Below are 144179 nucleotides of genomic sequence, written 5' to 3' on the forward strand. Positions count from 1 at the left end.
GCTTTGTAGCAACATGCAGCATTCAAATATGTCAATAAAGTTTTTGTAATGTTATGCGGTTTATTGACTTATTGACTTATTGGCTCTTCCACCAATCAAAACAACTTTCCCTCCAGCAAACAATGCAAAATACATACTTGGAAGTTAAAAAAAAAAGCTTTGGAATTTCCCCCAAGTCTTGCAGAAATCTGTCCCGACATTCCAGACGTCTTACCTGCAGGAGGAGAAAGTCCGAGGTCACACTGGTCTACGGCCTCTGAGGATGTCGCACTGGTAAGGTCAGATGTCCGTCCTCAACCTGGAGTATCAACCTGTGATCAGCATCCACGGGATGGGGCTTCCTTTGCCTGCATGTAAGTCTCGCTTCAAAATAGCTGAACTTCTGTCTCCGCTTCCACTTTTTCCAGCGCCACTGAAAGGCTCCTCCTTAATAATGAGGGAAAGTGAGAAAGTTTCTCCGCCCTGAGACAGATGTGATCAGGTGAAGTGCTGACAAGGGGGCAGGGCTGCGGGTCATGACTCGACTGCGCCCTCTGTTGTTCACTTAATAAATGGCAGCCAATGAATAGGAGGGCTTTATTATTAAACAGCAGTAGATTGATGTTTGGTGTTTTTAGAAGCTAACAAGAATATATTTTTACACATCTGGGGAAAATGTTAACCCTTTTCAACCCAAAAGTGGATTGAAACTGAATAGCAAGTGAATAATGATGTAAATACTAACAGAGTTACTTCTAATGTACATTTCCTCACACTATATTGTGCCAGTTGATAGTTAATTATATGTATTTCTTGATATATGTATTACAGTAAATAGATGTATTATTATTTCTTTGTTATTTTATGCATGCATTTTTGTTATGTCCCTCCTGGTACCATTTTGTATTTACATTTATTTATTTTGTTCAATTACCTAATTTAATTATAATTGATTGCATTAAAATATACAATTTTAAATTAAATTTGGTGTTAATAAAGTGGAATTTATTTATTTTTTATTTATTAATTATTTATTTAATTAATAAATCATATCTTTCCTTTATATATATATATATATATATATATATATATATATATATATATATATATATATATATATATATATATAGACAAAAAATGACCAGTTACCTTTATTACATAATTTAATTATAATTTATTTCATTCAAATATAACATTTTAAATTTGATTTTGCTTTTAATGAAGTGGAATTTATTTATAAATACATGTAATTAATTAATAAATTATTTATTTAATTGATAAATTGTATCTTTCCTTCCTGACCAGTTATTACCTTTATTACCTAATTTAATTATAATTTTATTTCAATAAAATATAAAATTTTGAATGTAATTTTGCTTTTAATTAAGTGGAATTTATGTATAAATAAATTTAATGGATTATTTATTTATTTATTTATTTAATTAATTAATATATTTCCTAGTATGGAAATATATATATATATATATATATATATATATATATATATAAAGGCAATATATATACATATAAAGGAAAGCTATATATATATATATAGTGACAAACAATGATTGGTTAAGCTTAAAGGGGGCTTTTCTAATAGCATTAATGCATGATTATTAACTTAGGGTGATTTTTCTGTGAAAAAAATGAAACTCCATGTAAAATAGAGTCGTAGATAAACAACAACATGTTCCAAGCTGGACAGTTTGATGCCTTCCTTTAGAATATAGAAATGATATGTCTACGTTGGACTTGGTCTTCATCTCTTTTCCCTTTCCACTTCTTCTCCTTTTCTGCGCCACAGGAAGGATGAGATAAAGAGGGGCTTTGAAAACAGGGGGTGTCCTGTAATTACGTATTACCTGTCCTCCTTGGCTTTCTCTCCCACTGTTTCCGACTCCTCATTTTTTTCTTATTCTTCCTCTCTGGTGGTCATTTGCTCATTTTTTCTTCCACCGCCTCTTTACTCTCTCAGTCTGCATCCCTCCCACTTGCGGCCTATTAGCTTTTCACTTTTTCTTCCTTCTCGCTTGCCTCTTTCACGTCGTCTTTTATGTTGAGCCAGGGGCTTCCTGACTGGAGGAGCGGGGAAGAGCTTAGATGAGATGAGAGGATAAAGAAAGGATGTGGAAAAGAAGAAAGACTGACCGGCTCTGCTGATGCAACGGCAGCTACAAACAAACACGGACGAATATCTGGAATGGATACGGTAGCGGTGGAACAAAAACAAGCACAGAAAGTCATCTGGTATGAGGTGTTAAGCCGAGATAAATGAGCTGCGAAACAAGATTAAATATGATAAGATAAGCGACTGTTTATTGGAAACATAATGGAAATTGGTTCATTAATAAAGTGTGGCCATTGTAGAAGTCCACTACATTTTCATGAGTGGTTATGGGGAAAATTTACTTTCTTAAAAATGTTCTGAACTCCTGTTTCCATGTTGGTGGAGGTCTTTAACCGCTACTGAGCTGACATTATGTCCAGTAGAGCCCTCCTTTTTGCGACCAAAAATTTAATACAGCCTATTATTAGTCCAAAAATAATGCATATCTCAGAAAAAATTTATATATTTTGCCTAAATTAAGCATTTTCTATCTTAAAAATGTCTAAAGTTACTAAAATATAAGGCATTCAGAAGATATGTAGTACTCTACACTGGTCACTAGGTGTCAGTAATGTTACTGTAATGCTGGCTGAGACACACAAGCACCAGACTCCTGGTTCGAACAACAGGATTTTATTGCAGGTTTGGATGATCTCACAACAGGCGGTTATGGGGAAAAAAAACTTTTTTAAAAATGTTCTGAACTCCTGTTTCCATGTTAGTGGAGGTCTTTAACCACTACTGAGCTGACATTATGTCCAGTGGAGCCCTCCGTTTTGCGATCAAAAATTGAATACGGCTTATTATTAGTCCAAAAATAATGCCTATCTCAGCAAATTGTATGTATTTTTTGCCTAAATTAAGCATTTTCTATCATAAAAATATCACAAGTTACTAAAATACAAATATAAGGCATTCAGAAGATATGTAGTACTCTACACTGGTCACTAGGTGTCAGTAATGTTACTGTAATGCTGGCTGAAACACACAAGCACCAGACTCCGGGTTCGGACAACAGGCTTTTATTGCAGATTTGGATGATCTCACAACAGGCGGTTATGGGGAAAATTTACTTTTCTAAAAATGTTCTGAACTCCTGTTTCCTTGTTGGTGGAGGACCAAAAATTGAATACGGCCTATTATTAGTCCAAAAATAATGCATATCTCAGTAATGTTGCTGTAATGCTGGCTGAGACACACAAGCACCAGACTCCGAGTTCGGACAACAGGCTTTTATTGCAGGTTTGGATGATCTCACAACAGGCACAATAATCCTTAACACAGTTACTACTGTTGCAGCTGTGCTAAAACTCAACTCAACCCCCGACGTCACTTCCTGTCCGCACCACCGGATCACATTTACAGCAACACTCCTGTATTCTCTCATTATGTGTTGGGTATTAGGAGTGTAATAGGAGTGTAAAGGTGACTATAGGGGTGCTATTTCATGTCTAGAGGCTTTTAATGGAAATGGCTTGCCAATGGAAATGGACCAATACCAACAAGAGTTGTAGAAAGAGAAGAAATAATGTCATTTCTTCCGGGTTTGCACCAAATGTTTGTTTTTTTTCTTCTTCTACGCATGCCAGCCTACTTTAAAAAAATGTTCTGGCACATAAAACATTTGTGCACTTTACTTTCTTGTCCACCTTTGTTTTGTTAAAGAACAAAGCTCAGTTGAAGGCAGCCAGCATACTCATGCGTCGCATCTGTAATGGACCGTCTACTTTGTTCCTGAATTTCACTGTCACACATCAAAGTGGGTCTAACAGCAGACCTCATTTGCCGCTTGGTATAATGCCGTTAGGCTACGTTAATGAAATCATCAAAAAACAAAGTTGCTTTGTGCTTTTGGTTCTCTCTTGTTCCTTTGTCTGAGAAAATAATGGGGAGAAATATTGGCATAAAACCATGGATGATTAATGGGTGTACCATCGAAACAAAGCAACACTGTGCAGGAAAGAGGTTGATTCTTTATACTGTGCTTTCCTCTCACGGTCCAAAAAACATGTTATGTTTTGTCATAAAGGGGTGCATGTATAACATAAAAATAACATAAATCTAGTTAATCCCTTAGAGACACTTACAAATATTAGCATATTAGCATATTAGCATATTAGCACATGTTATCGTACATAGAAATCATTGTCATTGACAAGAATTAAACTTGTTGATTCAGGCTTCCCATACATCCTAATGAGATGGACCTCTATAGTCTTTCTCACCTTCTTTATTAAATTTTTGGCCCCGTGGTGGGTTATTTAGCAGCTGTACTGCTGCACAAACAGTGAGTCTTTGTTTTGATACTCAATTTCGCGGAACGATACAGCACAGAATGGACAAGTTTGTTATGTGCAATATTTTTCAAAAACTGAGAGGGATGCAACATTTTTGAACAAAATACGAAAACCGGGGTGCACAAAAACTCCCCGCCTCGATAAGCTCCAACTTATAGGAGAATAATAATCGTTAGAAATTGAATGAATCCAAGAGTATGTGTTCTGCAAATGCTTTATTTATGGACGGTCTCTCTCTCGCTCTCTCTCTCTCTCTCCATCTGTTCATCTATTAGCGACAGCCAATCAAAAGCAGTTGCTCAAGCAGGGTGGACTTTAATCCACCCCAGTGACAATTTCTTTGACTTTCTAGCACCCCTGTTAGCCTCCCACATGCTCACACATGCACTAACTACTCCTTAACCAGGAAGAAAGAGACGTTTCCATGGTAACTGCCGCGTCAGCTAACCTACTTTTGCATGAGCCAAGGCCATTGGTTGATGGCAGGGATGTATGGTTGAGATACAGGCATGACAACAACACACCTGAGTAGCCACGTCAACTAAATATGTCGATAGAGAATAAAATCAAATAAAATGTTGCTTGTTATCTGTGTTGCAAATCAAGCAGGTGAGTGCAGTTTGTGTGTTGCAGTGGACTGTTAGCCATTAAGACTGTTTACGGCCACGATAAAAATAAATGTTGCATGCATGGAGCCTTCAAAATGGTCCTTACATATGGCCACAATTAAGAAAAGACATAGGTAATACAGTAGGGGGAGGGAAAGAGGTGTGTGAGGCATATTTAGAGCTAAAATGTGGACTTTGTTACAAGTGAACAATGGCAATTGAAGAGAGAGTTCTGGAGGTGCTTCTTCTTAAATGGATTGAGGGCTTTTTTCATCCAATAATCAGTTTTGAGCACTTCTTGCTCTAGTTCCTTTAATGCTGAATTATCGTCTGTGGACAATTACGTACATAAAGCATGATGAAGCACATTGAGCATAAGACCTGGCTGGCGGTGATAAAGAGAGTGACAGAGATGATGGATTCAGGCGTGTTGCCAGCACTTGAGGAAATTTAAAATCAGGGCTTGGCAACCTCAGACTCACATTCAGCGCGGGGTGAATGGCTGTATGCATGGCAATATTCCACAGTGGCGCTACGGGGGCGACAAGCGAAAGCTTCAAGAAATGGCAGGTCCCGGCGGATGTCATGCAGCGGGACCTCCATTGCTTGCGCTTGACCTTCATTTTGAGTGCCAGACAGTCTTGTTGCAGTTCAATCAGAATTTCATTTTAGCTTGAATATGTGAACTTAACCTTGGATTGGACCTTTTTCCCTCTCGGGCGCTCTCACCAGCCACAGTGTTACGCTATGCATTATGTGCACAATATTGCATGATAACTGAATATGTGGGAAAAAAAATTCAACCAAAGCATACAGAAAATGGGGCATTTAAAAATATAAGTTATTTAAATATAAATTATTTTTTATCAGCCCCCTAACATCCCTATTCACATTCATTGCATAAACACAACATAACCAATTGCATTACATGACAGATCCAGCAGATGGTGCTGCCAGGAAAAAAGCACAAGGATTGTCCGGCCTTGGTGGAGGTCTTTTTTTTTTGGCAAAAAATACATACATACCTATAGGGTTTGCTCTCATTTCTCACCCACACACTCCTTCTCCATAAGCGCTCCACCCCTGAGCTTTTCATCGTGGGTGGCAATTAGCCCCCCTGCCCCTCACCCAGCAAAGTATGGCTTCAGTCACACCGGGGACGAGCACATGCGCTAGTCCTAATCCCTCAGGCGCTGAGTTTGAGAGCGGTTGCAGGTCTGAACAGGTGGACAGGCAAAGCAGGCGCCGTCACAGCTGAGAGGCGACACACACACAAACGTATATGCATTAACTTGCCCTGTTTTTTTTGTCAATGGAATAATTGCTCCTGTTTATCTTCTAGGAGCACATTGGTTCCGGGTCATCTGTGTTACTACATGTAACAGTTATGTAAAGATTATATTGTATGTATTATTGATTACACTCTAATGCTGTATACTTATCAATTCATTATGGTTGCAGCATTAATTTTTAAGCATTGTTTCCCATCTGGAATACCAGTCATTACAACTTTAGTCAAGAAAATTTAAACTGCAGTAGCGACTTTTTAACACAAGGGGGCAGAAAAAGCCAATTATTCCACTTCAGCTGTTTCCAATGAGAATAGTTTTCCGTACGGTTACTCGTGCCCGAGTACAATACACGAATGTATTAAAAAAAAACTATAGAAACAATTATAAACACAATTATGTAAAGTTTTTGTTAATATACCATTACGTTTATGACTGTAGTTTGCATGTTGGCACGCCAATATTAGGCCACCCTGTTTGAAAACGAACTTTTTCTTTATTTTTCTCAAGCTGCAGCACCTCCCCTGAAGTCTTCTACCCCCCCACCTCACACTTTGAAACCTCCATGTTCTTTTTGTGACGTTATTTCACTCGCCCCATTGGAGATGTGACGATAAGCAGATGATTGACAAGCTGTCTTGTCTCCCAGCTTCTTTATCAATGCAGCTATGCGCACGCGCCACAATTGTAACAAGAGTGATGATGATGATGATGGTGGTGGTGATGATGATGAGAGCGTGACCTCAGCGCTTCCAGCACAGCCGTGGGAGAGACACGCTTGCTTGCCAGCACACGGGAGGGACAGACACACGGAGAGGGAGACACGGTGGAGACGACCCGGGAGAGGAAAGTGCAAGACGACGCGCGTGGGGCGTCCCTCCACTGCTCCGCGTCGTCTCTCTTACCAGAATGTTCTGCGGTCCATTTCTCCGCCACGAGAACCAGCCGCCGCGGCGTCTCCACGGAGCCTGAAGCCCAAATGATCACCCTCTCCGCCGACATGGACGAGTCTTCGTCGTTGCTGGATCTCTTGGAGTGCTCGGTGTGCCTGGAGCGCCTGGACACTACGGCCAAGGTGCTGCCGTGTCAGCACACCTTCTGCCGCCGCTGCCTGGAGAACATCGTCAGCTCCCGGAACGAGCTGCGTTGCCCCGAGTGTCGCATCCTGGTGGACTGCGGTGTGGACGACCTACCGGCGAACATCCTACTAGTTCGCCTGCTGGACGGTATCAAGCAGCGGCCTCAGCGAGGGAGCATCGGAGCGGGCAGCAGGCAGACCTTAGCCGGGGGCTCGCTGCAGGGGTGTGCAGCCGGGATATCTGCGCCTCCTGCGGGCAGCGCCATCAGAGAGCTGCCCGTCGCTACACGGAGCTCTCCAGTAAAGGTAGGTTTGCACTTTTACCAAAAACACTTATTGCGTTTAAACGTTTGCACTTTCCCAATTATCTCTTTTTTTGCCCCCTCCAGACACACTTCCTTGATACTTTTTGTTCTGGTATGTCAACAGTGCTGCAGTGTAACATTTTGGACATATAGGTCTTTGAACACATGGAACAATTAATTATTTTCAATAGTTTAAATACAGAATATGTCTGCATTGATGTCTGCATATGCAGTTTCCTTTTCTAGAAGTGCATCACAGATTGTGTAATGATTGTGATGCATGAGAAACTTACCTGGTAACAAGATCCATGCAGCACCGTATAGAACACAGCCTGGAGGATGTGTACTGCTCATCACTGCAGATGACTCATCTACTCACTAATGTATGTTGTCTATGAACTGTTTTGTTGTGGCGCTGGAGCGTTTGGGACTCAAAATGTGGCAAAGATCGACTTTGAGCATCAATCTGTTTGTGATAAATATTGTTATGGTCGTTTAAAGGCACAGTTTTGGATGATGACGAGACGGCGTTTGTGTCTGTGGTGCATCCAAGGGATTGTTTTGCAGCATAATGTGCATCCAAGGAATTGCAATGGTGTTTTAATACACAAAATGCTTTGTTTATGTTTTGTCGGACGCGGTTTGTCATATATAAGCAGGTGTTTGACTGCGTTCCAGGCGTCTCGAGCTTTCGAATGCTGCGTCGTAAAGTCAATATTAAATCAACGGTCACTGCCGTTCTTCCGTTTCCACATGAATCCAGACGGAACACGGGAGAGTAGAAAATCACTGTCTTGTTTTGAGCTATGTACGCCAAGGTTGAAGTCTCCCGATGGCCGTTTAACGTCTTTAGCGGTCCCCGCAGATGTTTGCTGTCAGAGTTTAATTTCCAACACATGCTTATGAACGCATCTTTTTCCAAGCTGAAGTTCATAAACGCTCCCGGACGTTGGCTTCTAATAAGCTCAATAAATATTTGTGGCCCTTAGTCGGTCTTAACTTCAAACTTCTTGTGTGCCTCAACTGCGGATAAGATGTAGAAAACACTCAGTATTGTTTGTATTTATTTCTCCCTAAAGAGATTCAATAATGCCTCGGTACAAAAACCTAATCTTCTGCACGTCAGGCATCATTTTGTAAGTTACCAGTTAAATGGAATCGGAGTTGATGACAATAAAGAACCGGCAGGGGTTGCATATGGACAAAAGTGTTGGGACACCTTGCTTTTGCATGTACAGGAAGCGAAAAAGGAAGAAACAATAGTGTTGTTTCCCACTTTCATTAAGGATACTGATCGTATGGGAATATTGTGATCTTGTAAGATTTTTTTTTTTGTCAATTAATCTCAAGCTTGTTGTGTCAATTAATCGGTTCGACCCTAAACGGATCATATCAACATATACCTAATACAAGCAGTAATGGGTTTGGTCTTTAATGTATCGGAAAAGAGGCAGAACTCAACACAAAACGATGATGCGTATATCAAAATAGTTGTTGATTTATGTGATAATAAATTCATCATTGCACCTTTCAAGGTGAAAAAAAGGTGGTCGATCAAGAATCTCTCGAGTGGAAAAACAAAACAGGCTTCTTTGAATCGAAAGCACGGCAAAACATATCAGACAATTCACACACACAATCAGAACTCATGTCACATTCACAGACCGTTGGAAATCACACAAATCTTTAACACTACACATAGCTGCCAGGAAAAAAAAAAACATGCTAGGTTAATTGGTGACTCCAAATTGTCCATAGGTATGAATGGGAGTGTGAATGGTTGTTTGTCTATATGTGCCCTGTGATTGGCTGGCCACCAGTCCAGGGTGTACCCCGCCTCTCGCCCAAAGACAGCTGGGATAGGCTCCAGCACCCCCGCGACCCTCGTGAGGAACAAGCGGTAGAAAATGAATGAATGAATGTTGCTAGTTTAGGTCAAACTTAGGTATACTTAGGTAAACTTAGGTATACGGTTCGACATTCATCACAGCAGTTTAGGAATAGGACTTCGTAACCTGAGGACCACCTGTATTCCAGTCTTGGAATAATTTCTACAAGATGTCTTTGTTATCCAGAAGAACATAGATCTTAGAAGTAACTTTATTCCCAAGGGGTTTGATGGGGTTTAGGTCAGGGCTCTCAGGTTTTTTCCACACACAGTACACTGGGACACGGAACTAAAAAGTCCTGACAAAAGTGGACTCATAAGTGGGGCTGGAGTGACGTAGGCCAACGTGATTGGTGGATTATTTGTAGATGGATGAAGAGTTATGGGCTGCACGGTTCACACAGTCAGGAGATTGGGAAGACTTGGGTTCGATTCTCCGCTTGGGCATATTTGTGTGCGGTTTGCATGTTAGGTTAGTTTGTGACTCCAAATTGTCCGTTGGTAACGTTGCCAGCCCTGCGATTTGCTGGCGACCGGGGTGTACCCCGCCTCTTGCCCAAAGACAGCTGGGATAGGCTCCAGCACCCCTGCGACCCTCGTGAGGAAAAGCTGTAGAAAATGAATGAATGGTGACTCCAAATTGTCCGTAGGTAACGTTGCCCCGCGTTTGGCTGGCGGCCTCTCGCCCAAAGTCACCTGGGATAGGCTCCAGCATACGGTAGAAAATGGATGGATGGATAAAGAGTTATGTTTCAATACCCACACACTGTAAGTCCACGTTTGCTGTCGACACTTAACACTTATTCCCAGGAAAGCGTCCCAAGGAAACAGGATGCTATGAATAATTAGCATAATAAAGCAACCCCCACCCTGCCCCATGTGCACACGGACTCCTTACAACAACCCTTATCTGGCAAGCAGGCCATTGATTGATGCAGTGGAGTGAGTCAGAGTGATGAAGTGCGTTTGCAGTGAGCAGTCATTTGTTCACGGTGTTGAACTGCAATTCAAACCATCGGTGACATTTCCCCCTCGCACTTAACACTCCATTTCCGTTCGCTCAATATTCCTAACCTGCGGGACAGGTGAGTTGCCTCTGCGTGTGGGAACGATATGCGTCCAGTTATGGCGGAAGACGCAACATCACTCTTTATTGAACACACAAAATGAGTTTCCATTCGCAGAGGATGGCTTAAACACATCGCACAGAGTTGCTGTGACCAGGCTGTGTTTGTTTTAGGGTCCCACTGAGAGACCACTCATCTGTGTGTTTGTAGCCTTTAATGCCACTGAACAAACCCACACACACAGACACAAACTCAAGCACACACACACACACTCCGCAATCCCCTGCAGCCACTTTGCCCACGTCTCCTCCAGGCTCCCCCGAGAGCAATGCTCGGTGATGAAAGTGAGAATTAATCTCCCCCAACAGTGGGGTACGGGGCTAGCGCTCACGTCCCTCGTGCACACAGAGTCTTGCAAAGCGACTAAAATTTGACATGACACTCGCGCACACAGTTCTGCAGGGTGTCAAACGGGTCAAACCAGAACACAAGTTCAAGTGGTGAAGACTGAATAAAATGTTGCTACGGAACTGGAAGACGAGGCAGAAGCGCTGAGGCAGCAGCAAGACCAGCGTTTTTCATGCTGTTTGGGCTTTGACCAATAAGACTTTGTCAAGATTGATGATTCCCCCGCATACTTGAAACATTGCAGTACGCTGCAGAAAGGAAGGGCTTTGCTGTACCTGATACATTTTAAGAAGAAGAAATAAACTGACTTTTTTGGCTGCAAGTCAAACCATAGAAAATCTTTACTAAACTATATCAGCAAGGGCGCTTTATTCTGCTTATCCAGATCCGGGACGCATGGGTGACAGTGTCAGTCCAGACTTACCTCTTCCAGTTCCACCCAGGGGGACACTGACGCGTTCCTAGGCCAGCTGCGAAACTCACAGCCACCGCATTGCTGCAGAAACTGCGGCGATTCCCTGTGGATCTCATTGTCCAGCCTTATCGTACTCGTGAATAAGTTCCAGAAACTTGAACCCCTCCACCCAGGGCAAGATGTCACTCCTAAGCCGTACCTGAAAACCACCGGATTTGGGGGTAATGAGTGTCATCACAGAAGCATCACTCTAAACCAGGGGTCTCAAACTCAGTTTACCTGGGGGCCACTTTAGCTAGGGTCTGGGCAAGGCTGGGCCGCATCAGGTTTTCCAAAAAAAACCAAAATGCATTTATTAAAAACAGAAAAATATACAAACTTTTTCAGTGCTTTGGTTCCGATTTTTCTACAATAAAAGCTCTGATAAAATATTCCACTGTTCTCAAATATTTTAATTTTTATTTTTCTGCACAAAATAAGATGAAAAATAAATAAACAAATCAAGAATAAAGAAAATCAATCAATCAGTAATAATAATAAAACGGCAAATAATAAAAACTTAAGAAACCACATATAGTTGGTGGGTAGACAAATTATTTTTTTCATATTAAAATGAACAAAGCATTATTAGAGCCCTGTAGACATGACAAAACACGACTATAGTCACATTTATACTCTTTTTATTTACAACATATTGTCCAACTGCAGGGTCTTGAGACACATGCTAACTCGCAAACTAGAGAGCTAGCGACCTAAACGGTAGCCTTCAAATTATTTCCTTTAAACTTAAATAGCCAAAAACTTACCACTTCCACATGGATAGGGAGGATAACTATTAACAGTTATTTAACCTTTAAGATGAACATTAATCAAACGTAATAATTTTTTCTGGGTACATGATACCATACAGCATCCATATCAAACTTGCGCGGGCCGCACTAACATTAAACTTTCATATCAAGGCGGGGGCCTCAAACTAGTGTCGTGCGTGCCACATTTGGCCCGTGGGCCACGTGTTTGAGACCCCTGCTCTAAACTATCCAATTGAACGCTGAAGGTCACACCTTGATGAGGAAACGCATGAACAGAATTGGTGACAAAGGCCAACATGCTTACTGTAGGCAATACAGACCATGCTCTCGCTCCGGTTGTACAAAAACCCAATACTCTTTGAGCACCCCTGTGGGACACTGCGAGGAACATGGTAGAATGCCTTTCCCACAAAGATCATAAAACGCATTCGGACAGGTTGGGCAAACTCCCATGCATCATCCTTATATTATCAGAAAAGTGGAAAAAAAAGCAGAATAGGTCCCCTTTAGCCAGCTACATCACAAATAAACACAATCATTCATGCATAGCCTGTTATTAGCATGAAGCCACTGGCCGGTAAGGCGCACTGGCTATCATCATTCGTCAGGAGATGCAAATAAATAATCTCTGGCTTATCACGGTTGATCGGTTTCAAACCTGACCATGATAAGTGAATTTAGGATTCCTTTTTTATAAAAATAATATTTGAGTATATAAAACCTGTGTGGGCGGCACGGTGGTCTAGTGGTTAGCGCGTGTGGAGTTTGCATGTTCTCCCCGTGTTTGCATGTTCTCCCCGTGCATGCGTGGGTTTTCTCCGGGTACTCCGGTTTCCTCCCACATTCCAAAAACATGCTAGGTTAATTGGCGACTCCAAATTGTCCATAGGTATGAATGTGAGTGTGAATGGTTGTTTGTCTATATGTGCCCTGTGATTGGCTGGCCACCAGTCCAGGGTGTACCCCGCCTCTTGCCCGAAGACAGCTGGGATAGGCCCCAGCACCCCCGCGACCCTCGTAAGGAAAAAGCGGTAGAAAATGAATGAATGAATGAATAAAACCTGTGTACAACATTATTAGAGACCTCTAATCATGAAATAACACCCCTATAATCACATTTACACTCCTAATACCCAATATAGTAGACATAATAATACACAATATCGACTCACATGTTCACATTTGGAGGAAAATTGTGATTCATATTTTTGCTGCCCGACTGGGAACCGACCACGCACTTCCCTTTGGTTTGTGGTCCTGTAACGCTCTATAAAGCGCTGGTTTTGGCTCCTCTTAAATAAGTCAAATTTGTACTTTGGGCCAAGGAGACATCTTCCCACCAATGTTGAGTGTGAACCTGTGTGAAGTTAATACCAATAGCCTGTTTACATTGCCATCAAAGCTATGCGCTGTAATGACCTGTATTTACCTGGGGGATGCTTTGGTGACGTCAAGAGATTACCATGGTAATGAAAAGTACCTGCTATTATCTCCAGAGGTAGACGTGACTTTGCCCTTTCATTCCCACATGTATGTGTAGGTCAGCGTGTCTAAGGATTAGTTTGAGGCTTCACCAAAAGGAAATAGCCTGTTATCAGTCCTAATAATGAGCCTATGAAGCATTGGGCTTTGTGCTGACAAAGCCTTTAACCTTAAAGTCGAAGCTCCCCCCTTAAGGAGTCATAAAAACACGTCCCTCACCATTTTCTCACAAAAAGTCACCTTTTTCTGACCTACATCTTAAAGTAGGACAATGTCGTTCAGGCCACATATGGGCCACATATGGACAAATGTAAGGATGCAAGGGCCAATTTTGACATATGCTAAAAAAAATTATATCTTTTTCAACAAAATACCACATCTCCTCCCCATTGTTTTTCCAAATATTTAAACTTTCTTCATAAATAATTCTTCTAATATGACCTTCTTTTAATATTTCTATCACTGCCTCTGTTACTACCTCAAACATATTTATTTATTTAACAACCCAATACAATACACTCATATGTGACTTTACTCATCTGTATACACCAGTCATTATTTCCACTAAGACCCATTTATCATTGCACTAAAATTAATATATGTGCAATATGTCTGCAATACATAATCTGCTCTTGTGCAATATTATGTGTACATTTTGGATATCTTGTTATACATCTTGTTAAATTGTCTTTTTTTTACTTTACTTTTTGTATACTTTTTTTAACTTGACTACTGCACTGAAAGGAGAAGCTCTCCAATCTTGTTGTATAACAATAAAGGCCATTCCATTCCATTCCATTCCACCTTATTCCCAAAATATTACAATTTTGCCCCAACCTAATTTATAAAAAAAATAAAACTTAATTTAGTTTTTTTAATGACATATTTTCTTGAATATTTCAACTCTATGCTACAAAATGTCATTATTTTTCCTCATAATATTTTATTTTTATTGCGGCCTGGCTCAAGTGGTTGTTAGAGTGGTTGTCCAAGTATCCTTGTGCAAGATACCGAACCCCCAGTTGCTCCTGATGCTGCATCATCAGTGGGTACAAGTGCTAACAGTGTCAAAATGCTTTGATCGCCTTGGAGGTGAAAAAGCGCTATAGAAGTGAAAGACCATTTACCATAAAATTGCAACCATTTTTCCTAGAATAGTCTTTTTTTCGGTTAATATTTTCACTTTAATCTCGTAAAAAAATTTGCTGATTTTTTCCCAACTAATTAAAATCTCTTCTTGTAAATTATTTGTATTATTTGTATTATTTGTAAATATTTCAAGAAAATGCCATTATTTTTGGTCATATTATGTTTTTGTTAGATGATTGTGACTCTTGTTAGATGATTGTGACTCTTGTTTTATATATATATAAGTTTAAGTACAAAATATAAATATATTTTGAGAATGTGGTGCAAGCCAATAAAAAGGCAACCACGGGCCACAATGGCCCCCAGGCTGCACTTTAAACACCCCTGATGTAGACAATGCATGCATGTTTTACTTTGGTTTACCTCGCTTTTAGTTGAGCTTAGACCAGTTTGGTTTGGCTTAATGTCGACATTTTAGCAGAAGCGGTAATTGTAACGTCTTCACAATGGGGAAGAAAAAAAATATACAACGGCAAGCGGATTAAAATGGGTTTGGAATGAAGAAGTACACAAAACCCTTGTGTAGATGTGTGAATGACAAACAATGCAGTACCGAAACGTTCTTTTCCAGAGGCTCTATACAAATACAAAAGTACTGTTATTATAATAACATTGTCATCAAAAGTAAAATGACAGAACCTCCCCTTGGAATCCCACCCACTCATTGTCCCCAGTGTGAACTTTCTCTCCATTATACACTTCCATTTTTACCGATGGACATCGTCTTGAAGTTAGTGTCATCTCCAATCTGTCTCTATCCTCCCCCCCGATCCACTTCCTGTCCATATTCATATACAGCGAAGGCAGGTAATGGATAAAGGCTAGGTTGTGTGTTGTTCATGTGTGTTTGTTTTGCTAAAGTCTAAACAAGCTTGACTGTGATTCCCACGGGTGTACGGGTGGAATCTCATCATCTCCTCCCCCCTCCAGTCAAACAAGTTCACACATATATACACATAGATGTTAGGTTAAAGGTCAGCCCCCCCCTCGCCGGTGCTGCCACTGTTGTTATGGAGATGAGGGTGAGATGTCAGCGCCCACCGGTCAGGCCCCCGCATTTCACTGGTGGCACTTGACACAGTAGGCTACCAAAGAGTGTACAGTTAACATTGCCTGGTACAAAGCATTAAAATAATTTGACGGAAAACATGAGTGAAATTGATTTTTTGCAATGAAATCAATTCATCACAAGCCCTGAAAAAGGGACACAAGTGAATTGGTTCCACACCTAACTGTGATCAGTGAATTTCCGCACAGTAGGATTCCTTACTTAGAAATTGAATATTTTTGTAGTTGTAGTATTTAAAGCCAAGTTTTTTTTTACATTATTAGAGCCCTCTAGACATTAAATAACACCCCTATAGTCACCTTTACAATGGTATTGCTCAATATAATAGATATAACAAGAAATATGACATATGACATAAATAAAAAGATTTGTGCTTAAGGGTGCAGGATAATTTTCGGGCCAATATGAGGGGAATTATGACATCATAATGATAAATGTGATTTAAAAAATTAAAATAGGCCACACAGCTAGGAGACCGGAGTTCGATTCCACCCTCTGCCATCTCTGTGTGGAGTTTGCATGGGTTTTCTCCGGGTACTCCGGTTTGTTCCCACATTCCAAAAACATGCTAGGTTAATTGGCCAATCCAAATTGTCCATAGGTACAAATGTGAGTGTGAATGGTTGTTTGTCTATATGTGCCCTGTGATTGGCTGGCCACCAGTCCAGGGTGTACCCCGCCTCTCGCCCGAAGACAGCTGGGATAGACCCCCCCCCCCCCCCCCAATCCTCGTGAGGATAAGCGGTAGCAAATGAATGAATCTCTGCACTTTTGCCTCTAACATGCTAACTGTTAGCATGTTAGCATTTTAGCTGTATTCCTCAGGGATGCAGGGACATTGTCGGACCGCCTTGACGCTTTTGTTATAGAGTGCCATCTCGCCTGATGCTAGCATGCTAACAGTTAGCATGTTAGCTTTTTTGCTAACATTAATATTTCTTAGGAAGAATTCAGTTATTTTTTTATATTTATTTAAAATACTACAACACTTTCATTGTGTTATATTATATAAGCAGTAGAAAATGAATGAATGCCACAGCAGTCGCCAGTTTTTATATTATATTCTTCTGGTGCTTGTGTGTCCCACTAAACATTACAGTAATATTACTGACACCTAGTGACCAGTGTAGAATACTACATGTCATCAATGTTTTGCATATGTCTATTGAATGCCTTATATTTGTATTTTAGTTCATTTAAACATTTTAATGCTTTGAAATGCTTCATTGAAAACGGTGATGCAGTGACACTGACTGTAAACGCAAGTGCGCACGATGACACTGATACTGAAAGTCCACCTTCATCGCCAGTATTTGAGAAGCACTTATTTATGCCAACATTTGTGATGTGACTTCCGGTTTGGGACTCGTAGCTTATGGCTGCAGATGGTTATCGTTGTATTCATGTTAGCTCAAGATATTGCAATGTCATCTGTGTGCGTGTCGTACTGATGGATGAGTTCCACTGATGACGTGCTGCAACAAAAATGGAGCGGTCCTCTCGGGAGGAGGGGGGGGGCAATTTTAAGGCTGTGGCGCACGTCTGTCTGCGCAGGTGCGTTGTTGTTCTACGTGTTTATACGTTGCAGTTCCTTCCAGAACGGTCCTCCTCATCTTTCTCTCTAATGGGGAGATGTTGAAATGCACCCACCACATTTTTTTTTAGATCAGGACAGGAAACAGAAACTTGGCAAGTGTAGTGAAGAAATGAGAAGAAAGAAGTGCACACACACACACACACACACACAGAGACACACATTGGGATACATGGCAGTGAATACAGGTCTCTCTCTTCATCGACCTGCTGTTCACTCTCACGGCTCTCCAATTCAATCTGTCACCAGCAATGTGTTTTTGGTCTTTGTGAAATCACCCTTTTCTTTTTTCCCCCTCCCCGGTTTTGCGTGTGGGACCAATTGAACTTTCTGTTTTTGTTCAGTTTGTTTTGTTCTCCCGCAAATTCTTCTTTCTTTACAATCCACAAGTTGCTCTCTAAAAACGAGTCGATAGAGCTCCACTTGTACTACGGCTCTTCGGACTTTATATAACAATCACTACATACACGTTGTAGTGGGTAAAAGGCTTCAATGGGAACAATACATCACGTAGTTCACTTTCAGGCTGCAGCCTGGCTGCTTTTTTTTGTGCTCAAACACAATTGAACGACTTAAGAACATGGCAGGTTATTTCAGGACACTACAGTGTCCGTGGATGGAGTACAGCTTGCGATCAGCTTTCCACTCTGACGTCTGAGCCCAAACATCCACGGCTGGCCCCATGTGTGTGTGTGTGTGTGTCACATGTATGTGTCAGTGCTTACTGAGTATTTAAATAGGGTCAGCCATATGTTTGTGGTTTGTGGTTGTTTGAAAAAAAAAAAAAGATATTCAACACGGATCTATGCAAAGAATGTGAGTGAATCACGTTGGGTTTTGGGAGGGATGATGTAAAAAAAGGAGTGAAATTAGCCACTTTTATTATTACAACTCATAATGATGGTAAGTACGTAGACTTGTATTTGTTCATTCCTGGTATTAAGCCTTACTTTCAGAAGCACAGACAGAAGATGTATTATGAAAGACTGGTTGTCATGGCAACATACCCAGATCAGTCTGGCCCTCAAATTTACATCCCATCTTTTGGATCTTTTTGCAAATACTGTAGGTTTTCCTTTTGTTGTGCCAAACGTTTAACAAAGTAATATGTAATATCAGTTAAAGGGTCTTTTCTTAGTTGATTAATCTGAAGCTTGTTTTGATTAATTGAGTAATGAGTAGGGATATTCTTCTCTGGATACTCCACAAATATAGATAAAGAAGAAAACAACAGCAAAAAATATCAAAAAGACAGCAATTTTATGAGCATTAAGTTGAAATATTAGATTAAAGTCAGTTTAAAAGGGACCTATTCTGATTTTTCTACTTTCCTGGCCTATAAATGTAGTTAGAATTTCGTTTTCTTGTGTTTTACGTTGGTGTAGTGGTTAGCGCGCAGACCTCAGAGCTAGGAGACAAGGGTTCAATTCCACCCTCGGCTATCTCTGTGTGGAGTTTGCATGTTCTCCCTGTGCATGCGTGGGTTTTCTCCGGGTACTCCGGTTTCCTCCCACATTCCAAAAACATGCTAGGTTAATTGGCGACTCCAAATTGTCCATAGGTATGAATGTGAGTGTGAATGGTTGTTTGTCTATATGTGCCCTGTGATTGGCTGGCCACCAGTCTAGGGTGTACCCCGCCTCTTGCCCATAGACAGCTGGGATAGGCTCCAGCATCCCCCGCGACCCTCGTGAGGAAAAGCGGTAGAAAATGAATGAATCAATGTGTTTTACGTTTCAGATCATGAGGTTTGTGTTTGTGAAAAGATGAAATTGAAAAACAGCTTGTCCTCTCATTCTGTGTGGAAGTGGTAATTTTTAGATTCATTGTTCTTATTCCCCATTCCATTTGTACTTACTACTGACTTATTCTAAACATTCTCAAGTTTATAAATAAATTGGAGAGGCTAACTTAATTAATTTGCTATGCCAGCAACGACTGTTTGTTATGTCCCTTTTGCTTGTGTAATGCGATGTAAACAAAGAATAATGGGAATGTAAAAGTGACTAGTGGGGTGATATCCATGTCTACAGGGCTCTAATAATGTTTAAAAAATGTATAAATGGAAAATATTCCATTTATTAATATTGAATCCTACTTTGTGGAAATTAACTTATTGTGGTCGAGTCTGCAACCAATTTATAGCCGTAAAGGAGAGATAAAAAATATTTTAGAAGCTTAAAGTTGAAATATTACAGTTCTACTGCAGATGATATTTTAATTACAGGAAATTAGAAGCTTGAAATAAACATGAAGAAATATGCAAATGACATATTCTAAATGACATTTCATATTGTGCCCGGCTCCGTGGATGATGTTGTAGACGAGGGCACCATAGTGCATCAGCAGCCCTTCTGGGAAATGAGAGCATAACATTGGTAATAACGAGACATGTCCAAAAGGACATCATGTCAGACAACTGATAGGGTAGAAAACTCCACCATTTGCTTGGATTTTCTTTTTAATTTATGCAGTGTTTGTACAGAAGTACAGAAGAAGGGTAGTTCTGTTGGTGAGGGCTGTGTGTGTGTGGCTTTGTCTTTTGTCCTGTGTGACTCACATGCCATACAAAGTGTGTGTGTGTGTGTGTGTGTGTTGCAGAGAGAGATGTTTGTGTTGCTGATATTGTAAATCTCAGTTGAGATCTAGCCAGCCAATCACAGGGCACATATAGACAAACAACCATTCACACTCACATTCATACCTATGGACAATTTGGAGTCGCCAATTAAACTTGCATGTTTTTGGAATGTGGGAGGAAACCGGAGTACCCGGAGAAAACCCACGCATGCACGGGAGAACATGCGAACTTCACACAGAGACGCCCAAGCGGAGAATCCTCCTGAGCTCTGGACTGTGTGGCATACATGCTAACAAATAGAAAAGTAGTCATTTTACAATAATAAAGTCAAAATATTATGAGAAAAAAGGTTGTAATTTTATGAGAAAAGTACCATAATTTTAGCAGCATAAAGTTGAAATATTGAAGAAATAAATAATTTAGATTTTTTTATTTTGAAGAAATAAATAATTTAGATTTTTTTATTTTGAAGAAATAAATTTGATACATTTTTTAATTTTGTTTTAATTTTTTAACAATTGGGTTGCGGAAAATGTCGGTACGTTACCAAAGTAAAGTCAAAATATTATATATATAATATCATAACTATTAGCAGGAGATTCACAAGAAAAATTGAAATTGTAGGAAAATAAAATACAGCAATAGCAGAAATGTAAAAAAAAAGCAGCTGTAATTTTACGAGAATATAGTCAACATTTTATGGGAATAAAATCCGAATTACCATAAGAAAGTTAAAATAGCTTGAAAAAAACAGCAGAAATAAAATAAAACAGCTGGGATTTTATGGAAATAAAGTCAAAATATTAAAGGGAAAAAGTCACAATTACAAGAAGGAAATTTTGTAGAAGTTAAAATGGTTGGAAAATTCTGAAAAAAACATCAAAACGGGGAAAAAAAGAGTAAAAGAGTTGATACTACTTTTGTAAAATTTTGGTTAAATCTTCCATCTACCCCAGTGCATTCAAAAACGGAGTTGAGACGGTATTCTTTAAACATCTCCTTCCCAACCTGAAGGTTGCTGGTTCCATCCTCAGTCCTCCCTTGACCATGTCAATGTATCTGAGGGTGTTACATCCCTAAGTGGGTGTGTGTGTGTTTTCTTTTCCACAGTTTTTGTGGGTTTTTTGTTATTCCTAGAATGAAATACTTCATTTTTTTTCTTGACCTATCAGCTCATTATTTTTATCTCCTCCACTTTTGTTCATCCTGTCTTACCCTAGACACCGTTTGGGACGTAACATAGGGAAAGATACTGAACCCTCGGATATTTTGCCTGCAATGCAATAAGCGTTTGTGAGTGTGTCACCACTGAAATGATGCATGATAAGAAATGTCCGTGAAATGACATTTTGACTGGTTTGCGATTAATGAAATGATTAATTTACATAAATGTCACTTTACCACAAAGGCTAACATGCCAGAATACAGAATTGTTAAACAAAGAACGATGCACTTGGGTACACAGGAGAAACCGTGCAAACTATATTACAAAACAATCAGACTCAAAGTTTCCAAACCGATAACCTTGGATTGCACTGCCAGTGTTGATATTCTACACGTGCAACACACACCCGTGTTGACAGTCCTCAAACTTAAAAGGAGTGTCATCTGAATACTAAAGGGTCCTTCGCCGCCACCGCTCATCACTGTCATGTGTCATTTCGCCTTTCTTTGCCTTCTCCCTCATCACCCCACATCTTTGTGTCTCGAGTGATGCTTGGGTCTTCTGAGAGCGACTTGGAGCAAATGGTTACGGTCGTTTTGCTACTCAGCTCACTACTCATTCCCTTCATGGGTCCTCAGACAGCTGGCCAGGGTCCCAACTCATCTCAGGCTTCCTCTACCAAGTCCTGCCAGCTCCATTAAAGCACCGCAGGTCATCAAGCCGTTGATCTGGCACTGGCTCCGTATTGCATTGGAAAACCTCTCATTATGTCCAAAGTCCCAAATCAGTCTTTTTGCTAGAAACTGCAAACGACGTCAATGCTTATCTTAAGCATAACTTATTAACTTTAATGCGGGTTTAATGTTGTATGGCCCATAAATGTAACGGAAATGCTATTGTGACTTTTTTCTTAGTGGCCTTGGCTATAATAGCCATTGTCCCATATTAATTAACTGAAGAAATAAAATACCTCTCCCTATAGCAGGTGGTGCTATAGGGCCATATACTGAAAAATTAAAGGATTCAAGGGCCACTTTATGTTGTAAAATGCTAAGAAGTTCTCATAATTAGGACATTATTTTGACTTCATTCCGGTAGCATATTAAGTTTTTCCCTAACTTAATATTCCAAAAATTACAACTCTGTCCTAATAAAATGACTTTATTTTTATTTTTATTTTTATTTTTATTTTTATTTTTATTTTTATTTTTATTTTTATTTTTATTTTTATTTTTATTTTTATTTTTATTTTTATTTTTATTTTTATTTTTATTTTTATTTTTATTTTTATTTTTATTTTTATTTTTATTTTTATTTTTATTTTTATTTGCAACTTTTTTCTCGGTAGGATACAACTATTTTCCCATAATGTTTTTTTTTCCTAAAAAAATTGCAGCTGTTTTGCTTTTGTAAATGTGACTTTATTCCCATAATATTTTGACTTTATTCTGACAATATTCTGAGTTTTTCCCCAACCTAATTTTTAAAAAATTGTGACTTAATTTTGTTTTATTTCTCATAATACTACGACTTGATACTTGATACTTTTTGCTACAAAAATTACATATTTTTCAATTTTTGCTGTAGTTTTCTTTACGTTTTCAGTCTTCTTCTTGTAAGTTTTAATGTTTAACTTAATCATAACTTTGATCCAAATTTTTTTTTTACTTTCTTTTTGTAACATACAACTTTTCCACAACTTTTGTGGAAATTTTCCAAAAATTTCAAGTCATTGTTTTCTTTGTTTTTTTTTTATAATATTCCAACTTTTTTCCTCACAAAACAGGGCATACGCTAACCGGTTCCCACTGTAATAATAAGCATTAGTGTATTTTAATATAATTTACTGAATGAATATTGCTTTAAAACTTATCTTTTACTCTGTTTACTTGCTTTTATTCAACTCCATTTTCTGTAAAGTGTCTTAGTATTTTGAAAAGCGCTATACAAATAAAATTTATTATTATTTATTATAAAATGAAATGACAGACTATTATTTTGCAACTGTCACCCTGGCATTTCAGCTAAAAAGTGTCCCTGAATTATACTGATTGACTAAGTAAGGAAAAATGTCACAGCTTATCATGCTGCTCCAGACAATTAGAGAAGCTGCTTCTACTTATCCACTTTTAATTCACTTTTAATTACAGTATATGGTTGGGACTACAGCTTTCCACAGACTATTCTTTGCGTATTTGCTGTCACACGTTTGATTTGTTACAGACCATTCTAAGTTCTAGCACACCCTTTGTGGCGCAGCTCAACTATCATCCAGTCTCAGAACGGACTCAGTTTGTCGCATGCAATCAAGGCTAAAGTGTAAAAACTAGGCTAAAACTGCTGCAAGTCCACCATTGAACATTGAGTTCACCATAGTTTCAATGCAGGCTTCAAAGATGCTGGCTGGAGTTGTGATGGCAGCATTAATCAAGCGGGTGGAAATGTTCAGGAGAGCCACAGGAGATACAGACGCTGTTTTCAAACTGGGACAGTGTCAGACCCTGCAGCCACGGCTTTCCCCATTTCCTCTCTGAAAACATTTTTTTTTTCATACATTAACCCCATTTCCATCCTTATCAACTCTTTGCTTTTTTTTACAGCACCCTCCCCACTCACCCTTCATCCTGTGTGCCGCTAATTATCTTTCGCTCTGTTCAGGCCCATTGTATTTTTTTTTTCTGAGACAAGAAAGGAACCTGTCCTATCAAAGTGATTTACAAATTACTGTGATCAGGAACCCTGTCAGCGCTATTGAGGGAAGACACAATGGCACAAGCTGCTGGGAAAGCAGTGTTTCAAGCTTCCATGTTCATATTTAGACTGCAGAAGACACGTAAATACAATGGAGCCTGTCAAGAAATGCAGTACTGTATTAAATTGTCAGCACCCGAACCAAAAATACAGTTTCTCAAATAGCAACCCTTTTGCTATATTGTATGTGTCTGTCAACATATATGATTTAGTTTAAAATATAGAGTTTAGTCAGCAAATGTGTCTTGGAAGCAAACACTGTGTTTCAAAATAAAGGTTTGAAAAGTTGCTTGAATTTGGGATAATCTGCTCTAAATTGCAATTAAAGTATTTAAAGTAATTAAAGTATTACTACTGTCCAGAAGTATAGTGTCATAACAGACCATAAATCAAATTTTTATTTTTATTTTTATTTTTATTTTTATTTTTATTTTTATTTTTATTTTTATTTTTATTTTTATTTTTATTTTTATTTTTATTTTTATTTTTATTTTTATTTTTATTTTTATTTTTATTTTTATTTTTATTTTTATTTTTATTTTTATTTTTATTTTTATTTTTATTTTTATTTTTATTTTTATATGTTTTTTTTCTCGGTAGGATACAACTATTTTCCCATAATGTTTTTTTTCTCAAAAAATTGCAGCTGTTTTGCTTTCGTAATTGTGACTTTATTCCCATAATATTTTGGCTTTATTCTGACAATATTCAACCAAATTTTTCAAAAATTGTGACTTAATTTTGTTTTATTTCTCATAATACTACTTGAATGTTAGACTCGTCGATGAAATTAATGATACTGACCTATCAAGCTTTGCAGTATTTTAACCGCAGATAGACATCTGACAAAAGTAGATTGGCTTAGAGTGGACTCCATATTTTACTGCAGTACATTTACAAGCCAGTGAAATCTCGAAAAAATTGATATGCAAGTTGATGGCTGAGCGTTTGTCATGAAAGCAAGAAAAGTCCATCGTAATGGGGAAAATGTGCATGAATGTTGTGCCTTTGAAGTCTTTTACAAGACAACAGTCATTGCCAGGAAGCCTTTCTTTGCATGGAGTTGACCAAGTGTGACAAATGGTTTTTAAATGGAAAACATTTGGATCCTTACTTTAGAAAAACCTGTGTAAAATCCTCCATGTTTACAGTATCATTGTCAAATTTGGAATGAGCCTAGGTAAGAACCCGGGCTACGGATCCATTGTGGTTTCCAGTGCATATCACCAAACTAGTTATTTTGAAGGCATACCTTTCTGGCAAATGATAAGAAAATCTTTTCTCAGTGCATTCAAACCTTTGAGTATCACTTTGGTAGATTCTTACTGTTGAGTATGAAAATTAGCCCAAATCAACGCCTCTACTCCAAATGGTTCAACGAGATCCTAACAATTACAGTAAACCTTGGATATATCGGATTGAATCGTTCGCACTGGTTTTGTCCGATATAAGCGAAATACGTTATATGCGTATACCGGAAAATGTCCGTTTTACGCATATATCGGATTTATATCCGGTATATGCGTAAATCGGATTTTATCCTTTATAAAAAGGCACTTCCTTGACTATGTTTCCAATGTACCTGGACGCGCAGGCAACGCTGCAAACGCTGCAAATGACGTCGTATAGCGGCCTGTCACGATTCGGCGAATCGGAGCGCCACGATGCGGCCATCTGATATATGCGAGGGAAATTTAATGGAAATGCATTGGAACGGGACTGGAGATTTTGTCCGAAATAGGCGAAATCCGTTATAAAAAATCCGATATATGCAATGAATTTTTATTGGAAATGCATTACAGAAAAATTGGTTCTTTTTTATTTGTCAGTTGTGAGCGAATTTCCGATATATCCGAGTCCGATATATCCGAGGTTTACTGTACTTTGAGTATGAACTGAATGCTAAGGGTTTTAATTGTATCGACACATTTATCCTCAAGCAGCTGCGTCGACAAGGTACGGCATAATCAACAAAATTGACGGTTTAGCATAATCACCATATCACTTAAATTATTTCACGTTTTTGACCTTTGCAGCCAATCAGCACATCTTATTTGGATTTGCACCTACAAGAACATTCTCTATATGGCTTTGTTGCAACATCTTGGTGTTACTATGTTTTTTTTCATATAATTCCCCAAACGCCCAGCCTGCTTGCAGGTATAATGAGAATGTGCGATTGTGTCACCTTTTCTGCCACCCTAAATCTTAAGCCCCTCCAAGAGTAGTTTTCAATTACTGCGTGACAACCTAGATGTAATTAGTGTAACGGATGCCGAGCAGTGTAGAGGTGTAATAGTACATTAAGATGGTGGTTTTACCTGAGCTTTTAGTCTGCTGGCTAACATCGCTGGTGATGCGTGGTTGCCAGATCCAACAGTTTTTTACAAGAGACAGGACTGGCACTTTGCGCGTCCCAGTTGCAGTACGAACAAACTGAACATAATAATGAGTACTCGCAAAAATAAGTATGTGAGGTGAGTAATTGTGTTGAGAACCAAATTTGCTATTCACATAAGGGAAAATTGCGCTGTTTTGGAATTTTGCCCATCATCCACAATCCTTATGTAAACACACAAGGAACATGGACACATACGGCTTCTTTTCTGAACATTCTAAAGATACCCAAACAGATAAAAACAGATAGTTCATGACTGCACGTAATGGTACACACCTATGCTGCCTACAAAGACCGCTATTAAAAGACCTCCAACAAGGTTTTATGTTTTTATATCCATGCTGTAACCGTGTAGTAACAGGTAAATTCATGATAACATGTATTTTGCCAAATTCTGGTCCTATTAAGCATTACCCCAAGTTCCTTCCTGGGCGCATTGATTTCACACAGCAACACAAAAACGACTGCTACGCTAATGCATTAACAATGTCGCTATCGCTTGGTTCATATGCACGTCACATTATATAAAAATGGAGCATTGTTAGTACTTTTTTAGTTTATTTCTCAAGGCTTTGTAGTTGTTTCCCATTACATGCATTCTTAACTGCGTCTTTTTTAGCTGTTTTTGTATCTTTTGAACACTCAGAAAAGAGAAGGGCTTATGTGTTCATGTGTCACTTCAGGCTTCTGGATGATTCATTCATTCATTCATTTTCTACCGCTTTTCCTCACGAGGGTCGCGGGGTGCTGGAGCCTATCCCAGCTGTCTTCGGGCGAGAGGCGGGGTACACCCTGGACTGGTCGCCAGCCAATCACAGGGCAAACAACCATTCACACTCACATTCATACCTATGGACAATTTGGAGTTGCCAATTAACCTAGCATGTTTTTGGAATGTGGGAGGAAACCGGAGTACCCGGAGAAAACCCACGCATGCACGGGGAGAACATGCAAACTCCACACAGAGATGCCCGAGGGTGGAATTGAACCCTGGTCTCCTAGCTGTGAGGTCTGCGCGCTAACCACTCGACCGCCGTGCCGCCCGCTTCTGGATGATGATTGGCAAATTTCCAAAAATGTGTACTTTTCTTTTAAAGTGAAAGAAGGGCCTGAGACAGAACGGTGGTGCTTTTGAATCACTGCAGGATCTTTCACAGCTTCTGCCATCATCTTCTCGATGGGAGTTCCTCTTGGGACCAGCTTTGTTTGTAGTTGTCCTCAGAGAGGAAGTTGCATTCTACATAAAAAAACAAACTATTAATTATTTTTGTATGACTATGATACTATGATGATGAGTTCTTTCATCCACATTAATTCAGCCATTTAATTCAAGGTATCAAGGAGATTTTTGACCAGGCATCTTCTGATGCTGCATTGAGTCCAACTGTTATTCCGATAACAATATCTTTCCGAATGGGCATTCCCTGGAGGAAGTCAAATTTCCCCATCTCAATTAGATAAATTATAGATAGATATTATAGAAAGATATTTTACCACAGCATCATACAACCGGGCACCCCATTAAAACATGTTTTTTGTCCCCTGGGATGCACGCAAAAATTATGGAAAGAGCCTTGTGGGATTTGACAGAGATTAGCATAAATGGGTAAAGCAGTAAATGGGATTTTCCATTTTAAATTTCTGCATCCACACGATTGGCTAGTGGTTAGCATGTTCCAAAAACATGCTAGGTTAATTGGCAACTCCAAATTATCCATAGGTATGAATGTGAGTGTGAATGGTTGTTTGTCTATATGTGCCCTGTGATTGGCTGGCCACCAGTCCAGGGTTTACCCCGCCTCTCGCTCGAAAACAGCTGGGATAGGCTCCAGCAACCCCCGCGACCCTTGTGAGGATACACAGTAGAAAATTAATTAATAAATGTCTATTATAATAGGCAATACAAGTATGAAGGTAACTATAGGGGTGTTATATCATGTCTACACCCCCACAAAAAAACACATTTAGAGGCTGGAAACTATGGAAATATTCAATTTATTAATATTGGACCCTATTTATTCCCTTGTCACACTTGTCTGGAACCAATTAAACAAAGGATTAGTGTTCATCATTTTCATTATTCCCCATTAGAAAAATAGTTTTCGTATGTTTTGTGTTTCGTTAGACCTTTTGGAAAGGATTAATGACTTTACGTGGTAGTAGTCAGCATACAATGGAATGTTTTGATGTTTACCCACTAATGCCCCACTATTTCCTTCTCTGACTCATTATAGTTCCCTTAGTTCCGTGCGCCATCTTGAATCACTGTTCCGTGCTCTTTTTTCTTGCGTTTGAGTGGCACGGCAGTGTTCTTTTATTTAATCTGCTGAATTCAGCTGTTGCGGATCCATACACACACACACACACGGACATTCTCACACACTTTTGTACAACATAAAACAATGTCAGCAGGAAGACTCCTCCTGCCAGGCTGTTTCTTTTGTGTATTCTATATGATGCCGGTTGTATTACGGAAACCCTGCAGGAACCGCCGCTCAGTCCCGCTCTTTCTGCTCTTCATTTGCCACCAGAAAATTACATTTTTTGCCGCCGTTGTTCCCTGTGATATCCCTGTCCTAGATAAGTCATCCGTGTCCCGTGGTGCATGCAGATAAACACACTTGAATGGGAAAGTATAAACACGGTGGTGTTTGCTGTGTGGCATTATTATGATGTCGCCAACTGCCACAAGCTGATATTTATGTTGATATTTAGCTTGTTCTTCTTATCTTTGTATTCTTGTCAGGCTTTCTAATCCAAACACGCGCTGGATTAGAATCGGGGATAGTCCAAGATTGAATCCAAGCATAATGTAAGCATAACTATGACTGCTTTACATGCTAATGCTAATCATATGGTTTTATTTACGGATAGGCACGCCAGCCTCGCAGGAAATGAGTGATGAAAAACACCACGCTGCAGATGTTCTAAGGCAGATTTCAAGCAGTGGGATTGCACTTTTAGGATGCTAAGCTTAGAGGCCAGTGGGACAACAATAGATACAAAAAAAACAAAACAAAAATGAGACTTTGTAAACTTTGTATTGTAAATGTTTCCACTTTCTCCTTAAATAATCTTCATTAATCTTAGGAAAGGTATACAAAACTGTAGTGGGACCAGCCATGTTGTTTGGTCTCGAGACAGTACCACTGAGGAAAAGACAGGAAGCAGAACTGGAGTTAGCAGAGATGAGGATGCTGAGGTTCTCATTGGGAGTGACCAGGATGGATAGGATCAGGAAGGAGTGCATCCAGGAGTACATACAGGAGACCAGACATGTAGTTTGGTCTCGAGACAGTGCCACTGAGGAAAAGACAAGAAGCAGAACTGGAGTTAGCAGAGATGAGGATGCTGAGGTTCCCATTGGGAGTGACCAGGATGAATAGGATCAGGAAGGAGTACATCCAGGAGTACATCCAGGAGACCAGCCATGTTGTTTGGTCTCGAGACGGTGCCACTGAGGAAAAGACAGGAAGCAGAACTGGAGTTAGCAGAGATGAGGATGCTGAGGTTCCAATTGGGAGTGACCAGGATGGATAGGATCAGGAAGGAGTACATCCAGGAGTAGATCCAGGAGACCAGCCATGTTGTTTGGTCTCGAGATAGTGCCACTGAGGAAAATACAGGAAGCAGAACTGGAGTTAGCAGAGATGAGGATGCTGAGGTTCCCATTGGGAGTGACCAGGATGGATAGGATCAGGAAGGAGTACATCCAGGAGACCAGCCATGTTGTTTGGTCTCGAGACAGTGCCACTGAGGAAAAGACAGGAAGCAGAACTGGAGTTAGCAGAGATGAGGATGCTGAGGTTCCCATTGGGAGTGACCAGGATGGATAGGATCAGGAAGGAGTACATCCAGGAGTACATCCATGTTGTTTGGTCTCGAGACAGTGCCACTGAGGAAAAGACAGGAAGCAGAACTGGAGTTAGCAGAGATAAGGATGCTGAGGTTCTCATTGGGAGTGACCAGGATGGATAGGATCAGGAAGGAGTACATCATGAGAAATCTTTCCTGCACCGAATAACATTACATGTTGGAGGCTCTTTATCTCCATAAAGAGGCCAGACTGAGATGGTTCGGACATGTCCAGAAGAGAGCTAGTGAATATATTGGTAGAAGGATGCTGCGTTTAGAGTTGCCAGGTAGGAGGCGTAGAAGACAGGGTTGGATTGGGGCGACTGATTTGCTGTGGCGACCCCTGAAAGGGAAAAACCCAAACAGAAAGAAGAAGATTACAATGTTTTCTTTTAATATTTTGACTTTATTCTTCTAAAATAACTGATTTTTCCAATTTTGCTGTTGGGTTCCTTGCTAAATTATACTTTAAGATTGTGACACAAAAAAATTCAGGCTGCAAATGGCCCCCGAGCTTCACTTTGGACCTGTTCCCGGTTCAACTTAAATACCGGTGTCTTGTGTTTGTTTGCAAAAATGTAAAAAAAACATGTATGAGCATTCAGCACCGATGGCAAGTCCTTGCATCGACCGTTGTGTTCCAATCGTCCCAGAACTGTTGTAAGACAGGAGACGCTTTTCTGCTGACTGACATTCCTCTTGTCAGACAGATTAGATTCCTTGCCTTAAGCAGGACACACTCTCTCAAACCACAAACATAGTACATGCAAACAGACCTTTGCTTATGTCCTAAACTAAAAGACATGGTGCACGTTCACACACACACACAAGGCTGATTGAGCAGTCTGTAACAGCAGATGGCTCTGAACCCTGCAGATGTTTGTGTTGTTGTTGTCAATCGTGAATAAAGATCTCTTGTTTTTTTATAATTGAATCTTATGACTGGTGTGTGCGGCTTATGAGGCAGAACACCACACACACACACATAAGCAGGGTTTTTTTTTAATGCTTTGTCACACATCAATAGACACTGATTCATTATTCACTTGTGGTCCATAAATGGACAGCTGGACCAGACTGGAGTCCCGCTGGTGGTCTAAGTGTGTGTGTGTGTGTGTGTGTCTACATGACATTTGGAGGTAGTCTACTCTTTTCCTCACAGAACTGAGGCTTCTTTCCACTGGTTGTGTATGTTTGGCATCCTCTATTTCAGTGTTTTTCAACCTTTTTTGAGCCACGACACGTTTTTTTTTACATTGGAAAAATCTTAACTAACCAAAAATGTTACAAAATGTCTCGCGGGCCGCATTTGAGACCCCCGGGTTAAAGGAATATTCCATCCCTGTTCAATTCTTTCCGTTTGAGCAAATAAACCAAATGCAATTGGAATATTTGGGTCCATGTATACTATTGACATAATGGCTATTGATATAATATTTGCAAATGATGATTATTCTTTCATTCATTTTCTACCGCTTTTCCTCACGAGGGTCGCGGGGGGTGCTGGAGCCTATCCCAGCTGTCTTCGGGCGTAAGGCGGGGTACACCCTAGACTGGTCGCCAGCCAATCACAGGGCACATATAGACAAACAACCATTCACACTCACATTCATACCTATGGACAATTTGGAGTCGCCAATTAACCTAGCGTGTTTTTGGAATTTGGGAGCAAACCGGAGTACCCGGAGAAAACCCACGCATGCACAGGGAGAACATGCAAACTCCACACAGAGATGCCCGAGGGTGGGATTGAACCCTGGTCTCCTAGCTGTGAGGTCTGCGCGCTAACCACCTAGACCACCGTGCCGCCAAATGATGATTAATAAATGTTAATTATAAAAAGTGATATTGGATAATTCCTCACGGCACACCTGACGGTTTCTCAAGGTACACTAGTGTGCCGCGACACAGTGGTTGAAAATCACTGCTCTATTTGACCTGCCGTCTTATTGAGGTATTTCACAACAATTTCCTGAAAAGTCACAGTGTGTCATGTGATTAAATTATTCAACGTATTTTGAAACAACTTTTAACTAACAGTCAATTTGCATTTCTGTAACCATACAAATTGATTCAAGTCGAGAGTAATGCGATGCTCATAGACGCTTTCCGTGTTTTTGAGCACTTGAAGAGATGTATTGGAAGCATCAATCATCTGGAAAGTGTGTGTGATGTTTTATTGATGTGCACATATCATTCGAGTCGGAAAGAGCTGTGTGTATTTAGTAAATAACATCTGACTCCTAAACCGTTATTCATTATTATGTCTGATTTCAGACTAGAGTTACCCCCGCCATTTTGCTCTTCAAATTTCACGTCTTCACACTTTCATTGTTTGTCAAAAATATGTTAATTCATAAATCATGCTGTTTGGTGGTTGAATACGGCATATTATTTGAAAAAAAAAACACATATTCAAGCACATTTTATGTATATTTGTCTAAATTATTCATTCATTCATTTTCTACCGCTTTTTCCTCACAAGGGTCGCGGATAGTGCTGGAGCCTATCCCAGCTGTCTTCGGGCGAGAGGCGGGGTACACCCTGGACTGGTCGCCAGCCAATCACATAAAGCACATATAGACAAACAACCATTCACACTCACATTCATAATTAAGCATTTTTAAAAATGGCTAAATGAAGTAAAATAGAAGTAAAAGGCATATAAGACCCATTCAAAGATGTTATTGTATGTAGTATTCCACATACTATATTAGTCATTTGGTGTAATGTTACTGTAATGTTGGGTGACACACACTTGAAACTTAATGGCCACCCCTTGTCACCTACATTGAGCTCCCCTAGCATGTCCTGCACATGCAGGACTCTTATTTATGTCTTATTTTCTCTTATTATGTCCACTATATTGGGTCACAGGAGTGTAAAGGTAACTATAGGGGTGCTATTTCATGTCGAGAGGGCTCTAATAATGTAAAAAATGCTCCACTTATAGATAAGAAATCCAACTTCACAGAAATTCACTTATCACAGTCGGGTTTGGAGCCAATTAGGTGCAATAAACGGGGGATTACTGCATTATGTATACATACAATTAATAATCAACACTTCCTGGTTGCCCTTTTCATGAACACATTATGATGGGACTCACGCCTATGGGAAACTAATTAATGGCATAATTGATTGTGAAGAATTGTGTTGATGACCTGGACTTGATTGTTGACGTATAATATTTTGAAGAAATTGGCAAAATGGAGTTCCTATACTCCAGAATTGATATGGAAACAGGAGTTCACAACATTCAGAGAAATCTTCTAGTCCTTTTAATTTTTTTATTTTTTTTTATCAATTATTTGCTCCGGGCGGCACAGCGGTCGAGTGGTTAGCGCGCAGACCTCACAGCTAGGAGACCAGGGTTCACTTCCACCCTCGGCCATCTCTGTGTGGAGTTTGCATGTTCTCCCCGTGCATGCGTGGGTTTTCTCCGGGTACTCCGGTTTCCTCCCACATTCCAAAAACATGCTAGGTTAATTGGCGACTCCAAATTGTCCATAGGTATGAATGTGAGTGTGAATGGTTGTTTGTCTATATGTGCCCTGTGATTGGCTGGCCACCAGTCCAGGGTGTACCCCCCCTCTCGCCCAAAGACAGCTGGGATAGGCTCCAGCACCCCCGTGACCCTCATGAGGAAAAAGCGGTAGAAAATGAATGAAATGAATGAATTATTTGCTCCATATTCAATAAAGGACATTTTATTACATGCCCATCCCTTCTAAGAGACATATGACTGGATTATTGCGGCTTCACTAAGACTGCAAGCATATGTTTCTCATTTATTACAATGGATTATTAATCCGTCTAAAATACCACTGCAGCGGGGTCACTGCGATGTAATCTGATTTCATCATCAATTCACATGATTTTCACTTTAAAACCATATTGTGCTAGTTTGGCCGATATAATCCTAAATTTTAATAATCCACTTTTAGACCTGCATGATCCATGAGGGTGATTTTAGTTCATGATGCTTTCATATCCGTGCGGTTTAATCTGGTTTATAACACTACAGTTCACACAGAGGGGAAGTGAATGTGTCTTTGGTCCCAGCAGGAGCCTGAATGTATCTCTCTGCCCTAATGAGGTTATGATTGACCTGCACTGTGGGCAGATGGAGGAAGACAGTGCATGTGTGTGTGTGTGTGTGTGTGTGTGTGTGTCACAGTACCGGCTTCCCCTCTTTTATAGCTTTGGCAAGACAAACCCACCCTGCCCCCACATATAGACACCGCTGTGGTTGCATCCATGTCTGACCACAGTCTGCCTCATGTAATTGCTACACTTCGGTATACGTATAAAGAAATATGAATGTAAAGTATTTGAAATACTGTGTGAGTGTGTTATTTTGTGTGTGTGTGTGTGTGGGTGAGAGACAGGAAATATCGTCTTGTTGATTGAGTGAACCTCAGACTGACTGACGGAAGCTCAATTATGGCTACAACCACCTCCCTGGGCTGTATTTTTGGCACTGTGTGTATGTGTGTGTGTGTGTGTGTGTGTGAGGCCCAGAAGTTGAACTTGCCAAAGATTGTATTTCAGTTTGTTTGTTCAGGAAGGTTGCGGTTGTTACTGAGATAAAAAAAAAAAAAGTGTGATTGGTATAATCCGGTTGAATCCCCACTGGTTTGTTTTTCGAGCGCATTGGAACAAGCGGCATCTTCTCATGCGCTTCAACCGCTAAAACCTTGTGGAGGAAGTGGTCCCTTTGCAGTCCAATTGATTCTAGAGAGGTTAATTTGTGGGGGGAAACTGAGCCGACCACATTTCTACCGAGTTATTAGTCATTGGCCTGACATAACTCTTGCTTGTTTTTACCCCTGTAAAGCGTGTGTATTGTTGTCTACTTGGGTTATTGATCCTAAAGCTTTGTGGAAATCCTGTCTCTGTGCCTCAGTGTAATAAAATAATGCCAGGTTAGCATGTGTGCTAGCACTAATGTTATTATTTTGGATGGTGAAAATGTTTTAATGCTAGTTTGAGGCCCCGCGCCTTGATATGAAAGTTTAATGTTAGTGCGGCCCGTGCAAGTTTGATGTTCATGTTAAAGGTTAAATAACTGTTAATAGTTATCCTCCCTCTCTGTGTGGAAGTGGTAAGTTTTTGGCAATTTAAGTTTAAAGGAAATAACTTGAAGGCTACCGTTTAGGTCGCTAGCTCTCTAGTTTGCGAGTTAGCATGTGTCTCAAGACCCTGCAGTTGCGCAATATGTTGTAAATAAAAAGAGTATAAATGTGACTATAGTCGTGTTTTGTCATGTCTACAGGGCTCTAATAATGCTTTGTTCATTTTAATCTGAAAAAAATAATTTGTCTACCCACCAACTATATGTGGTTTCTTAAATTTTTATTATTTGCCGTTTTATTATTATTATTATATTCATTTATTTATTACTGATTGATTGATTTTCTTTATTCTTGATTTATTTTTCATCTTATTTTGTGTAGAAAAATAAAAAGTAAGATATTTGAGAACAGTGGAATGTTTTATCAGAGCTTTTCTTGTAGAAAATTGGAACCAAAGCGAAGTTTTTTAAATTTTTTTGTTTTTAATAAATGTGTTTTTTTTTTAAACCTGATGCGGCCCAGTCTCACCCAGACCCGAGTTCCAGTGGCCCCCAAGTAAATTGAGTTTGAGACCCCTGCTCTAAATTAAGCTCACATTCACAGTAAAATAGAGGATATAAAAAAAGCCTGTAGGAAGTGTCACCTTGTGGCAGCCTTATGATTGGCAGCTTGCTGCTATGGCAACCCCGGGTGTGTCTCAGCTCGAGCCAACCTTCGCTCCTCTCCCGCTTCAGCTCGCCCTCGACTCTTTTTCTTCCTGCCCTCGCCATTGATTGTATGAAATATGCATTTTGTTTGCTAGCTTTGTGAAAGGAGCGATGACCCGAACGTTGGTATGACCAACAGAAAAACACCCTCTGAGAAGTGGAAGTTAGAGCCAAGACCTAAGCAAGCATGGTTCTATGTGGCCTCACAGCTGCCATCAGTCGTCAACACGCAGCTGCGGCCTGCTGATGACATTGATAACCCCGGACATCCCACTCCACTCAGCAGAAACACACATCCACTGTCACCCGTTCCGTCACTTTCATTCACTTCCACTCACAGGCAAAATCATTCTCTAGCACATATTTGCATTTTTCAAAGAATCTAATTATGTTGATGTTGTAAGACAGATATATGGCAGTGTTAGAATTACATATTAATGTTTTAACATTAGAGATGCTCATTACTGGCTTTCTTCACTTCATTATTAATACTGATATCAGCCAATATCAATATTAGGCTTGTCAAAAATAGCGCCTTAACTGCGGTAACTAATTTATTTCATTAATTACATTTTGAGAGTAATTAACACAGACATAGGATGACAAGCCTCAGCTCTGTTATGACGGCAGACGGCATAGTGTAGCGTTCCCACACAATCACACGTAATCTGATGCTCTTTTGTTACTTTATTCGCACTCGAACACATCGACGGCGGTGCTATTTCCATATCATATACAGTATATTCAACTCACAAATATGTCTAGTTTGCTCAGCAGTGAAGCAACACGTCGTCATTATCACGAGGTAACCACAAGATGCATTCACGTATCAACTTCTTTATTCTATATATATGTATGTGTGGTCTTAATAGACAAGAAGATAAACAAAAATATGAAGTTGAACACCTCAACACTAACACTAACGTAACTCGTACAATTCGCTACTTTTAAGTATGCTCGAACATCTCAGAAAATAGTCTACTGCGGATTAAATTACATGTTTTCTTTGAACACAACCCGTTATTGCTCATAATGACATGCTTCAGCTGTGATTCAAATGACCTGTTACTATTAAAGAGGCTGTCCATCCATCCATCCATTTTTTTACACTGCTTGTCCTGATTGTATTAAAGAGACTAGTGTTAGGCAAATACATGTGGTATATTTTAGCTGCTAATACATACATACATATTATAATTATGTCCTGTTATTTATCTTTCTGCTTATAAAATTCAGCAACAATTGGCATAGTATGTCAAACATAGTTGCAAATGGAGTTTCATCGTGATTAATTAATTAAATTTAATTTTTTTATCTCTTCACAGCCCAAATTGATATACTGTAGGTAGAATTTATTCCCTCATTTTGCAGTGTTTGGATGCATTTCACAAATATTGTGCAAAATAAGACATATACTGTAAAATGCAAAACACGTTTCTTTCGGCTTTTTCATTACGGAGTCGCCACAGCGGATCTTTTTTTGATCGCCATACTGATTTTGACTTGATGCCCTTATTGATGAATACCGATGGGGCTACTAGTGGAGATTCTTGATTCGAGGCGTCCGCTCCAAAGTCCATAACGCTAACCACTACACCTCGGTGGGGACGTAATATGCAATATAAGTATAAGTTATATTTATATTATTATAAATACAGAATATATATAGTTTGTATGTGGCACAAACATCTGTATAAGAACTGGTGCAAAGTATGAAACTCTGGAAAAACACATTCAGTGAAGTTAGAAATAGGTTCATTCATTCATTCATTTTCGACCGCTTTTCCTCACGAGGGTCGCGGGGGGTGCTGGAGCCTATCCCAGCTGTCTTCGGGCGAGAGGCAGGGTACACCCTGGACTGGTCGCCAGTGAATCACAGGGCACATATAGACAAACAACCATTCACACTCACATTCATACCTATGGACAATTTGGAGTCGCCAATTAACCTAGCATGTTTTTGGAATGTGGGAGGAAACCGGAGTACCCGGAGAAAACCCACGCATGCACGGGGAGAACATGCAAACTCCACACAGAGATGGCCGAGGGTGGAATCGAACCCTGGTCCTCCTAGCTGTGAGGTTTGCGCGCTAACCACTCGACCGCCGTGCCACCCTAGAAATAGGTTATAACCGCATAATTTTTTGCTGCATTGCGTTGCGTGTGATTGAATGATTCTTCCTGACGCTAGATTCGATATTCGAAGTATTGAAATAAGACGCCATACTCGCCCCTTGCATAACCAGCGCTTTACAATCATTGCAAATTCCATGCTTACAATTGGAGGGCAAAACCTAGACAAAATTGGACATACCGATCTGCCGATATCGTCCGATAAAATATCCCTAATTAACATAAATGTAATGTCAAATAATGCAAACCCCTTATTTGATGTTGTCAAATGTATTTCTAGAGCAAAGTAATTTTTTTTTCATATTCAGTAATGATCCTTGATGGCTCACAGCATGTCTTTTTGAGTGTGATATCACTGAAGTAGCCAATTTAGTACTTTTTTGTGCCGTGAGGAAGGATTACATTTAATGTTCTTTTTCTTTGAGCTGACACACGTGCAGCCGTTTAGCCAACATTCGCTCACGTTTGGCCTTTCCTCTTTCACAGTGAGAAATGGTTCCTAATAACCACATCTGTACCAGATGGAACTGTGTTATGAATACCCAGATGGGTTAAACTGTCCTACATGCCTTTGCAGTGGGTACTACTTGCAGTGTATAGAAACCTGCCATCTGTAAAAATGTCATCATGCATTTTCAGATGCTTTTGTTCTGCATGCTGGAGACTTGTCCCAGTCTAAGTCGTGTCAACATTTGGGTGAAACTAGGTCGTGCAGGATTTCACAAGTACTGATTTGACACTGGGCGGCACGGTGGTCTAGGGGTTAGCGCACAGACCTCACAGCTAGGAGACCAGGGTTCAATTCCACCCTCGGGCATCTCTGTGTGGAGTTTGCATGTTCTCCCCGTGCATGCGTGGGTTTTCTCCGGGTACTCCGGTTTCCTCGCACATTCCAAAAACATAGGTCCAAAAATTAGGTATGAATGTGAGTGTGAATGGTTGTTTGTCTATATGTGCCCTGTGATTGGCTGGCGCTGTACCCCGCCTTATGCCCGAAGACAGCTGGGATAGGCTCCAGCACCCCTCGTGAGGAAAAGTGGTAGAAAATGAATGATTTGACACTGGAATCAGATAATACTGATTGTAAACGATACCGGAGCCTGATTATGTTACCTGAGCGTTAGTGGCAATGACGTTGCCTTTTTTTTTATCTGCAAATGGTCCATGCGTCGACAGTCTATTAAGACTTCAAAGTAAATGCAACAGTAATTTCCCACGTCCCCATAAAATGTAAACAAGTTAATAGACTGAAAGACAAGAAAGCTGACAATAAACCCGAGATGAGACAATCTCAAGTTCACAGTAATAACATTTCAATTTGGCTTAATCGTCATCCTCATTGGCGAATTAGGGGGAGTGCAGAAAAAGTTTCAATAATGTCAACAAGTGAAAGTTATATTGAATTTAACAAAAGTCTGCACAAATAGAATGGATGCAGAGACATACTACGACCAAACCAGACATAAAGTCGTGTTTGGTGCAGCAGTTAGTTTGTGTTTTCATTATCTAAGGTTGTTGATGGTAGCAAAAAAAAAAAAACGATGTAGACCATACTGTTTATCGTTGCTGGAAAATGAAGGTGTACACTTTTTGGATGTATTTATTTCAGCTGGTTGACAAGCATATCTCGATGTTGACACATGGCAATAGCTGTTCCGGAGTTGGGATTTTATTTGTACAGTAAACCTCGGATATATCGGACTCGGATATATCGGAAATTTGCTCACAACGGACAGATAAAAAAGAACCGATTTTTCTGTAATGCATTTCCAATAAAACTTCATTGCATACACTACCGTTCAAAAGTTTGGGGTCACTTAGAAATTTCCTTATTTTTTTAAGAAAAGCACTGTTTTTTTCAACGAAGATAACTTTAAACTAATCAGAAATACACTCTATACATTGTTAATGTGGTAAATGACTATTCTAGCTGCAAATGTCTGGTTTTTAGTGTAATATCTACATAGGTGTATAGAGGCCTATTTCCAGCAACTATCACTCCAGTGTTCTAATGGTACAATGTGTTTGCTCATTGCGTCAAAAGGCTAATGGATGATTAGAAAACCCTTGTGCAATCATGTTGGCACAGCTGAAAACAGTTTAGCTGGTTAGAGACTCTATGAAACTGACCTTCCTTTGAGCAGGTTGAGTATCTGGAGCATCACGTTTGTGGGGTCGATTAAACGCTCAAAATGACCAGAAAAAGAGAACTTTCATGTGAAACTCGACAGTCTATTCTTGTTCTTAGAAATGAAGGCTATTCCATGCAAGAAATTGCCAAGAAACTGAAGATTTCCTACAACGGTGTGTACTACTCCCTTCAGAGAACAGCACAAACAGGCTCTAACCAGAGTAGAAAGAGAAGTGGGAGGCCCCGCTGCACATCTAAGCAAGAAGATAAGTACATTAGAGTCTCTAGTTTGAGAAATAGACGCCTCACAGGTCCTCAACTGGCAGCTTCATTAAATAGTACCCGCAAAACGCCAGTGTCAACATCTACAGGGAAGAGGCGACTCCGGGATGCTGGCCTTCAGGGCAGAGTGGCAAAGAAAAAACCATATCTGAGACTGGCCAATAAAAGAAAAAGATTAATATGGGCAAAAGAACACAGACATTGGACAGAGGAAGATTGGAAAAAAGTGTTATGGACGGACGAATCAAAGTTTGAGGTGTTTGGATCACACAGAAGAACATTTGTGAGACGCAGAACAACTGAAAAGATGCTGGAAGAGTGCCTGACACCATCTGTCAAGCAAGGTGGGGGTAACGTGATGGTCTGGGGTTGCTTTGGTGCTGGTAAGGTGGGAGATTTGTTCAAGGTAAAAGGGATTTTGAATAAGGAAGGCTATCACTCCATTTTGCAACGCCATGCCATACCCTGTGGACAGCGCTTGATTGGAGCCAATTTCATCCTACAACAGGACAATGACCCAAAGCACACCTCCAAATTGTGCAAGAACTATTTAGAGAAGAAGCAGGCAGCTGGTATTCTATCTGTAATGGAGTGGCCAGCGCAGTCACCAGATCTAAACCCCATTGAGCTGTTGTGGGAGCAGCTTGACCGTATGGTACGCAAGAAGTGCCCATCCAGCCAATCCAACTTGTGGGAGGTGCTTCTAGAAGTGTGGGGTGAAATTTCTCCAGATTACCTCAACAAATTAACAGCTAGAATGCCAAAGGTCTGCAATGCTGTCATTGCTGCAAATGGAGGATTCTTTGACGAAAGCAAAGTTTGAAGGAAAAAATTATTATTTCAAATACAAATCATTATTTCTAACCTTATCAATGTCTTGACTATATTTTCTATTCATTTTAAAACTCATGTGGTAAATAAAAGTGTGACTTTTCATGGAAAACACAAAATTGTCTGGGTGACCCCAAACTTTTGAACGGTAGTGTATATCGGATTTTTTATAACGGATTTCGCCTATTTCGGACAAAATCTCCAGTCCCGTTCCAATGCATTTCCATTAAATTTCCCTCGCATATATCGGATGGCCGCATCGTTATGCTAATCTTGTTGATGTCACTGGCTATTGTCTTTCTCCTGGCTCCAGATTTAGGACAAATATAAAAGTGAGTGACGTCAATAATACTAGCACAGCAGTGAATGAGATCTTAACCTCACTATCGGAAATAACGTAGGTCTGACGGGCGTAACATGGCCTAGCTTAATTAACAATTTGTTATGCTCAGGGTCCAATAAAGTTAAATTCTCATTACCTTACGTCTCTTTTCATTGCCCAGTCCAGGTACATTGGAAACATATTCAAGGAAGTGCCTTTTTATAACGGATAAAATCCGATTTACGCATATACCGGATATAAATCCGATATATGCGTAAAACGGACATTTTCCAGTATACGCATATAACGGATTTCACTTATATCGGACAAAACCAGTGGGAACAATTGAATCCGATATATCCGAGGTTTACTGTATTTGAGATGAGCAGTGGTCACATGAACATTGACTGAATTCGTGTATGGGTAGTGACAGCAACGGTTTCGTCACCTGTTTGTTTGGCGCTGCACGGGCCAGATAAGCATCGGATCATCTCGTCGTGGAGTCTGATTGGACTCCGGCTGTTGCACCTGGGGATGGACTTAGAGACAGAAAAGGGTGACACACAGAAAGACGTAGCAGCAACTGTTGCATTAGCATCTTTGCCTGCTAGTGCGGTTTAGGGCAGCAACAGATGGTTACAGCGTCCATTTTATTGCTTTTGTTTGTTTTTTGCTGTCTGGGCCAGATAAGCATCGGGTTCAGGAAAGGCAGGGATCTAGTCATGGAGGCGGATTGGAGACCTTGGCTGTGGAGAAGAGAGAGAGAGAGAAACAGGCGGAACAAGGGACAGACTGTTAATAATAGAGTCTTCACCTGCTGGTTCGGAACCAAAATAAAAAAACATAAGGCATATGAAGTTCAATACAGCATCTGTGAATTGTTGTGTGCGCCTTTAAGAAGTGACGCATGGGCAATAGTTCACGGCTAATCCACACCAATTCCTCCCATTTGATGTGGAAGTGGTAAGTTTTTGGCTTCCTAAATTGGACCTATTATGCTTTTTCCAATTTTTCTGAACTATAAACGTTGTTAGAATGTTGTATTCTCATGTTAAATTATGCCAAAGTTTCAGATAATGAGGTTGCGAATTTGGAAATATGCTGTGAACGAAATTTGGGATGGCTTTGAAGGCTTGGTTTCAAAGAGTTTTTTTCTCACACTGGCTCCCTGTGATGCCACAAGAAGCCTGGCTTCCTTATATGGGCATGTACTGTAGGCCAGATACACTCTAGGACTGCCTAGCTCTCTCTCTCTCTCTCTCTGTGCTCTCCTTTGCCCTCTCTCTCCAGGTTACTGCAGGACCTGGAGTAGTTAGTAATCAGGTCACCTCCTTACACCTGGGCCCGGGTGACACCTTGGGGGCCTAAAAGCCTCAACCTGAGGACACATGAGGGGAGAGACCGACGGATGGAGCTTGGCTGTAGTTGTAGCTAGTAGTTGTGTGCTTTGTGGCAGTAAATGTTCGACATTGTTTGGTCAGGCCTGGTCTTTGGAGTACTTTGTAGGAAGCAAGTTCAGGTGGTCGGAGTTGGTGATTCCCAGCGAGAAAATAATATTTTCATCTGTCGACGGCATTTCACACATAACTGTTTTGGGGAACATTAAATATCTGCAAACTATTGCTGAAGCCAGAAGCAGCGTACACTCACCGGGAAAAGGTGCATTAAGGTCGGATACACTGTGCCTGCACCCAGTAAACGCTGAAATCCGGAAAATTCATTTATCACAGTCTGGTCTGGAACCAATCACACTCTACAAACGACTGTTATTCAAGTGTTTTGTTTGTTATTTCTATATTAAGCAGATGTTTCTCTGACGTAGTTGGATGTTAGTCATAATTATGTACCAGCCATGGCATGCCATATGATAGAATTGTTAAAAGGCAGCATGGGACGGTGGCTTTAGTGGCAGTTGTGCAGTACTAAATGGTGAAACGCGACATTGGAAAGAACACAAAACATCAGTTTCCTCTGTTGTTAAATGGCTTGGCAGTTGACAGTGTGCAGCTATCGCCATCTCACCTACACAACTTCACCACTTGGAGGAAATGTGGTTAAATTATGGAGATTATGAAGTTCTTTGGCGTGTGAATGGTTGTCCTGTGATTGGCTGGCGACCAGTCCAGGGTGTACCCAGCCTCTCACCCGAAGACAGCTGGGATAGGTTCCAGCACCCGTGCGACCCTTGTGAGGATAAGCTGTAGAAAATGAATGAATGAATGTCTATTCTAAATCTGTCAAATCTGTTTTGCTAGTAGATAAACCTGCGGTAGGTGGCATGGCGGTCGAGTGGTTAGCGCGCAGACCTCACAGCTAGGAGACCAGGGTTCAATTCCACCCTCGGCCATCTCTGTGTGGAGTTTGCATGTTCTCCCCGTGCATGCGTGGGTTTTCTCCGGGTACTCCGGTTTCCTCCCACATTCCAAAAACATGCTAGGTTAATTGGCGACTCCAAATTGTCCATAGGTATGAATGTGAGTGTGAATGGTTGTTTGTCTATATGCGCCCTGTGATTGGCTGGCCACCAGTGTTGGTCAAGTTCTTTGATCAGATGAAATGTAACCATTCTCGGAGTATAGAAAATATTTTTCAGTGTGGTGTTGGTGTCATGCAATGAAACAGAGAGTTAGAGACGGAATGAGATTTTTTTCTCCCCTCCATCAACGAGGCGTTATCTGACCCACTGTTGCCCCTTACATCTGTCCCACTTCCCATCCTCCCATGTCTCCTGCGGAGGAGCAGGTCAGCCACTAATCACTGGGTTTTACGGTTCAATCCCCAGCTTCTTCTGTCCACATGAACATGACAGCCAAGTCTTTAGTTTGCTGAGTGGGTTTGTTTATTCTGCTCTTCTGTCTATGTTTCTCAATGCTCCGTATCGTCCCTCGATTCCTCATCATTCCCTTTTTCTCCCAAACCAGAGTGCTTGAATGCATCACTGTGTGTGAGTGACTGTGTGTGTAAAAAGGAAGGATCAGTTCGGAATAAGATGTTTGCCAAAATAAAGGTTTAATCTTCTTTAAAGGAGAATTATAGCCTATGCCCACACACACACACACACACACACACACACACACACACACACACACAGTTAATCTGCTGCATATCACCACCAAATCCAACTATTTTGAGACAAACAAATCCACTATTCATTGGCAGAATTTCAACATCGACGGACAAAATATGGTAAAGTCCTTATCCTGCAGTGTAATTCACAAAGCAGAAGTTGATTTCACTCTTGGATCCGATTGTACATTATTGTTTGTGTTCCCTTTGGTACTTGTATTTCTTGGCTGCAAATCCAAAGCATTTGTTTGACATGAGGTGATCTGTTTGTACTTATTGTAGTAATTGGCATCCCTACAAAAATGTCTATTTTTGACACAACGCTCACTCCAGAACTCCTCTATCTACCTTGATGTTGACATTTCAGATCAACATTTGCAATAAAAGTGACCTTTGTAATTATTAGATTGAATTCATACCTTCTGCCGTTGTTCACTTGGACGCTAACAAGCTAAAATACAGGTTTCAGTTTTAAGCCTGAAATATGCCTCATACACTTATTAAACATATTTATAGTATTAAATGTATAGATACTCGCCACTAACGATTGGTAATGATGATTGATAGGACAGATGGACTCAGAGTCACAGTCTTGCCTTTACCCTGGTGGTCAGGGTGGTCTGCTGTGTCACCCTTTCCACATCCCTCTGAAGCGGCTGGTGGGGAACCGGCCCTTGGGTCTTCCCTTTGATGAGGGTCTTGAGTGTTGAAAGGCCGAAACCCCCACTGATTAAAAGGTACACTACTGACAATGTGTCCCAAAATTTACATGGATAAAGTTCCCACGGCACTCTCAAAATCCACACCTCATGTAACTACCATCTCTTGGCACAAATGATTTTTTTCATCAAGTTCTGTGTATTTACAAACATTCCAGTTCCGCCGCTAGCATCGATTGGAACCGGTTCTGACATTCCGATTCTCCCGGAACCGTTCATTTTTTAAAACTTCCGGTGCCTATGTTCGGTGATTGGCCAGCGACATAACATCGAAGGAAAAGAGGTGGCGAGTGAGTGTTTGTGTTTATCCATTTCAACAGGATATTTGCCTTTGTTTTTTTTTCATAAGCTTTTTAAAAATACTAATCATTTGTGAACGTGTACCGTAACTATTTATGTTCACGTTCAATGGTTTGATACTTATATACTGGTTATTAGCCAGTTAATAGCCCTGGGAGAAATTCATGGTAATTAATAAGTCATTCATAAAAAGGTCATATTATTAAAAAAAAGAAAAAAACATGGAAAACGTATTTGCCATTGTTTTTTTTTCATAAGCTTTTTAAAAATACTAATCATTTGTGAACATGTACTCTAACTATTTGTTTGATACTTACATACTGGTTATTAGCCAGTTAAATTCATGGTAATTAATAAGTCATTCATAAAAAGGTCATATTATAAAAAAAAAAAAAAGAAAAAAATGGAGACGGACATTTCAACTAAGAACTTTGGTTAGTGCCCTCATTTCAACCCTGCAATCGGAATCGAGAATGGTTAGGAACTGGAATCAAGATGAGGAATCGGAACAGGAATTGCTCAAATTCAAACGATGCCCAACCCTAATCATATCACATATTTATACTTTATGACCAAGTTCGGGTAAAGTTATTTAAAACAATTAATTTTGGGCTAATAAAAAAGAATAATAGTAATAATATATTATTAATTAATCTATATGTTATAATAATAAATATTGTAAAACATATTTAAAAAATACATTTGCAGAAATATTTGGGACTAGGCAGTCTTTCTTAGCCTGTTTTCTTGTTGGATTGCACAACATTTATCAGCTCGCTCCAGTCGTTTGATTGGCTGAGTCGTGTCACAAGGGAGGTCACATGCTTGTTTTCATTGTTCATATAATTAATACCATATTAGCTGTTTGAGTGGGTCTAGATCAGGCCTTTTGAGCACCATATATCATCAAAAGCATAAAGAAGAGCTTGTATGAACTGTACAAAAATGCATCTATCATAAAAGTCACTAAAACCCACCTTATAAAGTGATATAAGAATAAAAAAATAAGAATAAAAACTTGTGTAAATGTCATGCTACATCTGTCCCGTTTCTCCTCGGTCACATTTTACTGTTGCAGAGCAACACTTCAACCCATCCGCTTGAAAACGCAAATACAGTAAATATTTGATGACGGACATATATAATTCAAATCCCTATGTGATGAATAATGCACTGTCTGGTGGGATTTGATGAATATTTGCTTTGTTACTGATAGTTTCTTCCTCCATCTCCAGACACTGAGACCATCCTTGTTTGTGCTGAGTTCAAACAGTCGGCGATAGATTGAAATAAGACTTGCCAGAGCTGTAATTTGTACACTAATGATACATTGCTCACAATAAGGAGTATTTTGTGAATACTGAATAATTGTATCACTTTTTATTCACTGATATTTGATTGATTACAAATACACTTTTGTAGAACCGACTGATAACGCAGCATCAGTATCAGTTGAGGGTTCAGTCTCTTGACATGGGAGGACAGAGGATCGAACCAGCAAGGTTCAAATTGGGAGCCATGTCGCTGTCACCCTTTTAGCGTGTGCTACAAAGCATATAACGCTAAAATATTAACGCTAAAGCTTGAAGCATTAGTTGGTTGTCTTTCTGCTTCAGGCTTCTTCCCGTTGTCTTTGTACACTAAAGTCCAACTCAAGTGTATCTTAATGACTGCCGTTTTGCACCACAAAAGAGTTAAACGCTGCCATCTTTAGAGGATAAGAGTTATGAGCATGAACTGATTAAGGCTGCTCGGATGAGAGGTGAAACGTTTTCTAAGACAACCCGAACAGTCCAGTTGCCAGTTGAACAGTTCAGAGCATCCGGACTAGACACCTGAGCCACCTCAACTGCAGATGAGAAGGATAAACGACTCTACTTTGAGCTTCTTCCAGATGACCCAGCTCCGCAATATACAATATTTGTTAGGGTGAGTCCAGCCCCCCTACAGAGAAAACTAATTTCAGCCGCTTGTATTCTCAATCTTGTTCTTTCAGTCATGACCCAAAGCCCATGACCATCAGTGACGGTAGGATATTGACAGATTTACGTTCTGGTTCAGCTCTCTTTTTACCAGGATAGTCCGGTTCAGCGACTGCATTACTGCAGATGCTGCGTCAATCTGCTTGTCAATCTCCAGCCTTCCAACACTCGTGAACAGGACACAGAGATACTCAAGACCTTACTCCCAACCTTAACACTCAGCTGAGAACCGTCCCAGTCACGACTGAAAGTCACAACTCAATACGACCAGACAGAAAATCCTAAGACCCCCTAAATCGGATACCCTCAATGCCTTGGCTGCACTTAGAAATTCTGTCCATAAAAATTATCCACGGAATTGGTGACAAAGGGCAGCCTTGGGAAGACTGGGAACAGGCTCAACCAGTTACGATTGATTCAATGCCCTGGATCAGGGGTCTCAAACTCAATTTACCTGGGGGCCCCTGGAGCTAGGGTCTGGGCGAGGCTGGGCTGCATCAGGTTTTCCAAAAAAAAAAACATTTATTAAAAACAGAAAAATGAATAAACTTTGCTTTGGTTCTGATTTTCTACAAGAAAAGCTCTGATAAAACATTCCACTGTTCTCAAATATCTTAATTTTTATTTTTCTACACAAAATAAGATCAAGAATAAAGAAAATCAATCAATCAGTAATAAATAAATATAATAATAATAATAAAACGGCAAATCATTAAAAATTAAGAAACCACATATAGTTGGTGGGTAGACAAATTATTTTTTTCAGATTAAAATGAACAAAGCATTATTAGAGCCCTGTAGACATGACAAAACACGACTATAGTCACATTTATACTCTTTTTATTTACAACATATTGCGCAACTGCAGGGTCTTGAGACACATGCTAACTCGCAAACTAGAGAGCTAGCGACCTAAACGGTAGCCTCCAAGTTATTTCCTTTAAACTTAAATAGCCAAAAACTTACCACTTCCACACGGACAGGGAGGATAACTATTAACAGTTATTTAACCTTTAACATGAACATTAATCAAACGTAATAATTTTTTTCTGGGTACATGATACCATACAGCATCCATATCAAACTAACATTAAACTTTCATATCAAGGTGGGGGCCTCAAACTAGCGGGCCGCGTGTTTGAGACCCCTGCCCTGGATGAATGAGAATATTCCCAGGCACTCAAGTCCAACCTTTTTTCCAGTGAATGCATATGATTACCATGTAACATTCCAGACAAAACATCCTGTGAAAACACTGTCAGGAGGTGAGCTCAGTCATGCGCTTCCAGCATTTGAGACGACTGAGTGAGCTGAACAGCTGAGGATATGTGAGCGCACTGAACCTCACACATGTGGTGCTAATGGTTGACGAGGGGGAGGTTATGCACCGGTCAAGATGAGTCGGGAGAATTACATGAGAATACACAACTACGTCTTCAGGAACACGTATTTAAAAAACTGTGTGTGTGTGTGTGCTGGTTTCAAGTGCAATCCTTGGATCAAACTGCAAATGGTATATCTGTTCGTACTGCTAGTAGGTGTTGTGTGTGTGTGTGTGTGTGTGTGTGTCTACAGAAAAGTATTGGCCCACCCACCTAATGTGCCACCTGATCCTGCCCACCTCATGGCCCCATAAGTCATTACATGCTGCTACCCAATCCCTGCCTGTCTCCTGCCTTTTCTCCGGGGTCGATACACACTCAGGCGTACACACACACACACATACACACACACACATTTCTGTGGACTACATAGATGATTATGATTGTTGTGTTAAATGTCTTTGTTGTAACTGGAAACAAGTTGCATGGTAAATGTTACATTTTACATTGATGGATTAGATTAGCAGTGAGTCAAAATGGAGGGCATATTTAAATTTTGTATACAATGCAGATCGATATGCAGGTGCTCCTCGGTTTCAGACACGTTCCGTGTTAAGACATTTCTTAATATCAGTCCGGAAATATGAGTCTTAGGGCGAGAGGCGAGGTACACCCTGGACTGGTCGCCAGCCAATCACAGGGCTCATATAGACAAACAACCATTCACACTCACATTCATACCTATGGACAATTTGGAGTCGCCAATTAACCTAGCATGTTTTTGGAATGTGGGAGGAAACCGGAGTACCCGGAGAAAACCCACGCATGCACGGGGAGAACATGCAAACTCCACACAGAGATACCTGAGGGCGGAATTGAACCCTGGTCTCCTAGTTGTGAGGTCTGCGCGCTAACCACACGACCGCCGTTCCACCGATCTTCATTGAATCCAAGTCCAAAATCTTGTGGAAACCGGAACATTTTTCCCTGTATTCCATACTGTTTGTTCCACTAAAGTAATACAGTAAACCTCGGATATATCGGACTCGGATATATCGGACTCGGATATATCGGAAATTCGCTCACAACGGACAGATAAAAAAGAACCGATTTTTCTGTAATGCATTTCCAATAAAAATTCATTGCATATATTGGATTTTTTATAACGGATTTCGCCTATTTCGGACAAAATCTCCAGTCCCGTTCCAATGCGTTTCCATTAAATTTCCCTCGCATATATCGGATGGCCGCATCGTGGCGCTCCGATTCGCCGAATCGTGACAGGCCGCTATACGACGTCATTTGCAGCGTTTGCAGCGTTGCCTGTGCGTCCAGGTACATTGGAAACATAGTCAAGGAAGTGCCTTTTTATAACGGATAAAATCCGATTTACGCATATACCGGATATAAATCCGAAATATGCGACATTTTCCGGTATACGCATATAACGGATTTCGCTTATATCGGACAAAACCAGTGGGAACAATTGAATCCGATATATCCGAGGTTTACTGTATGTTTCTCCATACTGGTATACCAAGGTCATAGATGTACACATAAAAAAACGAGACACCAATGCCAAGCTCTGCAGATAAAGTGGTAGAGACATCACGCAATCTGCAGTTTTTAGTTATGCTAATGCAGTGTTGACATCTGAGCTCCGAGACGCAAGCAATCCCGATTGTTCTGTGTCTATTCATTACTGCGGCGTCTTTGCAGCGCCATTTGATTAAGACGGCTTGGCAAATCAAATTCTGTGGCGTCATTTCTTTCCCAAAGCACTCCAAAATGCGCACATAAACCACCATGTTCTCCCAACTGCTACATCTGTCATGCCCCGTGTTTTAGTATTCATTGTCATTTCCCCAAGAGCTCTGGGCTGCCAAGAGAGATCCTGGAGGAGCGCAAACAAACAAGAGATCACAATAGACTTGAAAACAAAATGTTAATTTGAAGGATCTGTCACAGATTAGTGAGTGACGGTAAAACCCTGGGAGGTGCGTAGCAACCCGGAGTAAACTTGTGTCCCAAAACCAACAATCAGGATGGGAATTCATGAAATAATTTGAAGAAAGCTTGCTTTCAACTACATGCTTTAGACCAGGGGTCTCAAACTCAATTTACTTGGGGGCCACTGGAGCTAGGGTCTGGGCGAGACTGGGCCGCATCAGGTTTTCCAAAAAAAAAAGCTCTGATAAAACATTCCACTGTTCTCAAATATCTTCATTTTTATTTATCAAGAATGAAGAAAATCAATCAATCAGTAATAAATAAATATAATAATAATAATAATAAAACGGCAAATAATTAAAAATTAAGAAACCACATATAGTTGGTGAATAGACAAATTATTTTTTTCAGATTAAAATGAACAAAGCATTATTAGAGCCCTGTAGACATGACAAAACACGACTATAGTCACATTTATACTCTTTTTATTTACAACATATTGCGCAACTGCAGGGTCTTGAGACACATGCTAACTCGCAAACTAGAGAGCTAGCAACCTAAACGGTAGCCTTCAAGTTATTTCCTTTAAACTTAAATAGCCAAAAACTTACCACTTCCACACGGATAGGGAGGATAACTATTAACAGTTATTTAACCTTTAACATGAACATTAATCAAACGTAATAATTTTTTCTGGGTACATGATACCATACAGCATCCATATCAAACTTCATATCAAGGCGGGGGCCTCAAACTAGTATCCTGCGGGCCACATTTGGCCCGGGGGCCGCATGTTTGAGATCACTGCTTTAGACCGAGTGGTTAGCATGTAGGCCACGCAGTCAGGAGATGGAGAAGAAGTCACATATGAGTGTATTGTATTGGGTTGTTAAATAAATAAATATGATTGAGGTAGTAACAGAGGCAGTGATGGAAATATTGCACATTTGCATTACGCTAATGACCGGGCACGTTGTATGTCTGAGTTATATACGGTATATATATATAGATTTTGACATTGTACTTTCTTCTCACCTTTACATTTGTGCTTTTATTCTCAGCATCAAATAAAAATGCTTACAATGCAGTCACACCTGCAGTTCCTCCATCACTCGACTGATTAACAAGCGGTTCCAAAGGTCATGCTCCACCCTTTTTTTTGTCAAAATAATTTATAATCCGCCCCCCGACGAGTTCATGACCTATTTTTAGGTATCTGTAGAGATCAAACCTGGTGGGTGGGTGTGAGATGGATGAATGCAATAGGCAGGGAGGTGGCTCAGTCCATCACTTGGTGTATGGCGTCATGGGGCTTCAACTCACCTACTTGGTACATGCAGCGTGCGTGTGTGTGTGTGTGTGTGTGTGTCAAGTAAAGATGAGTAGGCCTCCTGAGATGTTGTGCTTATACAGTATGAATCTCTGCATGTGTAACAAATTAGCACAAATGAGTGCTGATGTCAGCATTAAATCTAATCCAAAGATACATTCTGCTTACAACAAATTTGTCAAACTGCATCAATAATTTCAAAAGTAACAAGGGACAAAGAAGTGCAAATAATAATAATAATAATAATAATAATAATAATAATAATAATAATAATAATAATAATAATAATAATAATAATAATAATAATAATAATAATAATAATAATAATAATAATAATAATAATAATAATAATAATAATTATTATTATTATTATTATTATTATTATTATTATTATTATTATTGTTTTATTATTTAATTTTTTTATTATTGTATTATTTAATTTTATAAAAATAATAACAATAATAATAATAATAATTATTATTATTATTATTATTATTATTATTATTTTGTTTTATTTTTTATTTTTTTATAAAATTAAATGTGTGCAAAATTTTGTTGTCCCACAAGTTTGCACTTCTTTGTCCTTTGTAATAATAATAATAATAATAATAATAATAATAATAATAATAATAATAATAATAATAATAATAATAATAATAATAATAATAATAATAATAATAATAATAATAATACATTAATAATTATTATAATTATAATAATACTAATTATTATTATTGATAATAGTAATGTATAATAATAATAATAATAATACATTTTATTTGTATAGCGCTTAAGCAAGCAAACAGAGCAAAAGACACCAAAATACAACATTCATTCGTCAATAAACAGTCAAAACACGAGAAAAAGGGGCGGGGCACAGCAGTCACAGCATAATAATATCCATCCATCCATTTTCTATTGCGCTTATCCTCATTAGGGTTGCAGGGTATGTGGAGGCTATCCCATCTGACTATAAATTATATATTTTTTTGTTGTATTTATTGTTGCTATAATAGAGGATCCAATTTGTTTTGGTTCTTTTAACCTCTGTGCCTCACTTGATTGACTTGGTACTGTACATGTACTCTAATTATGGAAAGCAGGTACACTCTACAGGTGCATTTAAAGAAGAAAATATTCTCATATGGTTAAATCATTTCTCCATAGAATATTTTTCTCCAGATAAAGTGTTCCCGTTGGCTAATTATCAGATTTTTGTAGCTTCCTTACAGGCTGGAAATTAATGAGCAAGTGCTATAGAGACCATACTGTGCATTCTATATCCAGTACATGTGAGATGATGATGGGATGTACAGTATCACAGGGGACTTGTGGGAACAACAACATGGGAGCCAATTGTAATAATTAATATTCACTATATTAGCATTGATACATCAGAGGTATCAAACTCAACTTCCCTGAGTCTGGATTCAGGCTTGGCTGCATCGATCCACAAAATAAGTAATAATGTATACGAATAAAGGTTTGTCAAACTTCTGAACATACATACACAGCTTTTGCTTCTACACCACTATGTACATCTGTGTAATACTGTGTAATACTGTGCAATATCTGATCAACCTTCATGTGCAATATTAAGGGCTCTAAATGCAATATACTAAGTTCTATGTGAAGTATTTCCATAATGCCTCTTATTAACTCACTAGCAAGATCTCAGTGTATAGACTGGTCATATATCTCATCTCGTTTCATATTATCTACATACTGTATTTGTATTTAACTGGGTAAAACTGTTGATTTTGTTAATACTCGGGTTGTTTATATGGTTTATTTTTCTATAGTGTGTATTTTGTACTGCTTAACTGATTGTGTACTCTTGCTGCTATGCAATGCAAATTTCCCCACTGAGGGACGAATAAAGGCATATTTTATCTTATCTTATCTTATCTTCCCAGCATGCCTTGCAGCACTTGCTTTGGAAAAAGTTGCTAAAGATGCACGTTTAATGTTGTTGTTGTTTATTGTTTCTCATTGTAGTACGTAGTAGTCGTAGTAGTTTCCCTATTTGTGTTTATTTACCTGTGATTACCTGTAGTCAATGGTCCGTCTAGTGATCCCTGCTGCTCATTTCACTCTGTGCCAAACTCAGTGCCAAGTTAGTGTTGCCTATTGATTTCCCAACTAAAGAGCCTCTTTCTTAAAACCCGGCAGGACATTCAAGACCCCTGATTTACATGATTGGGAAGTTTCAGGTTCTTTTCCTCTAACACAGCTAAGTAACGGATATATTATGCCTCAATATCAACTGAAAACGTGAGGCAGACGATGTATCAAAAAGATGCACAGGGTTGGAATTCCAGCTAAGCAGGTTGAAGATGTGTTGGGGAATGGTGGCAAAAGGCCGGTTGGAGACGGAGTTTCAACGTTGGGAATGTCACACTGTTTGTACCTTATCAGTCTCATGAGGAAAATGATCTGCCTGTGAAGACCAAAGCGTAAAAAGGGATTTACAAGCGCCACGAGGAAGATTATTGGAGGGAAATGAAAGCAATCTTCATCGAGCAAAAGCTGAATACATGCCAGTAATAGCTGTAAAACTAAAAAGGGGGAACATGTCACTTTTTTTTACAGTAAAGCTGCCTAATTTCCTAAATCCTTGACATATTTCAGAGAACCTTCGTTGGATGATAAATCTCAACCAACTGAGCAGAAAAGTTACAAAACTGTCATGGTAAAATAGTAACTAGGAAAAAAATATATATAATCGTGATAAGTGAATTTCCATGTAAGATTCATTCATTCATTCATTTTCTACCGCTTTTTCCTCACAAGGGTCGCGGGGGGTGCTGGAGCCTATCCCAGCTGTCTTCGGGCGAGAGGCGGGGTACACCCTGGACTGGTCGCCAGCCAATCACAGGGCACATATAGACAAACAACCATTCACACTCACATTCATACCTATGGACAATTTGGAGTCGCCAATTAACCTAGCATGTTTTTGGAATGTGGGAGGAAACCGGAGTACCCGGAGAAAACCCACGCATGCACAGGGAGAACATGCAAACTCCACACAGAGATGGCCGAGGGTGGAATTGAACCCTGGTCTCCTAGCTGTGAGGTCTGCACGCTAACCACTCGACTGCCGTGCCGCCCATGGAAGAGTCCTTATTTTTAAATGGAGAACGTTTGTAGTTAGACCATAGAAAACCTATTTACAACATGATTAGAGCCCTCCAGACATGAAATAACACCCCTATAGTCACAGTTGCATTACCCAATATAGTAGACTTGAAACATTAACATTGATGCTGATGTAAATGTGTTGCCGTTTTCGGGGAGCTGAACGGGAGGTGACCAGGAAGTGACATCAGGAGATCAGAGTTGGGTCTTAGCTCATGTGGGGCTACATACAACCACCACATTTATTATTATTATTATTATTATTATGGATTGTTGTGCCTGTTGTAAGATCATTCAAACCTGCAATCAAAGCCTGTTGTTGCAGCGAGGATGTCTGGTGTTTGGTTGTCTTACCCAATATTACAGTAACATTACTGACACCTAGTGACCACACATCATCACAACATCTGTAAATGCATCTTCTGAATGCCGTTTATGCTGGAAATGCTCAATTTGTGGAAACAAGTATTATATTTTGGGGAGTAATAATAGGCCGTATTCAACTGCAAAACGGCATGTTTTATTAATTCATTAATTTGTGTGGCTGCACGGTGGACGAGTGGTTAGCGCACAGGCTCACAGCTAGGAGACCCGAGTTCGATTCTACCCCCGGCCATCTCTGTGTGGAGTTTGCATTTTCTCCCCGTCCCCACGTTCTAAAAACATGCTAGGTTAATTGGTGACTCCAAATTGTCCATAGGTATGAATGTGAGTGTGAATGGTTGTTTGTCTATATGTGCCCTGTGATTGGCTGGCCACCAGTACAGGGTGTACCCCGCCTTTTTTTTTACCTATTCTTGCTATTCCGACTTTCTTCCAGTGTTAATTTGAAGTCAGATTTATGGGGTTATGCAAAAGTCATTCTTTCAAACTGTAGTGCATTGCCAAAAGCAAAGCCTTTATTCGAGGTGATGTTGTTATTTATACCTTTGGGCTGTTGACATCGCTGTCAGTCAGAAGCGTGTGACTCTTCTGAGTTGACGCCATCTGAACTGTTCAGTCCTTTCAGGATTACGGCGACTTTTTTGCGGGGGGGATTCTTGCAGCCGAAATTGGATGCAGCTTTTTCAAAACGTCGTAGCCAAGCATTCGCAACCTTAGTAACTTGTTTAGTTATTACGGTCGCTTTCATAGGAGCAGGTCATTTGAAATCAACCGCAGCGGCACAGCGGTTGAGTGGTTAGCGCGCAGACCTCACAGCTAGGAAACCAGGGTTCAATTCCACCCTCGGCCATCTCTGTGTGGAGTTTGCATGCTCTCCCCGTGCATGCGTGGGTTTTCTCCGGGTACTCCGGTTTCCTCCCACATTCCAAAAACATGCTAGGTTAATTGGCGACTCCAAATTGTCCATAGGTATGAATGTGAGTGTGAATGGTTGTTTGTCTATATGTGCCCTGTGATTGGCTGGCGACCGGTCAGTCCAGGGTGTACCACGCCTCTTGCCCGAAGACAGCTGGGATAGGCTCCAGCATGCCCCGCAACCCTCGTGAGGATACGCGGTAGAAAATTAATTAATTATAATAAACAATACAAGTATGAAGGTAACTATAGGGGTGTTATTTCATGTCTACGGGGCTCTAATAATGTTAAAAATCACATTTAGAGGCTGGAAACTATGGAAATATTCAATTTATTAATTTTGGACCCTACTTATTCACTTGTCACACTTAGGTCTGGAACCAATTAAACAAGTTTTAATTTTATTAGAATGAAGAATGAACAAAAACTAAATAAGTTATATAATTTTAATAGTTTCAAGAGTCGTTTGATTTTTCAGTGGAAAACATTTGGACAACCCTGCTCTAAAACCATGTTGTGATTAGGGCTGCTGGTTGATTAACTGGTCGATTATTTTTTCCATTAATCGAAAAAATACCTAGGATAATAGCTAGGCCACACAGCTTGGAGACCCGAGTTCGATTCCACCCTTGGATCTCCATCTCTGTGTGGAGTTTGCATGTTATCCTCGTGCATGCGTGGGTTTTCTCCGGGTACTCCGGTTTCCTCCCACATTCCAAAAACATGCTAGGTTAATTGGCGGCTCTAAATTGTCCATAGGTATGAATGTGAGTGTGAATGGTTGTTTGTCTATATGTGCCCTGTGATTGGCTGGCCACCAGTCCAGGGTGTATTCCGCCTCTTACCCGATGACAGCTGGGATAAGCTCCAACACCCCCCACACCCCTTGTGAGAATAAGCGGTAGAAAATGAAAGAATGAATTAATCGATTACCAAAATAGTTGATTAATTGTGCGATGGTTAATTGATTAATTGTTGCCGCTGTAGTTGTGATTGCAATAAAACTCCCAAGATGAGAGTTAAATCTCAACAAAAGTGTACTGGCAAGCGTCTTATGTTCAGTTTATCTCCCTTTTGTGACCTTTTAAGCCATGTAACACAAGCAGCCTTCCAACATTTCATTGCAGAAGAAAAGAGCGTTTCTGCTACATGACTTGTTTTTCACCATTTTGTAAATATGGATCATCGTGCTCAGATTTTAGAAGCAATTACAAACTCATCCTTGACTTCAATGTCGAAAATAGGCTTGTTTTCATTCAGCGGTGATGTATGATACGACAAACACCCCGAGCAGATAAAAGGGAGAAAAAAAGGAAGAGACAAAGGAAGAGTGGAGGATGCATGCAGTGACAAGGTGGAGAGGAGGTGAAAACATAGAAACCTCAATGCCATCGCTCCGTGCTGTTACCCGATTGGTTATTGCAGATTGCTCCCATCCAATCACCTCCATACAGTGTGTGTGTGTGTGTATGATGAGAAGGACTGACATCATGCTAGAAGAATCTCCTTTGCAGTAAATACTCAACAGGGAGCCCTGAGGGAAGATCTACAGTTTTTCTTGACCTCAGTGCTTCTACATGTGTGTTCATGTTTGTGATGTGTGTGTGGAAGGAGACTCAGATAAATGATGTCCTGCTTGTTCTCACTGTGTCATGTCACTCTCGCCATTGTGCTCAATGCTTCAGCCAAGGATGGGTCAAGCTGCTTGGGGATGTCAGGGGCAAAGATTTGTTGATGGGACCTGAATGACCTTAAACCAGGAGATGAGATGCTGAATTGATTGATTGATCCTTTATCGAACCGGGTCTCTCAGTTGGTTTCATTCATGAATTGGATTTTGAGGCTTCAGCCTTCAAGAGTTTTTCAAAGCTATATCAATTGTGCCTTGTGGTTGGGTCTGCTGGGGGGTGAGGGGTTTGGGGTGATGCTCTCCCAGGTTTTTGGGTATGTGCTCCCACCGGTGTTGGTACTCTGCTGCATCACTTTCCTTGTCTTTGCCCGTCCCCGGTCTGTCTTAGGGCTCGTCGCGGATGGTTTTCCGGTATTTTAGTGGTGCGGAGGGGAGGTCGGGCCTCCTGGTGGATGGTGGATCTGTCGGTCGGTCTAGCGCTGGTTGTGACTCCTCGGCTCTGAGGCTTGGAGCAATGGCACTTCCTCTCCGGGGGTGAGCTGCCCGGCGGGTGTCTGCCTGGGGGGCAGTGTAGGGCATCTCTGGTGTGCATACAACAAACACTATAGTCGAAGTAGAAAGCGTTGTTGGCAACAAATGTGAGATTAAACAAAAAGGAAGAACTTTTATGTTGTTATTATTTGCTAAGGGAAAGGAGATGGTCAACTTGTCCATTAAACAAAAATCCTTGTCTCTTCCTCAAGTGGGAGCAATTTCTCTCCCAGAATTATTGAATTCTCATCCGACTATAGGGGTGTTATTTCATACCTAGAGAGCTCTAATCATGTTTAAAACCATATTAATAGGTTGTAAACAGGTTTTATTCCATTCTACTATGTAGCTATTCAGCTCAAATAGACCAATTTACAGTCAAAATAGTAGAATCAGCTCATGTGATGATATAAAGTAGATCCCCACGTCGTCACCATTCAGCATTCATGGCCTCGCAAGTTGGCAGATTTTAAAGTTTTTTTCACATAAAATAGACTTTTTTTCTGCATAAAACACATCTCATTCACTCTAAATTGGTAATAATTTATATAAAGCAGGGGTCTCAAACACGCGGCCCGCGGGCCAAATGTGGCCCACTAGACACTAGTTTGAGGCCCCCGCCTTGATATGAAAGTTTAATGTTAGTGCGAAGTTTGATATGGATGCTGTATGGTATCATGTACCCAGAAAAAATTATTACGTTTGATTAATGTTCATGTTAAAGGTTAAATAACTGTTAATAGTTATCCTCCCTATCCGTGTGGAAGTGGTAAGTTTTTGGCGATTTACGTTTAAAGGAAATAACTTGAAGGCTACCGTTTAGGTCGCTAGCTCTCTAGTTTGCGAGTTAGCATGTGTCTCAAGAGCCTGCAGTTGCGCAATATGTTGTAAATAAAAAGAGTATAAATGTGACTATAGTCGTGTTTTGTCATGTCTACAGGGCTCTAATAATGCTTTGTTCATTTTAATCTGAAAAAAAATATTTGTCTACCCACCAACTATATGTGGTTTCTTAAGTTTTTATTATTTGCCGTTTTATTATTATGATATTTACTTATTACTGATTGATTGATTTTCTTTATTCTTGATTTGTTTATTTATTTTTCATCTTATTTTGTGTAGAAAAATAAGATATTTGACAACAGTGGAATGTTTTATCAGAGCTTTTCTTGTAGAAAATCGGAACCAAAGCAAAGTTTATTCATTTTTCCGTTTTTTGTTGTTTTTTTGGAAAACCTGATGCGGCCCAGTCTCACCCAGACCCCCACGTAAATTGAGTTTGAGACCCCTGAGGTAAAGTGTACAGCATACATGCACCATTAGTGGAAAACGTAATATTTTTCCCCAGGGTTATCATATTTCATACAGACCCATGTGTAGTATTGCAGTTCTCCACAAAGTAGCAAATACCATGGAGTAAGCCTGTGGCACCACTAAGCAGTCTTTGTGTTTAAACCTTGTCTGACAGCTGCTCGGACCATTAGATCAACGAAAAGTCAATTTCATTGGTTTGACAGTTGCCAATCAATGATTTGTCACTCTGGCCCATCTAACATTGTTTGGAAAAAGTGTCAGTGACAGAGAAGGGAACATCATTTATAAGATGTGCTTGTTGCCAGACAGAACATTCTTCTTCTCTCTGGTTCTTTTCCTCTGTCCAGAAGTACTTGGACCATTTTTTTAAATGATTTTGCCTTTATGTGCCACCACATTGGATTTCACGTCAAATAATCAAGATGACTAACGCTGTCATTGAGGTGAAACTCCCTGCTTTTTGTATTGGATTCGGTTTTGAACAAAAAATTCTGCTCCGACTTTTATACACGGTCTTAGTATTTGTACAATATTGCACTTAATAAACTACCGGTTTGTCTTGTATTGAATATCATTTTCCATAGAATTAATGCGTCTTCTAAATAACCCGCCATGGGGCCAAAGAAAGTTGCGAGTGCCAGCAATTTGAGAGTACAGTACAAAGTTCGCCAACAGAAGTCCTCAATAAAAGTAGTGATATCAAATGTCCACTTATCCATTTCATTCATAATTTCTATAGAGTAAGACTATAATAATTATTTTTTTGTTAATACTTTTGGGTGTGTGGAAGATTTCTGTTGTTGCAAATGGGAAAAATTACCTTGGTTTCAGTACGTTTTAGCTTGAAAACTGAGGTACCACTGTATGTGCCTTTGAAAAGTTGTTTTGCAGTCTGTTTTGATGTAATTTTCCAACGGTTAGTAAAGATCAGGGTTGTATCAGGGGTGTCAAAGTGCGGCCTGGGGGCCATTTGCGGCCTGTGCCTATTTTTTTTATTGGCCCACAGTGCATTCTGAAAATACTATTTCGCAAAAATGAAATATCACTTTACAAGAATAAAGTCACAGAAATAAGAAAAAGTAATATTTAAAAAAAATATATATATATATTTAAAGTTTAATTATTATTTTGATTTTATTTTTATATTTTTAATATTAATAAAAAGAACTCATAATATCATGGAAAACAAACAAAATAACGAATAATGTTGTATTTTGTGGAATTGGGTTGCAGAAAAAGTTATAATAGGAGAATAATTCAGGGAATATTACAGGGAAAAATCAAGAAGAAAGCCATGATATTATCAGGGAAATTATGTCATTTTAATAGCCTAAAGTTTAAATATTATTTTGATTTTATTTTTATATTTTTAATATTAATTTTAGAAACTCATAATATCATGGAAAACAAACTAAATAACAAATAATGTTGTATTTTGTGGAATTGGGTTGCAGAAAAATAGGAGAATAATTCAGGGAATATTACAGGGAAAAATCAAGAAGAAAGCCAAATTAGTAAAGTCAGGAAAAAAAAGAGCTGTCATTTTGCAAGAATAGTATCATATATTGGAATATACTTGAAATATTAACGATATAATATGTTATTTTAGACATAGACATAGACTTTCTTTATTGTCATTGCACAATAACACAGCAGTGAAACTGCCAACGAAATGTCATTGCATGGCTCCTGTGTAATAATAAATAATAAATAATAATGTGGAGAATAAATAGATTACATCAAATATGAACAATGTACAGCGTAAACTGTAATTTGTCCAAATAATTTAAATAATTTAGAATAAATAACAATAATTTAAAGTTTTGTTTATGCGTGTGGGCAGGTAGAGGGGCTTATTTTGCATTGAGCAGTCTGATGGCCAGGGGGAAGTAGCTGTCTCTAAACCTGGTTGTACGATTTTATTTATATATTTATGTAAGAAGTTAAGTGATTTTGGTTATTATCAAGAAAAACATGGAAGTTGCTAGATATCAGCTTATGAGCTGGTTTTGTTATCGTCATTATATCTGTCCAAACAAATGTACCAGGCATTAAGATGGCTCGATGAACTGATGAAACAAAGGTTATCTAATCAATTCATCCATGTATGTACAACTTCTTAGCATAAACATAATGTCAATGTGGCATCCTTTCATTTTTCTGTACGTGGGCCTCACCGGAAAAGGTTTGGACACCCCTGCTATATATAGTCCGACAAACATAATCAGTCAACACCAGTGAGTCTGACGTGATAAATAAATGATGATTTATACATGGCATAACACTGCCGCTATGTGTGGTTTGCTTTAAATCAGGGGTTCTTAAAGGGTCTCAACCTAGGACCCACATTCCATAATGTTTTTTAAATTTTCTTTTTAAACATGAATTAACATATCCAAAGTGCATTGTAGAGGAATTTGATAAATTGTTTTATATTTATCGAAGAAAACATTGTGCTAATGTAGTTTTCTTATATGGTTTGCCAGTAGGAAAAGGCTTTTCATATCAACTGTGATGAAAGTCATTTCACTGACAGTAAATGACCATGTGTGCATATCATTATTAAAGCCTATACCCATTATTATATGCAGGGATCATCATCTTTCATCAGTTGCTATTATATGATATGATGCCCTATGTAATCATGTGCTGAGGTCTTTTAAAACATCCGATACCGGGCTTAATATCATTTTCCGAGCAACTGGTGTTCAGCGTTGGAAAGACGTCTTTCTAAATGATAACTGAGACATCTCCCGCATAACTGCAAATCATTCTTTGCACATCTTGCATATGTTATTTGGCTGCAGACCTTGAGTGAATATCATGAGATTCTTTCCTTTGAGCTCTTTCGTTTGTCTGTTCCTGTGACTGGCACTTTAAGTACTCTTAACGACTGCCGACACGCCTCGGCAGCCATCTGTCACTCAAGACCCCCTGTCGCCACAGTAACAGAGTTCTAGATGGAGGGGGGCCGGGAGGGTGAAATAGAAAGGGCACATCCATGATGACCTGTCAGCCTTGGAAACATCACGAACCCCCTGGAATGTCTCTCTTCCATCAATCCAAAAAGTCTGTTTTTGCATTTTTTGGTGTGTCTTCCAGTGAATGTGTTCCAGTTGCAAGGGGTTTCGGTGTTGAGTTTTAACTTTTAACAGTAGCCAATATAAATAATCAAGATGACTAACTCGGTCATTGAGCTAAAACTCTCCGCTTTTTGTATTGGATTCAGTTTTCAATTATGGTGCTTCGATTTTTATACACGGTCTTAGTATTTGTACAATATTGCACTTAACAAACTACAAGTTTTTTCTTGTATTGAATCATTTTCCATAGAATTAATGCGTCTTCTAAATAACCCGCCATGGGGCCAAAGAAAGTTGCGAGTGCCAGCAATTTGAGAGTACAGTACAAAGTCCTCAATAAAAGTAGTGATGCCAAATGTCCATTTATCCATTTCATTCATAATTTCTATAGAGTAAGACTATAATTATTATTTTTTTGTTAATACTTTTGGGTGTGTGGAAGATTTCTGTTGTTTCAAATGGGAAAAATTACCTTGGTTTCAGTACGTTTTGGCTTGAAAACTGAGGTACCACTGTATGTGCCTTTGAAAACTTGTTTTGCAGTTTGTTTTGACGTAATCAAATTTTGACGTTGTCAAAGTGCGGCCTGGGGGCCATTTGCGGTCTGTACCTATTTTTTTTATTGGCCCACAGTACATTCTGAAAATACTATTTAGCAAAAATTAAATATCACCTTACAAGAATAAAGTCACAGAAATAAGAAAAAGTAATATTTTTTACAATATTTATTACATGATATTATCAGGGAAAATTATGTCATTTTAATAGCATAATGTTTAAATATTATTTTGATTTTATTTTTATATTTTTAATATTAATTAAAAAAACTCATAATATCATGGAAAACAAACAAAATAACGAATAATGTTGTATTTTGTGGAATTGGGTTGCAGAAAAAGTTATAATAGGAGAATCATTCAGGGAATATTACAGGGAAAGTTTCGGAGTTGAGTTTTAACTTGGCAACAGTAGCCTTGTGTTAGGTAGGGATTGTTGTTGCCTGTTCTGACATCATTCAAAGCTGTTGTGGCGGCCATCAAGTCTGGTGCTTGTGTGTCTCAGTCGACGTTACAGTAACATTACTGTAACATTACTGACACCTAGTGACCAAGTAACACATTTCATGAATGACGTATATTGGTATTTTACTTAATTTAGACATTTTAAAATATTATTTAAATGAAATCATATAAATCCAGTGAATCAATGTCACAAAATATGAACACAAAACACATTTTAGAGAGAAGAATTACAGTTGTATGTGCATAAATACATGTTTAAAGCTTGTGACATGCAATAATGTAGCAAAACGCGAGGGGTTTTCTTTTCAATTAGGGGTGTCACGGGACCCCCAGTTCATGAGACAAGAAGAGTAACATGGAAAAAATATCAAAATGACAATATATTACAATGTAATCATTTAATTTGTACTATGTTTGTACAATGTTATACACGCTATGTGTATGCTATCGGGCCCGCCTCCACCCACTGAGACAAGACGCGTTTTCCTCTTTCCGAATGGAATCTTTCTGAATAACTTTTCCGAAAACAATAGTATCCATGGAAAGGAATATTCCAATCTCTTGTTTACATGCGCCGTTATAATCAAACAGAATAGTCAATGGGCATGTGCAGTAAAACGTAAACATCAACATCACGTGATACCGACTTCCCTGAGTTTTTTTTTCCCGTATTGCCAGTTTTCCGTTTGTCCAGTTTTGAAATTTAGTTTGGATCAAAAATAAAAACTTTCCGCAGCAGTCCAGTCCCGATTACTGGCCTCCATTTTTAAAAGTGAAGAACGTCTCGAGCTGCGTGTTACGTCATATCTGAGCATGCGCTGAAAGAACGCACCCGGGATAAATTTAAACAGGAAAACATCCAATTCAATCTTGCTAATATTTTATAATTAAACTCGGGACATGTTTTATATAGATATATATTTTCTTTTTTAATAAAACTGGACTTGTGAATAAAGTATAGAAGGTTTAGATTCTGTTCCACAAGATGGCGCTAATGCACACCGAAAGCTGCTTGCCAACCGCCAATAAACAACAGAAGAAGAAAAACAACAACTTTCCGTTTGAGCGGGTACAAGATACCTCAATCGGATTGGGGAAAAATGAATATTCCACCCCTGGGAATCCGATTATATGTTCATTCGGATTGGCACTTTTCTTTCGGAATGAGATGTATACAAAGATTCAATTCTTTCCGTTGGAGCAAATAAAGCGAATGCAATTGGAATATTTGGGTCCATGTATACGTGGCTACTGAGACCGTTTGACTGACAAATGGGGGTCACTCCACTCTATGGACAAACACGCCAAGATGCTGAAACCAATGCCAATGAACTCTCTTTGTGCCTGGAAAACTGACAGACATGAAATTGGCAATATATTGAGGCTGGGAAAATGATCAACTTTGTTCAAATTTATTTATTATCGCCCCAGGCTTAGTGCCCACAGGACAGTTTTTTTTTTTTAATGTATGACAAATCTTGTCACTTTTTAATCTTGCGATATCTTACGACACCATTTACAGTTTCCTGTGTAGTGGTTGTGAACAATAACAACTGAAACCACATCCAGATTTGGCTGTTTTATGTTCGTTATAAAGGGATATATATATATATCTATATAATAATAATGAATTCCTACGTGGCTGATGTCATAATCATCAGGACTATTGCCTGTTGGAGTATTGCATGATTTAAAAAGCTACACAATGTGTTAAATGATGTAACAAACCCCAGTGCTATGATGCAGTGAGATATCAGCTCATCTTTCTCGCCGTGTTATTGCCTCCATAATTATCTTTTCCATGCGTGTGCCATTATGGCATCCATTGTTTGCATTGCAATCCGTGCAGAGAATGACTTACCCATTTAGCCAATGCTAAGCGACTACATTAAGGTGGCCGAGGGGGGGTTGATCTTTCCTTAATAGCTGATGAGTGTGTTCCCACCTCCATGCTTTCCTTTCCTTTTCTCTTGCCCCAATCAGGTCGGACACGCGTCCTTTTTTCCAAGTCAACAGCTTGCGTTTCTAACAAGCATGGTGTCATTGTATGCACGTGCTTATCGTTTTTCATAACCACGCTCAGCTCACATGGAAATGAGCATAATGAATATGCATGAGAAGCCTTTTGGTGGTGCTATTTTTATGTTTTCGTCCACATCGCAGTGTCCAGTCTCCAAGATTGTAAAGAATACACATTGTCTCCGACATGTTGGACAGAAGCAGACACTTAACCTCTGTGGGTGGATCAATCCAAATATCGATATTATTGATACCAGGGGAGTATCCATATCGGATTGACACTAGCGTGATAAGATTGATATTTCTTATATTTTAACAAACATCTGTTTCACAATATCCTTTGTTCAAACACATTCTATGAATTAATTTATCATATATATATCATATATATTGTTGTATTGCTTATTCAGCATTCATGACCCCTCAAATGTTCAAAATATGTTTTTGACGCTTTTTTGAAATATATATTGGTAAAGGCTATATAATTAACAGTAACCTCTTTGTTCTCCAAGTCCTTGTTTAAATATCTAATATTTTCATATAGTATAGAAAACCTGTTGAGGACCTACTAAATACAGTGGATACCATTATTAGAGCCCTCTAGACATGAAATAACAACCCTATAGCCCAATTTTAACTCCTCTTAGCTAATATAATAGACATAATAAGAGAAAGTAAGACATAAAGAAGATATAATACAGACTTTGGCAAGAGGCGGGTTACACCCTGAATTGGTGGCCAGCCAATCACAGGGCACATATAGACAAACAACCATTCACACTCACATTCATACCTATGGACAATTTGGAGTCACCAATTAACATAGGAAATCGGAGTACCCACGCATGCATGGGGAGAACATGCAAACTCCACGCAGAGATGGCCATGGGGGGAATTGAACTCAGGTCTCTTAGCAGTGAGGCCTGCACGCGAACCACTCGTCCACCGTGCAGCCTTATTGTGAGTTTTTTTTCTGATTCTGGCATCTTTATTAAATCACCAAATATGAATTTATACGTCTTTTACATTTTTTGGGGTCTCTTTGTGTACAATAGAAGACATGACTTTTTGGTGCAGAAGTGCCTCCATTTTTACGTATTGAAGAGATATTTTAACGTGTGCACATATGCAGTTAAGTTTGAAATGTGAAAATTGTAAATAGTTGTAGTTGTAATAGTAATTACATTAATTGTAATAGTTGTAATAATAGTAGACATTGTATTGAAAAATATAATTTTGTCTAAATATATATGGCAAAATTTGTGTCAAAGTGAAAGTTATGCTTAAAATGTATCTTTTCTCTCTTGGTATTATGTCGAAACTTACCTATGTTCTAATGCTGATTATTAAGGAACCAAAAGGGGTAGAAACAAACTTTTTTTCTGATGAAAGATGAGAATCTAATCTTTCTTTTGCTATATACAGTAAACCTCGGATATATCGGACTCGGATATATCGGAAATTCGCTCACAACGGACAGATAAAAAAGAACCAATTTTTCTGTAATGCATTTCCAATAAAAATTCATTGCATATATCTGATTTTTTATAACGGATTTCGCCTATTTCGGACAAAATCTCCAGTCCCGTTCCAATGCATTTCCATTAAATTTCCCTCGCATATATCGGATGGCCGCATCGTGGCGCTCCGATTCGCCGAATCGTGACAGGCCGCTATACGACGTCATTTGCAGCGTTTGCAGCGTTGCCTGCGCGTCCAGGTACATTGGAAACATAGTCAAGGAAGTGCCTTTTTATAACGGATAAAATCCGATTTACGCATATACCGGATATAAATCCGATATATGCGTAAAACGGACATTTTCCGGTATACGCATATAACGGATTTCGCTTATATCGGACAAAACCAGTGGGAACAATTGAATCCGATATATCCGAGGTTTACTGTACCATGTCTATATAGCCCAAGAACACCATAATCTGTGTACCTTGAAAAATCAGTCAAAATCATAAACAATGGCCGGTTGTTACCAAGAGGAACGACTTTTGAAAAATGGCTTGGATTGAATGAGTTAATAATAGTAGTGAATTTTGTCCTATATACAATATTGTTTGCAGTTTTCAAATCAAAATGCAGACATTTAAGTTGTACTGGTCAGATCACCGTAAACACTTTATTTAATAAGGCCCGTGAGGTGGGAATGCTATTTTCCAAACAGCGGAGTGAAAGGTCGGATTAGGCCCCCGGGCCTGATGTTGACACATGTGGATTACTGCAGTTTATTTCATTCTTCATTGATGACAGACAACTTTCTTTTATTGTTACAAGAGGCATGCAGTATTAATAGTAGTATTGGAATGGAATCAAGTAGTAGTAGTAGTAACGGACCCTGTTTCGAGTCGTGTCTTGTCCTTCTGTCTCTTTGAGTCTGCTTGTGTCGCCACTTAACCACAGAGGTGTGTGTTGTATTGTGAATTATAGATGGAAAGTGAATCAATAGTTCACTGAGTGCCTGCCAAGGCCCCCCCCCCCCCCCCCCCTTACCACGTTTGAGTGTGTGCGTGCGTGTGTGTCAGTTGTACTGTATTTCCGTAAAAAAGTGCTGATGTGCTGGCAGTCAGCGCCATAATTTCCTGTTTTTTTCATTGGTAAATTAGGTGACGTTTTTGTCATAAATGTCTCATCTTCTTTATTTTATTGTATGCACTTGACGCATTTATTTGATGGTGATATTTTTGTGACGTGTGTTGTTGTGTGTTGCATTCGAGTGTCTGCACCATTAAAGCAGCACAGCTTGATAGCAGAGTGGAAAAAGACCTCTGCAGATTTACTAGACTATTGCACACACACACACACACACACATGGAGTAGGGAGAAGTTGGAGAGTCCAATGCCCCTCCAAGGACAGATGAGCAAGAGACAAGGAGGCAGAGTAATCACAGTTAAAGACTGTGTGTGTGTGTGTGTGTGTGTGTGTGTGTGTGTGTGTGTGTGTGTGTGTGTGTGTAGAAAGCGAGCGAGAGACAAAGGTGGTAGACGGTCTGCAGGGACACAAAATGGTTTGGTTTTATAGAAATGGATGAGGAAGTGAGTGGAGTGGAACATCCTGTCCCAGCTCCTATCCTTCACACACACACACACACACACACACACATACGACTGGTTCGGCATGGGAATGTTAGCGTTTGGCGAGCAGTTCAGCTGACAAATGAGTGAATCCAGTCGACGGGATGCGTTCCACTATGCCAAACTAGACGGTTTTAGTCCCTTTTGATTCCGTTCATTCTGCCAACGCTCACCTTGCTGACATTCCCGATGTACGCATACGGTATATGCAAAATTTTCCTAAATTCAGTTCTCAACTGTGGATAGACACGTCCACATTGATTGTAAGTTCATTCAAAATGCATCTTCTTCACATAAAGAGTATACAGTAATCACTCGCCACTTTTCACTTCCAATTTCATGGCTTCACTCTATCAAGGTTATTCAAAAATATATGAATAAATCATGCTGTTTCATGGTTGAACAGAAAACTCAATGCTCAACCCAGTACGTCACTTCCTGTCCACGCCACCAGAACACATTTACGGCAACACACAGGTCTTATTTATGTCTTATACGTATGTCATACTTTGTCTTCTTATGTCAATTACTTATTAGGTTATGCAAGTGTAAAGGTGACTGTAGGGGTGTTATTCCATGTCTGGAGGGTTCTAATAATGTGAAATAATGTGAAAATCAGTAGTCATCTTACAAGAATAACAAATATGATGAGAAAAAAATCATAATTTTATAAGAGTAATGTTATAATATTATGAGGACAAATAACATAATTTTAGCTGAATAAAGTCTAAATATGAAAGAATTTTTTTTTTAAGTCAAAATATTTGGGGATATTTTGGGAAAGTTACGAGTAAAAATTTGAAATAGTAATAATAAACAACAGCAGCAGAAATTGAAAAATTAGAAGAATAAAAAAGAATAAACTCAATATTATGAATAGAAATTATGTAATTTGTTAGCATGGAGTTGAAATATTAAATAATAATAATAATAATAATAATAATAATAATAATAATAATAATAATAATAATACTACTACTAATAATAATAATAATAATAATAATGTGGGGAAAATACAAACAGAATACATTTGCAGCTTTGGGAAAATTCGATTGGGAAAAAAGTTGTACTATTATAGGAATAAATCAAAACATTGTCATAATATAATATATAAAAATAATATGTATAATATAAATTTGCCAAGATTATTTAGGAAGAAAGTCGAAATATTTGGAATTTTTTTTCCTTGGGGGAAAAAAGCAAAGACCAAAGTTAATATGTTGATAAGTGAATAAACCTTTTCGCCTAAATGTGATGTGATGCATTCACTTTTAATAACTCGCATTTAATCACATTTAATCGCAGATATAAATACATTTATATCTATGATAAGTAGGGAAAATATCTTTGTGGTAGACGATTCGATGTGCAACTATAACGATGTGTTGCTGTACAAAATATCAAAGTTTCCCATGCATCCTTTCATTTTTCAGAATGTGGTGCTCATTGGAAAAAGTTTGGACACCCCTGCTCTGAATACAAAAGTACAGAACCGAATAACCGGGATTACTGTATAGTGTACAAGTACCGCATTGTCCTACCAACACATAAACAACCACGATGTGAAAAACACAACATTAATCAATGCTTGCAATAAAGCACATGCATCAAAGTGTTTAAATTTGATTTAGAAGAAAAAAAGTGAACTCTAACTTGTGTGGCATCACATTTCTTACCCTTTTTGCTATCATGGCCGAGGGTTTTGATTTAGAGTTCACCCTCGTGACTTTGCTCAGGCAGCCAACTTGAATTATAGTTTCCTCGCAGTACAACTCTCTATGGCATTATAAAAATGTCACTGAAAATGGACGGGGGTATTAGCGGAGGGGAACACGCTGTCCCATCTGCTTGGGTGAAATCCCTGCCTGATTGGCTGTGATTGTCATAGCGGCAGCATACCCACCCAACATGTATGTTAATTTATTCCCCCAATTCAAAAAGAATAATGACACAATATTAAAGAGAATAAAGTATTTACATTCAGAGAAAAAAATAAAGTTTAATATTAAAACATTGTGAGAAACCAACAAAACCATATTAGGAAATTAGGTTGGGTAAAACTTTTAATATTAACATAATTAAGTCAAAATATTCTGATAATAAAGACACAATATTAAGGAGAATAAAGTATTTATATTCAGAGAAAAAAATAAAGTTTAAATATTAAAACATTGTGAGAAACCAACAAAACCATATTAGGAAATTAGGTTGGGTAAAACTTTTAATATTAACATATTTAAGTCAAAATATTCTGATAATAAAGACACAATATTAAGAAGAATAAAGTATTTATATTCATAGAAAAAAATAAAGTTTAAATATTAAAACATTGCGAGAAACCAACAAAACCATATTAGGAATTTAGGTTGGGTAAAACTTTTAATATTAACATAATTAAGTCAAAATATTCTGATAATAAAGACACAATATTAAGGAGAATAAAGTATTTATATTCAGAGAAAAAAATAAAGTTTAAATATTAAAACATTATGAGAAACCAACAAAACCATATTAGGAAATTAGGTTGGGTAAAACTTTTAATATTAACATAATTAAGTCAAAATATTCTGATAATAAGACACAATATTACATAAAAATATACAATAACATTATGTGTATTATTGTTCTTATTTTTAAATATTTGTAAAATAAAAAAAAGGAAAAATAGAGCAAGTGTTAGGAGGAAAAAGTTCATACTGATGTAAAAACACCCCTGCTTGAACTCAAAGAAACTGCCGTCTAGCTTCTGCGGACATGTTCCTGTGTCATGCCTGGATTGGTCATCATTTGGTGTAACCACAAATGTGGTGCACTACAAGTTCCATGTCTACTACAGGAGCCAACGCCACCCAGCTTCATGTGCTCATGCCAGCGCATTCATGACAAGGATGAGAGACAAGAAGGGTTCCGTGCGGAGACATGGGACAGGATGTGCAGAAAGACACTGTTTATGTCTGTCTATATTTAGCAAGATCCCAGTGGCAGGACAAATGTGTGAAAGCCACATTTTGGCATCCTCTACAAGATCCTAGCCACAGAAAGGACATGGCATGTTAGACAAAATGTAAAATGGTCCAAAAGCCTGTTTGCTTGGTTCACTGCAGCATCTTCAGACTGCTGTGTCCTTTCTACACAGTAAAAACACACAAGAGGAAGAAATTCAGTAGTAGCCGTGGTAATTGTTGACATATTAATGATTATAGATTGCAGTCACGTTTTATAGTTATTTTACAGCCATGACCAAAAGAAAAGCAGAGACTTCAGGTGAGAAACAATTTAATTAAAAAAAATAAGTCATGGCAAAACAGGAAGGTGGTATCTTTGTTGATTTCACTGCTGCAATTGTTATTTCATAGTTATTTTACAGCCGTGACCAAAAGAAAAGCAGAGACGTGACGTCAGAAATACGATTGAATTGAAAAAATAACTCATGGCAAAACAGGAAGGTGGTATCTGTGTTGATTTCACTGCCACAATTGTGTTATTTTATAGTTATTTTACAGCCGTGACCAAAAGAAAAGCAGAGACTTGAGGTGAGAAATACGATTGAGTTGAAAAAAAAATAACTCATGGCAAAACAGGAAGGTGGTATCTGTGTTCATTTCACTGCCACAATTGTATTATTTTATAGTTATTTTACAGCCGTGACCAAAAGAAAAACAGAGGCTTGAGGTGAGAAACACGATTGAATTGAAAAAATAACTTATGGCAAAACAGGAAGGTGGTATCTGTGTTGATTTCACTGCCACAATTGTGTTATTTTATAGTTATTTTACAGCCGTGACCAAAAGAAAAGCAGAGACTTGAGGTGGGAAAAACAATTGAATTGAAAAAAATAACTCATGGCAAAACAGGAAGGTGGTATCTGTGTTCATTTCACTGCCACAATTGTATTATTTTATAGTTATTTTACAGCCGTGACCAAAAGAAAAACAGAGGCTTGAGGTGAGAAACACGATTGAATTGAAAAAATAACTTATGGCAAAACAGGAAGGTGGTATCTGTGTTGATTTCACTGCCACAATTGTGTTATTTTATAGTTATTTTACAGCCGTGACCAAAAGAAAAGCAGAGACTTGAGGTGGGAAAAACAATTGAATTGAAAAAAATAACTCATGGCAAAACAGGAAGGTGGTATCTGTGTTAATGTCACTGCCACAATTGTGTTATTTTATAGTTATTTTACAGCCGTGACCAACAGAAAAGCAGAGACTTGAGGTGAGAAATACGATTGAATTGAAAAAAATAACTCATGGCAAAACAGGAAGGTGGTATCTGTGTGGATTTCACTGCCGCAATCGTGACATTAGACTACTCTAGTTAATTCTACTTGCAAGAGTTGTGTATTAATTGATCAAAATGAGTAACCACATGCTTGTGTTGTCATGTTGACGTTGATAATTCCGCTGTTGGTGAATGCACCTCCCTTGACGTGAGTGTGATTGGTGGAAAAAGAAGACGTGTTGTGTCACGTTGAGAGCGGTGGTGTTTGAACCAAGCACTGCTGTTGGTGTCTTCAGGTAGGCAAGTTTAATGTTAAAAAAAGCATCGTCAAGCACTTGTTGTAGGTGGCTGAGTCTGCATTCGTTTAAGCTCCCAAATGAGGCACCGATGGCTACTTGGCTTTTTAAGTACGCTTACTACCGTTTACATAGAGGCTGTGAAGTGCTGCCTCTCAGTAAATGGTCTCTCATTGGTCTCAGTGGCAACATGCCCGCCAAACGATGTAGTCGCAATCTCCTTTTCACACGGCATGATTTGTAGTTCTTTCTTTGTCCGTTTATAAATAAATGATTGGCTCGTTTATATCATGCCCTCATAAATAGAGGAACAAAAGCTTGCCATGTGAGTGTTGTTGTTAATCGTGGGGGTGTAATTGTTGTACTAATTGAATGTTTCACATGGAAGCCAAGACAAAAACAAAGAGAGTCGCACTTGAAACAGACAATATAGCAACACTCATAGCCATTGAAACAGCGTAGCATCGAATGCCAGCAGCTACGTAGAGGTGACAATAGTTTTTTTTAGTATTTGTAATAGTAAATAGAAAAAGTGTAGAGTCGTCAAAAAAAAACAATGTTGTGAATGTTTTTACATTAGATAAACTAATATTTTCATGATTTGACACATTTAAGTGTTAAGTAAGCACATTAAATGGCATATTCATGTATTTAATTTTAATTTTTGTATGTATTTCATCAATTCATGGCACATTTAATCATATATTTAATCACATATTTATGTGTTTAATTCATTTTTTAATTTTAATTCCATTCATTAATTCATTCATTTTCTACCGCTTTTTCCTCACGAGGGTCGCAGGGGGTGCTGGAGCCTATCCCAGCTGTCTTCAGGCGAGAGGCGGGGTACACCCTGGACTGGTCGCCAGCCAATCACAGGGCACATATACTAGGCAAACAACCATTCACACTCACATTCATACCTATGGACAATTTGGAGTCGCTAATTAACCTAACATGTTTTTGGAATGTGGGAGGAAACCGGAGTACCCGGAGAAAACCCACGCATGCACGGGGAGAACATGCAAACTCCACACAGAAATGGCAGAGGGTGGAATTGAACGCTGGTCTCCTAGCTGTGAGGTCTGTGCGCTAACCACTCAACCACCGTGCCGCTGTGACAATAGTTATATTTCTTATTTTATTTGTAATAGTAAATAGAACAACTATAGTGCCGTCAAAAAAAAAAACAATGTTGTGAATGTTTTTACATTAGATAAACTAATATTTTCATGATTTGACACATTTAAGTGTTAAGTAAGCCCATTAAATGGCATATTCATGTATTTAATTTAAATTTTGTATGTATTTCATCAATTAATGGCACATTTAATATTATATATAATCACATATTAATGTTTAATTAAATTTTTTATTTTAATTCCAAATTTCCTTAATTAATGACAGTTTTTAGGAATTATTTAAAGACATATTCATTTATTTCATTCATTTTAAACCAAAAAAATTACTAGTAATGGTAGACTAGTTATAATGCCAGTCATGATCTCCAACTCAAACGTTCCTGGAAATCTTGAGAACTATATCTGGTATTTTTATTGGTATTTATATTTATTGGGATTGTTTTGGGTTGTTTTTTTTTTAAAGTGGAAAGCTGCAAATGTTTGTCCAAATCCCTGGTAAAGGCGGTGTAAAAAGGGGCTATTGATAGCAATGGCCCACATGGTATTGTTCTGGAAAATGAAACTGCTTTTGTACACAAGCTGAGTGTGTCTGGTATTTATTGATTTTAATTAGCTCGGTGTTAGTGCGTGGCGTACAGACTCTAATCCTGTTAAAAGGCGTATATGTGTGTGTGTGTGTCATAGTCGCTCCAGAAGAAATTGATAGCGGTTGCCATTGTTGCCCCATGGTTCTATACTCCTGTACTCTCATGCAGTGTTTAGCCACTGGACTTTTTTGTAGCCCGTGGCAGCATACGTGTTTGATGTTGAACCCAAAAGTCCAGTTTGTTTAACACGATGGATCATATCCAATATCCATGCTGCCACGATGTCTCATCTTAGGTCCACTCCTCCAGCTTTTTCTCCGACTTGCAGAAGAAAACTGCCTTTGATCGAGTTAGTGGATGTACTGTAGTGCTCCTTATGTCATGCAACGCTGGATCTGATTCCGAAATCTCAGAAGTCCTGCGTGATTGCCATAACGGCGCGGGGAAGACTTAATAGTGTGAAAATCATTGCGGTGCAGTAATGAGTCTCTCTCTCTGCCTGGAAGGTCTTTATGTTGTAATGTTTTAAACCGGAGAGCTCCAGGCCGCAGTGGATAACCTCTGTGAGTCACTTCCATGCACCGATGCACTCCGCAGCACATGCCGACACCACCATCATGACCAGGGGGGGGGGGATCTTTGCGATCTCCACCGCTCACCCCACGGGAATAACTCTTCACATCACAGAAGCGAGGAGGCCAACGTCAACTACCCTCCCATCTGCTCACTACGCTTTGGATGAGGTGTCACTGCTAGCTTAGTCGGTAATGTAAAGTCCAGTATGGAAGCTTACTTTGGACCAACAAGTCTGTACACTGTGAAATGTAAGCCCCCTCCCCCACTGAAAGATCTGAACAGATGGGAGCCTCGGCAGTGGTCAATGTGTTTGCATGTACTGTATGTCCACATGGACTTCACACACACACACACACACACATGAATACCTTCTGTCAATTATGGAAATCCACATACACTAATTAGTGCACCAAGAGGTTGTTGGACTTACTTTCTCTGGGTTTTAATAGCCTGACTAGTCCAAAAGAAGGAATAGTCATCACCATCACATGACTCTAATCAAGCCTGGGTTTTTGCTGCTGCAAATACAGTAAAGTCTCGTTATATCGATATTGTCGGGAGTCGGAAAAAATATTGATATAACCGGATTGTCGATATATCCGATCCTGCGCCGAACTGCATTAAAAGTGGGCAATAATGCAAAGAACACGGCAAAGGGCTGCTTCCAGTCAACTTTATTTTTCACACTTCCACCACCAGAGCACAGCGCACACACCGATTCCCGCAATTCCTGGTTCACAGGTCATGCTCAACCCGCCCCACATAGCTGGCCAAACACATGCCTGCAACAGAAGAACCAACTGCGTCCGTGGTTTCGGGCGGGTTGAGCATGACCTGCGAACCAGGAAGTGCGGGAATCGGTGTGTGTGCTGCGCTCTGGTGGTGGAAGTGTGAAAAATAAAGTTGACTGGAAGCAGCCGTTCGCCGTGTTCTTTTTTGGTATTGAAATCCTTAAGCAAAGATTGATTTAAGCTGCTTTTGTATCGATATAAGCAGACCAAATTAGCTGGCGGGAGATGAAAAGGGCATCGTAGTAACCGGATTATCATAATAACCGGGTATCGTACTAACGGAACTAATTATATCATAAAAGACTAGAAATTTGCCGGGAAATGAAAATAGTATCGTAATAAGCAGTAATTTGTTATCACCAATATCGATATAACGAGACTTTACTGTAATATCATAAATAATCATAAATAATGTGCTTGAGGACATGCTGAATCTTTGCGATGAATTAGCTGGACATTTAAACCCAAGCTCACTTGGTCTCAAACCAACAGGAGATCATAACATTTATGTTCTTGCTTTATAGCTGATGTGTGGGATCAATAAAGTTCTTATTTTTGCCATTTGAGAAGACCAAATATACATTTTTTTTTTGGTGCCAAACTGTTTCCCGAGTATATTTGTGTGTGTGTGTGTCGATGTACTGTGCAAACCAGATACATTAACATAAATGTCTTAATAAAATTAAGTGCATTTACTTTGATTTACTTACCGCACAGCCGTGCCACATCCAATATGGCGGCAACTTTCATGTACGTACACTTAGCGCTCGATGCGACGGCGATGTTGGAACTTGCAAATTAAGCAATTTTGAAATTTCAGCTCAATATCAGCTTACATTGCAGAGAAAAAAACATGATAATATTGGACATCCTTAACGTATATGACGTATAGATCAGCGTGTCGGAAGGGAACTCACCAGGTAACCCAAGGATCAACCTGTACCTCTTTAAATACCGCAGTTGTGAAAAATAACAATATTCCAATGCAAACATAACACACACTAGATATTTCACTGAAAGCAATTTGTTCCAGTCTACTTCCAGCTCCTTAAAAAAAAAAAAAAAAAAAAACATTTGAGTGTAAATTAGAATCCTGAGGTTTGTGTAGTGTTCTTATTTGGAATCATTTCCACCGTGTGACACTAATGCTAGACAGCATTCCTTTTAATCCTCCGCAGAGGTTTTGAGAAGGCACTTAATGCGGTTCTGTGTAAGAGTGTCACAGGATAAATGGCGTGTAATAACATTTGGCCACTCAAAGCAACAAGTTAAGAGGACAAATACGCTTTCTTGAGAGCTCTTGCTGTAATTTAGGCTAATTCTTTACCCCCTCTTTTGGTTTGCAGACACATCCAAAGCTGTCTTTTATCAAAATGAAGGATATTTTTTCATTCATTCATTCATTTTCTACCGCTTTTTCCTCACGAGGGTCGCGGGGGTGCTGGAGCCTATCCCAGCTGTCTTCGGGCCAGAGGCGGGGTACACCCTGGACTGGTGGCCAGCCAATCACAGGGCACATATAGAAAAACAACCATTCACACTCACATTCATAGCTATGGACAATTTGGAGTCGCGAATTAAGCTAGCATGTTTTTGGAATGTGGGAGGAAACCGGAGTACCCGGAGAAAACCCACGCATGCACGGGGAAAACATGCAAACTCAAGGGTGGAATTGAACACTGGTCTCCTAGCTGTGAAGTCTGCATGCTAACCACTGGTCCACCGTGCCGCTGTGACAATAGTTATATTTCTTATTTGATTTGTAATAGTAAATAGAAAAACTGTAGTGTCGTCAAAAAAAAAACACAATGTTGTGAATGTTTTTACTTTAGATAAACTAATATTTTCATGATTTGACACATTTAAGGATTAAGTAAGCACATTAAATGGCATATTCGTGTATTTAATTTAAATTTTTGTATGTATTTCATCAATTCATGGCACATTTAATAATATATTTAATCACATATTTATGTGTTTAATTCAAATTTTTTATTTTAATTCCAAATTTCCTTAATTAATGACAGTTTAGGGCGGCACGGTGGTCTAGGGGTTAGCGCACAGACCTCACAGCTAGGAGACCAGGGTTCAATCCCACCCTCGGGCATCTCTGTGTGGAGTTTGCATGTCCTCCCAGTGCATGCGTGGGTTTTCTCCGGGTACTCCGGTTTCCTCCCACATTCCAAAAACATGCTAGGTTAATTGGCCACTCCAAATTGTCCATAGGTATGAATGTGAGTGTGAATGGTTGTTTGTCTATATGTGCCCTGTGATTGGCTGGCGACCAGTCCAGGGTGTACCCTGCTTCTCGCCCGAAGACAGCTGGGATAGGCTCCAGCACCCCCGCGACCCTCGTGAGGAAAAAGCGGTAGAAAATGAATGAATGAATGACAGTTTTTAGGAATTATTTAAAGACATATTCATTTATTTCATTCATGGACAATTTGGAGTGGCCGATTAACCTAGCATGTTTTTGGAATGTGAGAGGAAACTGGAGTACCCGGAGAAAACCCACGCATATACCGCCCGATATTTTTTCATATACTGCATTATTTCTGCTTTAGGACAACTAACAATGAATTTTGTTTTCCGATGTTTTCTCAGAACATCCCAGCTCTGCCTTGTGGGAAGGCCCTCTACTCCTACGAGGGCAAGGAGCCGGGGGATCTGCAGTTCTCCAAGGGTGACATCATCATCCTGCGACGTAAAGTGGATGACAACTGGTACCACGGGGAGCTAAACGGCTGCCATGGCTTCTTGCCCGCCAGTTACATCCAGCTGCTGCGCCCCCTGAGTCAGACTCCACCTCAGGGCAAAGCGCTGTACGACTTTGAGGTCAAAAACAAAGACCAGGATAAAGACTGCCTGGCTTTCAGCAAGGTGACACACACACACACACACGACTTTCCAATCCAATCCATTCATTCATTTTCTACCGCTTTTTCCTCACGAGGGTCGCGGGGGGTGCTGGAGCCTATCCCAGCTGTCTTCGGGCGAGAGGCGGGGTACACCCTGGACTGGTGGCCAGCCAATCACAGGGCAAACAACCAATAAAAAAAACAACCAATAGAGACAAACAACCATTCACACTCACATTCATACCTATGGACAATTTGGAGTCGCCAATTAACCTAGCATGTTTTTGGAATGTGGGAGGAAACCGGAGTACCCGGAGAAAACCCACGGGGAGAACATGCAAACTCCACACAGAGATGGCCGAGGGTGGGAATTGAACCCTGGTCTCATAGCTGCGTGCTAGGCGCTAACCACTAGACCACCGTGCCGCCCGATATTTTTTCATATACTGCATTATTTCCACAGTGCTGCACAGACTAGTAAAATTCAAAAGTAATAATCCAAAACTAAAAGATCACTTAAGAAATAAAATAGTAAAATAGATATTAAAATATTAAAAACAAGAAATAAAGCAATAAAAGTATAAAAAAAATAAAACCAATTACAATAAAAACGAAGAACTAAAAGACTCACTCCGAGTTAAAAGCCAGAGAATAAAAGTGGGTTTTAAGACGAGACTTTTGATGTTGGGGGGCCTTTTTTTACTTGGGAGGGGAGAGAGTTCCACAGTTTGGGGCCAACCACAGAAAAGGCTCGGTCCCCCCCTGGTCTTAAGTCTCGTCTTAGGCACCACAAGTTGGAGCTGGACCTCGGACCTCAGTGACCGCGCTGATGTATTTGGGGGCCAGCCCATTCAAGGGAGGCCAGAATTGGGGTGATGTGCTCCCCCCTTTTTGGTTCCTGTTAAAAGCCGTGCCGCAGAGTTCTGGACTAACTGTAAGCGGGAGAGAGACTTTTGGTTAATTCCAGAGTAAACTTTGTTGGCTTTTGTTGACTAAAGATACCAACGCTGACTTTCTATAACGTTTCATAAGGTTTGCCTAAAAGTACCAGACGAGTTTAACTTTAATCAGCGACAATCCCTAGGAGATTCCGTCAAGAAAAACATCAAAAATAATCAAAGCCGTGTTTCAGGTGGATCACAGCTGCGGTTATGTTCTCTTTGGGAAAATGATCTAACTGGAGGGTCAGTTCCTAGTAGCTATTATAATGGAGGTGCACATTAAAGTAACACGAGACGGGATTGTTCAACAAGCCGCTTTCATCCAAGAATTAGAGTGAGCTTTGTTTTCGGGCCACTTTGATAACTTTGATACCCCATACTGCACGTCTCATCTGTTTCATATGAGGTCATTGTCATCTGGATGATCAAAATGAAGCTGGTAATTAAAAATTGCGTGCTGAAACTCTGATAACAGCTTGGCTTTTAAGATCGCTTGGTTCCACGGCTGAGGAGCACCTTTGGGTTCCTCAAAGTGAAGACGAGTCATCTCAGGAGAGTCGCTCTTGCTAAATGCTTTGGGATAGAATGGCTTCCTTTGTCATTAAAGGGAGACTGCACTTTGTTGTCATTTAGTCCATCACCCACACTCTCTTTTCTGTGTGTTCTAAAGATATAAAAAGAGCTAAAAAAAATAATGGGATGCACCTACATCAACATAGTTATCATTATTGTTATTAACATTGTCACGCCAAAGAACTACATTACCGGTGTAATGACTCCTCGCCACACACCACATTGGCTAGCTACGAGCCAGCTAGCCACTAGCCTCACCACTAGCTTCACTAGCCTCTCACTAATGCTTAAAATGAACCAAATATGGCAAAATACTGTAAGTATTCCATGTTATCGTGAATGAAAAGCTCTGATAAAACATTCCACTGTTCTCAAATATCTTAAAAAATAAATAAACAAATCAAGAATAAAGAAAATCAATCAATCAGTAATAAATAAATAAATATAATAATAATAATAAAACGGCAAATAATAAAAACTTAAGAAACCACATATAGTTGGTGGGTAGACAAATTATTTTTTTCAGATTAAAATGAACAAATCATTATTAGAGCCCTGTAGACATGACAAAACACAACTATAGTCACATTTATACTTTTTTTATTTACAACATATTGCGCAACTGCAGGGTCTCGAGACACATGCTAACTCGCAAACTAGAGAGCTAGCGACCTAAACGGTAGCCTTCAAGTTATTTCCTTTAAACTTAAATAGCCCAAAACTTACCACTTCCACACGGATAGGGAGGATAACTATTAACAGTTATTTAACCTTTAACATGAACATTAATCAAACGTAATAATTTTTTTCTGGGTACATGATACCATACAGCATCTATATCAAACTTGCGCGGGCCGCACTAATATTAAACTTTCATATCAAGGCGGGGGCCTCAAACTAGTGTCCTTCGCGTGTTTGAGACCCCTGGTTTAGAGCTAAAGTGAAATCAGTTTTCAGCCTGTCAATATAATGCATTGTGGGTAGTAGTAGTGTAAATGCTTTGCATACTGCAGTATGGAGTGTGGATAGTATGGGCATGGAAGTATATAGTAGTGAGTATGCGGTTTCGAACACAGCCCTGGTGTTTCTCCCTTTTGGGCCTTTTTACAATTCCAGCGGAAGTTTCTCCTGTTTAGAATGAATGACATTTAGAATTCCTAAATTAAACTCCCAGTGTTCCTCATAAAAGGATGTAGAGGGAACGGAGAGTACAAAATGAAAGTGTGTTCCCGGGGCTTGCTTTGCTGTAAACAGTCATTTCTACATCATGTTCGTTTTTGGCGCTCAGAGCTTGTAACATTTTTTTCCTTGCATTACATTTATGAAAGGGTGTGTGTGTTCTCATGTTTTGTCGAACACAGCAGGCGTAGCTTGTAGATCAGGGGTCTCAAACATGCGGCCCGCGGGCCAAATGTGGCCCGCAGGACACTAGTTTGAGGCCCCCGCCTTGATATGAAAGTTTAATGTTAGTGCGCCCCATGCAAGTTTGACATGGATGCTGTATGGTATCATGTACCCAGAAAAAATTATTACGTTTGATTCATGTTCATGTTAAAGGTTAAATAACTGTTAATAGTTATCCTCCCTATCCGTGTGGAAGTGGTAAGTTTTTGGCGATTTAAGTTTAAAGGAAATAACTTGAAGGCTACCGTTTAGGTCGCTAGCTCTCTAGTTTGCGAGTTAGCATGTGTCTCAAGACCCTGCAGTTGCGCAATATGTTGTAAATAAAAAGAGTATAAATGTGACTATAGTCGTGTTTTGTCATGTCTACAGGGCTCTAATAATGCTTTGTTCATTTTAATCTGAAAAAAATAATTTGTCTACCCACCAATTATATGTGGTTTCTTAAGTTTTTATTATTTGCCGTTTTATTATTATTATATTTATTTATTACTGATTGATTGATTTTCTTAATTCTTGATTTGTTTATTTATTTTTCATCTTATTTTGTGTAGAAAAATAAAAAGTAAGATATTTGAGAACAGTGGAATGTTTTATCAGAGCTTTTATTGTAGAAAATTGGAAAATTGAAAATTTTGTTTTTAATAAATGCGTTTTTTTTTGTTGTTTTTTTTTTTTTTTGAAAACCTGATGCGACTCAGTCTCACCCAGACCCGAGCTCCAGTGGCCCCCCAAGTAAATTGAGTTTGAGACCCCTGTTGTCGATAAAGTGAAAGTTTTTTTTTCAGATTTTGGGGCTAAATGAATCAACAGGTACATGATGGCACATGACGCTGTGCCGTATATGAACTCCCCTGCCGTGCACAGAATGTGTGCTGTCATGCAAAACCAGTGTGTGCGTGATTGTTTTCTCAGTGGGAAAGCTAATTACTCAGTATGACTAATACAAAGTCATTTAGCAGAATTACATTATCGCTGTTCACCCTAATGGTCTAACCAAGACCCTCGTATTCACGTGATGAGGGAAAACACGAGCGTGTGTGTTTGTGTGTGACGGAACAGCATGTACCCGCGTCTGGTATGTGCTATTACTCGGAATATTTTATCCGTACAGATAAGCGTGGAGCGTACTGTCCTGTTTATATCGTGTATCTCTGCCTGTCTGGCTTGACATTCTCCGGTCCATACGTCTTGGCGACAGTAAGACCATTCCTTAGCACTCGTGCTAAAATATAGCTTTGTCTTAGCGTGGTTACCCTCATGCTTCCAAAAATATCAACTCTTCACCAGACTCCAAGTGTACCATGAACTATACAAAGCTGCGCTCTATAGCGTGTGCTCAAAAAAAGAACACCCGTGTGTAAAACAAGCATGTATTCATTCTTTAATTACCTCCACCAAGGAGGCTGTTTTTAGGGCTCTTGGTAGAATGATGGAGATACAGATTGCAGAGAGCAGCATTCTTCTTTTGCTATAAATGTTGTAGGTCACATTGCGACTGTACGTATTTTCCCAGGAAAAACAAACTGACTTATTTCAACTACTTATTTTATGTGAATTAAAAACACCCTGGACTGGAAACCGGAGTACCCGGAGAAAACCCAGGGGGGAACATGCAAACTCCACACAGAGATAGCCGAGGGTGGAATTGAACCAATGTCTCCTCGCTGTGAGGTCGGCACACTAACCACTCGATCACCGTGCAACCATCACCTTGAGATATTCCAAATAATCCAAATAATGGATTCCTGCACGTTCGTAATTCAGCCTTCACAGCCCAGCAAATTAGCATTTTTGTGTACATTTATTATTTTAATTATTATTTATACATAATTATTTTATTTTTTCATTTTAATTTATTTATGATTTTAATTTGTGTATTTATTTAATTAAGAATAATAATTATAAAAAAGTAAAATATTTTGTGTACATTTATTATTTTAATTATTATTTATACATAATTATTTTATTTTTTCATTTTAATTTATTTATTATTTTAATTTGTGTATTTATTTAATTAAGAATAATAATTATAAAAAAGCAAAATATTTTGTGTACATTTATTATTTTAATTATTATTTATACATAATTATTTTATTTTTTTCATTTTAATTTATTCATTATTTTAATTTGTGTATTTATTTAATTAAGAATAATAATTATAAAAAAAGTAAAATATTATTTTCTTCCACATAAAATACATTTTGGTAAAATTCATTCATTCATTTTCTACACGGGGGGTGCTGCAGCGGGGGGGTGTCTTTGGGCAAGAGGCGGGGTACACCCTGGGCTGGTGGCCACCATGCAGCAATCTTGGTAATATGTTAGTAATAATTTACAAATTATAATAATACAGGTGAAATATTTGTCGTTATACGTTATTGATACGTCTTTTTTTTCATCACATGTTTAGATTGCAGGCTTTGTATGGCGGTCTTTGAACACACCATAGTTGCTGTGAGATTTAAAAGTGAAAGAGCATATATACAATCCAGCCCCAAAACCTGTTTTAATTTAGTTTTAATTACAATTTAATCATAATAAATTGAATTTAAATGCAAGTGAAATTAAATGTCATTAATTAACTATTACTACTACTACTAACTATTATTAGTATAGTCATTTGAATTGTGTTGCTGCAGTTACAACAGGCAAGTCATGTGGCTTATGTAGTGTCAAAAATAGACATTTTTATGGGCGTATCATTTACAGATTTTTGACATTCGTTGGCAGGCGAGGAACGGAACCCCTGCGACATGCAGGACCTCTGCTGTACTATAAGTGTTTATGTTATTTTTTTTTTTTTGTGTTGTCCATCTCTTACTAGGATGAAGTCCTGACGGTAATCAGGCGAGTGGATGAAAACTGGGCAGAAGGCATGCTGGGAGACAAGATTGGCATCTTCCCCATTCTCTACGTGGAGGTAAGAGTGAAGACGTCGCCCACACCCACTCACACTGACCCTAATGTGTGACATGATGAAAATAGACAAGAAACCTGCACACCCGTAGCAGGACCGATAGTTACAGCTATAGGTGGAAACCAACCTGACCTTGTTTTCTGCTTGGAGAAAAATCCCCATAATAACAAGGATCCTTTATTCTATGCATATTTTGAAATTTTTAGTGAAATGGAAATTCTATAATTTTAATTATAATCCTCACCTTTGGTGCCTTAAACTGCTTTTCTGCAAAGCATGACGCTAGGCCTGGGGTGTCTCAACTTTTTCAAACGAGGGTCGCATACTGAAAAAAAAAATCAAAAGAAGGAGGTGCAATTTTTTTCATTTTTACAATTTTGTCCTCATTTTTTCCTTTTAACTATATATTATACTATACTATACTATATACTATATTTTACTTTTTACTATATATTTATATTTATATTTATATTTATATTTATATTTATATTTATATTTATATTTATATTTATATTTATATTTATATTTCAACTTTATATTGTAATTTTTTCTTGTAATATTTTGTCTTAATTCTCATCATATTTTGATTTTATTCTTTGAATATTGTAACTTTTTTCAAACCTAAATTTTCTTATTTTGCAATTCTTGTGTTTATTTGTATTATATCACATTTTTAAATAACATTTTTTCTTTAATATTTCAAATTAATACTATTTTTTGCTTGCTATTATGACTTTTTCTTAATATAAAAATACTGCTTTTTAAATTTTTTTATGTTTTTTTAGTTTTCTTGTTTCATTATATTGTGCCAAGGGCCAATGAAAAAACAGCCGTGGACCCCAAATGACTCCCGGGCTGCACTTTGTACACCCAGCAACAGCAGCATAGATATAGCGACAACACCTACTATGTCCGCTTTCCTTGGGATGGCTGCGTCTTCCAGCACAATATTGTATTTTTGCTAATGACTGTTTGTTGTCTTGTTTGATGCTGCTTTAAATGAGTCTGGGGGCATAAACTTGTCCGGTTCTGCGTCGCCACAGGGAACTTGTGCATGACACGTTTTGCACTCTGCTGCAGCGCCTGGTACTGCCAGGCACCCGCCATCCCTCCAGATATCAGGGTTGTGTGCGTGTGCATGTGTGTGTGTGTGTGTGCAAGGCCAGTGAATGGGGCCCAGCTGGCCTTCGGATAGTGTTTAGTTTGTGTGCGCAAAATCGAATAATCTCATACATTTACAAATAATGTGACAGGATGGTCAGTATCATCCAGATGTAAAGATGATTCCATTTTCAAGCCATTAGTGCCATAACTGGTGATATGACTCCGGCAGGAAGAAGGATGTCTAGACAAGAGAACCATGATGGAGAACCTTTGTAAAATAACATCTCAAGTAATGTATCTTTAGTAGGATTAGTAGGATTCCTTATTTAGAAATGGAATGTTTTTTTTCTAGTTAGAGCAGAGAAGACCCATTTATGTTTATGTTTACCTTCTAAATATGCTTTTAACATTATTAGAGCCTTCTAGACGTGAAATAGCACCCCTATAGTCACCAGCATGGAATGGATTGCTTGTACCGGAGTGCTAATATCACACATTTTAGATGCAGGCCGATATAATCCAATACAGGCTGGTATCGGACGGATACCCGATATTAATATCATATTGGAACACCCCTAATAATATGATTTTTTTTAAAAAATAATTTAACCTTTTCAGCGCCAAAGTCGCAAAATTGCTTTTCTGCCAATTTGATGCCTGATGTAGTTAATACTTTACACCAGGAGATGGCGCACATTTGTAACTTTAATCCAAGCAATATTAGTAGCCGTGCTTTTTTATGTAAAGTTTTTATGTAAATTTATGGACTTTCAATACACAAGCAGCATATACTTCATAGTTTAGGCCTGAAAATACAATACAATGAAGAATCGTAATACACATGGATACTTTATCTATGTATTAATAACAGTTGAGACAAGATCCCACTGGAAGTGATGATGATGATGATGGCTGGGTTTGCTTGAAGAATGAGTGAATTCATTCCAATCAACTGTGTCATACTGATGATTTTTCTCATTTACAGTAAAATAAGAAAATTTCAGCTTCAGTAGCATATTTTAGGGATTATTACAACCTGTTGTGAGATCATTCAAAGCTGCAATAAAGGTCAGTAATGTCTTCAAATGCATCTTCTGAATGCCTTAAATTTGTATTTTCCTTCTTTTATTCATTTTTTTACTTGAGAATCTTAATTAAAAAAAAATAAAATACGCAAAAATATGCACATTTTACCAGTAATAGTCTATATTTACCTGAAAGCTGCATGATTTAGTAATTAATATGTTTGAAAAAACGTGATAGCATGAAGTGATTACTGGGATTACTGTACTTAGGCATACTGTCTGGTATTCTATAGTAAGAATTTCTACGTGTGAATTTCTATAGTTTGCAGACAGGTAGGAAGCTTTTTATGAGATAATGTGTTGTGATTTTGCATGGCAGGATGATAAGCAGTCTCTCCTATGTGTCTTTTTTTACATGTTTTCTGCAGGATTCAGTAGAATGAGCTCGGGGGGGGAAGAGATGAAAAAGGTTGCCTTGAGGGTGTGAGGAGTTTGAAATGATGTCACCTCGTCTTTTTTCTGGCTCTCTTAAAAAGAGTACAAAGTGTGGGTGGTGGAAATAGGGCGGCAGTGGTTGTGTCTGCTGTTTTTACCCTGCTCGTAATCTCAGTCGCTGCAGCGCATTAAAGAATAGAACTTCCTGCCGCCCAATAGGACACTCGTTTATTTTTATGTGAGTTACACCCTGGACCGGTCGCCACAGCTCAGAAACAAAACACACAGGGCGAAACGTACGGAAGGGGCGTTCACAGTGCAGTATTCTTGCGCTAGACTAGGGGTGTCCAAAGTGTGGCCTAGGGGCTATTTGCGGCCCTTATCTGTATTTGTATTGGCCTGTGGTGAATTCTAAAAATGGAAATTAACAAAAAGAAAATGCAAAAATTATTATTTTTTTTACAATAATGAAAAGAGGGAAAAAATGTAATTTAATAAGGAAAATTAATGAGAATAATGTCATTAAATAATGCGTAAAAATAGCATCATTTTAGTAGCAAAAAGATGAATTATTAAAGTAAAAAATAAGTAATAATACTAGAAAATAGAATTATGGAAAATTAGTTGAAGGAAAAACTTATAATATTATCAGATTAACGTTGAAATATTATGGGAATAAAGTAATAATATGACAAGATAAGAACTTTCCAAAAAACAGCTGTGATTTTACGAGAATAAAGTACAAATATTAACCAAAAAACATCATATTGTAATGAGAAAAAAAGTAGCAATTTTACAAGGCCCTTATCTGTATTTGTATTGGCCTGTGGTGCATTTTAAAAATGGAAATTAACAAGAAGAAAATGCAAAAATTTAAAAATCTGCATTTTACAATAATGAAAAGAGAAAAAATTGTAATTTAACAAGGAAAATTCATCAGAATAATGTCATTAAATAATGCAGAAAAATAGCATCATTTTAGTAGCAAAAAGATAAACTATTAAAGAAAAAAATAAGTCATAATACTAGAAAATAGAATTATGGAAAATTAGATGAAGGAAAAAGTTATAATATTATGAGATTAATGTCGAAATATTACGGGAATAAAGTAATAATATGACAAGATAAGAACAGCTGTGATTTCATGAGAATAAAGTACAAATATTAACAGAAAAACATTATATTGTAACAATAATTTTACACAAATAAACTCGTAGTATGAGGAAAAATTATATGATTTTAGGAGCAAAAAGTTGGAATATTAAAGAAAGATAATATTTTTTTTAAGTCTTAATATTATGAGACAAACTAAACAAAATAAAGAGATGTTTTACGTTGCGGGAATGAAGTCCTCATATTTATATATATAACTTTTCTTACGGGATACACGGTGAAGGAGTTTTTAGCGTGCAGGCCACACAGCTTGGAGACCCGAGTTCAATTCCACCCTCGGCCATCTCTGTGTGGAGTTTGCATGTTCTCCCCGTGCATGCGTGGGTTTTCTCCGGGTACTCCGGTTTCCTCCCACATTCCAAAAACATGCTAGGTTGATTGGCAACTCCAAATTGTCCATAGGTATGAATGTGAGTGTGAATGGTTGTTTGTCTATATGTGCCCTGTGATTGGCTGGCAACCAGTCCAGGGTGTACGTCGCCTCTCGCCCGACGACAGCTGGGATAGGTTCCAGCACGCCTGCAAAGATAAGCGGTAGAAAATGAATGAATGAATGAACGAACGAACGAACGAACGAACGAACGAACAACTCTTATTAATTGACTTTTCAACACGATTCCAGCTAGTTCCAAGCACTTACTCTTCTGTTCTTTTGCTCCTTGATATTCAAGCTAATTCAACATCATTAGAGCCCTCTAGACATGACATAACACCCCTATAGTCACTTTTACACTCGTATTACCCAATATAGTAGACCTCATAATAGAAAGTCCATCTTAGACATAAATAAGACAGGATAGACTCACACGTTAGCGATGAGTGCACACTTCCTGGTGGCTGAGACCAGATTAGACAGCCAACTCTATGAGCTGAGGTCCTCATACTCTGTCTACACTTATTAAATTATATAATAAATTGTTTAAATTCCCAATATAAGCAGCTTCAAAGCAGTTTGAACACTTAAGAGTTACATTTATTTCCAAAATTGTAGTTGGATGTTCCACTGTACAGTATATTCAAATATACGGTGACAGCTGTTGCAATTATTAAAGGGACAGAATAGATAAGGTAACACCTTTAATGTCTCTATATGATATCTGTGCATGCACCTCAGACTATGTACAGTGCAGATGTCAGCTCAAGTCCCGGTATTGCGCAACCCTCCCCAGTGAAACGGAATACAAGCGTTATCTCAAAGCAGAATAGCTAACCTTGGATGTTTCATTCAGACCAAATCTCCAAGTAAAGAATTGTCTCTATCAGGCATATGTCCCTTTGTCCCAATGTAGGCACACCCTTATCACCTTTTCCGCAGTGATGACTCTGCACTTTAGCGGTGTATATGTGTGTGTGTGTGTGTGTGTGTGCACGTCGTCAGTAAAAATGACGTGATTAAGTTTGATTTTCGAGTGTGTGTTGCATCACTGACCTTCTGCCTTTGGGGAGGTTGTGTGCGTGTCCTTTTCGTCTGTCCCATGAGAATTTCCTATTCAATCCATCATGCTTATTAGCATATGATTTGGCTTGATTTGCATATTTATTAATATGGAAATGTGCACCACCGACACTGAGCTCGTATAGGTTGTTCTTGTACCCCCCCTCTCTTGGAATAACTCCACTTTTCACTCCAGGGAGTGTTTGCGGAGTCTGAGGTGAGGCTGGAGGCAAAGATAATTGAAGTTTGTCAGAGGGCGCAAAGATGTTTATCTCTTAATGTTTGAGTTGATGTATAGCAGCTCCTTTGTGTGTGCTTGTTTTGAACGCACGTCAATGGAGTGTCCTCTGAAGCCGTGAGGGTGCTTAACAAGAACCTCTTTTACTTGGGACGTCTCGGTTAATTAAATGGAGTCCTTTTAATGCACATTCACCTGCTGGTCATTTTGTTGTCCACTTCAGCTGCTTACCTAAACCAGGGGTCTCAAACACGCGGCCCGTGGGCCAAATGTGGCCCACAGGACGCTAGTTTGAGTCCCCCACCTTGATATGAAAGTTTAATGTTAGTGCGGCCCGCGCAAGTTTGATATGGATGCTGTATGGTATCATGTACCCAGAAAAAATTATTACGTTTGATTAATGTTCATGTTAAAGGTTAAATAACTGTTAATAGTTATCCTCCCTATCCGTGTGGAAGTGGTAAGTTTTTGGCTATTTAAGTTCAAAGGAAATAACTTGAAGGCTACCGTTTAGGTCGCTAGCTCTCTAGTTTGCGAGTTAGCATGTGTCTCAAGACCCTGCAGTTGCGCAATATGTTGTAAATAAAAAGTATAAATGTGACTATAGTCGTGTTTTGTCATGTCTACAGGGCTCTAATAATGCTTTGTGAATTTTAATATGAAAAAAATAATTTGTCTACCCACCAACTATATGTGGTTTCTTAAGTTTTTATTATTTGCTGTTTTATTATTATTATTATTATATTTATTTATTACTGATTGATTGATTTTCTTTATTCTTGATTTGTTTATTTATTTTTCATCTTATTTTGTGCAGAAAAATAAAAATTAAGATATTTGAGAACAGTGGAATGTTTTATCAGAGCTTTTATTGTAGAAAATCAGAACCAAAGCACTGAAAAAGTTTGTATATTTTTCTGTTTTTAATAAATGCGTTGTTTTTTTTTTTGGTTTTTTTTTTGGAAAAACCTGATGCGGCCCAGCCTTGCCCAGACCCTAGCTCCAGTGGCCCCCAAGTAAATTGAGTTTGAGACCCCTGGTGTAGACGAAAGATGAGTTGGGAGAAGATAGAGTTGGAAGTCTTCTTTGATGGCATCTCACTGTTGTGATGGTGGTTGTTTCAAGGTCCAGTATCCAGTCCGGTAATCTCTAGATTCTAAGAAAAGACTGGTAGATCACCAGTGCAGTCATCTTCGAGTACCCCATTGTAGAACAGTTTCAGAATAGTTTGTCACTTGAGGTCTCTGGACTTTGGACTGGACTTTAAACCGGTTTTATGAGCATTAAACCATCCCCCTTCCCTCATAGTATATATTTGGTCGTGGTACTCGGAATGCTTTTGTACTTCTACAAAGCCGGAGGATATAGCTTTCTCGCCGAGCGGTTTTTAAATGCTTTGTCCATGATTGATGTTCTTTTATGTTATGTCATACCGAGAAAAGCCAGGTCTTTCCTGATGGTGATGATGGAGATGCTTCTGCTCCTATCTTCTAATGGAAAGTACACAATAGAACATAGTCCATTCTCTGTTTTCACATTCATCTACCAGGTCTTCCTGGTTTTCCTCTGATGGGGCTGTTAGCTTAACCAGACTGATGTTCTTGGTTGACCGTGAGCAGATGATGATATCAGGGTGCTTGGTAGTCTCTAACACTTTTTGGTTGTGCTTCTCATTCATCAGGAAGAACCAGTCACATGATCTGCTCAAAATATCTTTGACTTCATGTTTTGATTCCTGAAATCTGAGGCTTGTGTTGTTGGTATCTTTCTCTTGTTGGCTTCTTCAATGTATGGTGCCAATCCTTAAATGATTTTTCTTAAGGTTTGGTCTTCTATTCTGTAGCGAATAGTTCCAATATGTGCAGCCTACTACTAATCAGAACCCTGAAAGCACCAACAAAAAACATTGCATTGTTAGTACAGATGCCTTTTGAACATCGGTGGTGTCATATGCTGATATCTTGTCTGACATCATGCATCAAATTTTGGTCACAATCGGAGTCCTGTGACTTCTGAAACACTTCTGAAACATAAGTTTGGTTGCACTGTAATTAGGATTAGGATCAGTTCCATTCAGTGGAACCTTGGTGTTCCTACACTCTGTTTTTTTGTAGGATTCTGCTGTTGAATGAAATTATTGCCAAAAATATGTCTCAGTTTTGGGCGACACGGTGGTCGAGTGGTTAGCACGCAGACCTCACTGCTAGGAGATGAGGGTTCAATTCCACCCTCGGGCATCTCTGTGTGGAGTTTGCATGCGTGGGTTTTCTCCGGGTACTCCGGTTTCCTCCCACATTCCAAAAACATGCTAGGTTAATTGGCGACTCCAAATTGTCCATAGGTATGAATGTGAGTGTGAATGGTTGTTTGTCTATATGTGCCCTGTGATTGGCTGGTGACCAGTCCAGGGTGTACCCCGCCTATCGCCCGAAGACAGCTGGGATAGGCTCCAGCACCCCCACGTGAGGAAAAAGCGGTAGAAAATGAATGAATGAATGAATGAACATTATTTAGCCGATGTCTGTCAATGAGGCTCAAGCGCACTGCGTAACAAATTGTTAGAATATGCTTTCAGACAGTCTTTGTGCTTATCTGTATTGATGATGGCTGCAAAATAACCCAACATGAAGCCGAAGAAAGTTGCAAATTGTTGCATAATCCCGTTGGTTTGCATAGTTATGCTGCAAAGCGCAGTCTTGCACATGCGTGCGATGTCACCAGTTGATGTAAATAAAGTTTTATGAGGACACAGTGTTGTCTTTCAGATCCAGAGCAGAGCTAGAAGTGTAAGCTTTGCATAAAGAAGAATAGAAAATGTTTGTTTTGTGATGAGTGCTGAGATAAATGAATGAATGAACGCTACATGGAGCGTGTGACAGCAACAGCGTCTGCCTAAACTCGCATGAAGCCTCATAACTGATGAGCACATTGTTCACCAAGATGTGCTCCACGTCTTTCTCATTCGTATTCAAGTTGGGCTTGCAGCTGCTGTCAAACACTTCGTCGGCTGGCCGGCATTCACATCCGCATTGATAAACAAGTGGCCCAATGTGGCTGCCAGTCAGTGGCAGCATTGAGATGATGCGGATCACATCGACACATTTGGCCCTTCTGCTGGGGGGGGAGAATGAGCTGATTGTGTACCGGAGCTCAAGTGACCGGCACAGATTAAGAAGTCAGAGATGCTTTCACTCCCAGCGCTGGCAGACAGTCTGTTCTATCTGGCTGGTACAATACGTCTGTATTGTTCTAGCAGGATGGGACTTGTCTCGTGCTTAAAACCACTGAACTCATACTGTGCTGTGTCTGTCAAATAGCTAAATCAATACATAATTACCTTATCTTTTGTCCTTATAGAGGCGTTCTCAAACTTTACCAACTCAGGGCCCACTTGAAAATCTAAAAAAAAGGTCTGCAGCCCACCTTTGTCCTATAAACAGCACAATGACGAAATGCTGCGTTCTCAGAGCACTTAACTTATTATTATAATAATAATAATAATTATTATTATTATTATTATATTTTTTATTATTGTTATTCTTGTTATTATTATTACAAATAAAATAATAATAGTAATAATAATTTTATTATTATTGTTATTATTATGAATATTATATTTTTATTATTGTCATTATTGTTAATAATGATATAATAATAAAATAATAATAATAATTTTATTTTTATTATTATTATTATATTTTTATTATTGTTATTATTGTTAATAATTATATACTAATAAAATAATAATAATAATTTTATTATTATTATTAGATTTGTATTATTGTTATTATTGTTAATAATAATAATTATTATTATTTTATTTTTATTATTGTTAATAATAATAATAATTTTTACGGTTTATGATTGGAAAGTAGCTCTATAACAATAATAAAAATATAATAATAATAATAATAATAAAATTGTTATTATTATTATTATTACTATTATTATTATTACTATTATTGTTATTATATGTTTATTATTGTTATTATTGTTAATAATAATATAATAATAAAATAAAATAATAATAATAATAACTAATATTATTATTATTATATTTTTATTATTGTTATTACTGTTAATAATAATAATAATTATTATTATTATTATTTAAATTTTATTATTGTTAATAATAATAATAATAATAATAATAATAATAATAATAATAATAATAATAATAATAATAATAATAATAATAATAATAATAATAATAATAATTTTGTACGGTTTATGGTTGGAAAGTAGCTCTCTGGTCATCATGCCAGTCTTGAATGCAGTTATGAAACGTATGAGAATTAATTCTGTCTTGTGATTTATTATTATTATTAGTGTCCAGTTAGCATTTGCGATCAAATATTACCCATATACAAGAATGAAAAATGATGATTGCGCTTCCAGGCAGCCTACCATCACAGCTTCAAAGAAAATGCAACCTGTTGAAGGTAATGTATGTGCCCCCCCCCCCCCCTTTTATCTCTGCCCTCCTCAGTTAAATGAAACCGCAAAGCAGTTAATGGAAATCGACAAGCCGACAACGACCAACGTTCCAGGTCCGAGTTCTGATCCGTCGCCAATGGGTCCCTGCTCCCTCGGCCCCTCCCCCAGCACATCGCCATCCAACGGGAATGGCTCGGGACACCGGAGAGGCGAAGGGAAGAAAAATGCCAAGAAGCGACATTCCTTCTCAGCTTTGTCCGTCAGCCAGCGAGCGGCCCAACTGAACAACAGACATAGTATGGAGATCTCCCACCCGGTCCTCATCAGCTCCTCCGACCCCAGGGCGGCTGCTCGCATCCAGGTGCGCGCTCACGTCCGTTGCATAGTTCTGGAAATACATTCTTATAATTGCATAGTCTTCCTATTGTTGCCTTCAGTTGAGTGATTTGTGGCTGATGTAAGGCAAACTGCACAATGATGCAATTGTCTGAGATGAAAGATACTGTCTTAAAAATAAGCCACAGCTCTTTTGCATTTGACGTATTTCTCAAAAACCACCTCTGATGCGTCTCTTTCAGTCAAATATTTGCACATTTCTTTGTCCACCAGGATTTTTGTGTTTTTGTGTCCTCTGTATATAATACCCGAGGTGCATTTAGAGGTGAAAACCTGCAAACACATCCGGAATAATGTGTCTTCTTATATTATATATCTTCAGGATGCATCCTCCCCAGGTCCCTCTCCCTCCTCGGCAGGGGTGCTGGTGCCCCCAAAAGTGGCATCCATAACCTCTGAGCTGCTGGCCCATGCAAAGGTGCAGCTGCCTCTCAACATGTGAGTAGACATGAGTCATTTCTCCCTCCCGCCACCCACCTTTTGTGCCTGTTTTGTTTGTTCTAAATAATGTATATTTAAAAATTATTTCCACCATTGCGCCCAGAGATATTGGCCACGTTCCACTATTTCTACTACTAACAACTACTCCTCCACTGTGACACTGATAAACCTTCTCAAAACTCTTGTAAAGTCTGGATTAGAAGCTGAATACAGCTGATGGTTTATTTATAAGAGGTTTTCTTATACTTTTTCTTTTTGCAGAACCATGTTATTTTTCTTTGTGTCGCCACCTATAGGAGTTTTAATGTTTAGAGATTACAAATTAAATAGGTAACATTTAACATCACCTTTACATTTATTGACTGCATCATTACCGTTATGCTAACGACCCAAAATTATTAATATCCTGACCAAAAATAGTGGTGATTTTGTTTTTAATCCATTCTAAAAAGTGAGATGAAACCCGAAACATTCATTCATTTTCTACCACTTTTCCTCACGAGGGTCGCGGGGGTGCTGGAGCCTATCCCAGCTGTCTTCGGGCGAGAAGCGGGGTACACCCTGGACTGGTCGCCAGCCAATCACAGGGCACATATAGACAAACAACCATTCACACTCACATTCATACCTATGGACAATTTGGAGTCGCCAATTAACCTAGCATGTTTTTGGAATGTGGGAGGAAACCGGAGTACCCGGAGAAAACCCACGCATGCACGGGGAGAACATTACATTACAAATTTCCCCACTGAGGGACGAATAAAGGCATATCTTAATCTTAATCTTAACATGCAAACTCCACATGGCAGAGGATGGAATTGAACCCTGGTCTCCTAGCTGTGAGGTCTGCGCGCTAACCACTAGACCAACCACCGCCTAACCTGAAACATACAAAAAAAAGTGTTTTTTTTTTTACCATTTTTACATAGAAAATTATGTCAATCCAATTAATTTGACCAAAAATATGACCACATTTTTTTTTATTGGGAATATTTTTTTTTTGCCAAAGATAGTTATAAATGACAAATGAAATGAATAAATATTTGATATCACTTTTCTTTTTACTGAAGTGGTGATGGGATAACAGGAGGTGACCAAATCTTTGCGTACTTTCCGATCCAAATTTCTTTGTCCCCATGGTGGGTTATTTATTGGCAATCAATAAAAACTACACGGTCAGCGAGTCAGTATAGCACTGGGTCCTTTCATGTGCCACTCAAATATGCGGAACGATACTGTACAAGGCAAACTGACTAATATGTTTAATGCGATATTTGGACAATAACCAAGATTGTACGAAAAAATACGAAAATTTTTGCCACAAACTGAATTACCCGAAAAATGGGGCATTGGAACGCCGAGGGTGACCAACGTTAGAGATTCTAATGTATATTCTTTTACATCACTTCCTGTCACATCCTGTTCAAGTTCTGGTAAATCAAATGTGCGAATGAGGGTGAAGTGTTTACCACCTTAGCTTTTATAATATCAAGTTTCCATCGCGTCTGCTGATTTTACAAGCTTTACCCCAAATGCAACGTAAAACGGTCCTGCGTTTGAGTCCCTTAATGTGTACAAATGTCTGTTTATCCACACAATATGATGAGTACTTAAGTATATAGACACACAAACACACGTCTGGCGACTGGTTGGACATTTCAATCTTGACCTGGCAACTATTCCTGTTGCCATGGGAAGACGGAATACGATCCCCTCCACCATCTGTTACCATGGCAACCTCCAGGCAGCACATATAGAGAGCTGCTTCACTCCGCGCTCTCATCGTTTGTCATCAGCGACGACGACGACGACGACAACACAAGCTCGTTTGTGATGGAAAAGGTAGAGGCAGTTCCCACGCAGGAGCCCACTCCAGCACACTGAAAAGGCGCTAAACGCTTCCTGTTACGACTCCTGATTGTTGGCAGGGAGGTGATGTCGCCATTCACAACATTGCATCTTCTCTAGAGGATGGATTCTTTCTAAAATGAACCTGGCGTCATATTAATTCCCATCAGTTGGATGCCGGCTCAAATCAATGTTGGAAAACTGTTTTCCTACTAGTTTGTGAAAATCAAAATCAGCACACAGTAATCCCTCATTTATTGCAGCAAAGTATAATATTTTCATAGTTTCATAGCATGGAAAACGTTCTAAATACAGGTTTTAACATTGTTAGAGCTCTCTAGATATGGAATAACACCCCTATAGTCATCCTAATACTCGTAATCCCCAATATAATAGACGTAAAAAGAGAAAATAAGACATAAATAAGACTTGTGCTCATGTGTGTTGCTGTAAATGTGTTCCGGTGATAGAGGAGCTCAGTGCAGGGGCGGACAGGAAGTGTTGCCATGGGTTCAGAGCAGCTGTTGTGTCAAGTAAAAAAAATTCTGATGGCTTCAAAACAGACAAGAGATATGTATTTGGGAATAATGAGAGGCACAATTTAATACCACGCAGGCCACACAGCTAGGAAATCCGAGTTCGATTCCACCCTCGGCCATCTCTGATATATATATATATATATACATATTTGGATTATTTGGAATATTTCAAGGTGATGGCTGCACGGTGATCGAGTGGTTAGCGTGCCGACCTCACAGCTAGGAGACCCGGGTTTGATTCCACACTCGGCCATCTCCGTGTGGAGTTTGCATGTTCTCCCCGTGCATGCGTGGGTTTTCTCCGGGTACTCCGGTTTCCTCCCACATTCCAAAAACATGCTAGGTTAATTGGTGACTCCAAATTGTCCATAGGTATGAATGTGAGTGTGAATGGTTGTTTGTCTATATGTGCCCTGTGATTGGCTAGCGACCAGTACAGGGTGTACCTCGCCTCTCGTCCCGAAGACAACTGGGATAGGCTCCATCACCCCCCGCGACTCTCGTGAGGATAAGTGGTAGAAAATGAATGAACTACTTCACTAATATTATGGATCAAATTAGTAATGGTATTTTTCCATAGTCAAGGAATGTAAATATGGAGGTAAAATAAATGTAGGACTAATGGGGAGGAGGGTATGTGCTCCCCAAGTGGATTTCTAGTTATAACTAACATTAATCAAATCAAGTGGAATAATGGACACAAAACAAGCGTCCATCAATAAAAGCCATCAATCAAGTCTGGTGCTTGTGTGTCATTTCAATAATACAGTACAATACGTAGTACAATACTGCATATTATGACATTATGTGTATGTGTCGACTGTCTTATAGTTACATTTTACTTCATGTAGCCATTTTTGAAAATGCAAAGATGACTCATTTATGAAATTTCTGCATGAGAAAATCCAAAATATGCATACATTAATGGTGGTATTTTTCATTCATATGGTATTTTTTGTTTTCTGTCCCATATGTTGCCAGTCAATGAATGCTTTCTCTTTTTCTCTGTGCTTTTTCAGCTACCTAGCTCTTTACGCATACAAGCCACAGAAGGCTGACGAGCTTGAACTCCGGAAAGGGGAGATGTACCGGGTGACGGAGAAGTGTCAAGACGGATGGTTCAAAGGTACCTCGCTGAGAACCGCAGCATCGGGTGTCTTCCCTGGAAACTACGTCACGCCAGTGTCCAGGTTGGTGTTGTGGTTGAAAGTAGCCACGTATACATGGATTCAAATATTCCAATTGCATTCGGATTATTTGCTCCAATGGAAAGAATTGAACCTTTGTATACACCCCATTCCGAAAGAAAAGTGCCAATCCAAATGAACATATAATAGGATTCCCAGGGGTGGAATATTCCTTTTCCCCAATCCGATTGAGGTATCTTGTACCCGCTCAAACGGAAAGTTGTCAGGGTGTGTTCTTCTTCGTCATGTTTTTCTTCTTCTGTTGTTTATTGGCGGTTGGCAAGCAGCTTTCGGACTATTCAGTTTGATTATAGCGGCGTATGTAAACAAGAGAGGGCAGCACGGCGGTCTAGTGGTTAGCGTGCAGACCTCACAGCTAGGAGACCAGGGTTCAATTCCACCATCTCTGTGTGGAGTTTGCATGTTCTCCCCGTGCATGTGTGGGTTTTTTCCGTACTCCGGTTTCCTCCCACATTCCAAAAACATGCTAGGTTAATTAGCGACTCCAAATTGTCCATAGGTATGAATGTGAGTGTGAATGGTTGTTTGTCTATATGTGCCCTGTGATTGGCTGGCAACCAGTCCAGGGTGTACCCCGTATCTCTCGCCCGAAGACAGCTGGGATAGGCTCCAGCACCCCTGCGACTCTCTTGAGGAAAAAGCGGTAGAAAATGAATGAATAATATATTTTAGGTGGTTGAGTGGTTAGCACGCAGGCCACACAGCTAGGAGACCTGAGTTCGATTCCACCCTCGGCCATCTCTGTGTGGAGTTTGCATGTTCTCCTTGTGCATGCGTGGGTTTTCTCCGGGTACTCCGGTTTCCTCCCACATTCCAAAAACATGCTAGGTTAATTGGCAACTCCAAATTGTCCATAGGTATGAATGTGAGTGTGAATGGTTGTTTGTCTATATGTGCCCTGTGATTGGCTGGCCACCAGTCCAGGATGTACCCCGCATCTCTCGCCCGAAGACAGCTGGGATAGGCTCCAGCACCCCCACGACTTTCTTGAGGAAAAGCGGTAGAAAGTGAATGAAAGTAAACAAGAGATTGGAATATATCCATTCCATTCCATATTCCATGGATACTATTGTTTTCGGAAAAGTCATTCGGAAAGAGGAAAACTGGTAGTTACTCACGTTTTTTTTTCAAGTGGTATTTGCTCTAAGTGAGTCTTTCACTATTAAAAAAAAACATAAAAATCAGTACGAATAAACAATCTGGTTCGCTGATTGGCTTACACGGAGCGGGGGCGGGGTTCGGCTAGTGTGACTCGGTTGAAAACGATAACCAGACAACAACGCGGGCAAAGAAGACACATGAATTTAAAACATAAAGTTAACAGTCCAAGCCATTTATGTGTCATAAATATTTAGTGTGGACACTAAAGTATATTTCAGGGCTAAGTGCCTCTGGTTAATCACTAGGAAAATACAGCCAGCCAATGAAGTGTCCTTAGACGTGTGTGGAGGTACGTGTGTGAGAATCATATAAAGAATCCTCGCAGCTTATGGAGGATGAGGTTAGCAGAAGGAAGCGCGAGTGAAAATATAACAAATTGACTTATTAGATGATATTTTCAGACCTCCCTCGTCATTGCATAAAGCGAAAGGTGGCACCTGCTGTTTCTCATATTCTCTATTTTCACTACTTCTTCCCCACTTTTCACTTTCCCTTTCACCCTCCCCCCTGCAGCCTTCATTATACGGTTATAAAAATGACCAAATATGAGTTTTAATAACAAGTGGTGTTTGATTGCTAACAGCAATAATAATAAGACCTTTTTATGAAGATGATGATCATCAGGATATGGAAAGTAATCTAAATCTAGGAGTATGTCCTCGCTCCAAAAAGGCAGAGGAAACTCAATGGATCCTCTGAGGCCAAAACTATATACACAAGAGAAATAAAACACATTCTACATTGGTCTCAAACATGCGGCCTGTGGGCCAAAAGTGGCCCGCAGGACACTAGTTTGAGGCCCCCGCCTTGATATGAAAGTTTAATGTTTGATATGGATGCTGTATGGTATCATGTACCCAGAAAAAAATTATTACGTTTGATTAATGTTCATTAGGTTAAGGTTAAATAACTGTTAATAGTTATCCTCCCTATCCGTGTGGAAGTGGTAAGTTTTTGGCTATTTAAGTTTAAAGGAAATAACTCGGAGGCTACCGTTTAGGTCGCTAGCTCTCTAGTTTGCGAGTTAGCATGTGTCTCAAGACCCTGCAGTTGCGCAATATGTTGTGAATAAAAAGAGTATAAATGTGACTATAGTCGTGTTTTGGCTCTAATAATGCTTTGTTTATTTGTGTTCCTGTTTGATTTTACAAAATGATAGAAGTTTATTAAATGTTGCTACAAATGTAATGAGTCCTCAAAGTGTCATCCGATCCTCATTTGCGTCATTTAATTGTGTTTTTTTTTAAATAAATATTGCGTTTGCAAGTACATTATCTCCATGTTGCGCGAACACAGTCTCTCCCAATTTGGACTTCCTCCTCCGTTGCCCAAACATAATGCAACGCTTTTCCAATCATAAACCTCAAAATGACTTATATGACTTATTTTGCACAAAGATTGTGCAATACCACATTAAAAGCCACTCCACCACTATGCAGTGCATGTTCGTACATAACTTAACAACACATCCTTAATGTCACCCCCAGTGTGTAATATTTTCAATAGTTTTCCGGGCACTTTGCCGCAGGGGTGTCGCAACAGTAACGTCATTTTGAGCCGACTCCTTCAGCTGTCCCACGCAAAGAAGCATCAACACGGTGCCAGTTTAATAACATAACATTGTGTTCCGCGTCCCCGTTTCCGTGCGCTTCACTCACAAGGGTTATATTCCTGATGGGAAACGGCTGTGTGTATAACAGGACAACCGGAATATCCTCTTGTCCGCTTTATAGGTGGGTTTAAAAGTCAAGTTCTTTCAATGATGGAACACACACAAGAGGCCATAACTCTGTATATGACAGATATGATATATCTGTATATAGGAAGTCAATGGTGGATGGTGCAGTCAATAAAGTCCAGCTCGTTGTGTTGCTATTCAGTATTCCGCAAGAAGAAACACCACTAATTCCAAACCTTTCCTTGTTTTGTTCTTCAGGGCTACATTCGGAAGCGGTGCTACACGCGGATCGTGTTTATCCAGTCCAGCAAACGGCGGCGGATGCAGTCAAGCTGGGGGTAAAATCTCAGATCCTTCTTCTCCAGCGTCTCCGGGGCCATCTTCATCCCGTCCTTCAACGCCGTTGGTGAACTCGGTCAGTCCTGCTTCTTCGCCGCAGACGGCGGCAGCGCAGTTGAAGAACTGCTTACGCTCCGGCCAGCATTCCGTCAACCAGACTCGTACGTCAATGCAGCTGGGTAAGCAGATCGCCGCTTTTCGGTTAGTACTCATTGAAAATCTTTCATTCCAGATTTATAAGTAGCTTCCAAACAGATATTGACGCTTTCACATTGAAGGAACGTTCTGATAAACATTACGGGTGGTCTTCAGGTTGTCCCGAGAACGTAATGTATGTGTGACTTTATTTACAGTTTATTAATACTTCAGTTTGTCATTTCAAATCTCCCGTCGCCAAAGGCAATCAGTGACATTCAGGCTATGGGTTCATTTTTTATGCGTTCTTTTTTTTTTTAAATTGATGCAGAAGAGATAGTCAAGTGGAAAAGTGACCTGTCAACCAGGTTGAAGATGAGCGAGAAGCGTAGAAGGAGGGTGGTAACACTTTCACATTCTTTTCGTCTTTCATGGCCAGGATGGAACTTATTTCTGATACGGCAAACAGACTAGTTGATGTAACAAAATGTGGGAGTCCACATCTTTATTAACGTACCAAAGTCTAAAATACAACAGCAATATTGTAGGACTTTGTACGAGAACCGAGAAAAAATGTTCAGGAAAAACAAATCATACAAAACATCTCAAACACACGGCCCGCGGGCCAAATGTGGCCCGCAGGACACCGGTTTGAGGCCCCCGCCTTGATATGAAAGTTTAATGGATGCTGTATGGTATCATGTACCCAGAAAAAAATATTACGTTTGATTAATGTTCATGTTAAAGGTTAAATAACTGTTAATAGTTATCCTCCCTATCCGTGTGGAAGTGGTACATTTTTGGCTTTTTTAAAGTTTAAAAGGAAATAACTTGGAGGCTACCGTTTAGGTCGCTAGCTCTCTAGTTTGCGAGTTAGCATGTGTCTCAAGACCCTGCAATTGCGCAATATGTTGTAAATAAAAAGAGTATAAATGTGACTATAGTCGTGTTTTGTCATGTCTACAGGGCTCTAATAGTAAGTATTGGATGACATTTTTAGGTAATTGGTTATTTTTTAAGCCTTATGCATTATTTTAGCTGTTTGAAGATGAACTATATCAGCAAGTTGAAGTACATTTTAGAAATAAGGAGTTAGTATGTTCTCTGTAGCCGGCATTATGAATTATCCTTACTGACTGTCATGTTTCTATTTGTGTATATAGTATATATTTCTTGTTAGCACTTTAATTATATCTGTTTGCCATTTAAGTTGTTTAATTGCCACTTTAGTTGGTTAGTTTTTCATTTACAAGTCATTGGTTTTGTTCCTAATTTCTCATCAGTTTCTCCTTTTTTTTTTTTTTGAGGTGATTGGTTGAGGCACAAACATGGAGGCTTGCCCATGTGAGTGCAGGCCAGAGGCTTATCACCTTGATTGGACTCTCCCAAGTGTCACCTGGAGGAGGGGGGGGGTTAACTGGGTGGTAGTTTGGTAATCTAAGTTATGTGTAATCGAGTGCTTAAATGTATACAGGAAGCGAAACTTCAGTGTGGGACTCATGAAAGACTTTTGTAATATAAAAGAAGGGTGTTATAAATGTAAATATGGTACCTTTTAGACTTATTGCCTCACCCTCTCATTGGGGAATTATGGTTGGCTCTTCACAGGTAAAAAGGGGGCTGGGTGAATTGTTTGTGAGAGGCCTGTTGTGTGTGCTGGGGGAAAATCTTGCCACTTTATGTTGTATATTTGTAATATGAGGTTTCCAGCTCATATTTTCATCTATTATGATCACCAGAAATTTATTTTCGTTGACCCTTTTAATGTCTACGCCGTCTATTTGTATTTGCTGGTATGTGTCCTTTCTGCTGTTATGAAACAGCATGATTTTAGTTTTATTTAGGTTCAAGGACAAGCTATTATCATCAAAGCATCTTTTTAGTGTGACCATTTCTTCTCTGACCTTTCTAATGATTTCGTCTGTACTCCCTCCAGAACAAAAAGCAGTGGTATCATCCGCAAATAATACCAATAATACAAGTTGAACAGTTTTGGTCCCAGTATTGACCCCTGGGGAACTCCGCACGTAATATATGAACTTCATTCATTCATTCATTTTCTACCGCTTTTTCCTCACGAGGGTCGCGGGGCGGTACTGGAGCCTATCCCAGGTGTCTTTGGGCGAGAGGCGGGGTACACCCTGGACTGGTCGCCAGCCAATCACAGGGCACATATAGACAAACAACCATTCACACTCACATTCATACCTATGGACAATTTGGAGTCGCTAATTAACCTAGCATGTTTTTGGAATGTGGGAGGAATATTAGTCGAAATATTCATTTGAAACATGAAGGAGACATTCATGCCAAAAACCCTTCAAAGTATTAAAAAATGTGTTTGAAACCCTCGAAAGCCAACGCTTGGCTGCATCCGTTGTCATGAACTGAGTGTGATGTGTTGTGTTAAAACACACAAACACATAACACGACTTACCAGGTCACACAAAAACACACTCGGAATGACATCACGTTGTTTTGGTGTCCAGCGTAGGCGTAATGACAGAGACTCTTGTCGTTTTTTTCCCTGCGGTTCCCATACTCACACACACACCAACATCTGGATGACATTACGGAATAAAGTATGTGTCAGGCGGTTTTATCACATGACCAGCAAGCCACTCTTGCGTTGTGTTGTGTTGTGTTGTCCGGCAGGTGGCTTGGAACCGCGTGTGTGTGTGTGCAGTATGTTTTTGGGTTTTATTGTGTGGTGTACATGAAAGCTACTTTGTGCATGGGAAGTTGTGTAAACTTAAATGTTTGTTGTTTAGCAATTTTGGGTTGCCTATTTAGAGTTTGTTGTTTGAATTCACTTTTCACAGCGGTCATTTTGATATCATAAAAGAGTAAAAACGTAGGGCGTTTCTCTTCTCTCTGAGCTTTTTACGATGTTCGTTTTCACTTCCGTGATGATGGCTTTCCTTTTCTTTGGCGCACCGCCATTTGGGAGACATAATTAAGAGTAAAAGTTTAACTTCAATAAGCAATAGCCACGTTTACATGAGGAATTTTTCTCTTTCCAAATGAAAAACAATGGTATCCATGGAAAGGAATATTCCAATCTATTGTCTACATACGCCGCTATAATCAAATAAAATAGTCAATGGGGCATGCCCAGTAAAACGTAAACATCAACATCACGTGATACCGAGTTTTTCTTTCCCTTGTTGGAATAACAAGTTGGAAGTTTTTTGTTGGTCTAGACTTGAAATTTAATTTGGATCAAAAATGGCCTCCATTTTTAAAAGTAAAGAACGTCTCAATCTGCGTGTTACGTCATATCTGAGCATGCGCTGAAAGAACGCACCCGGGATAAATTTAAACAGGAAAAGATCAAATTCAATCTGGCTAATATTTTATAATTAAACTCGGGACATGTTTTATATAGATATATATTTTCTTTTTTAATAAAACTGGACTTGTGAATAAAGTATAGAAGGTTTAGATTCTGTTCCACCGAAAGCTGCTTGCCAACCGCCAATAAATAACAGAAGAAGAAAAACACGACCCTGACAACTTTCCGTTTGAGTGGGTACAAGATACCTCAATCGGATTGGGGAAAGGAATATTCCACCCCTGGGAATCCGATTATATGTTCATTCAGATTGGCACTTTTCTTTCGGAATGAGGTGTATACAAAGATTCAATTCTTTCCATTGGAGCAAATAAACCGAATTCAATTGGAATATTTGAATCCATGTATACGTGGCTACTGTTGCTCTCAGTGTGGCTGAGCAGGAGAAACTGGAAAACCTTGGGAAAATGTTATCGGAAAACATGGAAAGTTCCTTTTCCGGGCGACATTAAGGTTGCTTTTTGTTTGTTAAGGACCTTGACATAAAACTGGAAGTTGCCAAGTGTCACTAATATTGATTCATCTGCCTCTGTAGTGGCTTAAAATGCCCTGGAAAATAATTCCAGGAAAAGAATGAGAACTCTGACACTATTCGCCCTCTGAAGTTACTTTTTGGAAAAATGTGTTTCCATTCTGTAAAAGAGGACCACTTGTATTTCTATGTAAGACTTAACCTTAGAGTGTCTTGAGATGTGTTAAATATGGAGATAAATGTCTCCCCCATGAGTTAATGAGGACAAATGGCTGCTGTCAGTGACAGTATCTTCATGCAGAAAATGAGTGTGTGTCTATTTCAGTCCACAGTTCCCCTGCCGGAAGCCCAGAGCGTCCCACGGTGTCTATATCATCCCTGCGCTCTCAGAGCTCCTCCCCGTCACGTTGCTCCAGCCAATCGGGTCGCCCTCTCTCCATGACGTCCCCGGGACCCAGTTTGGGACCGTCGCCCCTGTCGTCCCCCGCGTCACGGCCTCATCTGCCCCTCTCGTCGCCTCTGTCCTGCCTCACGCCGCCTAATGTGTCAGCGGTGCTTCTTAACGGGGAAGCGGGTAGCCCCCTTCAACCGCCCTCACCAGGCCCCTCGCACGTATCTTCCCCTTGTGCCCCCAAAACGGAAAAGGTAAGTCTCGGTTTATGTGTCCTGTCTCAGTTATCGTACAAACAGTGTGCCTAGAAAACTGGTCGCGTCCCCAAACGAAGCATCCACATGTGAAGAATAGATGGTGGTCCTTTTAGAGTCGGGACACTATAGACAGATTCCAGTCAGGGAATCCTTTAATCATCTTTATTTTATGTGTTGGTGGTTTATGTGTTCATAAAATGCACACATAACGATTAACAACTTTGTATCTGTCTCCTTCCATCCTCCTCTTCAGCACTTTACCATGCACTGATGAGGAGTTCAGGTGCACTGTGTATTTTTGAGTGTTACCAAAAATGTTTTTTTATTGAAGACTGCCACTACCATAAGAGAAACATTATTGAATTTGGAGAAAGAACTCATCATAAAGTACTAATGTAGTGTCTGTTCCAGTGGGATCGTAATCTAAAGGTTCCTAGTTAGCACAGGTTGCAAGGGGGAACAGTTTAAGACGGACACTAGTTCAGGTGCACTGTGTATTTTTGAGTGTTACCAAAAATGTTTTTTATTGAAGACTGCCACTACCATAAGAGAAACATTATTGAATTTGGAGAAAGAACTCATCATAAAGTACTAAGGTACTGTCCAGTGGGATCGTAATCTAAAGGTTCCTAGTTAGCACAGGTTGCAAGGGGGAACGGTTTAAGACAGACACATAACAGTTGAGTTTTTGTTGCAACAGATTGAGACAAACCGAAGCACCACTGTGCAGACGCACTTGCAGCCAAACGAAAGTAATACAGTGGAACCTCCATTAGCAGGTTTTTTTTGGTTAACAACCAAAATTTACTTTACCCCAGTTTGTGTACATTTTCCAGCCTTTTTTCTGCCTCTTTTGTTGAGAACGGAAACTGATACAAACAAACTTTTTTTTCTAATGAAAGATGAGAGTCTATTCTTGACGTTGGTACGTTTAAATAGCATGTAGCCCTAGGACACATTCATTGTGTGTGCCTTGAAAAATAATAAAAAATGTACAGAAAAAGGGCTGGGATTGAATGAGTTAATTATGAAACTCTGAAAAACATGTTTTGCATTAAAATTTTTGGCTTTCTGAAATGGGTGAATTAGATTTACATGGTTTCTTATTGGAAAAAACTGTTTTCGGCTAGAGTCCAACCTTCTGGAAAGGATTAATGACGCTAACCAAGGTTCCACTGCACTCCAAACTAGTAAACAAAAACAAATATTCTGCTGATTAAACAGATCTGTCCGACAATGTAATAGCTTTTGATTTGACACATGCGGGGTCCCCCTCTAGCAAAAACGGCGAAACATATGCAAGCTAATTACTGAAGCATTTTTCTTTCAACAAAGCTGCACAACATTTGGCGCTAAAGTGCGCTAATGAGTTTATTTCTCGTTGCATACTACTTGCAACTTCAACTTTGACTCATGGGCCGCCTCGGCTGCCGCCGGTGTCAAACGGGGACGTGCGCACGTTGAGCGATGGCAGAGAATAGCTTGCATCTGTCTAAGCTCCATTTGTTTTTGCTGCTGGCTCCGCTGTGTTGGACAGCTAATCTAACTACATGGCGAGCTGACAAACAGCTCTGTGACGGTGGAACAGCAGGCTTGTTTACATCATCCCCCCCCCCTTCAAAGATGGCTCTTGTTTTTTTATGAGGCCCACAAATTCATAATGAATCCTCTCATCCGAACACAAGCGCAGATTGGGATTGCATTGTCTTTACCTGTCTAGCCGAGTGTAGCTTGGTCTCTAATAGGAGTACAGCAAATCCCTGCTTTTCCTGGGGGTTACTCCGGAACTACCAGAAAAAAACAGCCAGCAATTGACGCGCCCATAAAAATTTAAATTTTTCACACATTGCTCCTCACGCTCCAAATCTTCCTGTGAGCTTGACGTTGACGTTCTCCTCCAATTTTGCACATGTATTAAACCAGGGGTCTCAAATTCAATTTACCTGGGGGCCACTGGAGCTAGGGTCTGGGCAAGGCTGGGCCGCATCAGGTTTTCAAAAAAAAAAAAAAAAACGCATTTATTAAAAACAGAAAAATATACAAACTTTTTCAGTGCTTTGGTTCCGATTTTCTACAATAAAAGCTCTGATAAAACATTCCACTGTTCTCAAATATCTTAATTTTTATTTTTCTGCACAAAATAAGATGAAAAATAAATAAACAAATCAAGAATAAAGAAAATCAATCAATCAGTAATAAATAAATATAATAATAATAATAATAATAATAATAAAACGGCAAATAATAAAAACTTAAGAAACCACATATAGTTGGTGGGTAGACAAATTATTTTTTTCAGATTAAAATGAACAAAGCATTATTAGAGCCCTGTAGACATGACAAAACACGACTATAGTCACATTTATACTCTTTTTATTTACAACATATTGCGCAACTGCAGGGTCTTGAGACGCATGCTAACTCGCAAACTAGAGAGCTAGCGACCTAAACGGTAGCCTTCAAGTTATTTCCTTTAAACTTAAATAGCCAAAAACTTACCACTTCCACACGGATAGGGAGGATAACTATTAACAGTTATTTAACCTTTAACATGAACATTAATCAAACGTAATAATTTTTTCTGGGTACATGATACCATACAGCATCCATATCAAACTTGCGCGGGCCGCACTAACATGAAACTTTCATATCAAGGCGGGGGCCTCAAACTAGTGTCCTACGGGCCACATTTGGCCCGCGGGCCGCGTGTTTGAGACCCCTGTATTTAAACACATTTAAAGTCTAAAATGTATAGCTACTCACCACTGATGAATGATAATGTAAGATGATGGATGACCAGACGGAACGGGAGTCACGTTGTAGCCTTTAGCCTGGTCATCAGGCCAGCCTATATATGAGACGCCATGCTTTCCTTGAGATGGAAGTGGATGAAACTATGAACCGTGTCTGTTGGGGTTCATCTCAAAGGTTCTTGACGGGACTGAGGTCTGGGCTCTCGGGTTCTTCCATGCCAAACTCATCCACCTTGCTGGAGGAGGGAAAAAATACACACATATTGTTGTTCGAACAGTGTTGGTAATCCCTCTCCACTTTGTGCTTCATTTTTTTTTTCTATTCTATTTCTATTATTAGTCAAAAATGTACATGCTTAAGTTAAACACAGACGACACATTCAAAGATTCAAAGATATGTAGCATTTTACACTCACTAGGCGTCAGTAATGTTACTATAATGATCGTAGAGACACACAAGCACCAGACTGAAATGAACAGGCTTTTATTGCAGGTTTGCACGATCTCACAAGAGGCACAATTTCCCCTTAGACGCCCTACTGTTGCGACCGTAACCCACGCAGCAACACGTACAAGTATAAATCTTATGTCTTAAATGTCTTGTTTTATCTTATTATATTTGGTATTAGGAGTGTAAAGGTGACTATAGGGGTGTTATTTTATGAATAGAGGGCTCTAATTGTTAAAAACCTTATTCAGAAGCTTGTAAACACGTCACAGGGCACATATAGACAAACAACCATTCACACTCATATTCATACCTATGGACAATTTGGAGTCGCCAATTAGCCAACCTAGCATGTTTTTGGAATGTGGGAGGAAACCGGAGTACCCGGAGAACACCCACACACGCACGGGGAGAACATGCAACCTGATGGCCGAGGGTGGAATCGAACTCCAGTCTCCCTAGCTGTGTGGCCTGCACATTAACCACTCTGTTTAGGGTGTTGTAGTCTTAAGACAGCATGGTTTGAATTCTATAAGTGATGTACTGTATCATAATAATTGCAGTTTTAATATGATGGGTGTTCGATCGTCTCACACACACAGCTGGTGGTGACGCTGCGTCGTCTGTCTGTTCTGGTCTAACTCAAACTACGGGAAACGATAAAGCATTTCCGATAATGTCTGGCAGACACACTACACACACACACACACACACACACACACACATATCATGTTGAACAGTATGAGCTCATAGAGCAACTGCCAACTTGATGCTTGTCAGTGTCCTCCATGGAGTTGAATCTGTATTTAATGTAGTTTAGATGTTACACACGTTGTATGTTTCCTATTACTACCATTTATCACGTGACCTGATCACTGAACCAATCAAATGTTCTGTTGCATGCATACTGTATGTTTTATGTTACATGTGGAGTATACAGAGAACGCCGTGCATAATAAGGCGAATGCTGCCATCTTGTGGCTAACTGTGGAACAACCACGTTTCCTTCTTCATTCCCTCCTCTTCTGCTCCCACAGAAGGAGAGAAAATCAGGAGGTCTCTTGAAGCTCCTGTCAGGGGCGGCGGCCAAGAAGAAACCTCGCTCGCCTCCTTCCTCCCCGCCCACCTACGACCCTTCCCAAGGCGCCGTGGCCACCGACGTCGGCCACCATCCTCACCACCACCACCATCATCACCACCACCACGCCCGCTCGGGGTCCTGTCCCATGGCCTCTCAGGGGCGGGCCGGCTCCTGTCCGGTGGAGATCGACATGGCGGGGGCCGTGGGGTTGGAACCCCTGCACAGGAAGTCGGGCTCCTTAGATACAAACTTTCCCATGTCGCCCCCTGCAACGCGAGCCAACAGCGTCTTGATGGTGCTACGACCCGAACCCAAACCCTTGTCCAGGGAGAGGTGGGTGATATCATGTGTGTTTGTATGTGCCCTGTGATTGGCTGATGAGGGTCACTTGATGCTTTTCACTTCTGTCAGGACACATTGGCTATTTTTGGGGGGGAAAAACATTTACTGTAACTTCATATTTCCTATTGAAAATGAATAGGATATTTATTTGGCGCCCTCTGTTGGTGTAAAATAATTTAACATTTTCCATGACTGTAACGATCTGCTTATTACAGGAAAGTAGGGTTGTTTCCCAACTTATCAGTTGCTGGTTCAATCCTCAATCCTGCTGTAACATTCAGCCTGCATATTTACTCCTCAGCATTTGGAATTGTGGTGATGATTAGACTAAATAAATGATAACGATCCTGATAATCCAGGTGTGAAATCGTTCGATACCGAACACATGCATGCAAAATAAATATTTAAATGTAGTATTTGTACGTATATTAGGGCTCCCAAAAGTTTTTTTTCTTGTGAGAGCTACTTTTACAAAATGAAAATGGCCAACAGCTATTTATTTTTGTAACATTTATTTTCATAGTTTATCACTTAGCTTAGCTTAGCATAGTTAACAAGCCAATATGCTTGTTTTAGCACAACATGAACAAAATGCTGGTATCCCCTACTCACTTTTTGTATTTCACTATGGTTTTATTTCTAGTATTTCTATTTACTGAAAACTAAAAAAGCAGGTTTATCCGCCTCTGCCGGGCCCCTCCAGCCGTATCCGCTGCCTTCTGAAGCGCAGATGCAGCTGACTCCCTCTTCTGATAGAAATATTAGTGTGATATCAGTGTGTACAACACACATTTCAAGTGTTGCACCAACGCTCACTCATCACATGTCACACATCATCTGGAGTGCAACGCAGCCCCGCACACAATTAAAGTTCCTCCTGCACTAAAAAGTGCTACATAGTGTCTGAATGCTCCCAAATCCAGGCCGTACTCATAGCGAAGCGGGTTAGGACCGGGGCTTTGTAGCCGCTACCTGGCGGATGATCGCATCCCCATCCCGGTGAGATATTTTTGCGACATTTTTTGCAAAAATGGTCTGGTGACACTAACCTAATCTAACCTGTGCCAAGGGAGGCCTTTTTATTATGGGACTACATTGACAGCAGTATGGATTGATGATTGATGGATGTGTTTTTGTGTGTGTGGGGTGGGGTCAGGTACCGTGTGGTGGTGCCCTACCCGCCGCAAAGCGAGGCAGAGATCGAGCTTCGAGAGGGCGACGTGGTGTTCGTGCACAAGAAGCGTGACGACGGCTGGTACAAAGGCACCCTGCAGAGGACGGGACAGACCGGCTTGTTTCCCGGCAGCTTTGTGGAGAGCTTCTAGAACACACACACACACACCATGTTTCGCTTTTCCAACCTGCCTTAAAAGGAGATGCTCACCTTCAAAAATGTCCTTTGACGGGATCTCGCAGGAGTTCCTTTTTGAAAAGACAGTAGCACAAAGACGTCCGACTCCCATCACAGCACAGCAGGAACTGACCAGGATGAAGGTTCCCACGCTTCCCCCATCCTCTAAAGCACAGAAAGAAAAGCTTCCCAGGTGTCGTCCACCAGCTTCAAACTGCGACCTCAGAACTCCTCTTCCTCTCGGACCCAAACAGGATCGTCGTGTTTGTGGCAATAAGCACACCGTCGCTTCTTTTTCACGTGTTAACGATAAATACCCGTTATGTTTTCCTCTTGTTTTCTTTATTTTTGTTTCTAAATGTTCGGCTCGATATCTGTGTTGTCCCAAACTTGTCACGCTGTGATCTGTCACTGGATTTGTTTTTTTTTGTAGTATTATTATTATTATTTGAACAAGAAACGGTGCAGTCATTTTTGATATTTATTACAAATGTATACAGCCGCCTTTTATTTCATGTTTTTTCACGCACACGTCGGCTTCAGGTGAGGGAAAAAAAATGTCTTGAATGTAAGAAAAGTCTCGATATTCATGATTTGTTACGATGCACTCATGCAGAATCTACTAAATGTGATGATTATGGTCCAGCCCTACTTTTTTTTTTTTTTTTTAACCCAAACAAAAAAAAAAGCAACACACGTGAATTTGGGAAAATAAGCTTTTTGTTGTACGACTCTTGTTGATATTTTTCTATATGGCTTCAGTGGGTGTACAGTCTGCTATATCAAGCTCTATATGTCCTGACTGGAAAGGGCAAGTTTACATCCATCACACGATCTACCTTTTCCCCTCCTTGGAGATAGAAGCACAGCCAAACTCAAGGGTTGACTCACTCTGTGTGTGTGTGTGTGTGTGTGTGTGTTGGTGTGTGTGTGATGTTCTGCAACAAAGGAAAGGGCTGAAAAGCACAGGGGAACATCCTGATTGGTGTGTAAAGTGTGATTGGCTAATAAACTCAACATATACAAAAAGGTGAAAGCTCAGCGGAGCCTCCGTTAGCGTGTTTTTTTGGTTAACGTTGAAAATTTACGACAAAAAAAGCGAGTACTTTATAACATCTGTCACAGAGGCAACATAAGCTGCTGGCATAGCTAGAAACTAGTATGTGTGAGCACAGATAAAAGCGAATGCGTTATGCGACTGTGGTGGATGTGCATAGTTTTGCATGTTGCCGTACTTTGACTAAAACAGTGGAAAATATTCCATTCCTAACAGCACATTTTCTGGTTAGCGTGAGTCTTTTTATCATGACGTCCTCGTCAGCATCCTTTTAGGTTGCTAACACATGGAAACAGGAAGCGGTTGACTCCGGGGGTGTCCAAAGCTGTTATTTTGTTGGCTCATAGCACATTCTAAAAATTTAAAGTACTCTAAAACAGGGTTATAAGGAACGGCGGTGGTAATAAGGGAGAATTTTCGGGAAAATGTTTTGTTTTAACGATTTGTTCAATCAAGAATATATGCTTCTTTGAAAAAAACAACACAAAGCAGCTTCCTGTTTAACATGAAAAGGCAGAATTACATTTAAAACATTTTCCTGAAAATTGTCCCTTATTATCCTTTTTTTTAACGGTAACAAGATTTTTTTAAAAACAACAATAAAAAAACAGCAGTAATTTTAGTGCCATGAAGTTAAAATATAAAGAAAAAATCTAAAATCATAACATTAGAAACAAAACATTATAAATTAGGTTGGAGAAAAGTTACACAATTGTGTAAAATATGGGATTAAAGTCATAATATGATGAAAAGAAAATATACAAAGGTTATTTAAGAAGAAAGTACAAATATTTGGAAGACAAACACCAGCAAAATTGTGGGAAAAAAGCACAGAGTAAAGTCGATACTAACAACGGGCTTTTAACTAATAGCACAAAGCTGACAACACCATTTTAAATGTATATTAATGTGGAAAGAAAGGGATGTGTTAACATTTTATTATTGATTTTGATGATAGTTGCCAAAAACACGATCTGGCAGCGAGATCAACAGGGACACCACCTTCTTGTTTTGCTGTGAGTTCTTTCCTGAATTGTGTTTCTCGCCTGAAGTCCGCTAAGATACACAAAATGAGTAGTTAATGAGTAACGAACCTACCTTACCCTAACCACAACTCTTTAAGTTTCTCAGTAACTACTTATTTTTGTGTACTTTATTGTAAAGTCACACCGAAGTCTCTGCTTTTCTTTTGATCAGGGCTGCTAAATAAGCCAAAATGGAGCCAAAGAAATGTGCCTATGCCAGCATTTTGATAAAGAAGTGAAGAAACACTATTGAATTTAAGAAATAACTTATAGCAAAACAAGAAGGTGGCGTTCGTGTTGATCTCGCTGCCACATTGTCACGTCACAACTTCAATGAAGATAAAAAGTAACCTTAAATATTCATTTATTCCTTATTTGTATGCATTTAGAATTGTTTTCTGCATGTAAAACCATAATTATGAAATTATAAAAATATTTTTTGTGGCATTATTTCTTATGGGAAGAATTGATTTGGTTAGAGTGTGACGTACTGGAACGGATTAATGACGCTAACCAAGGTTCCACCGTATACTCCATGGATATAAAAAGGTGACGTCACCCTGTGATAGGCTACATTTTTATGTTTGATAAAAGCAATGTGTTATTTATTTACATCCTCACAAAAATGGAATGAGCTCTCGCTCTTACTTGATGGTAATTACACCTAATTCTGGGCAAAGGTTTGCAAAGTATTGCTGCTGGTTTGTTACAGTAGATCCCTGCACATTATTTACATTTTTTTCCTCCAAAATTAGTAATTTTTTCCCACAGAATGCACATCTCATTCACCATAAGTGGGTAATCATTTATAAATACGTGATAAGACAAGTAAAACGTACAGCATACATGTACCAGCCCACAATTATTACATGTATATGTCTTCATAAATGCTTCAAGTGTCGAGATTTCTCTTTTTAGGCAGCCCTTGAATGCACCATGGTTGCTTTGAGAAGCAAAAGTGTATGTTTAACAGGACAAGTTAAAATAGGATGGATAAGTCGTTGGTGGAATTCCAATAGGCAAGCAGTGAGGATTATGTAGCCTGCTAGCCTCTAGCGCCTTTAAATGTGTTTAATAAGTGTGGGAGGCATATTTAGGGCTTCAACCTGGATTGTGTCGCTAGGGAACAATGGCAATTAAATAGAGAAGTGGAGGGTTCTGGAGCGGAGTCTAATTAATAATTACAACAGGCACTTTTATTATAAATTGGAAGAAAAGGAGCGAGCCCGGTGTCAAAAATAGACATTTTTATGGGCATGGTTTTTTTTTTGTTTTTGCGGGGATCTACTGTGTTCTGTATGACTGCAGAGCAAGGCTTCTATAAAATGTATACTTTGTCGTACTGATCGGCTGCTCAGTTACCTTTCTTCTTAGCACAGTCCATGGAATCAAAACTGGAATTTTTCCTCCAATTTGCTCTAAATAATGTCATATTTTGGTTGAAATTGTGATGTAAAGAATTTAAACGTCTCGCTTACAGTGACGCGGCGCAGAGGATCTGAGTGCATTCTGGGTAATCCTGTGCATCTGGAGCAACTCTGCAAAGTAGATTAAGGTCATAGATGAAGTGGTAAAGGAGCAAAGCTGGACTTGACAGACTCACATACATAAGAATGCTATTTGTTTTGAAATGGAATGATGGGTGATCTGCACAGAAAAATTATATTAATTTGAATGTTTATCATGTCTGACTGGTGTGTGTGTGTTTGAGGAGGCCTCTGTATGTAGCTCGATACATGACACAAAAAAAAAGGCAACAAGGACGCTCATCAGGACTGAGTCAGGTCTGTACAGCAAACGAAAAGAAAAGAAGTATCTGATTCTATATTGTGCAGAATATTTATAGGCCTTTGGTGCCGATGACGTCCTGCTCTGCGCTGGCCGTGCTCAGCGCTCTACCATGTGATCATGATGCATCGTCTTGTACTGATGACCCGTGGTTGACTCGATTGTTTTTTCATGTCAAGTGCATTTTTCGCAATAAATGCCTTTGATTTAAAAACGACTACTTTGTTTCATTTTCAGTCAAACCTAATTTTTTTATGCCACAAATTTTGTATGATTCATACTGTATCGTTTTGCAACATTGAGTGCCCTGACTAAGCACCCAACGGTTTTCTGACCCCTAATCTAAATAACCCGACATGGGGCCAAGGAAAGTTGCCAGTGCCAGTAAATCGATAAAGAAGGTGACTTGAGTTCAAGAAAAACTCATTAGTTTTAGTCCCATCCCCTTTTCCCTCGCTGCTTCTCAAGGAAAAACTGATGTTAATGTTTATACATTTATAATACACATTTATATTTGTATTTATATTTATATTTTGGGGGTTTCTGTCACAGTGTAATTGGATTTACATGATTTCCTATGGCTTCCTATGCATCGTTTTTTGTACATTTTAGTTTGGGTACCACTGCAAATCGCTAATCTATATTAAATTATATAAAATATTATTTAAATATTATATAAAAATATTACAATTTTAATGTACTTTAATGTGTTTTTATATTTGGAAAAAAAACAGCAGTCCAACATGACAGCAAAGTAGAACTCAGATTTGATTTTACTACAAACTAAAGCCGTAACACATAAAGTAGTAAATACCACTGCAAACTACAATCCTGATTGTTTACGACTACTGTAACAGATGGGGCCGCATGGTGTAAAGTGGTTAACGTGCAGGCCACACAGCTAGGACACCCGGGTTCGGCTAAACCTGCTAAATGAATCTTTTGTCCAAGAACTAGGACAACGGCAGGAGGAATGTTTTAACAAGGATACTAAAACGCTGCAGCCGAACGGCTAGTAGATTGATCGAATTCAAATTCAGTTAGTGTTTAAAATTTTATTAATATTATTTGTGTTTTGTTTTTTTTTCATTTGCGGCCTCCCGGTGTAATGCAATGTAGGTGAGCCATGCTCAATAAAACAAACTCACCATAAAAGGCCCAAATCCAACCATCATTAGCAAAAAGTGTGTGTGTGTGTGTGTGTGTGTAAGAAGTCCAAGAGCTTGTGCATGGGAAAAGGTGTGACAAGCGCTCCCACCCAGCAGCTTTACCCCTCACAGGGCGGTAAAGGGGCCTACCTCTCTGTGAGACGCTTCTCCACGGGTGTTCTCCTCACAGGCCCGTCAGCGAGGTGCTGTTACCTCCTGCAGGGAATCCATCCTCATTCCCACAATTTCCGCCACATGGTGCTGCAGACATGAAGGTGAGACGCGGCGGGGGGCAGGGGGGTGGGGTTTCCTTTCAGAAAGTGATGCCGTCTGAACAAGCCAAGCTCAAGCAACCTTGACGTTGTCCTTCAATGGAAAAAGTTTATTTTCACAGAAAACCTACGTCATAATCTCTCTCAGCATCAAGCAATATTTATACAAACATATCCCCACATAGGCAAAAAGATTTTAATACCATTAACTACCTCATTATCATAACAGTGCATTAATCCGTTAATTGCCATCATCTTCAAACTTGGTCGAAGTGATTCATAACATCCAATAATAACGCGGTAGTGGACAAAAGGCCTTGTGAGTAACACTGTTTATTTCATAAATACAAGTGTAGTACAAGTATAAAAGGTTCCCTCCATCAAGCATCCGTGTGTTTCACGGCGTGTATAAGTCAAGTGTTTTCTGTTACAGTAAGCTGGACACGCGTAAGGCACATATAACACATCAGGAACACACACGCGTCACGCTTCGTAAGCAGCACCGCTCACTTTGTGCGCTCAAACGCTACAAGGTGTGTGAGTCTCGAGTGCATCGAAAATAATCTTCCCCCTTTTCGTCCTCCTCCCCACTTTTATTCCTAACGAGTCGGCACCGACACTAAAGCTCGTGTCAGTAAAATTCAAAAGGGAGGAAGTACAACACAAAATACTAGTCTAGTGTATAAAAATATACTGGAACCAATTCAAAGTCAACTTAATTGTCTAGTAAACACAACTAGTATTCTGTAGCTTTGCTTCATAAAGTCACATGATCTGTTGACGATAATGAAGGCTTTCATCTTCAGCAGTCATTCTGCAAATGACCCGATATACTGTACAACATCAAAGACATGAAAGTAGCATTGAAAGCATCGTAGGTCCATGATTTACTGGAAAGATGTGCAACTGTCAGCCTCTTCCTCTAAAAACAACACTGAAGATCATAAAAGGAAATACAAAACCCACACGTTAGGTTCAGAGCAGAGAGTACACGTAAAAAGTATGGTCTTAACTTTGGCACAAAAACACGCTGGTGTGTTGCTGGTGGTGATTATGGTGGAGAGAGGGAGGGAGGGACGGAGGAGGGTTGGTGGGGTCAGGGTGGGGTGCTGGTTAGTGTTTACCGACTGGCCACAAAGATCTGGGAATGATGTCGTGGGTCAGACTGGAGACTCCCAAATCCATCACATGAAGCCGGAACTGGTGGAGAGAAAAACAACAAGAAACGACCAAAAAATGGTGAAGACAGTTTGGCAGGAGCAGATCCCGTAAAAAATATGCAACCCAAAAGACCCATATTCTACAATAGAAAGCCATTATTGCTACATCAAAAATGCCTGGACAGTAAAAAAAACAAACATGTTGTAATGCTGACAGTTTGGCATTGTTTACCAAACATTCGGCCCACCACAATTCCATTTGGACCGCACCAGAAGAATTTTTTAGAACACAAACCACAATGGTCTACCTATCACGTGTCACTAGCCCCCACCCCTAAATGTATAAACACATTGTTTTTTTCTTTTACATTAATAAGTATTTAGAGAAAAGTAGAAAGAAAAATACAGTAATCTCTCGCTACTTCATACTTCCAATTTTACGGCTTCACTCCATCCCAATTTTTCAAAAACATGTGAATTAATAAATGATAACAGTTTTGTGGCGGAATATGGCCAATATTTAGGGTTTTTGCTTAAATTAAGCAGACAAATGGCATGAGGAACTAAAATACAAATACTTATAACCAATGTTGGAACAGCTGGAATTCATTGAAAGCAACAGAGAACAGGTAGATGTTTACTACACCACAGCTGTTGAAGCTAATTAGACACCCTGCTAGTTATTTGCTTTTGTAGATGCCACATCCCTGGTGACTATAGGAGACTGACTGGTGAAGATTCACAGCATACACTAAATGTGTATGGACTTGTATATTGACGTATTTCTTACTTCTTGCGGTCTTTATCCTTCTTGCCGTTGGCGGTGAGGCTTTGGGCCTGCAACAGTTGAGCAGCCGCACGTCTCTTGCCGAAAGAGCTCTGGTCCTCCTCCAGGAGTCGCCTCTTCTCCTCCAGAGCCGACTTCTCCTCGGCGTGAAGGCGCTTCAGCTGCTCAAAGCGACTCTGCAGCTGCACAACGACAACGAGGTGGGCTTAAGGAAGGAAAATTCAGTCCGATGTTGTTCCATCCCCTCACAGTCGGGAGTTCCTGACCTCTCGCTCGGCCTCCTTCAGCTCCGCCTCTTTCTCCTTGACCCGCTGCACAAACATCTGCCGCATCTCGTCCTCTCTCCTCTGCAGCTCCACTAGGAACTCGTGCCGCTTGGCTTCGTAGGTCTGCTGCAGACTGCATACAGATGTACACAGTCATCTAAGATTCAGCTGTGATGTGGGCATGTCCGTTCCGAGGAATGAGAGGTCACCTGACAGGTTTGCACTCGGGGTCCGTGTCTTTGAAGCCCATCTCCTCCAGCTTGCAGCGTCGGTAGAGCTCGTAGTGGCGGGTGTGTGTCTGCTCTCTCAGGTCCTCCATGTTGACACAGATCAGCATCTCCCTCAGCTTGACAAAGTCACAGTGGCTCTCGTTCTCCACTGGGCGTCACAGGGATACATTATTATGGGATGCATAGTGCACACACACACCATCTCACAAACATGACACCCCTTATGTGTCATTTTTATTACAGTTCATCTTCTCAAGGGACAATGTATTACAGTTTATGAGTACACACCTTGGACCACCCCCCAGGGGTACTGGCGAGCCTTCACCATCTTGTTGCCTACGCAAACCTCTTCTGTGCTGCCCACAACAGCAAAAGGCAGATGGCCCTGAACACAATACACAAAAAGAACTGTATAGTAGACAGCCCACTGTGAAGAGCACGTGTGATGACTTACGTTCATGGCTGTGTTGACCTTGGCTACGGTCTCGTCGTCCAGAGGGAACTGATAGATCTGCACGCCGTTGCTCACCAGCTCGCTCATGATTTTGATCTTGAACTTGTGCAGCTCGCTCTTGCTGATGGTGTCTGCTTTGGCGATGACGGGGATGATGTTCACCTAAGCAAGACGGAAGCACGGCAAAGGAATGTCTACAATTAACGACTCCTTGTTTATAAATTGGATATTTTCAAACTTTATAATCATGTAAATATGATTTTAAACATTATTAGAGCCTCCCAGACATGAAGTAACATCCCTATAGTCACTTTGACAAGCCTTCTACCCAACATAGTAGACATAAGAGAAAGTTATATTTATGCTTGAAAATGCTTCATTTCGGCAACGATATGTAAGATTTGCTTAAAGAAGCATACTTTAAGCATATTAAACCAGCAAACAGCATGAATTATTGATATATTTTTGAAAAACTCTGAGTGAGGCCACAAAATCCAAAGCACAAAGTGGCGAGGGATTACTGTATATTTTTTGCTTCTGAAAATTGGCCGTTTAGTCTTTTCAAAAAGCCAACAATTTTTGCATATACTGTATGTGTTCATTGATTTTTTTTTTGCCAAGTGTCCTTGAGATATATAAAAACACACTAATTTTATGTCTAGGGGGCTCTAACAATGTTTAAAATGTTAAGTATGAAAATATTTAATTTCTAAATTAGGAATCTTTGTGAAAATGTACTTATCACGGTTGGTTCCGGAACTGATTAACCACTATAAAAGAGGAATGACTAAACGATGAGTTCCGATGGTATTTGTGGCTCAGCAGCCTTCCGAGCCAACCCAAATTCCTGTCTTCCTCTTTTTGTGTATGTCTGAGTCATTTTGTTGAGCTGAGGAATGTTTTTTTCTGCTGGAACTTCAGGGTTAGACCACACATATAAAGCACACACTGATGGCAGCGCACAAAACAACACAATGAGTTTGCTCTGAGAGGCTGACTGTCTCTTCAGCAACAAATGTCTCTCTCTGCGCCCTGTCTGTCTTTCTGTCTGTACAGTGACACAAAAGGACAACTCGAGTGTGTGAGCGTGAGGCGATTACAACATTCCAATGTTTTTTTTTTTGTGTGTGACTCTTTTCACACGCAAATCCTGGGTTACTGCCACTTCCCGGCAGTGGCTCGCAGAGCATGGGAAAGGTTCTGACCACCTCCAGACTATAGGCGGTACTGAACCAGTCTCACTGCCAAAAAACCCAAGTCTTAGTGAGCTTGTTTAATAGACTTAAAGGCTGACCCCTGATAGACAGAACAGCCTACCGCTGTGTTTCCCATACATTCATATATTTGTGGCCGCCACAGACTTACTTTGTAGCTCTGAAATACCAATGACAATTATGTGTCCGTACCTTGCTGTCTAGTTTCTTCATGGTGACCAGGTCCAGGGATTTGAGCGAGTGGCCCGAGGGGGAGATGAAATACAGACAGGCGTGGACTCGCGAGTCATGGTAGTTGAAAAGGGAGCGCTTGATTTTGAGTTCCTCCTGCAGGTAACTCTCAAACTGCTTGTCGATGTAGTCCACCACCGGCTGGTAGCTGCAGGACAAACCAAGAGACTGATGGGCGACATCATCACCATCGTGGGCGTCAGTCGCTCACAGTGAAGCACTAACCTTTCCTGTTTGTTCATTTGGTCTCCGAACCCCACTGTGTTGACCACGGTGAGGCGCAGTCTCACATTGCTTTCCTGCAGGTCATAGGTTTGAGCCCGCAGCTTCACTTGAGGCTCAAAGTGCGACGATTCAAAGTTTTCGAAGTTTGTGTTAAACAGGGTGTCCATCAGGGTGGACTTGCCAATCCCCGTCTCACCTGAAGCAAGAAAAAAAAGTCAAGCTTGATTACCAAAACATGACAGTGTGTGCATCAGTAATAAACAGCGTTTGCCTTAGAATCAGTGATTTATGATACCACATTGGCTGTATGGTGACAGTCGGACAACATGTTAAAATCCACCTTAAATAAAATTGGAGGTTGACAAATATCACGCTAACTTCCAGGGATAGTTTTGATTTTTTTCTCCATCTCCATCAGCAGTGTTGTACTGTACATCATCAGTGACTTATATTTGTCTGCCGCTGTATCCCTGAGCAAGACACGTCTCCTTTCGCTGCCATGTTGTTTACGTGTGACTTCCACAGTGGAAGATGATGTCAAAAAAAAATCCAAAGTATCCCTTTAAGCATTTTCTAACTCTGTAAAAAGCTGTTGTTGTACAGTATGTCTGACATCATACCAATGCATAGGATGTTGAAGCAGAAGCCCTGACTGGTAGATTTGTTGACTAGCTGGTCTGGGAGGCTGTCAAAGCCCACGTGGCCTGCCAGGGAGAGAGGCCGGACTCCCTTATCCTAAAGAACACAACACACACAAAGACATCACACCCGGTGCATATTACAGTGGCATTTTTTTGTTCACCAAACATAAATCACAACTTTTTTCTGATGTGTTAAAGGTTAATCTTAGTTTTGTGTGTCATTAAAGCAAACAATTGAAAGTGAATCTCAAACTAAAGCATCAACTGCACAGCTTTACTATGATAATTATCTACTAGTAGGGTACTCAAATGTCTTGTCAGGTGACAATATGCAATTACCATGTGTGGTGCTTCTTATGTAAGTAAAAAGTTAAGTAAAAAGTTAATACTAACTACGGTAGACATAACATCAAAGTAGTATTAACGACCAGAGAGGAGTTGAGTGTTTTTCCTCACAACAAACTTCACAGCCAACTGGATGACGTGATATGTGCTTCAGGCAGCTAACGCCCCTCTGGCCATACGTGCTTATGTCGCTGAGAATACACATTTACGTTCATGCTGACAAATATTACCATAAACATATTACGCAGACACTGTACACATAAGCTGTATTCCTTTAAATTTTGTTTGAACGGGAACGTTGTTCCGTTTCTCAAAGTGAGAAGTTATGCTAGCAGTGCGGCTAGCTAACTTCATTTTAGCCACAGACACTCCCTGCTCGAGTATGACCGTCATAAGAGTTAAATATCAAAGCAGAAAATACAAACCGGTTGCCGAGCAACATCGGAAGAAGACATGGTTTTCGATTAAATGTACAATTCCCCGTAGATCTAAGATAAGATACAGCAACAGTTATAGAAAGTGTATTTTTTCTCCCAAAGAATCCGGACTGAGAGCGCCTCACAGTCGACGGACTAAACCACGCGAAGAAGGGGTTTAGGTTTAATGTATTATGAGTGAATATAGATCAGATGTAACATTCGTAATTTCACTTCTACCTTAGCATGCATTTGGATATTTAGTCGTTAAATGAACAATTATAATCCCATTGCTTGGAAGAGCAATTGTTACAATATATTTATTTGGACGCGAGTACCCCGCTTTTGTAAATTGGTACAGTCCTTTTTAACACCTATGTGGCGTTCATGAGCCCAAAATGAGAGGAACGTCGTTAAATAGAAAAATCAACAAACACATTTAAACAAAGTAATATAATCTGACAGTACTGTACCTATTTTGTTACGGCAATCTATGAGTATGTTCTACATTTTAAAACATTTTGAATACATTTGCTCAGTTATAGTAACCCACAAGGGCAGGTAAAGTGAACAAATTCTTCCACTTAAAATAAACCAAACCAATAAATACTTTTGAATTCGTTATTTAATTTATACAACCGTATATCACAAATGTAATATTAAAAAAACCCTATAAATATGATTGCCTTTGCTGAAAATACCAATATTATAAATTGTGCCGAATTTGCGTGAAGTCCTTGAATGCAGCACGACGACGAGAGATTAATCGTACTGTGTGCCCCCTATCGACCATTGCAATACACTGATTAGTAATGCCGCCCCCATGGAGGAAAGCAGGAGGCCCTGTGAAGATGCTGTGATCCGCGATTGACAGCAAAACGGAAAGGGAATAATTTCGAAACCTTTTAGTGTCATGTAATTCATTTCCTCGGATAATAAGGCAATGAAGATGGCGTCCCGGTGGACGGTTCAAGCCGTGCAGGAGTTCCTAAAGGAGCGAGGAGGGAGGGTCCAGCAGATGGAGCTGATCGATCACTTCGCGGCGACGTGGGGTGGAAGTGATCCGCTGAAGGAGAAGGAGGAGGCTCTGTGGCGCATCGTGGACACGGTCGGCGTCGTGGAAGTGGAAGACGGCGTGAAATTCGTGTGTCTCAACGTTGAATGTAACAAACAGTCGGTGATGTGCGTGAACGACACACCGAACAACAAGGGCCGAGTCAGCGGCAACCGTGACAACGGCCTGCAAACAGGTGCGTGTTTATAACACTACAGCATCCCAGCTTTTCTTTATTTCCTGAATGGCATTTGCTTATAAATATATAAATATAAATATTTGTTAACAATGTTATATGACGATCACACTACAGTGTTTACAATGTATGTACTATGTACTCATAGTAGCCTAGCTTACAATGTGACCCCTTTGAATATCTATTCAGCATACAAAAATGCTTTTACAGCAACTTCCTCTTCCGGTATGGATGACATCACACAGTACAACAACCGTGGCCCACCTGCAGCCCCCTCCCCTGTGAACAAGAACACAACTACTTCTGTCGGAGCAAGCGAGGTGAAGCTCAGAGAGAGGAGGAGGCGAGAATCTGCCCCGGTTATCGGGGTGCCAGACCTGGACCACCATGCCACAGTCTCCCACACCCAACAAGTCAGAGGGTCCCGCCGGGTGTCCAAAGGGTCCCAGCGAGCTTTGCTGACCAGTTGCCTGTCTGAGGACAGCTCCATGGAAGGTCTGGATCACAGAGGGGACGTGAACACACCCAAGGGGAGTCGCAGGAATTTCATCGAGCTCATGATGAATAGTTCTCCTCAGGTGAGGTGTTCGGATCTTTGGTGCATGAAAAATGAGGTTTGGCTTGGGTGGTTTCTAACTTAAAACGTTTGTTTTGGCCGTACAACATCATTTTTGTAGCCCGGAAACATAAAGAAAATGGGACTCTGTCATCCAATGAGGGTTCAGAGTTGACTCATTGACTCATTTGCAGGTTCGAAGGTCCCTCATTAACCGAGGTCCACGCCTTCGAGACTCGATGAGGAGCGACGGCGACTCATCGTCTCTCCTTTCCTCAGTCACGGACGAGGATTGCGCCTTGGTGACTCTGGACCCGCTGGAGCACGAGTGGATGCTGTGCGCCTCAGACGGCCTGTGGGAGAGCCTGCAGCCCCTCCTCGCCGTGGAGGCCGGCCTGGTTGCCAAGAGGGACTTTGTCACGGGCTTCACTTGCCTCCACTGGGCGGCCAAGCAGGGCAAAGCTGAGCTGCTCTCCCAGCTGCTGACCTTCGCCAAGGACAACGGCGTGCCCGTGAATGTCAATGTGAGATCCAGCGCTGGATACACGCCGCTGCATCTGGCGGCCATGCATGGACACACTCAGGTAATGTGCATTGTGCCGAAATATAACAACAATGACGTATTTTAAGTGTTTCTTGATGTTCAGGTGGTTCGTGTACTGCTATCAGACTGGGAGGCGGACCCCGAAGCGAGGGATTACAGCGGCAGGCGAGCTATCCAGTATCTACCCGCACCCCTGGCTGCAGACCTCCAGGAGCAAGGGGTGGTCACCTCACCAGAGGCCGAGTCTGACAATGACAACACAAGCAGCAGTAGCCGGGGGAGTGGCTGGCGCTTCCCGAAAGTCCTCCAGGGCAACCTGAACCCGCTGCGCCTCTTCAACTCGCCAGCCGCCGGAGCCTCCGAGGACGCGGTCGGGAACGGGAGGACCAAGGGTGCCATGCTAAGGAAGTCGTCTCTGAGTAGGCTGAACGCTCGATTACATCGGGGGCGGCATAGGGCTCAGATCATCCACAGCGCCTCCTTCAGGGACACGGGGGAAATGGGAAGAGGAGAGCTTCCCAGCAGCCCGGTACGAACACGACCGCTCTCCAACTTGTTTGGATGAAGCCACACTGCTCTCAACCAGCTATTTATTTATTAAGTTTGACATTTTTACAACTCAAACTCATAGTTTATTGTACAATAACACACTTTTATTCGGAACAGATTTTATTTACTAAAGGGAAAAATGCACTTTTGCTGCATTCGTTTAATTTATTTTAACAGAAACATTGAATGCATCTTTTTTTTTTCTATTTTTTCTATACTTGCGAAAGCGGTCATTTTGATTCACTTTGGTGAAAAAGTCACACGAATCCCAAGTGGTGTTTCTGGTGCTGAATTACAACAGTTGAATTGCATTACCTCAGTTTTTGGTCTTATTGTTGCAAAAGTCAGTTTTTTTCCCATCAGCAGTTGCAAGCAGTAACAAATGCACAGTCAGCGACATGTAGGATGCTTTGTTTGGGCACTCAAAACAGGCTACAGTAATCCCTCGCCACTTTGCAGCGACACTTAAAAAATATATATATATATAAATTTTATTATTAGTAAATAAAAATAGTATATTCAGGCATATATTTTTTTGCCTAAATGAAGCATTTTCAAGCATAAAAATGGCTAAATAATGTAAAATTCAATGCTGTCAGACGACACATTCAAAGACATTGTGAAGTAATGATATTGAAAGGCTGGGTGAGACAAACAAGCACCAGACTGTCATTGCAGGTTCTGAATTATCTCACAAAAGGCACACAAATCCTTTAAAAAAAAAAAAACGTATGACCTAACTTTCACTTTCTGTCCACCCCTCACTCAGCTCCTCGAGCACCGGAACACATTTATAGCAACATGCACAAGCCTTCCTTGTCTTATGTTCTCTTATTGTGGCTACTATATTAGGTCATAGGAGTATAAAGATGACTATAGGGGTGTTATACCACGCCCAGAGGGCTGTAATAATGTTAAAACCATATTTAGAACCGAAACCAACCAACTGCGATACCTGAGGGATTTACTGTAGTTTGTTGTGTCCAATATTTATGTGCAAAATTATGTGGTAAATGTATAACTAAAACCGAGGTTAATTGGGGAATTTTGCTATATATTTTTTTTTTTGTAAAATTTTCTGTTACAGTCGCACTTGCCACTTTCAAGAAGTCACTCAAACTATGTTGGGTCACATGTTCTATATTCTATATTTTACACAAAGCATTGAAACACCTTTTTAGTTTTGCTGTCACTAATCACTTAGACAAATAAGACTGTTTCACCTTGTTTGGGGGCTGCTATACTGTTTTCTAAGTCAACCTGCTTCTTGAAACACTACGTGGTTTCTAAATGCTGATTTATTTGGATATGAGTTCAGGGACCTTGACAACCAGCGTAGCACGGATCAGTTAATATGCAATCGAGCCATCATAAGCTGCATTTATCTCCCTGGATTGTATTGTTTTCCAAGCCGGTGTCACTTGTAGATATTCAATGATTCGCTGTTGTTGTCTCTTTTTAATGACCATCATGTCTATTTCCTGGATTGTATCACTGCACACGTCATCCGTCCTTGCGTCTTTGTGCACTTTGATGTCACTCTTCACGTGCATGAGTGTGAGGAAACACTTTTATGTTTTGTTTTGATACTGTGAAGTTACCAGACTGAGCCACTTTCATTGTCTCATCCTACAATGTGAAATAAAGCAATACTCAGTAGCACAACAAAACCACATGTTTAATGAAGTCATTGATTAGTTAGCACACCCCCGCCAACGCCGGCTGTCCTTGTCTGGTTATGTTGAATAATTGATGATGTGATGCCCGGAGATGAGACAATAGCCACAGCTGACTCAAGTATCACTGAACACCTGTTCAACATTTCACATGCACGTATCTGGTTCCCCCAATCGGGGCTGCGCCGGGGGTGTCCAGACTTTCTCCAGCGAGGGCCAAATGGTGGAATATAAAAGGATGCAAAGGCCACTTTGATATTTTGTAAAGCTAGCTATGAAGTTATACATATTTCAAGAAAAAAACACATCTCCACTTTGTGATGTCTGTGAAAAAGACAATTAATAGGAGTTTTCCAAATTTTTTCTTACATTTTCCAAATAGTTTCTTTTTTTAATGATCATCATAATTTTTGCACTTTATTCTCATAATAGTTTAGCTTTGTGCCTCGTCTGTTTTGTTTGTTTCTCGTAATATTATGACAAGAAAATGATTTTATTTAATTCAATTTTATGCTACTAAAATGACATTTTCCTCATGATATGATTTTTGTCTCATAAAATTGCGACTTTTTTCTTTCAATATTTTGACTTCATTCTCATAAGATTACAGCCGTTTTTTTCCCATTTCAGTGGTTGTTGTTGGGGGGGTTCAACTATTTAAACTTTCTGCTTGTACATTTTCTTATTTATTATTCTCATTCTCATCATATTTTGACTTTATTCTCCTAACATTATAACTTTTTTTTCCTCAACTAAATTTTTCAAAAAATACAACTTTATTTTATTACAACTTAAATAACATCTTTTTAAAAAAAATACTTAAATTTGATGCTACTAAATTCCAATGAATTTGAATTCTGGTGTTATTTTTGTAAAATTACAACTTTTTGTGGTTAGTTTTTTCTTTGGATCTTGGAAACTTACTGCTGATTTTTTCCATTTTTCATGTTGTTGTTTTGTGTGGCGCAGGCCAATAAAAAAAACAGCTGTGGGGTGTGGGTTTGATCCCTGTCATGAATAGTGTTTTTAAACTATTCTGTTCATTCATTTTGCGCTTTATTGATTCCAAATTGTCCATAGGTATGAATGTGAGTGTGAATGGTTGTTTGTCTATATGTGCCCTGTGATTGGCTGGTGACCATTCCAGGGTGTACCCCGCCTCTCGCCCGAGGACAGCTAGGATAGGCTCCAGCACGCCCGTGACTCTCGTGAGGATAAGCAGTAGAAAATGAATGAATGAATAAATGAATGAACGTCACTGAACATTTTGTTTCTATAGTATGCCTTTGACTCCAAAGCATTAAATGTTGAAATGAAATAGTATAATAGCTTTAAATGGGTCCAAATAAAATGTAGTCTGTAATAATTTTGTGTCTCTTGTAGATTCCAAAGTAGCTTGAGGACATATTTATCTGTTGCATGACTGCTGAGAGACTGCAGCTATACTGACCTACATACACAGTGAAGGGAATAATGCCTGTTATGTAAATGTCTCGCCATCCTATCAGGGAATTGGTGCCAGTGGTGCTCTCTTATTGGACTAATCCACATTCAATCCACTGTATCGCTCATTCTGTTCCCCGAATAGTTGCAGTAGTTGCAGTAGGATCCTAGCGCCAGCTCTCTCCACTGAATGAAAATTATTTTTGGTTAAAGCCACACAGATTTGGCCCATCATATCATGTTATGTGGCACATGAAAGCCTGGGAATAATGCTCTTATACAGTATTTTATGACTTTTTGAATATAGTTATATAATATTTTTTATCATTCATTCATTCATTTTCTACCGCTTTTCCTCACGAGGGTCGCGGGGGGTGCTGGAGCCTATCCCAGCTGTCTTCGGGCGTAAGGCGGGGTACACCCTGGACTGGTCGCCAGCCAATCACAGGGCACATATAGACAAACAACCATTCACACTCACATTCATACCTATGGACAATTTGGAGTGGCCAATTAACCTAGCATGTTTTTGGAATGTGGGAGGAAACCGGAGTACCCGGAGAAAACCCACGCATGCACGGGGAGAACATGCAAACTCCACACAGAGATGCCCGAGGGTGGGATTGAACCCTGGTCTCCTAATTTTTTATCATGTGTATTATTATTTTTTATATTACTATATTTTTTAAATTTATTTTTACTTATTCATATATATTTATATTAAGTAAAAAAAATAATCAAGACACTTTTATGTCTACTATTTTTATAAATAAAAAATATAAAGCTGCTTTCTTATACATTTTAATCCATTATACATTTTAATAATTAAAATTAAAAAAATTAAAATTGGCTAGAGCCAATGCCAGCCGTCCTCCCTATATTTTGTGTGTCAGGCACCAAAACGTAATTAATACTGGCTAATGTGCTCACCTACCCACGTCATTGAGAGGTCAAAAAGTAAACTTTGCTCCTTTAACAATGTTAAAAAGAATATATTCAGAAACTCATTATATTTTTAATTGGTCTTGGTAAAAAAAAGCACATGTTTAGCTGTACTCCATCCATCCATTTTCTGTACCATTTATCTTCACGAGGGTTGTGGTCATGCTGGAGCCTATCCCAGTTGTCTTAAGCGGGGTACACCCTGGACTGGTCGTCAGCCAATTACAGGGATGTTTAGTTGTACTCAATATTAATAAATTATGATATAACTCTCATGGAAATACAAATCAAAACATGTGTTCTTCATGGCTCTCTTCGACAAAAAAACGATAGAAAATTGATGGATGAATAGAATATAAGATACTATAATACTATAATATAACACAACAAAAAGGTTGGTAAAAAATCTGTCTCCACGGGGTGTCGCTGTTCTGAGTACAACTACTCTTGTCTTACTCGTTGGTCTGCAATGGGGTCAAAGTTGACACTATGCGGAAGTAGCTTCGCTTGCACTCTTCCTGCAGCCTTTATCCTCGCTCAAAATTATTTTGTTGTCCTTCACCGAGAGGTTACCAAATGTGTGATTAATTCTGTTTTTTTGTCATCGCAAGAACAGCATATACATTACACTGACTGAGGTTTTTTGAGGTATGCCGGAATCAATCAATGCTAACTAGCCGACAAGCAACGTTTAGTAGACGAATCGGTGACTAGCTGTTGTCCTGTAGCGTATTGAAATATTTGCCTCGTAATATTGTTGAATGTTATTTTTGTATAGTTTATTTTGTATGTCAAAGGCAGATATCTCATTGTGTAAGTCACGGTGTAGTTGACTCCTGGCTGTAATCAAGAGCTTAGTTCAAAAGCCGAACATCGTGCAAACAACGTGTTGTTAAGATGACTATTCAGTGTACATTTTGGCCTTTGCTTGCCTTACAGCAGCTGCCGCCATGACGACCATCGTCCACGACACCACCGAGGCGGTGTGCCTGTCTGCAGAGTACAACATATACCTGAAGCCCATCGCCAAAATGACGGTCAGTGTGACGCTCCCGCAGCTCAAGTTACCCGGAAAAAGCATCTCCAACTGGGAGGTGATGGAGCGCGTGAAGGCCATGGTGGTCCCCGACCAGTTTGCAGCGCTGCGGATCTCCAAGAGCACCATGGACTTCATTCGCTTTGAGGGAGAAGTGGAAAACAAAACGGTGGTGAAAAGCCTGCTGAGTCGTCTGGATGGAAAGAGCATCAAACTGAGTGGATTTACTGACGTCTTAAAGGTGAGGATATAGTTTACTGTGGATTGTAGCGTTCACCTTTGATGCATTGGTCCTCTAGCATCCGCTTCTACTAAGGGTGGGCAAACACCCCTTTACACATGTACAGCAGCTGTTGTTTGATAGTTTGATTTGTGTTACCTTCTATATTACTTTGTATTACCTTTGCACTCTGTATTGTGTGATTTTGTTTCTGGAAACCTGGAATTTCTACTTGTTGGACTCATAAAGGCAACTGTAAACATCTCTTAACCTGCTGTAAAAAGCTTGCAGTCAATTTGACTGCTATGGTCATTCACTGTAGTAATGCAGATATGTCTTTTGTGTTTAAAAATTTTAATGATAAAACAATGTTAGAATAAAATATACACATATTTAGGGAAAGTCAGGGTCCTGTTGGTCCATTTTTTATTTTATTTAACCAAATGATGACGTTGCAAATTTTGAAAACAGTCAAAATGACTGCTTTGGTTGTTTGAGTGTTAAAGCCACCTGGCATATCTAACAATAATGTCAATAAACATTGGATCGTCTTCATTCTTTGTCAGGTCCGAGCAGTTGAAAACAAAGTGGACTTCCCTACAAGGCACGACTGGGATTCGTTCTTTCGAGATGCCAAAGACATGAATGAGACCCTGCCGGGAGAGCGGCCCGACACGATTCATCTGGAAGGGCTGCCGTGCCGCTGGTTCAGCCAGAAACAAGGCAACTTTCCGGATCGGCCGTCGGAGGAGGCCCTCGTTGCTGTCTTTGAGAGCTTTGGCAAGGTGAAACATTGATTTGTGGCAGTGGGTGTCCCTAAATTGTTGTCTAATTTGCGTAAATAGCTTATTAGTTGTAGCAAAACTGTCAGTGTATGCAATAAGGCTAGAACAAGTTGCTAGATTTGTCGATTAATATAGAAACATACTGATCCCTCCCGCTACGTCGTCGTTTATTAATGGTCAATGAAATTATTTTACTAAATAGTAATAATTGATTTTGATATTCATTATAGGTAATACGTAAAATAAAGAATTAATTTAATTTGTTTCCACAGGTGCGAAACGTCGACATCCCTATGCTGGATCCATACAGGGAGGAGATGCTGGACAAGAACTTCAATACTTTTAGTTTCGGAGGCCACCTGAACTTTGAAGCGTACGTCCAATACCAAGAGTACTGCGGCTTCACCAAGGCCATGGACACACTGCGCGGGATGAAGCTGATGCTGAAAGGAGATGACGGAAAGGCTGTCGCCTGCAACATAAAGGTACAATAAGTCTTCTTCAATGTAAATAATTGACACAAACTTCGACACAGCTACTTTTGTTTCAAATAACAATGACCGTAGTACACCTGATGCAGGGCATTCGATGTGGCATTCAATGAACGTAATGAGGGATTCATCAGTCAAGTGTAAGATTCACTTGATCTGGCGCGTGATAGGCACATTCTATAACGCCTTAAGACCTTTTAGGGAAATTAGAATCAAAGCTGCTCATGCTGTGGTGGCAGAGTGTAATCTAAAGGAGGCTAGGAGATTGCAATTCTGTATGTAAGGGAGGTAATTTAACGTGTACACTGGAACTTCTGAGGTCAAGCAATATCAGTCATTTCCCATTAATAAAAAGGGAAGTTGTTGATTATTATTCCCCATAGAATTTGTAGTTGTCCTATGTGTGTTTACATATTTTTTTTTTTTACATGCTGTGCTCACATTTTGTGTTGCACTGTGATGGAAGTCAGTGTCCTGTCATTTCACTGTACAACAAGCTCACTGCAAGTTCAGTATTGGCTGTTGCTCACCCAATTAACTCATTCACTACCAAAGAGGTGTTTGTACGTTTTGTTTTCAAACCCGAATGCCCAATCTCAGACATTTTTTTACATTTTTGTTTGTACGGGAGACACAAGTCAAAGAGATTATATTAAAAAAAAAAACACCACAAGGTGGCAGAAGTGCATTTGAGTGGCACTGTACACACAAGTGTGCACACATAGTTCAGTTCTATCCATTTTCTATGCCGCTTATCCTTTCGGGTCGCGGATATGCTGGAGCCTATCCCAGCTGTCTTTGGGCGAGAGGTCGGGTACACCCTGGACTGGTCACCAGCCAATCACAGGGCACATATAGACAAACAATCATTCACACAGTCACCAATTAACCTAGCATGTTTTTGGAATGTGGGAGGATTACTAATGAACGGAAAAAGGTAGAAACAAACCTCTTTTCAGCTAAAAGAGGAGAGTCTAATCTTCCATTTGGTGTGTTTCATGCTTCTATAACCCGAAAACCCAATATTCTGTGTGCCTTGAAAGGTCAGTCAAAGTCCTCTAAAGTGGCTGGTGCTTGAGGGGATGCCTTTTGAAAAATGTCTGGTTGTGAATGAGTTAAAAATCTATTTCACGGGCTGCACTTACATTCAACTTTGGCGGCCTGCGGGCTGCAAGTATGAGACACTGGCTGAAGCTGTATCTTTGTTCTGTCCAGGTGAGCTTTGATACCACCAAGCATCTGAGCGAGCTGGCCATAAAGAAGCGAAACATGGAGAGACTCAAGCTGCAGGAGTTGGAAAAACAGCGAGAGGAGCAGAAACGACGGAAGAAGGAGGAGGAAGAGCGACGCAAAGAGCAGGAGCGGTAGGATGGAGTGTTTCAAACTGACGAAGGAACATCTGCAATGTTGTTTCGGCACGTGTTGACAAATGCCAAATATTCCCCAGGAAACTGAAAGAGCAGGAAGCAGAGGAGAGGGAGAGGAAGAAGGAGGAGAGGCAGCGGAAACGCGAGCAGAAGCTGCAGGAGAGAGAGGAGAGGAAGAACCTGAAGAGGGTGAGGAAGCAGCAAGAGGAGGAGCAGAAGAAGCTTCAATTGAAGATCGCCATGGAGGAGAGGAGGCTGCTTCTGGCTCAGCGGAACCTGGAATCCATCCGGATCATTGCTGAGCTGCTGTCCAGAGCCAAGGTACTAAAGGAGAAACACCTCACTGTGTAATGGCAGGGTCTCGTGCGTGCGTGCGTGCACGCGCACCGAGAGTGAGAAGGGAAAAAAAAAACATACCGGTCGATCCCTAGTAACAACGCACACTCTTCTTCTTCCTTGAAGGCCCTCAAGCAGCAGCAGCTGGAGAAGGAACGGGCTGAACGTGAGGAACACGAAAGGCAGGAGAAGGCCCGACAGGAGGAGGAACTGGCCCGCCAGCAGCAGCTTGAGGCCCGCCGCCGCGAGCAACAGGAGGAGCTCCTCAGGGTGGAACTGGAGAAGGAGCGGGCTTTAGACCTCCAGCGGCGGGAGAAAGAGCTGAGAGAGCGGTTGCTCTCCAACATGTTGAAGAAGAGCTGTGAGAAACCAACCGGAGAGCCCGGCTCGCAGGAGCAGGCCGATCCTTCAGGTAGGGAGGAGGCCTCTGATGCTGCTAGGGAAAATGCGACGCCGGGCCAGGTGAGCGGCATGACTGCAGTAGGGGGCATGTCCAAACCAGGTGTCCAAAGTAGAGGAACAAAGGAAAGGAAAGGAAGTGAGAATGTAAGGAAGACTCGCGAGGAGAAAAGGAAAGAGGAGGTGAGGAGCAGGTGCAGCGAGGACAATGCAAGACAGCACAACAGCTCACACAGAGACCGGAGCTCTAGGAGCCGTGGGAGGAGGCGTCACTCCAGCGGGAGCAGAAGAAGGAGCTCCAGTCACCACAGGACCTCCAGTCATCACAGGAGGAGCTACAGTCCACACCGGAACAGGAGGCGTAGTAGCCACAGCCACTGGAGCAGGAGCACCAGCTCCAGCCGGGACAGGAGCAGGAGCAGCAGTGGGAGGAGCCACAGCAGGGGGAGGAGTCGGCTTGACAACGCCCGCCGGAAATACAGCAGAGGGAGCTCCAGGAGCAGCAGCAGGGGCAGAGACAGGAGCCGATATCGGCGTGGATGCCGGAGACGCAGCTACAGCAGAGACAGGAGTCACTCCAGAAGATAAACACACTCCTCACTTCTTCAGGATGTTCTTCATTTGGGCTTTTGGTGACCAAAAGCAAGAAAACGAGAAACACAGCAGTTGATAACACTTCAATACAAGCAGCATGTGAAATTTAATGGAATTCAATTACATGCCCATTTTACTCACCTGCCGGTTTATTAGGTACATCCTTACTAAACAACTGAGTCCATCTGCATTTTTAGCCTTTAGAAATAAAACAGATGATAAATACTACTATTGACCCTGTGATTGACATTGACAACCAGTCCAGGGTGTACCCCGCCTCTCGCCCAAAGACAGCTGGCATAGGCTCCAGCACCCCCTGCGACCCTCATGAGGAAAAAGCAGTAGAAAATGAATGAATGAATACTAATATTGACTCAACTAGGAGCCTCCACAATGTTTACAAATGACCTCCAACAAGCCCTGGGACCACCTCTCCTGCTAAGTGAATAACACGGGATGCTGCTCTTACACAAATGTGTACTTTACACTTGAAGACTCCGTCTCAGGCTGCCTCCAATATTTCTGACGTTAGTTTTGATGTCGTGTTTTTGCCGAGCAGCTCTGGAAAACTCAGGATTTCAAACCCCAAGAGTGATGCTTTAAAGGGTACAAACATCTTTATTTCCCAAGAGACAGACTTTTTTTGTTGTTGTTGTTGTTGTTGCAATTGTCTGAACGATGCTCCCCCTCACGGTGAACCAGGGTGACGGCCAGTTAGCAGGAATAATGACATTACAAAGGCGGTAGAAAGATATGGTTTATAAATATTAGTACATAGTGATATGCTTGACAAACGGGAACGTGCCATCCCAAAGTTTTACTTGAGAAAATGTTAATAATGACTGGTATCATTTACAAAAATACATTTAGGACAAAGTTCAGTGGACAAAATAATTGTATTTATTTCATGTTCTAATGACCGTAGATCCCTGATGTTCCTGACTTACCTGGCATTTTGTCAGATATAAGCAGAAGAAAGAGTAATCACAGCATAACCTCCATAAATAAGGGAATGATGGGATTGTCTCCATTGCTTTCATACTTTACATTGTAGCTCTGGCTGAGGATACTCGTGGCTAAAGACTGCTTTTAACTGGATTAGAGTGTTTCAATTTGTCACGTCTGTACTGTGTAGCCGAGTCCTGGGGCTTGTTCAACATCAGGCAGTTCCAATAAAAGTGGATATATTGTTTTTGTTTTACGCCGATTTGAAGCACTTTTGCAGAAGACCATTTGTGGGATGAGAGCTGTTCAAGTTTTTATCCCAAAGAGGGTCATCCCAGCCAAGTTGGCGTCCTAAGCAGAATTTTATTTTGACTAAATACAGTAAACCTCGGATATATCGGACTCGGATATATCGGAAATTCGCTCACAACGGACAGATAAAAAAGAACCGATTTTTCTGTAATGCATTTCCAAAAAAAATTCATTGCATATATCGGATTTTTTATAACGGATTTTGCCTATTTCGGACAAAATCTCCAGTCCCGTTCCAATGCATTTCCATTAAATTTCCCTCGCATATATCGGATGGCCGCATTGTGGCGCTCCGATTCGCCGAATCGTGACAGGCCGCTATACAACGTCATTTGCAGCGTTTGCAGCGTTGCCTGCACGTCCAGGTACATTGGAAACATAGTCAAGGAAGTGCCTTTTTATAACGGATAAAATCTGATTTACGCATATACCGGATATAAATCCGATATATGCGTAAAACGGACATTTTCCGGTATACGCATATAACGGATTTCGCTTATATTGGACAAAACCAGTGGGAACAATTGAATCCGATATATCCGAGGTTTACTGTACAAACACACGGGAAACAGAATATGTTCAAGAAATACTTTTTGTGCAAAATAACAAATTAACCGGATTGTGATTGAACATATGCTCTGGTCTGAACTGCAGCAGTTGTACCATTACACCATCCAGGACTGAATTCTGGGAAATCCTTGCCTGTATATGACCCGTGTGTGGGTCAGACTAAGTGGCAACGCGAGGGTCACTGATGGATTTGCTAATCAACAACCTCTATATTGGCTCCAGTATATGTAGGTCTGGGGTGGCGGGTGAGTGATAGCAAACAAGGTTGCAGTGTGTTTTTGTTCCACGGTCCAGTGGCGGGGTGAGCCCCTGCTCTAATCTGGGTTACGGGCTCTAATCAGCTTAGCCCACTGCTACCACTGCTGGGTGGGCACTTTCTGTAGCTCCAGTCTGGTTTGTTCTCTACTTCTCAAGACACCTTGCAGGGACGCTCGATTCACGGGAAGAGGAAGACATCTGGCTGAGAAATGGACTCCACTGACGTTGCACCTGCCGCCGACACGTACCCCAAGAAAATACTGGAGTACATGGAAGGCTTCCTCGTCTCCAAGGTAACACATTTCATGACTCGGAACAGTAGCAAAGAAGCCAGTCCTATAAAAAGTGGCTGAACTGAAACAAGATGTCCGACTATAAATTAGCAGGATTGACTGACAAGATCAGGGCCACCCCTGGCCAAATTGGGGCCCAAGTTTGATGACTCCGCCCCAACAAATTCTGGGCCCCAATAAAAAAAAAAATAAAATATATATATATATAAATATATATATATACACCGTATTCTCCGGACTATTAAGTTTTTTCAGGGGTTGGCTGCGACTTATACTACAAAGCTACTTATAAATGAAAAAACATTATGGACACTGGACACCTTTTCTGTTCATGTTTATATTTTGTGTAGCTGTATAACTATTGTGTTCGCATATCTTACACTTATTCAGCCTGTTCTCTATTATTTTATTGTTAGAACTTGCCTTCCAGGAGGAAATAATGTCTGTTTTGGTCAAGTAGTTTGTAAAATAAATTACTAGAAAAAATGCGACTTACACTCTGGAGCGACTTATAGTCCATATATGAATGAAAGCAATTTTCATACCATTTTACTTGAATCAGTATTTTTTGCCATTTTTTGGAGTGCTACTGATGCTTTGAATACTTTTTTTGTGCAAGATCAGATCACAGACCCACTGCCTTCAAAAGCAGCAGCTGTACCATTACATTATCAAATACTCACTAGGGAGTGCTGTCACGTGACATCATAGCACTCTTTTTATTGACTCTCCCACTTTGCACAAAATAGGACCTCACAGTGACAATAAATATTGCTTTCCTTTGTTCCATACCATAATAGCAGACCAGTAGATTATAGTGTTTGTGGAACCTCCAGTCAGAAAAGAAGTCATTCTTAACCTCTGAACCAGACGCTGTTCACGGCCTGCGAGCTTGGCGTGTTTGATGTGTTGTTGGCTGCAGCACGCCCTCTGTCTGCGGAGGAGATCAGCCAGGCGGTCGGTGCCAGTCTGGACGGCACAGAGAGACTACTAGCGGCCTGCAGTGGCCTTCAGCTGCTGGAGACGCACCAGGATAATGGACAAGGTGAGCGGACTGGCAACATTAAAAGGGAAATCACACTGACACAGTGGTTTTATTTCATTTGAACATGCATCAGAATACAATTGAATGCATCCCATAATCAGTTCACAGTTCCACATGTCCAAAAGGAGTAGGAAGAAGCAAAGCTTATTAAATCCTACCCCTCCATCTGGTAATTTTACAATCAGTAACTGTTACATTTGTTCACTTCCTGCTTTCCATAATACAGTTTTTTTTTTTTTTTTTTAATAATGTACCGAAGTACGAGGTGATATACCATCCAATGACATAATGGGTACCATAGTAAGTGTCAATATAGTGATATATATAGCACATCATGACTGGTTCAAGACTCTTCATCCTTGTATTTAGCAAACATCAACTGCTTGAATTGTTTCTTGAATTGGCTCATCGTTGTGCATTGTTTGATTTCCTTACTCAATCCATTCCATAGTTTGATTCCACATACTGAAATGCAATGGCTTTTTAACGTAGTCCTAGAATATAAGTGTTTCAAATGTAGTTCCTATTGGATGACATTTTTAGGTAATTGGTTATTTTTTCACTTTATGCATTATTTTAGCTGTTTGAAGATGAACTATATCAGGAAGTTTAAGTATTTGTGATTTTAGAAATAAGGAGTTAGTATGTTCTCTGTAGGTGGCATTATGAATTATCCTTACTGACCTTTTTTGCAGTACATTTAGCGAGTGAAGATTGCTTTTATAGTTATTACCCCATATTTGCACACAATAAGTAAGATATGGTAGAACCAGAAAACAATAAAGAGTGTGGAGTGATTTCTGATTGAGAACAATTTTTTTTTTGCTTTGTAAAGTAAGTTTAAACAAGACCATGACCGTTATTGACGCAATGTCGCCAGTGAAAACAGAGCCTTGAAATCGAAACTGTGCATGATTTTATGCAATTTATAAAAGATATAGTTAGCTATAAATCTAATGACTTTCAAATATTGTATTAAGTAATAAAAATGTAAAGCTGAAGACACGGTCAGTCCTTCCACCTCTTCCCTATCTTCCACATTGTCCTGAAAGGTCAAACTCTGTTCCGACACCTCCAGGATCTCCTTCACAGTCACCTCCACCTCCTCTATCTCTGTCAGTGTCTTACAGTAACACAGAGCAGGCCAGCCTCTATCTGACCCGCTCCGGTTCCGCAACCCTCTACCATTCCATCCAGTACAGCTCCAGAACCATCTACCTCTGCTGGCACTACCTGACTGACGCTGTCAGGTAAGCCAGCATACAGAATGCTTTTGCATATTTCAAAAATGAAATGATGTGTTTTTGGTGTCGCAGGGACGGAACAAACCAATATGAAAAAGCCTTTGGCGTCACCTCTAAAGACTTGTTTCAGGCTCTCTACAGGTAACAATCTTTGGTTTACATGCACACGCAATATTATATTCCCTTATCATTTAAGTAGGATTTAAAAATAGATTTTATTGAGAGGGACTGCATTGTATTTATTTATTCATTTAATGTATTTGGTGGGCAGCACGGTGGTCGAGTGGTTAGCACGCAGACCTCACAGCGAGGAGACCAGGGTTCAATACCACCCTCGGCTTGCATGTTTTACCCGTGTTTTACCCGGTTTCCTCCCACATTCCAAAAACATGCTAGGTTAATTGGCGACTCCAAATTGTTCATAGGTATGAATGTGAGTGTGAATGGTTGTTTGTCTATATGTGCCCTGTGATTGGCTGGCCACCAGTCCAGGGTGTACCCCGCCTCTCGCCCGAAGACAGCTGGGATAGGCTCCAGCACCCCCGTGACCCTCGTGAGGAAAAAGCGGTAGAAAATGAATGAATGAATGAATGTATTTGGTGGGCGGCATGGCGGTCAAGTGGTTAGCACGCAGACCTCACAGCGAGGTTCAATTCCACCCTCGGCCATCTCTGTGTGGAGTTTGCATGTTCTCCCCGTGCATGCGTGGGTTTTCTCCGGGTACTCCGGTTTCCTCCCACATTCCAAAAACATGCTAGGTTAATTGGCGACTCCAAATTGTCCATAGGTATGAATGTGAGTGTGAATGGTTGTTTGTCTATATGTGCCCTTTGATTGGCTGGTGACCAGTCCAGGGTGTACCCCGCCTCTCGCCCAAAGACAGCTGGGATAGGCGACCCTCGTGAGGAAAAAGCGGTAGAAAATGAATGAATGAATGATTGAATGAATGTATTTGGTTTTATTGAGAGGGACTATATACAGTCAATGTAAACAGTGAACAGGTGCACTTGTATGCTGCTCCATAGTCTTATTCATTAATTGCATTCTTGTTATATGAGTGTCATTTCCTAACGTCACCAGACTGAGCATCTAACTACCTCACAGAAATGGTGCTATAAAAAGAATATTTGCTAGATTATTCCAAATATGATACGTGCGTTAACAATGGCATCCATCCTTGAAAAGATGCATTTGTCATTCAGCACTAATTGATAGAAAAGTAAATATCAACACCTGCTCACCAGGCTGAAATGCAGAGCCGTAGTTGTTTGTCCCTGCTGATTTCCCCCGAGAATGCGGAGGGGAAATTAGCAGTGGAAACAACCACGGAAGTCATTGAGAGCTTTCTCGGAGCAGCGGCAGAATGACTCATAGCTTGGCTGCATGATTCCCACTCTTGTTTACTCCGTGCCAATTAACCAGCCGCATAATGCACCTGAATAATTTACAGCCAAGTCTGGAATATGGCTCAAATTCTAACACTCTAAAAAGACAAAGCTAGAGAGAGAGTGTGTGTGCAGATTTAGAGCTGCTTGGGAGCTCGTACGGGATTGCGTAATGAGAAAATTAAAGCCGAATAAACGCCTTGCTGTTATATTCATCACTGAACCATTTTTGCCTAAAGTGACTGACGTGTTTTCTAAACCGGTCAGATGGGTTTGGAATTAATGTCATTTCAAGGGCAAATTACTGGATCCTCTACATCTGGGTGTGATGTGTTATACAAATACATTAGAATATACTGTATGCATGTACAGCAGGGGTCTCAAACTCAATTTACTTGGGGGCCACTGGAGCTAGGGTCTGGGTGAGACTGGGCTGCATCAGGTTTTCCCAAAAAAACGCATTTATTAAAAACAGAAAAATGAATAAACTTTGCGTTGGTTTTGATTTTCTACAATAAAAGCTCTGATAAAACATTCCACTGTTCTCAAATATCTTAATTTTTATTTTTCTGCACAAAATAAGATGAAAAATAAATAAACAAATCAAGAATAAAGAAAATCAATAAATCAGTAATAAATAAATATAATAATAATAATAAAATGGCAAATAATAAAAACTTAAGAAACCACATATAGTTGGTGAGTAGACAAATTATTTTTTTCAGATTAAAATTAACAAAGCATTATTAGAGC

General features: G+C 39.9%; 6 protein-coding genes across 8 annotated transcripts in view; 4 read left to right on the top strand and 2 right to left on the bottom strand.

The window, feature by feature from the left end:
- Positions 1-417, bottom strand: part of edar (ectodysplasin A receptor) — a 32726-nt gene extending 32309 nt beyond the window's left edge. For both annotated transcript variants that reach the window (XM_058082973.1, XM_058082972.1), the window contains exon 1: positions 215-417. The gene's annotated coding sequence lies outside the window, so the exon portion shown is untranslated. The remainder of the gene's footprint in view (positions 1-214) is intronic.
- Positions 418-6990: 6573 nt separating this feature from the next.
- Positions 6991-114567, top strand: LOC131135488 (E3 ubiquitin-protein ligase SH3RF3-like). The gene is made up of 10 exons (XM_058081440.1): positions 6991-7664; positions 79797-80072; positions 85793-85888; positions 95785-96093; positions 96451-96566; positions 99976-100146; positions 103262-103521; positions 107630-107949; positions 112191-112567; positions 113733-114567. Exons 1-10 carry the CDS (start codon positions 7260-7262, stop codon positions 113899-113901), a joined length of 2499 nt encoding a protein of 832 aa, XP_057937423.1. The 5' UTR covers positions 6991-7259; the 3' UTR covers positions 113902-114567.
- Positions 114568-120268: 5701 nt separating this feature from the next.
- Positions 120269-125363, bottom strand: septin10 (septin 10). Its single transcript, XM_058082717.1, has 10 exons — positions 125196-125363; positions 124405-124519; positions 123785-123980; positions 123521-123707; positions 122115-122276; positions 121949-122045; positions 121640-121808; positions 121431-121563; positions 121168-121346; positions 120269-120417 (listed from the first exon to the last, which is right to left on the bottom strand). Exons 1-10 carry the CDS (start codon positions 125223-125225, stop codon positions 120402-120404), a joined length of 1284 nt encoding a protein of 427 aa, XP_057938700.1. The 5' UTR covers positions 125226-125363; the 3' UTR covers positions 120269-120401.
- Positions 125364-125926: 563 nt separating this feature from the next.
- Positions 125927-129755, top strand: sowahca (sosondowah ankyrin repeat domain family Ca). The gene is made up of 4 exons (XM_058082715.1): positions 125927-126436; positions 126647-127014; positions 127187-127576; positions 127640-129755. The coding sequence occupies exons 1-4, from the start codon at positions 126130-126132 to the stop codon at positions 128099-128101; spliced, it is 1527 nt and encodes a 508-aa protein (XP_057938698.1). The 5' UTR covers positions 125927-126129; the 3' UTR covers positions 128102-129755.
- Positions 129756-132605: 2850 nt separating this feature from the next.
- akap17a (A kinase (PRKA) anchor protein 17A) lies at positions 132606-138544 on the top strand. Of its 2 annotated transcripts, none has more exons than XM_058082601.1 (7): positions 132606-132794; positions 133089-133423; positions 133969-134187; positions 134460-134672; positions 135894-136042; positions 136126-136366; positions 136508-138544. In XM_058082601.1, the coding sequence occupies exons 2-7, from the start codon at positions 133097-133099 to the stop codon at positions 137366-137368; spliced, it is 2010 nt and encodes a 669-aa protein (XP_057938584.1). In that variant the 5' UTR covers positions 132606-132794; positions 133089-133096; the 3' UTR covers positions 137369-138544. The 2 variants fall into 2 exon arrangements, with proteins under 2 accessions (XP_057938584.1, XP_057938583.1); XM_058082600.1 differs by having other exon boundaries at positions 133086-133423; positions 136508-138542.
- A 468-nt stretch (positions 138545-139012) lies between these two features.
- asmt (acetylserotonin O-methyltransferase) overlaps positions 139013-144179 on the top strand; it is a 21925-nt gene continuing 16758 nt past the window's right edge. The window contains exons 1-4 of the mRNA XM_058082602.1: positions 139013-139752; positions 140623-140797; positions 141918-142047; positions 142114-142182. Of these exons, the coding sequence (XP_057938585.1) occupies positions 139669-139752; positions 140623-140797; positions 141918-142047; positions 142114-142182 (458 nt within the window). The 5' untranslated portion in view covers positions 139013-139668. The remainder of the gene's footprint in view (positions 139753-140622; positions 140798-141917; positions 142048-142113; positions 142183-144179) is intronic.

This window comes from Doryrhamphus excisus, chromosome 9, assembly GCF_030265055.1.
Source record: "Doryrhamphus excisus isolate RoL2022-K1 chromosome 9, RoL_Dexc_1.0, whole genome shotgun sequence".
NCBI classification, from domain to species: Eukaryota; Metazoa; Chordata; class Actinopteri; order Syngnathiformes; family Syngnathidae; genus Doryrhamphus; species Doryrhamphus excisus.

What these genes read in the sequence shown, in the direction of transcription:
- LOC131135488 (XM_058081440.1), top strand. Translation starts at nt 7,260, where the DNA reads ATGATCACCCTCTCCGCCGACATGGACGAGTCTTCGTCGTTGCTGGAT. An exon ending in TCGTACGTCAATGCAGCTGG is followed by an intron (nt 103,522 to 107,629) that starts GTAAGCAGATCG and finishes TGTCTATTTCAG; the next exon opens with TCCACAGTTCCCCTGCCGGA. An exon ending in AAACCCTTGTCCAGGGAGAG is followed by an intron (nt 112,568 to 113,732) that starts GTGGGTGATATC and finishes GGGTGGGGTCAG; the next exon opens with GTACCGTGTGGTGGTGCCCT.
- sowahca (XM_058082715.1), top strand. Translation starts at nt 126,130, where the DNA reads ATGAAGATGGCGTCCCGGTGGACGGTTCAAGCCGTGCAGGAGTTCCTA. An exon ending in TGATGAATAGTTCTCCTCAG is followed by an intron (nt 127,015 to 127,186) that starts GTGAGGTGTTCG and finishes ACTCATTTGCAG; the next exon opens with GTTCGAAGGTCCCTCATTAA. An exon ending in CCATGCATGGACACACTCAG is followed by an intron (nt 127,577 to 127,639) that starts GTAATGTGCATT and finishes CTTGATGTTCAG; the next exon opens with GTGGTTCGTGTACTGCTATC.
- akap17a (XM_058082601.1), top strand. Translation starts at nt 133,097, where the DNA reads ATGACGACCATCGTCCACGACACCACCGAGGCGGTGTGCCTGTCTGCA. An exon ending in TCTTTGAGAGCTTTGGCAAG is followed by an intron (nt 134,188 to 134,459) that starts GTGAAACATTGA and finishes TTGTTTCCACAG; the next exon opens with GTGCGAAACGTCGACATCCC. An exon ending in CTGTCGCCTGCAACATAAAG is followed by an intron (nt 134,673 to 135,893) that starts GTACAATAAGTC and finishes TGTTCTGTCCAG; the next exon opens with GTGAGCTTTGATACCACCAA.
- septin10 (XM_058082717.1), bottom strand. Translation starts at nt 125,225, where the DNA reads ATGTCTTCTTCCGATGTTGCTCGGCAACCG. An exon ending in CTTCAACATCCTATGCATTG is followed by an intron (nt 123,981 to 124,404) that starts GTATGATGTCAG and finishes TTCTTGCTTCAG; the next exon opens with GTGAGACGGGGATTGGCAAG. An exon ending in CCCGAGTGCAAACCTGTCAG is followed by an intron (nt 121,564 to 121,639) that starts GTGACCTCTCAT and finishes ATCTGTATGCAG; the next exon opens with TCTGCAGCAGACCTACGAAG.